The following is a 144,179-nucleotide window of genomic DNA, read 5'->3' as shown; positions in this document are numbered from 1 at the left end:
CAAATTGCAGATGAGATAAGTTGACTGAGGTCTCGTCTTTACCAACCACCAGACCACTGAAAAGGCCCGAAGATACTGCTTTACGAAGCATCAGGTTAAGCAGTTCTCCAACAAGGTTAAACAACAGAGGGGACAGGGAACAACCCTGCCGGAGGCCTCTAGCCATAGGAAATTCATCAGTAGGGACCCCATTAACTAAAACTGACACCGAAGCAGTTGACACACACATCCGGATCCACTACACCATTTAGAACCGAACCCCATCTTCGCCATAACTTAAATAAAATGTCCCAATCTACCGAATCATAAGCCTTTTAAAGTCTACCTTAAATACACAACCCTTCAACCCTCGCTTCCTCCATAAATCAATTCCTTCATTAGCAATAAAAGAGCAATCCAAATTTGTCTCCCAGGAATGAAAGCAAATTGAGACTCACTGATTATATCATTGATGCAACATCTCAATCTTCTCGCGAGGCACTAGATAGGATCTTATACATCCCACCTACAAGGGAGATAGGTCTGAAATCATCTAAACTCCCAACATTAGAACCTTTCGGTATGAGAGTTAAGAAGGAATGGTTAATACCATGCTCCCATTCCTTACCCAAATAGAAGTTGTGGAAGAATTTCAATATATCACCTTTCAAGCTAAGCCAGAAGGTCTTAAAGAAACCCATGTTCAACCCATCTGGCCCAGGGGCTTTATTACTATCACAAGAATTAATGGTCCCCCAAATCTCATCTTCCGTAAAGTCCTTCTCTAGCAATAGGTTCTGTTGCAGGGAAATATTTGCGAACTCTAAGTTAATACCCTCCACTTCCATTGTTGAGCAACAATTAAACGCTTTAAAGAAATGCTCCCTGACCCTAGACTTGATAAGACCTGGATCTTTGGTGATAACACCATCAACATTTAAAGCATACATAGAGTTCAACCTCCTCCTAATGGAAGCGCAAGTGTGAAAAAACTTTGAATTTCGGTCACCCCCTTGACCCACTTCTCTCTAGACTTTTGTTCCCAAATCTGCTCTTCGATTCTAAGAAGTCTCCAAAGTTCATTTCTCAAAAGCCTCAACTCTGTCGAAATGACAACATCATTGGAAGGAGGATGATGTTGCATCCCCTTTTCAATCTGATGAATTTGTCCTCTAACATAGAGATGTCCTTCTTAGGAAATTGATTTCTATCTCCAGACCAGCACTTAATGGCAGACTTTGTATTCCTAAGCATACTCAAAATTCCAGCTCTTGAATTTTCTTCTTTGAACAGCTTAACAGACTCAACAACCATCTTCTCAAAACCATCCTCAGACAGTAGATAATTGAACAGCCTAAATGGTCTCTTCCCCCAATTATCTGCCCCCCTCTCCAGGAAAATTGCATTATGATCGGAGATAGATTTAGGCAAAAGAAACTGGTTGATACCGGAAATTCTGCTGAGAAATTACAGTTCACCAGAAACCTATCTAGTCTTACAACCGTCGGCAAGTCCCGATAACTGCTCCATGTGAAATTCCCCCCAACAAGAGGCAGATCAATAAGTCCCGTTTGCTGAATAAAATGATTAAAAATTTCCAGTGAATTCCTGTTATGACCTCTGCCTAACTTCTCCTCTTCATTCAAATAAGCATTGAAATCCCCTCCCACACACAAAGGAATACTGAACCCGTTTAAAAACAGTCCCAGTTCATCAAAAAAAGCAACCTTCTCTTCCTCCACAGACGGGCCATAAACGTTAATGAAGCCACACCTAAGGTGATTAGACTTGATCTTTCCAAAAACAGCAATAAACCTCCTATGAATAAACTGATCGTCAATCTCAAAAAATTATCATCCCAACAACTTAACATACCTCCAGATGAACCTATTGCTGGAGACTCAACGAACCCCTGCAACCCATTCAAACCACTCCTCCTTAAAAAAGACATTGGTAATTTTTCAAGTTTTGTTTCTTGAAGAAAAAGAAACGACGGTTTCTTCTCATAAACAAGTTTTTGCACAACTCTATGTTTCTCTTTTTTACCCAGACCCCTAACGTTCCAAGACAAGATACTTAGCTTAGTCATGATACTCAAACAAAAAGAACCCAGAACTCCCACATACAAATCTCAAGGTCAAATAGCCCCACACAACCCTTTCTCCAATTCAACAATCTTTTGTATAAAAGCTTCCTTCCCCTCCTTGAAAGATATCCCCAGCATCTTACTAATTTCCCATGTAGCAATTGCTTCCTCAACCAGCAAAGGAAAGGCTGATGAGGAAACAGTATCAACACTAGCATGATCAACAGCTTCCCTAAATAGAGACCTTTTAATTCTCCTGTATGGTCTGCTCACCCAAGAATGTCCAATTCCTTTATCGAAAACCAGCAGCCTCGGGAACATCAGAAAGACAACCTCTAGAACTTAAATCTCTTCCTGTCCCACCATTGAACACCCCTCGTGACTTTTCCTTACAATCCTGCACATTATTACAAGTTTTCACAACCTGATTCCAGATCTTTCTAGACTTCGACCTGCTATAAGTTTTTATTGACTTCTGATGAATTTCCTTCCAACCGGAGCAGTCTTCATGGATAACGAACTTGCAGAGCAGGTTTGTGAACCATCTCTTAAACTTATCAACTTTAAACCAACCGGAGCCCCTCCTCCAGCTTCAGCCCCTACTAGGTCCTTAACTGTATCTGATGAAAAAGGACTATGGCCCATAGAGTTTGGGCAGTATTCTTGCTCCAGACCAGCCAACTGAAGCCCTCCAAGGCCTGAGTTAGGCCCACTCTCCCGGTCAACATTATCAAGCTTAAAAAGATCCCCCCCCATACTTTTCCCGCTTTCCTTACTTTCAAAAAGATCTTCCGACTTTTCATTGGGAGAGAAGTCAACTCTCTCGGAATCTGTGACAATACCACGTTGTGAGTCTGCAACCCACTCTAGCACCCTATTATGGATTTCTGACATTTCCTGACATCCCACGTGACCTCCATGCTGTGCCTGCCCATCCTCTGTGCTCCATCCGGAGGAGTTCTCCACCGAAGGATCCTCTAGAACAACCTCTTCAGCCAGATCTGAGAAGTCAGGAAAGAAATCATCCCCCCCATCCACCTTAATTTTTATCAGAAATTTCCTTCCATTCGTAATAACTGAAGTATGATCAGGGATGTCAAAAGGGCTGACTACCCTAAGAAGCATCTGTGCAACTCTGCAGTCCACTCTCTGAGCAGTTTCATCTTTAATCTTCACTAACTTGCCCCACCTGGATACCACCCTAGTGAAGAACGAACCGACCAGCAATTTAAAGGAACTCCTATCATGGATATCGTACAAAAAGCTCGGGGAATGCTTTCCTCATCCAATACCGGCTCCAACCTTTCAAACCAGAAGGACAAAGCTTCCCATTTCCTTCCATTGCTAACTTCTTCTCTTCCACCGACTGGAACACAACCAGGCACGCATTCTTAGAAAAACCCCACCTAACAATCTTTACGTTGATGCCCTCGTTCCTTAACGCTTTCTGCACAACATGAAGTTCAAAAATCTTTGAAGATACCAGTAAGAGACGATCTAAGCCAGACCCTATCCTCCACTGGGATGGCAACATCCTTAGAATTATTCAGCTCCTTCGAATTAAAATGAATACCCTCTTGCACACCCTCTGACTCTTTATGCACCCCCACCACCGCCTCCTTGTAGGACCTCCCATCATGAAACTTATCCAGCATCTCCATCCTCCTCACCCTGTCAGCTTGAGGAGGCAAACTTCTACCCATTCCCCCACTGATACCAGCACTATTAACTCCATCAACCCTCCCATCTTTCTGTCTCTTCGACCCAGATATTTTCTCATATTTGGCTACAGCCACTAAAATCCTCCTCCCATCAATCAGTACGTTGTTCATCTTATCCACTGCATTACACAGATCCTCCTTACTTGCAAAATGGACGAAAGCAAACGTGCTTGCCTTATACTTCGGTCTATTATTGATAAACGGAATGAACACCTTTAATAACCTTACCAATATGACTAAAACGAGCCCATAAATCACTACGACTCACTCTCCTGCTAAGATTATCAACGAACACTTACACCATTGAAACCTGTGCTTGAAGAAGCTAAGTAGGTTCTAACTCCCGTTTAGCTTGCTTCAGGGAAGAGTCATTGCTTAAAGACATTCAACCAGAGGAGTTCCAAGCAAAAATGCAGGACCCTAGTTTCATTGAAGAGGCTCAGTTGATAGATGTCCGGGAACCTGAAGAAGTGTATGCTTGCATGATTTATTTTGTCTTTACATAATTGAAAAAACAAGATATTTTTTTTTAGATTTTCTAAATATACTTTTTTAAATGATGAATAAGATCGACAACAAAGTTACTTGATCAACTTTTTCCTCTAGTTATAAAAGTTATAGCAATTTTAGTATAGCAACTCTAAATGCTTAAAAAAAACTCTATATTCTTGGTGTAGGTGATATGGTAAAAAAGAATTTCAACTCTTAATTGATTAAACATTTCCTTGAAGCTTTTAAGCATTAGGTCATGAAACAGGTTGCAAGAAAAGTGGAATTTCTTGAACATTTTAAAAAGAGAAAATAACCTCAGTGACCAAAAATACCTTATAATATACAATTTTAACCAACTTTTTTTTGGATTTGTCAAAATGACCAACTAAATCGTATTCGCAACGCGATCTCCGGTATCGCAAACCAGTTTCCAGATTCGCAATGCGATTTTGGACTATCGCAATGCGAACTTGGATTATCGCAATGCGAATATGTAAATCGCAATGCGATAGTCGACTATCGCAATGCGAACTTGGACTATCGCAATGCGAACTTCGACTATTGCATTGCGATTTACATATTCGCATTGCGATAGTTGACTATCGCATTGCGATAGTCCAAAATCGCAACGACTGGTGGTATTGTATTTGTTTCTTAAGAATTTTCTCTAAAAATATAGTATTCGCGCGGATGTGTCGAATACACGTATTACCACGACCACGACGAGACGAGACGGACGGCAGCGGCGGCGGCGTGCGAGAGTCCCCCTTGTTCTCTATCACTCAACAAGGAAGTGGGAAAGCCAAACCTTAAATACCATTCACAATAGTGTTTCCAATACTATGTGGGATTGAGCATTACCAACACTTGTTTCCAATACAATGTGATTATTCAGGAAATAATTAATAATCATGCACCTTAAAACAACTGAATCAGCAACCAATTGCATTAGTATTATACGATTAAATATGTCATAATTAAATATCAATCTACAATCAATCGCGATTATTGCAATTTTAAGAAAAACATTCAAAAATAATATCACTATTTAAGGCTCAATCCGACATAGTATTGGGAACAAGTGTTGGTAATGCTCAATCCCACATAGTATTGGAAACACTATTGGGAATGGTATTTAAGGCTTGGCTTTCCCACTTCCTTGTTGAGTGATAGAGAACAAGGGGGACTCTCGCGCGTCGCCGCCGTCCGTCTCGTCTCGGGTCGGGGTCGGGGTAATACGTGTCTGCGACACGTCCGCGCGAATACTATCTTTTTAGAGAAAATTCTTAAGAAACAAATGCAATACCACCAGTCGTTGCGATTTTAGACTATCGCAATGCGATTTTTGACTATCGCAATGCAACTTCGACTATCGCAATGCGAATATGTAAATCGCATTGCGATAGTCGAAGTTCGCATTGCGATAGTCGACTATCGCATTGCGATTTACATATTCGCATTGCGATAGTCCAAGTTCGCATTGCGATAGTCCAAGTTCGTATTGCGATAGTCCAAAATCGTATTGCGAATCTGGAAACTGATTTGCGATACCGGAGATCGCGTTGCGAATTATCGATCGCATTGCGATTTAGTTGGTCATTTTGGCAAATCCAAAAAAAGTTGGTTAAAATCGTATATTATAAGGTATTTTTGGTCACTGAGGTTATTTTCTCTTTTAAAAATTGTAGTATTTGACTGAAATCATTTTTGAAGTCTCTTTAATGATCATGATTCTATTACAGCATTTCATAGATCATAATTGTTTTTTAGGTTAGCCATCTGAAGTTTACCTTTAGTTGCACTACAACATCAAACAATACAATGTTTTACCCATAGTCCAATTAGCGAATTATATCACCATGAGGCGTTGAATAGTTGGAACATTTCATACTAAGGCAGTGCACTTTGTTTTTTGCTTTTGAAGAGGATGATGGCTTCTTTAATTCATGTCCCAATCTTTTTGACGTGGCAGGTCTCAAGCATCTTTACCAGGATTCCAGGTTCTTCCTCTACTCCAGTTTGGAAGTTGGGGGCCTGAAATAACTACCAAACTTGATCCAATGAAGGATACATATGTCATGGTGAGTATTTTCTTGTCGATGCCAATTGCCAATATATTCAACCATTTTTTTCTCGCATTTAGCTAACCAAATGAATGGCATCTGATAATAAGTTGTGTTAAAGAATTAATAAAAGCAAAAGAAACTTTAAGCGTAATTCTGGCTATTGTGGATTAAGAAAAGCAACTTTCCTCCAATCACGACGAGAATTCTTTCTTTGTATGTGTGTCTTCTAGTGCATTCTCTGCGATTGTGAGAGCAGTTGCAACAAGAATAGGAGGTTTATTGTTATTTTGGTAATGACCTACTGGAAAGCCTTATTCCGGTCCTCGCATGTCTTGATGGGAGGGGACTTTTCTCATGCTATTGGTTGGGAAAGATGTTAATTATATAGCCTTTTGCAAGGCTAGGAGATTTTTTTTATTCATTTGATTAGACATAAAATAATCCTGATAATAGCTAATCAAATATTCCCTGGGGAGATTAATAATTGATATCTTTTACAGTATCTCATTAAAGTCTTCCTTTTAACAATCTGTGGCAACTTAAGAAGGAATCTGCTAGCCATGAGCTTTTGCACCTGAAAGTTTTTCCTTGCCTTGTGTTCGGATAAATAATAATAAAGGAAATGAAAGGAGTTTTAGTAACCATTTTGGTTAAACAATGAAAAGAAGTGAATGATTATTATAAATATCATTGTTTCAATTGTATCTTTTTCTCAAAAAACCATAAAATGTTTCTAGTAAATTATAAAATGGTAAAAAAGATATTTTCTAATTGAAAATAGTTGACCTTTCCTTTCTTCTCTGTTTACTCTAAATTGGGTATAAAGAAATTGAATATTTAGAGGGAAAGTAAGGGATTCTCACCTTTCCTTGTTTTTCCTTGATAAAAATATTTACCCCAACAAGGGAGAGGTTCCCCCTCCTTAAGTTTTCTTTTTTTCTAATTAGAAATAGCTTATAGCATTTAATATCCAATAGACTCTCTTGCATTTATGCTTGTTTCTCTTTGTATCCTCCAAAGTTCTGTTTTAATCTGTGTTAAAATGTATAATGCAGTGTCACCATGGCATTCGATCATTACAGATTGCCAAGTGGTTACAGACTCAGGTTAATTTTATTATCTTCACATTCTCCGTTTTACTTGTTTGTCTTCACAGTTGTTGCATGTGTTTATTTGGAGTTTACATTCGCTTTCGGCTCCTCATTCGTCCACTCTTCATGTTTATATAAACCAATGATCTGCTAGCCGCTTTTATGCTGTGCTGTGCTGTGCTGTAATTTATGATATATCATTGAATGCTTTCATTGTCCTCATCAGCAACAGCTTAGGTTTGCAGTATGCTTTCATTGTACTGAAATTTTTTTCCAATCACCATCGAGTTGCTCTCTGCTCCCTTATGCTAAGATGTGAACTCTTCAAGTTGAGACCATTTTGGTTACTGTTTTCCTTGACCGCAAGTTCATCTTTCATTTAGTTTTCTACCATTACTGTTGTTTCTGAGGTTTCTCTTGTGCTATTTTGGTTCCGTGTTTGCCGATTCCTCCTTGACGAAATTACATTGTTTTCTCTGGCTCAGGGATTTAGGAAAGCGTTTAATCTGTCCGGGGGAATACATGCATATGCTACCAAGGTTGATCCATCAGTTCCGACGTACTGAGATTCTCTAACTTATCCAATGCCTCCTATCATTTCCATATGTTTTCTTGGCAAAATTTACCCTTTGGTAAAACACAGTTTCAGTCCTTGTGCAGATTCTGTAATGTAGTTGCCCCATATTTTAGGCATTGCAGTCCATGTTATACAGTTGCATTTCACAATAATTATCAGCTGCTAAAGCAATCTAAAGATATTGACCACTGATATAGTATCTTTCATTCATCATCGACTAATATATGATTTCATTTATTATACACATTATGTTCTCAAACTTAGAATCACTGTAAAATAATAAAATAAAAATAAAAATTACTTCACTGATTACCTAATTGATTCTAAATTATATTATAAGACTGTAATGTAAGATACAACTTATATTCGTTAGTAATCTAAATAAGTCCTTAGTCTATGGCATTATCCCGACCGAATAAGTCATGTTAATACCATCGTGTTGATTAAGTTTAATGAGAAGTCAACTTGTCTTGATTATTAAAGTAGGTTGAGAGACTATAGTTGATATATTGTGTATGTAACTCATACATGTTATAGCTGCATATAAATCTAAATAGTTCCACTAGTTCATTGTAACTCATAAACAATATGGATGTCAAACTGAATAAATTATTAGTGTGAAACAGATTATGATTTTATGAGCATTGATTATTAAAGTAGGTTGAGAGACTATAGTTGATATATTGTGTATGTAACTCATACATGTTATAGCTGCATATAAATCTAAATAGTTCTTCCACTAGCGATAATGTGTTACGATAAAAAAAAAACACGAACGTTCGATACTATATTATAATTTAGCGGTCAAATAGAAAAATGGAACCCCATGCAGTGTACAAAATAAATTTTGTAGCCGAGTACAGACGTTTCTTCCCCCACATGGATAGAAGTACATAAACGAGAATTAATTCGAACTCCGACATGATAAAAAAAAGTAAAAGGTCTCGAGAAGAAAATGATCCTATTTGACCACTGTACATTGCTAGCATCAGGAAATGAAATAATCGTAAATCTCGAGTAACTGACCAAGCCGCCAAAGTCGCTAAAGTGTTGATAAATGTATGGCGCAAGACTATTCAGATACCCGTATTGATAAGCAGGATACCTAATGAGTGAGTAATCTGACATGAGCATAATATATCGCCATTGATTTGATTAATAATGGGAATTATCATGAACAATGAATACGATTTGACTAATGTTTGTTCCTTTATGAACGAATAGTAGCCCCTAAAAAAATCCCTTGGATGATGATAAAATAGGGCAACTGAAATTGGTTGATGAGTGAAACTGTGGCTGTTGGGACAGAGATGCCATGAAACAAAAATCAAAACCCTCGAACAGTAAAAGGCAACTGAGATTGATTCAGTAGATTTCATATTGATTTGCCAGACACACACAAAAGCTGTTACACAAATCTTTGTCCGAAAAATCCTCATTACCTTTGTGTCTGAAACAATAAAAACATTTTCATCATCCAACAGTTTGAAGCACAACCCAAAATAATTTAGGCACCCCCTTCATCCTATAATATCTCACTATCAATCCTCTCCATTATCTATATTTTTAATTTTCTGACTGCCGTAAGTCTTTCACGGAAGCTACTCTCAACCTGGCGTTGGAGGCAACCTACTACCTTATCTCCCCTTACCCCCATTGCATATGGTAATTGGGTTTTGTTGTTGTTGTTCCTTCCATTTTCTCTACTCCCTAACAGATAAACTTTCCGAGATTTCTCCGCCTGCTCTAAGGTCATCGCCCCGCCCCAATCTCTCTCCATCTCCCTTCAACAATGGAGTATTGTTGCTGTCGTGGCAGCCCCGCGGCCGACGACGAAGCTAACAACGAAGAAAAGGGAGATGCACAACAACAAGTTTCAGCACCAGCAGCAGGAGCCCCCGCCGCCTCCTCGTCCATGTCTTCCGCCCTCGGAACCGTCTTAGGCCGGCCAATGGAAGACGTGAGATCAACCTACACCTTGGGGAAAGAATTGGGTAGGGGTCAGTTCGGGGCAGGGGCGGAAGCAGACATATGGAGTATTGGAGTTATGTTGTATATTCTTCTGTCTGGTTTCCCTCCCTTCTGGTCAGGTTAGTGATTATTTATCTTTCTTAAATCGATATATTTCTAAAGTTGAATGTATAAAACGATATTGTTTTAGTCGTTAATAGTCGTCGTCAAAATGACATCGTTTTATCTACGTCATTCATAAAAATTTAACTCATGATTATATTGTTGAAGTTAAAACTAAATTTCAATATTATAATTAGAGAATTCAATGATATAAATAATATATAACTTAAAATTCAGTAGCATATGATGTAGTTTAAATATAAAATTTTCACTAAACATGTCTAACATAATTTGTTTTCTCTGATAGAATCCGAGAATGGGATATTCAATGCAATTTTACGAGGGCATATAGATTTCAATAGTGATCCATGGCCTCAAATTTCAACTCAAGCAAAGGATGTTGCAAGGAAGATGGTAAATTCCAATCCCAAGAAGAGGTTAACCGCAAGCCAGGTTATAAGTCCGTGTACATATGGCTCAATGTTTTGTGATTTTACTTTGAAATTGGGATGCTGATAGGGAATGAACAACAACAGGTCATCCATGGATCAAAGAGGATGGTGAAGCACCGGACATACCTCTGGACAATGCAGTGCTGAACAGGCTGAAGCAATTCAAAGCAATGAGCGAGTTCAAGAAAGTTGCTTTGCGGGTAATTGCGGGGTGTTTATCAGAGGAAGAAATCATGGGATTGAAAGAGACGTTCAAAGGCATGGATACAGATAACAGCGGCACCGTTACACTCGAAGAATTGAAGCAAGTCCTCGCAAAACAAGTAACCAAACTCTCTGAATATGAAGTTCAACAACTCATGGAGGCCGTATGTCTTTTCCTAACTTGCTCTTTCTTTTATCAAAATTATCATGCCAAAAAAAATACCTAATGTCGGAACTGTCTTTCGGTTGGGCCCGGAATAGGGCTTCGACTTGGATTAAATGATTTGAAGTCGTCATCGATCATTTTAAAACAAGATTTGGGCTGATCAAACACCATCTTACCTGATCTGCGTTTTACCAGAAGTGTATCGGGTTCGGGAGTCGTTTACGGTCAAGGAAGTTTTAGCACCCTTGAAGTGTACTTTCAGTACCAATTAATTTGCCGGTTGTCTTTAATTGCGAAAATTATAATTTAAATTAAAATTTAAAAATCCGATTCGAATTGCTTACCTTTGATCGATTGAAATTACTACTAAAAATGTCAAAAATATGTTAGATGATAAAATGAAGTGAATATCGAACTAAAATTAATTAAATAAAAAAATAATCAAAGGAGGAAAAAAGAATAAAATGTTAAAGGAAGATGAAACAGAAGAAAAAATGTTAAATTTCAAGAAAATAAAAAAAAATAAAAAATGTTAGATTTAAAAAGGAAAAAACGTTTAGGAAATAATAATAATTTTATATTTAAAAAGAAAAGAAAGCCAAAGAGGCTAAAAGGAAAATGTTGAAAGTTGAAAAAATTGATATAAAAATTGAAAAAAATGAAAAGAAGGTTGAAAAAAAAACGTGTAGAAATATATATATATATATATATATTAATGATAATAAAACACATATAATAATAACAGTAATAAAAATGAAAGAGTAATGAAAATAATATAGTAAAAAATAAAAATAGTATAATATAATATTAATAAATAAAAAATCAAAAAATATAGAAAATAAATAAAAAATAATTATATATATAATAATAATAAGGGTTAATTTGAAAGTAAAATTAAATTTAGGGTCGAAATAAAACATGCATAAAATTAGCAATCAAAATTAAAATAATGGAAATGAACTTCACTGACTAAAGCGTAAAAATTACAAATTGTAGAGACCATATAGGCTATTTACTCGCGCGCGAAACTACACAAAGAGTCCCCCTCAAAACACAGTGTTTTTTGTGCTGCATATAAGTCCAAAATTTGGTCTTCTTTGCTCACTTGCTTAATATCTTACAAAGGGAGAGAAAGGGAGAGAATTCTCTCCAAGGCTTCAACCGGAGCTCCACTCCGGCGGAGAGTTCCGCCGTTTCGACCGCCACTTACTGTCGTTCACCGACGTCGGAGGTATGAGAGAAATAGACCGTTCGAAGCGCTTTCTCACGCTATTTACAGATCCGGGGTTATTTTCGCCTGGAAACGATTCTATCATCGTAGATCTACGAAAAACTTTTCGTATTTTTTTTCTTTTGCTTTTGCTCGAATGGCTTCGGGTTTCTCTTGTGTTGAGTTGTGTTGTGATATTTTGAGGTTAAGTTGGTTTGTCTTATTCTCACCGTGGTTGTGTTCGATCCTTGATCGATGGTTCTTTGTTTTACTGTGGATGTTTGTGACTGTGGGGGTCTGGTTGGCCGTCTGTTTGATGTGTGGTACGATGGTTCTCGTCGTTGATGGTTTCTGTCATCTGGTTGTGGTGATTTCTTGGATATCGACCCCCTTTCTATCATGATTTTTACACACTTTTATAGTCATAAATCTGCTATTTTTAGTTAGAGTTTCCTTCAAACTAAAACGCTTGAGAGTCTTGACTTTTTTTGGTTTGTGAGGTTGGTGCCGAGAAGAACGGCGGTGATTACGTGAGGAGTGGTTCTTCGAGTGACTGGAACGGTGCTTGAGGAGATGGTGAGCCTGTAAAACATATGTATTTAATAAATATATGTATATATATTATATCATAATACAAAATAATAAAATAATAATACATATATAATCAAACGAAAATTAGTGTCTACATCTGCCTTCTTTGTCTTTTATCGTGGAACGAAAAATAGGACAAAGACAAAAGGACACAAATTTTCGCTTGGTAGAGTTGAAAATTGATTTGAATTAGGAGTAACTCCCTGTCGAATTTGAGTCGCGGTTGGCTCCCCCGTCGCGAGGTTGAGTCCATCTTGAAATGATATGGAATTGAAACCGTAGTTGAGAATTTGAATCAGAATATGACTTTTCGTTGCCCTTCGGTCTTCTTCTCGGTTTAAAGATATTGGTTTAAAAATTCAACTGGAAAATAATTCTTTGACTCCACCATGTGGTTGATAGGCCCTCGAGCTGAATGGAATCGAACTCGAAAAGTCTTCGTGTTTCAAGAGAAACATTTTCAAAGGTTTTTTTTGTGTTTCAAGAGAAAAAATTTCAAAGGTTTTTTTTTTGTGTTTCAAGAGAAACGATTTAAAAGGTTTTTTTAAGAGAAACTGTCTCAAAGGAGGCAAAATTTTGTTTCAAGAGAAACATATTTAAAGATTGGTGTTTCAAGAGAAACTGTCTCAAGAGAGACAAAACTATGTTGCAAGGGAAACTGTCTCAAGAGAGACAAAATTTGTTTCAAGAGAAACTATCTCAAGAGAGACAAACACAAAATTTGTTTAAAGAGGAACTATCTCAAGAGAGACAAAACTTAGTTCCAAAAAAAACTGTCTCAAGGGAGACGAAATTTGTTTAATGTAAAACATATTCAAAAATTTTGTTTCAAGGGAAACTGTCTCAAGAGAGACAAAACTTTGTCTTGAGTAAATTAGTCTAAAGTGATACTAACCCCTTGTTTCGAGAGAAACGATCTCAAAGGCGATCGATAACCTGCTTGTTCCTGCATGTTAAAGAAATCTTTTCAGAAGCTCTAATCATTTACTTAAGGAAGTCAAATATGTGGATGACATGTTTGCTGTGACACTAAATCACTTCATCGGGCACGATATACTTCTTCGTGAAGTTGAAATCCAAGTGTTGTTTCAACAAATCGACTTTGAGTTGGATATCATTTGTTGTGAAGTTGAAATCCAAGTATTGCTTCACCAAATTGGCTTTGAGTTGGATATCCTTTGTTGTGAAGTTGAAATCCAATCTCGAGTAAATTGTGTCGCTTCGAGTCCAATATCCTTCGCTACGAAGTTGAAGTTGACTATGAATAAGACTGGTTGAGTTGTTTGTTGACACACAGCTTTTCTCGGCTTAAGTTGTGGTGTAAATTTCCTCTAAATGAAGGATAACCCCCATTCACGAGTCTAAACCGATCATAATTCTTTAGATGACTCCCCTTCACGGGAAAGCCAAATTTTGTCAGTCGGATATCATCCATCGTGGAGTTGAAATCTAGCTTGAAAACGTTAACTGGAGACTATTCCCTCGTCGTTGAGTTAAGCTGAACTGGATCCATTCCGAATTGGTTCTTGAACCCGTCTGAAGTTGATTATAAGATCTGTTGATCTTTCAATATATCAAATTGGTTGAGGTGTAGCTTCTCGCTGCTGAGTTAAGCAACCACCATCGATTTTTACAAACTCTTTTGAATCAAGTATCATTCTCCTTGAAGTTGAAACTTGACTCTAAAGCTGCAAAAATTATGTATGTGAAAAATGATAAATATGATGCTTTAAGATGCATGCAACATGAATGAATTCTTTTTTTATCTCCTGGATGGAGCCTCATTCTTTGTCTGCTGGTTCCTGCATGTGGAGGAAAGACATTCAGAAGATCTGATAATTCTCATCAGGGTGCTGAATCCCCGAAGATGCCCTAATATTCGATGTTAATCTCCAAAGATGCCCCAACATTTGATGTTGAATCTTCAAAGGTGCCCCCATTGTTCCTCATTTCTTATTTCAACATTGATTTTAAGCATGAGTTTGTGTATGAGAGCCACATGTCATTTACCCAGATCCACTCTAGAGAGATTGTCTTGTTTTGAAAAAATGTTTTTTCTTTCACTTTTATTTTCAAAGTTCTGAAAATATTAGTTAAAAGAGTTTCGAAAAATGTTTAATCAAAGGTTTTGAAAATATTGTCCCTTTCACAGTTTTACAATTCAGACGAATCATAAAACTAGAGTTCATTGGATATCAAATAATTAATTACATTGTTAATCCTTCAATAAATTATAGCTATTTGACAAGTGCCAAGATCAAAGCTATCTTTGGGAAATGGTTAAACAAGAAAGAAAAAAAAGTATCAGGTTATTATGTTTGGTCAACGGTTTGGCATTTTTGTTTATTTGATTCTCAATGGTTTCATAGGGTAGCTCGCATGCTCCTTTACTGGAAGTGTTCTCCGACTCCCAGCTTTCATGGTCACACTCAGATTGTGCGATGCCTTATCAAGGAATTTGTATATTCAAGCTGTCTTTTTAGGTTTTCAACTCGAATCCTCCTTTGGTTTCAAGGCGTAATCAGAATCTACGTCTTGAACCCCCATTTGTTTTTTCTATATCATGCATTAAAGATTTTAGAAAACTTTTTGTAAATAAAGATTAATCCTGATGAGTAGGATGAAATCTGAAGATAGTCTCTTCTGTTTAGAAATCCATGTATAATTAGAAGAGACTTTTAAGGCACATAACGTAAATCATGGTTCATGGTTATAAAAGAAAATGATAAATAGGCCCAAACAAGTGTTTCAGGGTATTGAACCAAGGATCAATTCATTATGACGCCTTCAATCATGTCTTGCTCAGTTTGAATCTTCTCATATGTGTTTTTCTTGATTTTCTCTGGATGCTATATGAACTTCGAGTGAAGTGATTCAGGAATGATTGTGCTTGATCAATCTCATAATTTGAATCTCGATGCGTCATTTGAATCGAGAGAATATTTGTATATGCGTCTTGTTTTCTTTTTTCTATATTTTTCCTTTGTTTTTGCTTTTTTCTTTTCTTTTTGCTTTTTTTCTTTGTTTTTCTCTTTTTTCCTTCTCTTTTTGTTCTTGATTGGATCTTTGCACTTGGCATTTGGTTCACCTTTTGGTATCTCCTTGGATTGATGTCTTCACTCATGTGAGTAGATTTCTTCCACCTTGCCTCCCAGTGTGTAGGGTGATCCTTGGTTAGGGTTGAATCAGAAAAAATACTATAGGCTCAAAAAGGGACACAAAGGATATATATTTTCTCCTGTTGTGAAGCGATAAAGAAAGAAAGTCGTTCATAATTTTATACATGAAAGTCTTCACAGAAGAGGTATCCCCAGGGGGATAGATTTTCAGGATTAATTTTATTCACATGAAAACAATGTAATTAATGCATGATATAATTATTTCGAATTAATTCTCCTTTTATGCGTCTTACTCCCAGTATGCCTCAATTGTACAAGCTCGTCTTCAGAAAATTGATGCGAGATGCCCCAAGTTGTATCTTGTACTCAATGCCTTAGGTTTTATTGGTAAAAAAATGTTGGGTTTACGTTTAAAAGGACGATGGTGTGACTTTATTGACTCAAATGTGTCAGTATGACTCTCCATGGATTATTCTAGGTAAAGAATCGACGGATTTTTTTGAACATGATAAGAAAGATCTGATCTTGCCATATGTCAAAAATCTATAATTCTTGAAGAATTAAAAGAATATTTAATTCATTTAATATTCAAAGAACTAAAGATTAAAATTCGTTCAATTATTCCACCTTAGAAGGTAACATAAATTCAGTCGTTTAAAATGTTAAGAAAACATGAAAGATAAAAAATGTGTTCAAACAAAACAATGCTCTCAGTGCAAATGGTAGATGCAATGCCCCCTTCTTCGATTGTCCATGCCCCTGAATCCATCAGGTTTTGAATCTTGCGCTTCAGTGTCTTACAGTTCTTAGATGAATGTCTAGAGCTTCCCACACAACTTCAACATCGTAGCCCTTAGGATATGGGGACTCTTTTCTTAGATCATCCTGACAGGCTGTCTTACAATCAGCTGATCAGACTCTCACTGTACTGATTTCAATTTTTTCTTTAATTGTTAAAATCTTGCTTCCATGTGGCGTCATGTGGTTAAGAACACTTCATCGAATCCTCCATGAAGAAATTTCATGTTTATGAAAATGCTTAAAAATGAAATGTAGATGCAAAATGCAAAAATGCATGAAATGTTTGAGGCATTGATCCGAAAACATGTTTGTTATTGTAAATAATCGTTATTGGGGACAAAAGTGTTACGTTTTTAAGAGACAAAAAATATTTTGATGTATAGATCCCGAACAGCCTCTGACAAGTTGATTCGTCTTCCATTTTTTGTGTGTCACCGGTTGAATACCCTGTCGAACTGTTCCGGCTTCTCTGGCTAAACTGTGTAAGTGACAAGCTGCTTGCTCTAAAAAAGTCTCGAAGAACTGCCTCTTCGGCTGAGCCTGTTCCTAACGAAAGTGCCATTGGAATCCTCCATAGATAGGAACTATCCGAAGCTTCCTTCTTGAATTTGTCAATAGTGGCCTGTTGTCTTTGAAGGAGCTCTCCAGGTCAATGACCTTTTCTCGTCTTGCCCCTGCAACCTTTGTCGGCTCAAAAAGTTGACTTTTGGTGTGCACAGTGCAAATCCTGGTCCATTCGAACCCTAGCTGGACTTCTGAGTTTTTCATCTCTTGTATTGTAACCCCTTTGTCCATTAATGCAAATTATTTTCGTTTAACAAACACATTTTCGGTGAATCAACACCTCTTTTAAATGATGCAAATGATGAGAGAGAACAAACATGAAAAGAGTTAGTGAGGTAAGTATAATAATCAGATAAATATAAAAGTCCTACCCCACATGATCTCTATCCCGCATGTTGATTTTGAACAAGTCCTAACCGCATAAATTTCTAGTTTGCATGCTTTGTACAGAAAATAAAACATGATATTATTCAAGCATCATAGGTTTTGAAATGGAGTTTTGGGGTAGGCTCTAACTCCTGTAGTCTCCCGATTTAGGTTCTAAAAAGGTACTCGAGTTCTCCTAGTTGGTGCCCCTTAGGCTTGCCAGTCCCTTAGTCCTAAGCCCATTACAAGCTCATGTGGACTAAGTTAAACTTGAGAGGATACATTCCCTTATGCTTATGCGGTGAATAAATTCACACGAAGACATAAGGTATATGAATCCCGAAGGTTACTTGCTAGGCCTGTGCGGAGAATAAATTTCACGAATGCGTCGCTTTCACCCCCACTTTAAAAGGGTTCGGAGCTTGAGTATAGAGCCAGAGATAGAAACTTTTTAAAAATCTAAAATCATTAAAAAAAATGTCAGTACAACTATTTATTTGAAAAATAACCAAATGTAATTAATTGAAATCGAATAAATAAATTAAAATTAAAATTTACTATTTTCGCATAAAAAGACAACCGAAAATTAATTATGGCTTGACTCACTTACCTTTCCCCAGCGGAGTCGCCAAGCTATCGGAACCGTCTTTCGGTTGGGCCCGGAATAGGGCTTCGACTTGGATTAAATGATTTGAAGTCTCCATCGATCATTTTAAAACAATATTTCGGTATCAATTAATTTGTCGGTTGTCTTTAATTGCGAAAATTATAATTTAAATTAAAATTTAAAAATCCAATTCGAATTGCTTACCTTTGATCAATTGAAATTACTACTAAAAAGGTCAAAAATATGTTAGATGAAAATGAAATGAATATCGAACTAAAATTAAAAATAAAAAAAGAATCAAAGGAGAAAAAAGAATAAAATGTTAAAGGAAGATGAAACAGAAGAAGACAAATGTTAAATTTCAAGAAAAAAAATAAAAAAAATGTTAGATTTAAAAGGGAAAAAACCTATAGAAAATAATAGTAATTTTATATTTAAAAAAGAAAAAGAAAGTCAAAAAGGCTAAAAGGGAAAAGTTGAAAAGTTGAAATAAAAATTGAAAAAGCTGAAAGAAGATTGAAAAAAAATGTGTAGAAAACAAATATATATATATATATATATATATATATATATATATAAATGATAATAAAACATATAAAATAACAGTAATAAAAACGAAAGAGTAATGAAAACAATATAGTAAAAAATAAAAATAGTATAATATAATAATAATAAATAAACAAAAAAATATAGAAAATAAATAAAAAATAATTATATATATAATAATAATAAGGGTTAATTTGAAAGCAAAATTAAATTTGGGGCCGAAATAAAACATGCATAAAATTAGCAATCAAAATTAAAATAATGGAAATAAACTTCACTGACTAAAGCTTAAAAATTACAAATTGTAGAGACCATATAGGCTATTTACCCGCGTGCGAAACTACACAAAGAGTCCCCCTCAAAACACAGTCGTTTTATGTGCTGCATATAAGTCTAAAATTTGGTCTTCTTTGTTCACTTGCTTAATATCTTACAACGGGAGAGAAATGGAGAGAATTCTCTCCAAGGCTTCAACCAGAGCTCCACTCCGGCAGAGAGTTCCGTCGTTTCGACCGCCACTTGCCGCCGTTCGTCGGCGTCGGAGGTATGAGAGAAACAGACCGTTCGAAACGCTTTCTCACGCTGTTTACAGATCCGATGTTATTTTCGCCTGGAAACGATTCTATCCTCGTAGATCTACGAAAAACTTTTCGTATTTTTTTTTTCTTTTGCTTTTGCTCGAATGGCTTCGGGTTTCTCTTGTGTTGAGTTGTGTTGTGATATTTTGAGGCTCTGTTGGTTTGTCTTATTCTCACCGTGGTTGTGTTCGATCCTTGATCGATGGTTCTTTTTTTTACTGTGGATGTTTGTGACTGTGGGGTCTAGTTGGCCATCTGTTTGATGTGTAGTACGATGGTTCTCGTCGTTGATGGTTTCTGTCATCCGGTTGTGGTGATTTCTTGGATATCGACCCCCTTTCTATCGTGATTTTTACACACATTTATAGTCATAAATATACTATTTTTAGTTAGAGTTTCATTCAAACTAAAACACTTGAGAGTCTTGACTTTTTGTGGTTTGTGAGGTTGGTGCCGAGAAGAACGACGGTGGTTACGTGAGAAGTGGTTCTTCAAGTGGCTAGAACAGTACTTGAGGAGATAGTGAGCCTGTAAAACATATGTATTTAATAAATATAAACGATTTTTTTCTCAAAAGGTGAAAAAGTGATATTTTGAAAACCACATTAATTCTTAATTGTCTCTTTTTAATTTAAAAATAGATGCGATTTAAAAGACCTCTCGTTTCAAAAAATTTTGAATTTCCTTTACGATCAAAAAATATGGTTCGAAGAGTCGCCACCAATCTTTGATTAGGGTGTGATTGGGCACCCAAAAATGCTTGTTATTTTAAATAAAAATTAATTTTAATTAAAACAACAATTTAAGGTATGCTTTACCAAAATCGAGTTCGGGAGTCGGTTACGTGTGGGGAAGGATTAGCACCCCCACAACGCCCTAAATCGGTACCTAGTCGATTAATTAATGTCCTTGCATTGAACTTTACAAATTCGAATTTAATTTGATTTTTGATCCCATAAAACAAAGATATAAATTTAAAAACATTCAAAAGCACTCAAAATAATTAAATTAAAATTACCAAATCGTTTTAGAAAGATAAAGAATGTTCGATTATTTACAAATATCGAGACCAGATCTTAAAAGTTATAACATCATTTTCTTGATAAATTTAAATAAACGAACATTTCCTTTTCTTTCGTTCCCAAATTTTAGAGTGATGGATCAATTTTTAGGCGTCACTAATGGGATACACTTTTATTTTAAAATCATTAAAAGCGGACCTCAAATCAGTTATGACTACCCACTTAAATCAATTTTAAATTAAAAGGGTATTACCCTTAGTCCGATTATATAATAGGTCGAGTTATGCATGTGAGGCTATCATGCAAATTATGCAAAAAGTAGATGTCATGCAAAAATACTTTAACACCACAAATTATATACATTATAACTAATACATATATATATATATATATACACACACTAATATATAATGTACGAAAGTGACTTAGAATAAAATAAAAAAACATATCAACTCGAAATATGAATTTCAAGAAATAACTATATTTAAGGACTAAACCGTATTAAATGAAACTTTATTATTTTAAATACTAACAAAATAAAAATTAAACTATACATGCAAATATTGCCATATTGATTAAAACTACTATTATTATGAATTAAAACCAGAATAAACCCAATATTTACAAGACCAAAGCGTAACATGTACAAACTTGGAGCTCTAATGTCTAAATGACAAAAACAAAATAACTAACATTTATGACTAAAATTAAATAAGCATGAAATTCAAGGATCATATTAAAACACAACATATTTGATTTAAAGACTAAAACGCCAATTAACCAAAATTACATGCTAAATGCGAAAACAATCAACAAAAAAATAACATAAACTGATGACCTAAAAAAACATTTACAAATGTGAAAATCAAATTAAAAACTTGGAAATTTTGATTTAATGACTAAAATTAAATACGCGCAACAATTGAGAACTAAATTAAAAATAGAAAAGATATTACTTGAGGACTAAAATATAACATGCAAAAACTCGAAGACCGAATATACAAACGAAAGAAAATAAATACCCTAGCATTTAGGACTAAAATCAAATGTGCATAAAAGATAAAGACCATATTACGAAGCAAACAAGACTCAACTTCAGGACCAAAATGGAAATCAACAGCACACACAGTGACCTCAAAGTAATTAGCCCTAATAACCTAATATAAAACCTACTTTAAACTAAGACTAAATCCTAAACTCATGCTAAACCTAACTCTCAGCCGCATCTTACTAATCCTCTTTCCCTCTCCCCCTCTCAAGCATGACCCATGGCCAACGTTTGGCCATCCTTCGACGTCCTTCTTTGTCCTCCGACGATAGCTTCCGAACGATGAAATCCTCGCATTTAAGGTAAGATCGAATAATCCCACCCCTTTCTTCACTTTGTTTTTTTTTCTCTCAAACTCTTCCCTTAGATTTCCATACCTAACTCGACTACCCCCTTCTCACGATTCTGGTGGCATCTCGAGACTCATACTCGTGGCGATGAGACTTCGATGACTACTTCTCCCGGGGCTTCGAATCACCAGGTATTAACATAACCTATCTTATTTCCTTGCTATTTATTTTGAATGAAACCCAAAATCACTATTCTAAGAAACATCTTTAGAAATGTAAACTATATTTTTTATTGATCATTCAAAAAGCATGAAAACCAGTGAAGGAAATGATACTGTAAAGAATAATAAGGAAAAAAAACCTTGAAAGAATTGAACTTTTGCTTTGTACTGCTTTGGTTCGTGGAAAAGAAGGAACTTCTGCGTTTACTTTCCAAGAGTGATTCTTTAATCTCCAAAATAGCAAGAAAATCCAGTACAATGTTCTTTCTGTTTTTTTATTTTTTGTAAAGAGAAACAATGGAGGTTTTTTTGCTCTCGGTTAATTGCTGATTTTCCTCTGTCTCTCCCTGTGATCGTTTTTTTTTTTTGTGTTTTTTCCGTTGGTTTTTCAATGGTCTCTGTTTTTTCTCCTTCTGCTGATCTTCTCCAGTTTTCAGAGGTTAATTCCTTTCAAAACTGACCCCCACTCTCTATAAACCGTTCCCCCTCTTTTCCTGTTCAAAATTGCCTGTCTTATTGGCATAATCCAACTGAGCACGGGTTGGGTTAGATATCATGTTGGGCTCGATTCGAATTGTTTAATCTGCTATAAGCCCGGACAAAACGAGCATCTACAAATAATACATATATAATCAGACGAAAATTAGTGTCTACACCTAACATTTGATTTTGAAAAAAAATTAAAACAAATATGAAACATTAGGAACGTGTCAACATAAGACAATGTCACGTCATTATTGAAAAAAAATATCATGTTAGTTCTTTTAAATTTTTAATAGAGGGTGATCAAAATGAAACCAAAACATAATATTAGGTTTGATTTTTTTTAAAAAAAAATTGGGTGACCAAAACGGAACAAAAGTGATAATTGTAGTATTAAATGTATAGTTTATTTAAAAGATAAGAGTTAAATGATTATTTAATCAAATGTTAGAGATATTTTTATTAAAATGAAAATAAGAGTAAAAATAATTATTTAGTCGTGTATTTTTTTACGCTAAACCTTTATAAAATGGCTGTGTTTAGTTTCTTATTGCGAATAAACAAAACAGGCTGATGCAGACGGAAATGGAACCATAGACTATGATGAGTTCATCACTGCAACAATGCATATCAACCGAATGGATAGAGAAGATCATCTCTACCATGCCTTCCAACACTTTGATAAAGATAACAGCGGGTAATTACTGCGTTTTCCAACCATTTTTTCACTCACTTGTGCATAACTTCTATGCCTACTTTCAGGTATATTACGACTGAAGAACTAGACCAAGCTTTACGTGAATATGGAATGCATGATGGCCGAGACATAAGAGAAATCATTGCTGAAGTTGAAACCGATCACGTAAGCGAAGTATATACATACATGCATACATACATATATCAAGTATGAGTCATGACACAATAATTTCTGCAGAATGGAAGGATTAACTAAGATGAATTTGTGGCAATGATGAGAAAAGAGAACTCTAAATCTAACCCCAAGAAGCGGCGTGATCTAGTTGTTTGATAATTGTATTAGTAATCAGGAACGGATAGAGGAACTTGCGGGACGATCGTTCCCTAAAATGTTATAAGCTCGTTCCCCTATCATAATATCTTCTATTCGTCTCTATTAGTAACTAAGTTAGAAGGAGGATAACACAAACTTAAGTTGTTTTAATGATGAAGAAAATATGGAAGATTAGACGATTGAAAGGTGTAATTATTAGGTAGTGGGTGCGGTGTATGTTAGATTTGGTAGGTCAGTCAGATGGTTTATCGGTTGCACTATCTGTTAGATCTATTGTATATTGTATGTTAGATCTGATAGTAAGAAAAAAAAAAGCTTAAGATATGAAAATTATATGGTACCTATGTTTTATAAAATACCAATTATGCTCGTACCTAGAAAATGAACATAATTAAATAGTTATGTAATACTCTTAACTCGGTATAGTAAAAAATAAGACCGATAATAATTATCTTTTATGATAATAATTATTGATAAATACAATTTTATAATCGAGTTATATCCAAGTTGATTTAATTTTAATATTAATAACATGTGATAGAGATCAAAATAAAACAAAAATTTAAAAAAAGGTTTGGAATTCATAACTTTTTTATTTTTTCGGGAAACCAAGTAAATAAGTGGAAATAGGGCAAGGAGAGAAGTGTTTTGGTGCCATCACTGGCTGGAAAACATCCTTTGAGGGTTTCTGATGAAAAATGTTACAATTAATTTCTCACAATATTAAAACACTGTTGTTTTAAAATTTATTTATTAAAATTATTCATTTTTTAAGAAGTGGAATAAATGAATATTTGATAAAAACTCAAAAAATAAATTATAAAAAATGCAAACAATAATTAGTTGATCTAGTGATATGAGATATTAGGTTACTTAAGTAAAAATAGTAGTTTAAATCATTGCATTTGCGAATGAAATAAATTAGGTTGGGAGGGTCGCCTTCGCATTTACGGTATATAATCTGAATTAATCGATTAATAGATTAAATATCAGTGGTTATAAAAAAAAATGCTACAACTGAAACTTTTTGTGACGTTTCCCACAAAAACACTGCAAAGAATTTCCCTCAATTTGTAGTATTTTTAATTCCTTTGGCATGCAATTACTATTTAACGCATTTAGAATAAATATATACTATTAGTCTTTGCTTGTGGCGTTTTAAATAGAAAACATCGTTTTAAGTTTAATACGGTTAACTCATCAAGTGGTCTTAACAATAAAAATGAATGTTTTGTTTTCTAGAGATCTTAGGTTCGAATAGCCGTATTTACATGATGTGTGTACGTTATCAATTAGTTAAGAAAATTTTAAACGGATACTATCTTTGATCACTCCAAACTACTAAAAAAAGTTTAATACGATATTTTATTTAAAAAATCGATAGTAATATAAATATCTATCTAACATGGTTATTGGTTTATGCATCATACACGATGAAGATATTCATTTTTTTCATTTTTATTTTATTTATATTATTATTATTATAATTATTATTATTATAATTATAATTATAATTATTATTATTATTAATATATTATTTAATATTACAAGCCCAAATGGAAGCCCAATTACAAACAGTGGCCCAGATCCAAAATCCTACAGTAAACCCTAAACCCAATTTAGGGTTTGTATCATCCAGCTGCCGCCGCTCAAGCTTCAGCCGTTGGATCTGGTTTGATCCAACGGTCCACAGTTTGCCAGAGGAAACCCTAGGGTATCAATACCCTAGGGACACGTCCCAGCGCCGCCGTAGATTCCAGAAGACCACGCGACGCTGCGTCAGTCTCACCGCCACTCCAGCCGCACACGTCTTTCCCAAATGGTGAGTCACCACTGGAAGTCCGGTGACTCACCGAAGAACCTCTTTCGGACCGGTCTGAGACGAACACCGGTGATGGCTATAAAGCCATCACCCCATCTGCGAGCAAAAAAAAGAAGAACACAGAGAGAGATACAGAGAAACAAGATACAAAAAAAAAGGACAGAGAAACAAGATACAAAAAAAAAGGACAGAGAACAGATCCCAGAGAGACAAAACCGAGAAAAAAAAATATACAAAATACTACCAACGATCTCAGCAGCAAAGAAACAGAAAAGAAAGAAAAAGGAAGAAAAGAAACTTACCAAGGAAGCCTCGACCACCGGATCTCGCCGGAACCTTCGAAACACCGAAGGTACTTTTGTAGATTCACTCCGATTAGGAGCTTTTTAAGGAAAAAGAACACCGGAAACGTCCTTAGGACGTCCCGATCTATTTAATGGTGTAAAAATAAAATTTTCCGGCCACCGGATGCGGTGGCCGGCGATGACGATCACGGCGGCAGACGGTTGCCGTCCGATGACCGGCTTCCCTCCGATGAGGGAATCTAGAGAGAGGCCAGAGCTCTCTCGGTTTGAGAGAGAAAGAAAAAAAATGAAATGAAGGCTGGCCCTTCGGGCCAGCCGGTTTTGGACCTTATATAGGCCTTCCCGAACGACGTCGTTTCGGGAAGGACTATGCGCGTAATTAGATAATAGTTAAACCCCGTCCGCCGTCCTCCAAATTTGTAATTTTTACATTCTAGTCACTAAATCGATTTTATAATATTTTTAATTCAGTCTTCGAATTTCAATTTTATTCATTTTAGTCTTTTATATTAAAATAATATATTTAGGATAAATAACAGATTTAATCCCTTAATTTTAATAAATAATATTTTAATCCTTAGTTTATATTTTTAATTTATTTTATTCTAATATCCGAATTTTAGATAATTTTATTTTAGTCATTAAATAAATAAAATAAAAGAAATAGCATGTTTAATCCCTATAATTTTGATTAATTATAAATTAGATTTTTAAATTTTATTTTTACTATAATTTAGTCATTTATTTTATATGTTTTCATTTATTTTACTGCTTTTAAAATATATTGTTTTAGTGGTATTTTTATTTTATTTGTTTATATTTTTAAAATATTTTTATGTATTCATAAATATATATATAATAAATAGTAATTTTTAAATATTTATTTTTAATATCGAAGAAAAGGACAGTCTTAATACAACTGGATGTCCTATTCTGATATTTTAAAATTAAAAATTAAACAATATTATTTAAATTAATATTTATCAATATCAAAGAAAAGAGCTGTCTTAAGGCACCTAGAAGTTCTTTTCTGATATTTTTAAATAAATAAATATTTTTTATATAATTTTGAAATAATAGGATTATAAATTAAATATATTTTTGAATTTTTAAAATTTTAATAATAGAGACAATTTATAATTAAAAAGTACCAATTTTTGGGCGTTGTAGGGGTGCTAATCCTTCCCTAAACGTAACCGACCACGAATCCCTTTTTATTTTTAAAAAAAGAACGAATTTTTGGTTATAAAACGCATATCAGTTCATTTTTTTTAAATTGATGTTTTTTTAAAACTCTTTTAAAAAAAATAATTTTTAGGTATTCGACCTACCTGATCCAAAAGGCCGATGGCGACTCACAAATTATTTTCAAAATTATTTATTCACATCAATTTCCCCGCCAAATTTAATATTTCGTGCCCGGACGAAAACCGGTTACGACAGCTTGGCGACTCTGCTGGGGAACCTGGTCAAACTTTTAAAAATCAATTATAAATTGTCTCTATTAATTAAAAATTAAAAATTTATATATTTAATTTTTAATTTTTTTTCTTTTCAAAATTTTTATATTTACTTATTATTTTTCATAATATTTACATGTTTTATTTATAAGTATTTTATTTCATTATTTATTTTGTCAGAGGTATGAACATTTCTCCTCACACACAACACTTGCATTGCATAACATAAAGCTCTATAATTGAGTTGTCCCTTTTAAGTGGGAGTGAAAGCGACGTCTTCGTGAGAATTTATTCTCCGTGTCAGACCTAGCAAGTAACTTCCGGGGTTCATATGCTCTCTGTCTTCGTGAGAATTTATTCTCCGTGTCAGGCATAGAGAAATGTATCCCCTCGAATTGAACTCGATCCACTTTAGTCTGTGATGGACTAGGATTGAGGGTTAGCAACCCAAGGGGGCACTAACAAGGACAATTCGGGTACCTTTATTCTTAGATCTGAAACCTTGCATATAAAAAAACCCTAGAAACCCTTCCGATCTGAAGTCATGCCAAAATTTGGTCTAAAATAGGTGTACACACAGGAGAAATGAATTCTAACTTTCTAGTTTATTTATTTTACTGATTAAATTACATGTATATTTAAATTATTTAAATTTAAAAAAAAATGTTTAAATAAAAAAATATTTATGTAAATGTTATTATTGATTTTTTTATTATGTAAACTAATTTATTTTCTTTTTGTGTGTTCTTTATTTTTCTGTGTGCATAGCATCATACAGGATAAAAGACATTGATCCTTGTGTTAATTGTCTCATTGGAAAGCCTTCATCTATGGATAAAAAGTGTTCAAATCAAGTAATTCTAAACTCAGAAGTAAGACAGTGGGCTGAGGACTTACAAAAACAAGAAGGAGACAGTCTGCAGGATGATTATGTATCTGACTTGGCCAGTTATGCTCCAGTTTCACTAAAAAAAAATGATATGCAAGATTTGCGAAGCATTTGGGAAAGTTGGGATTCAAACAAAAAATTGCAGTTTTATCAGACTTACGGAGACATCCCATATTTGCTCTATGTAGAAGTTGATGATGAATTACTCAGAGCCCTAATTCAATTCTGGAATCCAGGGTACAATTGCTTCACTCTCAATAAAGAGTATTTGGTCCCTACTATTGAAGAATACACAACTTTGCTACATATAGATGGGGCTTTGGAGAATCGAATCTATTCAAAGTTAATTAAAACTCAACCCTTTCGAGTTAAATTAGCAAAGATTGCCGGGGTATGAGAAGAATGGGTGGCATCCCGTACAAAACAAAAAGGCGAAAGCGAAGGCATCGCTTGGACCAACATTAAAGAACTTATTCAGAGTCATCCAGATATTAAAGTACGATTCGATTTATTTGCTCTGGGTATGTATGGTATGGTCATTTTCCCAAAAGTATTGGGATATGTTGAAGCTGCAGTGGTAGATTTGTTTGAACAGCTACCGAAAAAGATTAATCCTGCTTCTGCAATCCTAGCAGAGACCTTCAGATCGTTAAATGCTTGTAGAAAGTTAGGAGGTGGACGATTCTCAGGGTGTACCCAGTTGTTATATGTTTGGATCCGTAGTCATTTCTGGAGGACAGAAAAGGTTTCATACCGACGCTTTAATACGGATTACTCACCATTAAAAGAATTTCTGTAGCAGGAATGGCCGAAAGAAATTAAGAAAGATATGTGGATTAATGCCTTTCGAAATCTACAAAGCAATGACGTGATTTGGCGAGCCCCGTGGCAAATCCAAAGGGAATTCTTTTACAAATGTGGAGATTACAACTGGATAATGCTGCTCGGATTATGGGGAGGAATTGGATATGCACCACTTCTGGTCATAAGACAGTATGAAGGTCGTCAATTTGTACCTGTCACTGCTGGGTTACAGTCATATGAATTCGCATTCCACAGCAAAAATTATAAAAGAAGTATCATGGAAGCCGTTACAGCTTGGAAAACAACTTTTTGTATCCGAGCTAAAGCAGCAAAAGAAATGCTAACTCCTGATTATGAAGAATGGAGATCTGTCAGGAAAAACAAAAATATTCCTCTACCAGATCAAAATGAGGATATTTCTATGGAAGATCGCATTAAGGTGGTTCCGTCAGAGATTGAAATCTTGAGAGCTGAGTTTGAAACAGAAAGAGAAGGCTGGTTGAAAGAATTAGAGCAAATGAGACAAGATAAAGCTATGTTGGGTGTGGACATTGACTTTCATTCATAACAATGTGCAATGTTGAGAAAAGATAAAGAAAAAGGTGATGATGAATTCAGAGCATTACAGAAAAATTACCAGGAGCTATATAAATCCCGGAAAGCATCAGGATCAAGCCAAGCAACAATACAGATGACCAAAGAATTGAAAATCGAGAAAAGACGAGTTGAAGATCTGAAAGGAAAGAATAGCCGTCTACTCAAAAGCCTTGAGAAAGGAAAGCAAAAAAATGGAAGATTTTGAGGTCGACAGAAGAGAGCGAATTATAAAACACAAGGCTGAACACCGCGAGATCATGAATGAAATGCAAAGAGAAAGGGATCGAGCCAAAGATTTAGAAGAGATGAAGAATGACATCTTTGATAAATTTGAAGGCGAGAAAAATATCATGTTCAAGGGATTTGAATCTGAAATGAACCAGTTGATTGCCGAACTTGAAGTCAGAGGCCAAAAGATGGAAGAATCCAATATTGAAAAAGAAAAATGGGAGCTGGAAAGAAAAAAATTTCAACACCAGACTCGAGGTAGAGCAGGAAGTGGCTAGCAATTGGATGCAAAGATGCAGAAACAAGGATGTTCAAATCCAGAAGCTTAATCAAAGAACGCAAGAAGCACGAACAAAACTCGAAGAAGATCTGGATCAGTCTAGAAACAAAAATACAGAGTTTAATGCTTACATTTTACAACTTGAAGAATCATTGTTTCAAGAAAAGGTTCGTCTAGGACCTAATGATCTCAAAGAAAGTAATGAGGAAAATGCTTCACTGTGAAGACGCATTAGAGATCTTGAAAAAATTCTGCACAATTGTCAAGTCAGAATCACTGAGTTAGAGCAAACTCTTGAAGGAACGAATGAACAATGGCAACAGTCAACTGAGTTCTATGTTGAAAGAAGTGAAGAAAGAAGTAATATGGTGTTCGAGGCCATGGTTCAAATGAGCGAAGTTGCTAGATATGTTGGGGAACTAGCTGTTGAAGCCAAAATAATTGAGCATCAAGTTGATCCAGTTTCTAAGTACGGAAAGAAGGTGTCATGGTTAATGAAAGAAGTTATAGAGCTTAATAGGAAAGCTATGCCCAATCTGTAGTTATGAACTATTATAAAGAAACTTTTGTATGCCGATGAAAGTTGTTCTATGACAGTTAACTTTTTGGGATCAATGTTTTTTGCATACATACATTCTGCATACATACATCATTCATTTCATAATTTTCTTTATGAATAATTTTTTTTATTAAGATAAAATTCATTAATTAAAATTTGAGAAAATAATAATATTAAAAGATTTTTCAATCGCAGTTATTCTGGCCAAAAGAGAAATACAACATCACTACGGTACTAGACAAGCTACTAAGAGAATTATGGAGGATAAAATACAGCGTATTGAGGAACAACATCATAAAGAACAAGAAGAATGAGAATGAAGCTGGAAAAATTGAAGCCAGTATTGCAAATTCACAAGACAGTATGATGAAGAAATAGAGGACATGTTTAAAAGGCAGGCTATCAGTGGAAAAATGCATGAAAATCCTGTATCTTTCGACCAAGAACCCATATATCCTCTAGGTTTTCCACCAGAACCAATTTATCACTCTGGTACTACACCTATACAAATCAATGCTCGTACATCTGTATTACAAGAAGCCAAACCACATGAAGATCAACAAGTGAATCCTGCATCTTCAAGCAAAAATCCGCTTATATCCGATGTGAAAATAGGGGATCTTAATACTGAGCATTTAATCCCAGATTTGAATGAGCTGAATGAGAAACAAAAAGTAAATGAAGAATTGACCAGACAGATCAAGAGCTTAGAAGAACAAATGAAATCCGTGGAAATAACTGAATCATTCTATGGGTTTGATGCTAGTGAGTTGAGTTTGGTTCCAGACCTAATCCTCCCCATCAAGTTCAAAGCTCCTGAATTTGATAAATATGACGGTACTACATGCCCTTCATCCCACATTACTATGTTTTGTCGAAGAATGGCAGGATATGTGAAGGACGAGAAATTGTTAATTCACTACTTTCAGGATAGTTTGACAGGACCGGCTTTAAAATGGTATACTCAATTGACCAAAGCCAACATTAGATCCTGGAAAGATCTGGCTAAAGCATTTTTAGAGCAGTATCGCCACGTAACAGACATGGTCCCTGATAGATGGACTCTCCAAAATTTGGAGAAAAAGAATAATGAAACATTCAGACAGTATGCCCAGAGATGGCGTGACACGGCAGCCCAAGTTCAACCGCCTTTGTCAGAAAAAGAGGCCACAGTAATATTTGTTTATACCTTGAAGGCTCCTTATTTAAATCATCTAATGGGGAATGCAACCAGAAATTTTGCAGATTTGGTCATTTCTGGAGAACTCATTAAAAATGTCTTGAAAAGTGGCAAGATTGAATCAAATGATGGGTCTAGTTCCAAAAGACCTACGTACCGAAAAAAGGAGAATGAAGTCAACAATGCAAATTCTTACAGCAAGGATTCATCGAAAAGTGTTACAATAACCCAGCCAAGGGTTAAGAAAGAGGAAACAAACACTAATCGAGCAGATTCCAGAGGATCTCGAAAGGAAAATGAAAGGTTGTCTTTTACACCTTTACCAGTACCATATGCTGAGATCTATGATTCGCTGTTAAAAGCAGATGTCATACGGCCCTATCCTTTGGTTCCCATGCAACCACCATTCCCTCATTGGTATGATACAAAGGCACACTGTGTTTATCATGGAGGAATCACGGGTCATTCTATTGAAAACTGTTTGGCATTCAAAAGGGTGGTTCAAAATTTGATCAACACTGGGAAGTTGGAATTCAATACACCATCTGCATCAAATCATCCATTGCCAAATCATGGAGATAAAAACGTGAATGCAATTCAGGAAGAGAACAGAAAGAAAGCAAAAACTGACATTTCTGAAATTAAATCTCCGTTTGTTTGGGTATTCCAACAACTCTCTTTAGCCGGTATAATTCCACAACAATTCAGGCCAAAGCAGAATGAAGGCAAGAATTATTGTGAATATCATCAGGAGAAAGGGCATAAAATTCAACTATGTCCTGAATTTAGGGATTTGGTGCAAAAATTGATGAACAACAGAGAAATAGAATTCTTTGAAGAAGAACCAGGGAAAAAAGAAAATGATGTTTGCTCATCAGAGGATTCTAAACCGAGTCAAAGAATAAATGATCCTGTGATCATTAATGTGAAATCATCTACGATGATTCCTGCACCAATAAAGCCGAAAGTAGTTATCACCGCTCCTCTACCATTTCCATACAAAGATACCCGCAGGGTACCTTGGAATTATACTACCAATGTTTCAATGGTAGGAGGATCTGTTTCTCTAGAAAAAACAGAAGAGAAAATACAGAGTTTGGGTACAACATCGACGTCTGAAGCAGTGAGCGAAGTCGGTTTCTTTACGAGAAGTGGGAGATGTTACTCTCCCGAAACATCCAATGCTTCAGAACAAGTGAAATCAAAAGGAAAAGCCATGACAATACCTCAGAAAGTATTTGAGGATGAATCCCTTCCAGCATTTAATGAGCCTGTGACAGAAAAACAAGCCCAAGAATTTTTGAAATTCTTGAAACATAGTGAGTATAGTGTGGTTGAACAACTACACAAACAACAAGCGAGAATTTCTATTCTTGATCTCTTGATGAATTCAGAAGCACATAGAAATGCTTTGATGAAAATCCTCAATCAAACATTTATCCCCGAAGATATATCCCTCAATAAACTTGACAGAATTGTGGGACATATAGCCGCTGACAATTACATAACGTTCACAGATGATGAAATACCGGAAGGCGGAATGGGGTCAGTAAAAGCTTTGAACATCACGACACATTGTCATGGTCATGTGTTGCCAGGAGTATTGATTGACAATGGATCCGCTCTCAACTTGATGCCTCTAGTCACACTTCAAAGAATGCCTCTAGATCAATCACACATGAAGAGTTATCAAAATGTAGTACGAGCATTTGATGGTACTCAAAAAGAAGTGCTTGGGAAAATGGAAATACTGTTGTTAATTGGCCCAGTCGTGTACAATATTGACTTTGTGGTGATGGACATCCACCCCACATATAATTGTCTATTAGGGAGGCCATGGATTCATTCAGCAGGAGCCGTTCCTTCTTCATTACATTAGAAATTAAAATTTGTTGTTGATGGACAACTAATATGCGTAGGAGCTGAAGAAGAAATCATTGCATCGGTAACAAGTGATGTTCCATATATCGACACCAATGATGATGCTCTTGAATGCTCTTTCCGAGCTCTTGAATTTGTAAATGCAACCTTTATTGCAGAAGGAAGCAAAATTCCATATCCCAGATTGTCTGATTGCACCAAGATGACAGTACAACAAACTTTAGGCATCAGAGCTAAAGCTGGGAAAGGTCTAGGAAAGAATCTTCATGGGATTTCAGTTCCTATCAGTATAAAGATGAAAAAAGACCGTTTTGGGCTAGGGTTTAAGCCCAATCTTCAGCAAAAGAACAAAGAGATGAAAAGAAGATGTGAAGACAGAAAGGCAAAATTGAAAGGGGGAGAAATCCTTTGGAAACACATGTCTTTCCCACAATTGAAGACCACATTCAGATCAGGGGGAACAATTAATGTAGAACAGCAGCTTGTTGAAGCCTTTAAAGAAGAAAAGTTGACGAAAGATCAAGACATAGTTGAAGAAGCTATGAATGGATTATTTATCAACATGATCATGAATGACAACAAAACTGGCAAATACTTGGATAGGATTCGACCATGTCTTCCTGGAGAAACACTCACCAATTGGACCACTGAAGATCTTCCTATAGTTTTTAATATTAACGCAGAGTAATATTCAGAACTAATCTTTATGTTTAGCTCAAAAATATGAAAACTTTTTGTTATCTTGTAAAAGAAATTATGTTAAATATAAGAAATTTTCTTTAAAATTTTCAGATGGCAATCATTCTTTACATTTTATTACATTTTTACATTTCATAAATTTACTATATTCTTTCGGAAATATGTCCGACTTAAATTTGCAGGTGTCACAGTGTTAATAGCATGTTTATTCCTAAATTTAATCAAGAGATAAATTTAGAGCAACCTATAAGTCTGGAAGAAATCAATGGGTGTGAGGATGAACGGGAATGTGATGTTCCTACTGAACTATTAAGATTGGTAGAAAAAGAAGACAAACAAATTCTACCCCACAAAGAAGAGATTGAGACTGTGAATTTGGGAACAGATGAAGAAATGAAAGAGGTGAAAATTGGTACTACTCTGACAATCCAGATAAAACAAGAATTGCTAAATCTCCTTCAAGAGTTCAAAGATATATTTGCCTGGTCTTATCAAGATATGCCTGGTTTGAGCACAGATATAGTGATACACAAGCTTCCAATCAATCCAGAATATAAACCAGTCCAACAAAAGCTCAGACGAATGAGGCCAGAAATGTTGTTGCAAATCAAAGAAGAAGTGATGAAACAGATCAATGCAGGTTTCCTACAGGCATCTAAATACCCAGAATGGGTAGCCAACATTGTTCCCGTACCAAAGAAAAATGGGAAAGTTTGAATGTGTGTGGATTACAGAGATCTCAACAAAGCTAGTCCAAAAGATAACTTTCCATTACCCCACATAGACACATTGGTGGACAATACTGCAGGGCACGCATGGTTTTCATTTATGGATGGATTTTCAGGATATAATCAGATAAAAATGAATCCTGAAGACATGGAAAAAAAACAACATTTATAACCATGTGGGGCACATTCTGTTATAAAGTGATGCCATTTGGATTGAAAAATGCAGGGGCAACATATCAAAGAGCCATGGTAACTTTGTTTCATGACATGATGCACAAAGAGATTGAAGTATATGTAGATGACATGATTGCCAAATCCCGAACTGAAGAAGAACATATTAAAAATCTGAGAAAGCTTTTCCAGAGATTGAGGAAGTATCAATTAAAGCTCAACCCCGCTAAATGCACTTTTGGGGTAACTTCCGGGAAACTTTTGGGATTTGTAGTCAGCAAAAAAGAAATCGAGATTGATCCAGATAAAGTAAAAGCAATTCAAGATCTTCCACCACCCAATACAAAAAAAGAAGTTCGAGGCTTTTTGGGGAGATTAAATTATATATCTCGGTTCATTTCTCAATTAACTGACAAATGTGATCCAGTGTTCAAATTACTTCGAAAGAACAATCCTGAAGTCTGGAATAAAGAATGTCAAGAAACTTTGGATATTATTAAGAAATATTTATCCAATGCCCCAATTTTAGTATCACCAATGCCTGATAGACCATTAATTCTTTACTTGACGGTCTTCGAAAATTCGATGGGATGTGTACTAGGACAACATGATGAATCAGGAAGGAAAGAAAAAGCTATTTATTATCTGAGCAAGAAATTTACTGATTGTGAAGTTCGATATCCACCAATACAAAAATTATGTGTGCTTTGGTGTGGACTACTCGAAGACTCAGACAATATATGTTATACCATACTACTTGGTTGATATCAAAACTTGATCCTTTGAAATTCTTAATGGAATCACCAGCTTTGACAGGCAGAATGGCTAGATGGCAGATGTTATTATCTGAGTTTGATATTGTATATGTCAACCAAAAAGCAATAAAAGGAAGTGTCATAGCTGATTTTCTGGCCAGTCGTGTATCAAATGATTATCAGCCTTTGAACTTCAATTTTCCTGATGAAGATTTGTTGTGCATATCCATGAATGAAGAAGTCAGAACAAATGATGAATTTGCAACTTGGAAGCTTTATTTTGACGGAGCATCTAATGCTTTGGGACGAGGAATCGGGGCAGTGTTAATTTCTCCAGAAAATGTTTATTATCCCTTTACAAGTAGACTGGAGTTCTTTTGCACCAATAACATGGCGGAATATGAAGCTTGTGTCATGGGGTTGAAAGCAGCTATAGAAAGAAAAATCAAATTTCTCAAGATATATGGAGATTCATCGTTAGTGGTGTATCAATTGCGAGGAGAATGGGAAACAAAAGATCCCAAATTGTTGGAATACCAAAATTTTACCCTCGAATTAGTGAAAGAATTTGAGAGAGTTACCTTCAATTATCTCCCTCGAGAAGAAAATCAAATGGCAGATGCTTTGGCTACATTAGCTGCTATGTTTCAGGCAACTAAGAAAGTTGATATGATGCCAATCAAAATGCAAGTATATGAAATTCCTGCACATTGTTATAGTGTGGAAGAAGAGGTAGATGGTAAACCATGGTATCATGATATCCTGCAATATATCAAAAATCAAAGTTATCCACCAAATGCATCGGAAATTGATAAAAGAACCTTGAGAAGAATGGCTGCTGGATATTTTCTTGATGGAGATATTATGTATAGAAGAAGCAATGGTCTGCTGGATATTTTCTTGATGGAGATATTATGTAAGAATGGCTGTTGGATAGTTTGACATAAAACTTCTTATCTCTAAGAATTTACAAAACTATTTGTAAATGTGCGCTATGCTCTTCCATGAACTTCGAGTAAACCAGTACGTAATCAATAAAGACAATAACAAACTGGTTCAAATAGGGCTGAAAAATCATGTTCATGAGATCCATGAAAGCAGCAGGTGCATTCGTTACTCCGAATGGCATTACGATGAATTCATAATGACCATATCTCGTTCTGAAAGCCGTCTTTGGAATGTCCTTCTCCTGAATCTTTACTTGGTGATAACCCGAACGTAGATCGATCTTCAAAAATACCGAAGCTCCTTTTAACTGATCAAACAAATCATCAATGCATGAGAGGGGATACTTATTTTTTATTGTCATCTTATTAAGCTGTCAATAATCAATGCAGAGACACATTGACCCATCTTTCTTCTTAACAAATAACATTGGAGCTCCCCAAGGTGACACACTTGGTCGAATAAATTTCTTCTCTAACAGCTCTTGCAATTGATTCTTTAACTCTTACAATTCTTTCGGAGCCATCCGATAAGGTGACATTGCAATTAGAGCGGTTCCCGGCATTACTTCAATTTGAAATTCTACCTCTCTATTTGGAGGTAATCCTGTCAACTCAGCAGGGAAAACATCAGAGAATTCCTGAACTATTGGAATATCATTTAATCCTTTCTCTTTAGTTCTGGCATCTATCACATTAGCAAGAAAACCTTGACATCCTTGCAACAGTAGCTTTTTGGCAGACATCACTGATATTATATTTGCAAAAGGATTAAGCCTTTTACTGATCACACTTATTTATGTTCCTCCTGGACTCTTCAGGGTTACCTTTTTCAATCTACAATTAACATCTCCATAGTAACGGAACAACCAATCCATTCCCAAAATTACTTCAAACTCGTCAAAGGGTAATTCTATCATATTAGCAGGGAATTCAATTCCCTGAATCTTTATGGGACACCCCTTACAGACTTTGTTCACCCGTTAGTTACTATAATCTCATTACTCGTAGCATCTAAGGGGATCCTCAATTCTTTTACTAATTTACTTGTAATGTAAGAATAATTAAAACCCGTATCAATCAGTACCAATACTAATTTATCATACAACTGAAAAGTACCTGCTATAATATCAGGATCATCCCGATCTTCACTTGTCTTCAAACTGTATACTCGAGCGGTTGAGCAAACTTCATGTTGCGCAGAGGATTCAGATTGGTTCCTTCCTCTACCTCTTCCTCGTCCTCTCTGCGAGGCAGAGCCAACTCTCTCAGATGTTGCAGGCTCACCAACCATTAATGGACAATCTCGGATAAAATGTCTGGCATCTCCGCATCGAAAACATGTTCCAAAAGACATCCGACATAACCCAGAATGATTCTTCCCACAATGTTGACACTGCCTCACTTGACTCTGAGTGGATCTCCCAGCACCAGATCCCACTGATTGTGTCTGTCTAGGTTTCACATGACTTGCTCCTCTAGCAGAAGATGCAACTGATTCTGATCTAGCTTGTGTTTGAAATCCCGAATCTCTTCCTCTTTTTGATGGTGCTGAGCTGGAAGAAACACTTGTCCTCTTTGATGTTTGAACTCTTGCATCCCTGAATCTCTCATTCTGAGCTCTCTTTAGAGCTTTTGCACGATTGATCACCTCCTGGAACGAGGACAAATTCAATACTATCAGCATCTCTTTCAATCTAGGGCGTAAGCCCTCCACAAACCATTCACAATCATCTTTTTCAGTAGGCACAAGCTCGCCTATAAACCAAGTCAGCTTGTTAAACTCGCACTCATACTCATATACAGAGCGGTTCATCTGTTTCAAATTCAATAACTCCTGCTTCATCTACCGAATGAACTGATCTCCAATGTACTTGTTTTTAAATTCATCTAAGAACAAAGACCAAGTCAACTGGTCATTGGACATCCTCATGGTGATGTTCGTCCACCATATCCTCGCCTGACCCCTTAGCAACGAGATAACTCCATCTAACTTCTCCACTTCAGAACAGTGGAGACCATCCAACATGATTTTCAAATCATTTAACCAAAGATCCACCGCAACCGGACATTCCTCGGATTCTCCCTTAAATTCGGGAGCTCCTAAACCTCTCAACTCTTTTGCTACATTCATTCTTTGAGTTGGTGGAGTAGGAGGTTGAAGACGCGTCAGAATAGTGTCCAACGTTCTGAAGAATGTATATTGGTCTTGTATAGGCACTCCCTGAGATGTTTGTCCTTCACCTTGCCTGGCCAGGGCAGGTGAATTACTGCTTTCAGCAGGCCTATCCTCTCCCTCTTCACTTCGGGAGCTACTATGTCCGGACATCTAATAAGAATAAATACATCGTTCTATTAGCAAAACAACATACTCATACTATACCAGATCATAAGTTCTCACTATATGTTGGCATGTATTCCATTTAAAGACTCTATAGACTCTGGTTTATGCTAGAATCGACTAAACCATAGCTCTAATACCATTAAATGTAATACCCCCAACCCGTACCCAACTCGGATACGAGTCTAAGATGTCACATTACCTTTTTAAAGCATTATTCTTAACAAAATAACAAAACATTTGAATTATATTAAGAAAATACGATAATCTACATATATATATATATAGGTTTATACAAGGTTCACAAAATACTCAGAGCATACACAACTTAACCTTCTATTACATGCCGATACTGATTTACATAACAAAATGACATACTATTAAGTTGCTTCTGATCTGATAGTTGCAGTAGTAATGTTGTCCAGCTGCTTAACCTCGATCGTCTACTTTATCGAATCCTACGTGTGCAACACTCACACGCTAAGTCATCGACTTAGTGAGGCAATATAATAATAACCATAAAATATAAAGAAATTGCCAAAATGAGATGGGTTGCAATGATAATATGAATGTAATCAATGCAATAACTATAACCATATTCTTACACATAGACTTATCAAATTTCACATTCATAAGTTCACATTATTAAGTTCATTAGCCCATGATACCATACTGAGAACCTAAGGTATGTGAGTATTGTGAGGTTGTGCACTATGCTGTCACCACAGCTCGTATAATTGCACCGAAGTGCCACGTAGAATTACACCGGAGTGCCACGTAGAATTACACCGGAGTGCCGTGTAGAATTGCACCGTAGTGCCATATAATAATGTCCATAAGGACCACATATCATTCCTTAAGAATCATATACATATACTAGGGATCAAGTATGTGTCTCACAAGACTTCACACATGTTCCAAAGAATATATATATATCCCGAAGGACCGCGTAGACCCTCTACCCTTGGCATGCCAACTATACCTATAGTTCTCATCTACATAACATGGGCTTTCACAATTCACATAATTTGTATCACGTAGACATAGTATTTTCATACATTTATAACATAGACATATCATTTCCTGCATATTCATGTCACATAATACATATGGTATAAACTCATATCATGTTTCATAATATGGAATGTAATCATGTATCAAAATATTGAATCTAGACTTATCATAAGTCTAGAACTGATTATAATACTATATTCATGCTATGCATATGCACTCACCTAGATTTCTTTGTCTTTCCCTCGATTGATCCTACTTTACGATTGTTCCAGAACTCGATTAGGCTCAATATCTACATAAGCATAATTTTCAAGATGATTATCAGATGACTAAGCCTTGAAATTAACCTCTAATAGCCTAAACAATTTAAGGAATTGATAGTTTTTTTTATGGGGGAATCGGTTCCCCCCTGTGGGGTATCGATTCCCCTCTAGCATTCTGGAAATTCATATTCATTTGAGGGGGAATCGATTCCCCTTGAATGGGTACCGATTCCCCTAGCCCAGAAATCCCATTTTGAGCTCAAAAATCACCTTATTTCAGCTCAAACCTTCCTATTTTACTCCCTTTAATACTCCTAACTTTAATACACATACTTAAACTCATTTCTACTCCATAATCACTTCTTTAAACTCCAAATCTAGTCATTCCTATGTAATTGCAAAAATTATACTAGTTTTGCAACATGTTCAAATTCCTATTCTAACACTTCATATCCCTTAATTAACTTGATGACAAGTAAAATCTCACTTCCAATTCTTATTATGAACTCTAATCCAAGATTTCACTTTTCTACTTCCTTTCTTTAATGCTTCATATACTTCTCATCTTGCGGTTTTAAAACAAATTAAACTTCCTTTAAGCTTAACTATTGCCTAATGTTCATAAATCAACCATAAATTCATCAAGAAATTCACTAACAAGAGATCTTACCTTTAGCTTGGGTCTCACGTATGAAAAAGAAGAAAAAAGAAGAGAACTATGGAAGCTTGTTTTGATTTCCTATACTTCCACGTGGTTAATATAATACTAACCCCAAATAATTATCTTGCTATGAAAAGACCATTTTGTCCTTCTAATCCTCCTTCTTTATAATTCAATCCTACACAAAATAACTCAAATAAGTCATTGAACTTTTCCATTATTCTACTTTAATCACCAAATTCTGAAACTTTACAATTTAATCACTAACCCGGTATGGAGGATGTTACAAATTTACCCTTTATTTTGATCTTGATAATATAAACTTCCTCTTTAAATAAAACTAACAGTTTCCATCATGCTGAATCATTTTAAACAAAATTTAGAACATTGATGACTAAAGCACTAAAAAAATATGGACCAAAATGACCATTTGAACAAACAGGACTAAATTTAGTATTATGCCAAATCAATATTACTATCGGTTTATTTGATTGGTTAGTGTAGGTCCCATATCGGTTTATTGTCTTGGTTAGATTTTGTCAAGAATAATCTTTTTCCTCCATATTAGGGTTAGAGAAGTTTTTTAACAAGATTATTGTCAAAGTAATTTACCCTTTATTTTGATCTTGATAATATAAACTTCCTCTTTAAAAAAAAACTAACAGTTTCCATCATGCTGAATCATTTTAAACAAAATTTAGAACATTGATGACTAAAGCACTAAAAAAATATGGACCAAAATGACCATTTGAACAAACAGGACTAATTTTAGTATTATGCCAAATCAATATTACTAAATATGAACAAAACATAGCTCTAAAGGAAAAGACTTATCAAAAGAAGCGCCTTGACGTTAATCAAACTAAGTTCTTCCCCATCAGAGTTGTCAGTGTTAACCATAAGTATATCAAGAAAATCAAGCTTTTCCTTACGTTCATGAGCTGCTTCCGAATGCTCTTCAATCATCTTTGTCAGCAAAGTATCCCATCTTTTATGTAATTTCTTCATCTTACCTTCAATCCCTTGCAAATCCATCCATGCAATGGAAGGTATAAAGTCACCGATATTGAAGATCCCAGCAGATGTCATCAGCTCCACCACCAAGTCTTTGAACTCATTCGACTCCGATCCTTTTGTCTCGAAAACTCAACGACTTAGTATCACTTGCCCTATCATGTGGCCATTGCATACGTTAACATCTCTGGCACCACGACCGCCTCCCCCTTTTGGCTAGACTCGTACATGGCTCGAACCATATGGCCTAGCTCAACAGACCGGATTCGTGACCAATCCTCAAGGGCTTTACCACCAAGCATGTGGAGATTGCTTAGTTTACGAAGTAACTTCCACTTGGGACCATAGTCCGCAAACACCATGTCTCGAGAGTCATAAGCTATGTGGGTAGCACCAGCATTAGGTGGTCGATTAGAGAAATTCAATTCAAGAGTCTTAAGGAAAGCTCGAGCAGCGTCTGGGGTTGATGCCACCACAATGTTGCATGTGCCCATTTTGAGGTACATAACAGGTCCATATTTTTGGCTAATTGTGCCAATGTGACATGGGGCATGGACCCTAATACTGGAAGCGCACCGACAACCGGCCACCCTTTCGGGCCCGGAGGAAGTTTTCGGTTCCTTCTTTTGACAAGTAAACGGATGAAATAACGTGTGACAAAGAAGAGGAAAGTCGCTGCTAGGAAATCCCGAAGAAATAACAAGTCAAGGAATGGCATGGGGCGCTGAGAATACCAAAATATGGGGAGAAGCGTAATGGGGTTGGCACACCATCAACAAAAAGCTTCGGTTTGAAATTCATACACACAAAAAAGAATAGTAAATTGAACGAGAAGTTAGGTTAATGCACGTGAATTCAGCTTCGCCTACCGGTTGATGAACAAATAATATCAACTTTCCTTGGACGGCAAAGCAAATAGGACAAATTCAAACTAGGATATTGTCCATATCCCTCTTTTAACTTGTGAATTGAATAGGGTTTCAATGCTATTATTAATTCTTTTCTTCTCATATTAATGTTAGCTTCATATAACTATTATGCCCTTTAATCCGGTTTTGGGTGTTTCAATTCTATTTTAGTTGTTCCATTTATTATACTTTTGGTAATTTGAGGTTTTATTTTTAGGGTAAATTATGTATTGAGTCATCCAACTATTTGTGCAGTTTCATTTTGGTCACATACCAATTTTTTCTCTCAAAATCATACATAGTATTACATTTTGATCATTTGTCGTTAAAAATTAACAGAACTACTGACGTGACATTTTTTATTTTTTTTAATGTTGATGTGGTTTTAGCTTACGGTGACACGTCAACATCCCCATTAGTTTTTTAACGACGTCGGTGGTAAATGAATTGTTGTTATTCTTTGAGGTCTTAGGTTCGAGCATCATGAATATCAAGAGTGTGAGCGTTCAATGTCAAATTGTTAAGAATTAACTTTAAACAAATATTGCCTTGTACTTACTCGAAATTAATAAAATAAAAAAAGAAAGAAAATATATTTGGATGAGATATTTTATTTTATCCATGTCAAAGGTTTCCAAAATTGTAACAATAAATGTTATTTAAATAAAAAAATAATTTATTTTTGAATAAACTACATCAGATATTATTAAATTTTAGGTTGTGTATCGTTTATATCACTGAATTTTTAGTTTTTCTAATTATAATATTGAATTTTGATTTTAACTTCAATCATGTCAATATAATGTTAAATTTTAACGGCACAATGATATGTACATATCTTTTCGTCATTGTGATGATATTGACAAAATGATGTCGTTTTGACGCGACTATTAATGTCTAAACAATATTGTTTTAGACTTTGAACTTTACGGGTATATCGATTTTGTCACTAAACTTTTAAATAATATAATTCTTGGCATTGTACTATTTTTGTTGTTGTCAAACCGTCAATCATCGCTCGTCATCAATCGTTTTTTGCGACAATATCGGTATCAAAATATTCTCATTCTCTTAAAGTTTCTTCTCCTAGGATTGATTTTTTTGTAAAACTCACTCAAAATCGACGAAAGTTGAGTGATCGAAGATAGTGGCCAAGGATGCACTGAAGGGGGATAGGTAGGGGCATTCACCCCTAAAAATTTTAAATTTAATATATTTAAAACATTTTCTTTGCATTTTCTATTGATAAGCTATTCTTATCTCCTAAAATTTTATAAATATATCCCTTAACATAAAATTTTGTGTTTGTTCTTGATAGTTACTAATTACGATGGTAACAGAATACGTGAGTAGTAGAAAGAGAAACAGGGCATTCACGTTTTAGGAAGAGGTGCTTCTGTTCTGCGGGTAGTAGGCGAGAGAGGCTGCCGACAGAGTGGCAGCAACTTCGGGCACCGAATCGGCAAGACGCGGAGGAGGGCTGTAATTTTTTGTTAAGATAAATTACACAAATGATCACGAAAGTTTGAAAAGAGGAAAGAAAAACAATATATTTATAATTTCTATATAAATTGTGAATATCAATGAGAAATGGAATTGTGTAAAAGATATTTTTTTCCTCAAGAGGCTAAAATAATATTATTTCTTGCTTAATTCCAAAATCTGTTACAACAGTTTTGCAGTAGAGAGATTCACCTTTGAATGTAAAAAACACTATTTCATGATGTCAAGCTAAATCCAGTTTCAGTGTCTGCTTGAATTCTAACTCATTCCATCTTCTTGCTAGATTTGTCGTCGCTACCTTCTTGCATTTCAACCGCTGCCTTTGATTCGTCAAACTCCAATAACTGCACACAAAGCATTAGATCGTATTGAGCAAATCATAATCGGATTAAACAAACTTAAGAAGTTATATTAGAAATTTAAAGGGTGTAAAATTAGATTATCAATAAAAGTCAAAGAAAATATCTCAATTATATAGGAATTTAAAATTCACAGGGTCCATCCTTGTGTCCAAATACGTGCTTAGAAACAAATAAGAATATGATCCTCAAAATATACGAATAAAAGGTTATTAAGAAGTGAGCATTCCTGCTTTTGACACTATTGCTTCTTTTTAAATATTCGAATTATCTACAACCCTTGTAAAACACAAGTTAATGCTCAAGTTTCATTTTTTTCCTGAACTTGGACATAACTGAACCCTCAACCCAATCCCACAATAAGATCATACTCGCTTTCTCTGTTTTCATTAACAGTAAACCCGAGTCCTCTGCTTTTGCAAATATGACAAACAGTATTTGTTGCTAGTCCTCGACAAACGAAATGATAACAATTTTTACTATTAAGTATCCATCTAACAATGTCCATTTTTTTTGCTTTCCTTTCATGTGGAAAATGTCAATTTGAAAAGAAATCAAATTAAAAGTCCAAGCCAAGAACGTAATGCCAAAGAGAATCAGACAAGGATTGGGCGCAAACCGGTTTAACTTCTCCGTTCCAAATACAGTGAACAGCCAAGAATCCGATAACAGACGGTACAATATACAAAAGTGCAGGCTGAAAGCAAAATGAGAATAGAAAAATGTCATGAAAGAGGATGAGCGCATTAACAATATTAGATAAGACAGATAGATGGTCGTAATACTTTACCTGTGCAGCTTGAAACCAGTTCATGATAACGATTGTAAGGACCAAGCCCGCTGTGTACCCCACAAACGTGCTCTTAAAATATTGGCTCTCTTTCCCCCGAGATACATCAAATCTTAATGCTAGTGCTACAAAAATACCTACAAGGTAGAAATAAACCAATATTGTTCACACAAGTATTCTGTTCTCGTAGACAAGTATCTAAGTCTATGAGAAGTAGCTTGTCAACGGAGTAACGATCAAATAAAAGAAATTAGACGTAGAACATTTTCCGAACCAAGTAAATGCAAATATCTCCATGATAGTGCATATTATAATTACTTAATAAAAGGTTTATATTTCATTAGAGAACAATGAATTAGGAAAACAACAGCAGCTGAGTATTGCTGCCCAGGAAATTTGTTCCCATCTTGCAACAACGATGACGATGCCATTGGTACCAAATAAGATCATAGTTTAGCAACTAAGCGCGTTAGTACCAAATAAAAGTACCCAAGTAGATGTCTTCATGGGCCAGCCCAAATTAACCATCTTGCACAGGTCTACACGCATGACCTTATATCTCAAAGCATAAAGTAAAACAGTTGTCGAGAGTCGAGATAAAAATGCGATAAGATACAAAATAAATACAATTAGTCAATTAGGAAGGGAAAAGTTATTTCACTTTCTTTTGTTGCAACATACAAAGTCATAGAATACTCTTTTAGTTAGAATGACTACATACAAAACAAGAAACCCTAAACAACAGCTCATATCATAACAGAAGCATTAATTAAACCTACCAATTAAAATGGATTTCAAACATACCAGGAATTACAATATCACCGAGTCCAAGCATGGAAAATGGTCGGGCTGAGTCAGCTGTAGGGAACAAAAGCTGCAGGAAAGAATCAAAGCAATGAGATAATTACCATGGGTAACAAATTTAATAATACATGAAAATGTAAAGTACATATGTCAAAACAAAAAATAACCAGGCTAAGTATTCCAAATGAAGGGGGCAGAAAAAAGAGGAAGGACTGACCTTTATAGGAGCATCAAAACTTCGCAACGCTAACCATAACAGGAGTGAAAAAAACCCAGAAAATATCGTATACAAAAAGCCAGACTGCAATGTATAAAGATGGAGAAAATATCAGAGGAAAGAAAAGTTGAAAATGAGAAGGCAATATTAAGTGGTCAAACAGAGTTTTACAAAAAAGTGAGAGAGAAATGGGAGAGAGAAAAGTTGAAAGGGAAGATAGAATCCGGTGAGGTTTGGAAGGTTTTTGTCGATAATCTCAGTAGGAGAGTATCTCGACGTGTGCTAAGGGAAATTTTTTCGTCTCAGGGAGCTGTGGAGAGAGTTTTTATCCCAAAAGAAACTAGGAATCCTAAATATAGATTTTCGACTTTTGCATTTGTTCAGTTTAAAGCGAGCGATAGATATGTTAAATGGATCATTGATAGATGGGAGAAGGATTACAGTTGGAGTTGCAAAATACAATGATGCCCGTCCAATGAAAGTGGGGAAGAACAGTCCAGTAAAACCGGCTCCAGATTCGACTGCAGCAGGACCTTCAAAGTTGAAACAAATAGATATTTCCAGGAGTGTTAGGGATGACAGAACGTATAAAGATGCTTTACTGTCTAAAAGTATGAGAAATAATGCAATGGGGTATACGGAGCTTCATTCTGAAGGGAGTCACAGGGAGAAAACAACGAAGAATGTTCTGGAAATGCATATTCCGTCTGAGAGTTCGAGTTGGGTCAAAAGATCTTTAACGGGGATTATTCTTTCCTTTGACTTTAAGTCAGTTAAGGAGTTTTTTTTTAATGATGGTTATGAAGTTCAGATTGCTGGCTGGGGTTACGCCCGGAATTCCTGCGTTATCACTTTCAAATCTCACAAAAAGATGATGGAGGCATGGACAAAGAAGAAAGATGAGATAAGCTTTTGGTTTGATAGATTGGCTCCTTTACTGAATAAGGACGGAGTTCCTATGGCTTTTTGCCAGGTTAGTTATTTGGGATTCCTCTGTTATGCTGGAACGAATCCTTCTTAGAAATAGCTGGGAGATGGGAAATAAGGTAGAAATTCATGACTCCACTAAGAACATGGACGATCTCACTTCTGCGAGAATTCTTACGAGAGTAGCTAGCCCTTTTGATGTGCCAGAATTATTATCTTGGATCCTATGGTAGATCGTTCAGGGTTAATATCAAGATTGGATCGGTTTGTGATGATTGAAAGCCTTTTTTCAAAATTTCTCCGGTGGTCGGAGCAGTTGGAGAAAACTGTGGTGAGTTGAGGTTGAGGATGAGGAAGATAAGGATATGTGAGAATTTGAGGAAAGTTCAGTCAAATCAACAGAGAAATGCAGACAAAAGGTTGACTTTCGGATAGATGAGGGAGTTTTTTTGGCTCAACAGAACCGATGGGGAAACACATTCTCCAAGATTACCAAACATGGGAAGGGTATTAGGGACTGTCAGGTTCACAGAACGTTGGAATAACATAGGAGGAGATTTTGCAGGTTTGGGTATCAGAAATTCAATAATACGACTGATGGGTCACAGGCCCAACTGGATGATTATGACTGTATGTTGGATTTTTCTAAATAATTCCTTCTGGGCCAGCTTACACAATTAATAAGTTTGGTCAACTGGTTTAAAATAAGAATAGCATAGGAGAGCAGTGATAAAAAGCAGTTTAAGGGTCCACAAAAATTCTGATTCAATGGCAGTGAAGATATTGAGGCTAAAGAAACTAAGTTTATGATGATAGTTCCTATTCAGAGTTATCAAAACCATTCCAGAGGTCGATCGTTGATTGTGCACAAAATTCGCTTTTTTCCAAAGTGAGCCTTTAGAGAAGAGGAGAATGCCTAGTTATAGCAGAGTTTACAGAAGAAGTAGGGAGGATTACTGGCACGGGAATGAACAGAATGGAAATACTATTAATGAAGTTGTTTCAGATTCAAAGATGGTTAAGATCATTATGCTCATCTGTTCAACAGATTTCTAAAACATCATTAATTTACAAGGTAGTGAGGATCCAAATTCAGTGATGGAACTGGTGATAGGTAGATGGAGAGCCTGTAGGATTGTTTCGGATAAACAATCTTCTTTCTCCAATTCTGGCTTGACCAGTAGAAGAGTTAAAAATTATTGTTAAGGAAGCTTTAGAACAAGTCATATTTCTACAGCCATCTTCTCAGTCTTCTCGGACCTCTTAGATGAACAGTCGCTACATGGCAAGTTAGTTAGATTTTGGAGGTTTCTTTAAGAAGGGGAAGGAAGCTTTTTTGGAAAAAATAATTATTTAGAGAAAGGCTGTAATATGGCCAATGAGGAGCCACATTGGGGTTTTGAGATTTTTCAATTATTATTCATGAAGGAAAACTTAGCCATAATTTCATGGATAAGGGGTTTGGGTAAAAAAGAAAAACTGAGAGCGGTGCAGAGATTAGTTTCAAACTCTCATCCTTCTTTCTTTGGCTACAAGAAACCAAAGCTGAGAAGATACAAAGGTCTTTATAAGAAAAACGGTTAAATGGTTTTCCAAGGGTTATTGAATCGCCAACTATTGTTCTTCAGGGGGTTATGTTGTTGGGATATAAAGTGTTTGAGATGGAAGATCATTGCATAAACAGAAGATTGCAGTTACAGGAAAATTCAGATTTAATCAGTTCAGAAGTGTTCTTATTAATGTTTATGGGCCTTCAGTGGAGAGGAAAAAGAAAGCTTCTTTGAAGAACTAAGTGTTTCATTTCTGGACAGAATCTGCCTGTTTGTGTTGGAGGGGATTTCAATGTTTACTGTGAAGATGAGAAGATGGGTAGAGCTCAGAACAGATTCTCAATGAGGATTTTCTCATTTTATTCAGTCTGTAGGTTTAATTAATCTGCCTATGGGGGGGGAAGGTTCACTTGGTGTAACCAAGATGATCCCACTTTCGTTAGATTGGACAGGTTCTTGGTGGATGGTAATTCTTGGCTTCTTTTCCTGAGATTATTCAGTCACTTATTCCTAAATCCATTTCAGATCACAATGTTTTTTTTACAAAATGAGGATTTAATTGGGGAAATAAGCCTTTAGACTTTTCAGTATTTGATGGAGGAAGATGGTTTCGAGGAAATGGTTAGTCAAACAATTACATATTGCAAGAAGCTAAGGAGAAAAGTGGGAATTCTTAGTATTTTGAAGAATCTAAATTAGCCATCAAACAGTGGACAGGGAAGAAAACAAGTTTCGGGAGCTGCAATTACATTTAGAAAACAAAATTCAAAAGCTTGAGGAGATAGCACAGCAGATGCATGACAGTTCGATTCAGGATAGTTGATGAGTTAAGTGTTGTAGATCAGATTATGGAGACTTCATTGAGGAGCAGATTTGGCATCAAAATTCTAGACAGAGGTGGGTTAATGATGGAGATCGAAACACAAGATACTTTCCACTTGTGCCTCGGTGAGGAGAAAACAAAATGCGTTGAATGTTTTAAAAGTGGATGGAAATTTTACACAAGATCCAGATGTTATCAAAGCCACTGTTAAATATCACTTTTTTAAAATATTCATGAGCGGTCTACATTAGATGTTGAAGATATTGGGTTGACTTTTCCTAGAATTTCCTTGGAACAAAGTGGTCTTTTAGAGAAGTTTTTTCCGAGGAGGAAGTGTGGGAGACTTTAAATCTTGCGATAGTAACAAAGCTCCGGGACCAGACGGATTGAACTTGGTTTTTTCAAAAGGTTTTGGCCTGTGCTAAAGGGTAACATTAGGATTTTTTCACAAATTCTCTTGGGAAAATGGGAGTATGGTATTAACCATACTTTTATCACCCTTATCCTAAGGGAACTAACAATGGGAGCCTTGATGATTTTAGACCCATAGCTTAGTTGGAGGAGTTTACAAGATTTTATCCAAGTGTCTTTCAAGGAGGCTTAGAAGTTGTAGGAGAAATCATAAGCCCGACTCAATTTGCTTTCATACCCGGTCGACAAATTTGGATTGCTCTCTCATTGCAAACGAGGGTATTGATTATTGGAGAAAGAAGGGTTAAAGGGTTGTGTATTTAAGTTGATTTTAAGAAGGTTTATGATACTGTTGATTGGCCTATATTGTTAAGGTAATGGAAAAAATGGTTTCGGCTCTACTTGGATCAGATGGATTAGGAGATGTGTACTACAGCTTCGATTTCGGTGTTATTAATGGGGTTCTATCAGAGGAGTTTCCAATGGCCAAGGCTTCGACAGGGTTGTTCACTCTCTCCCTTATTATTTAATCTAGTAGGGGAATTGTTGAATTTATTAATCCTAAGGGCTGTTTCAGAGGGATTATTTCTGGTATGAAAGAGTGCTTAGAGTATTTGAGGTTATGTCAGGCTGCAACTAAACCTCAAGAAGAGCAGACTGTTTCGGAGTAAACATATCTCAAGAGGAGGTTCAAACTTGGGCAGATTCCATTGGTTGTGCAGTTGGTAGTTTCCTCTAATTATCTAGGCCTTCCACTAGGTGCAATAAAGAATTCCTCAGTTATTTGGGAACCGGTGGTGCAGAATTTTCACACAAAACTAGCAAGTTGCAAGGCAGCTACTCTATCATTAGCTGGAAGATTGGTTTTGATCAAATCTATCTTATGCTCATTGCCTACGTATTTTTGTCAATGTTTAAGATTCCAGCTAAAATGCTTAAGTCTCTCAATTCTATTATGTCTAATTTTCTATGGGAGGTGGTAATGGTAAAAGAAAATACACTGGGTTAAATGGGCTGAAGTGTGTAAACCTAAGAATGAGGGAGGGTTGGGAGTACGGAATTTGAATTGCATGAACAGAGCATTGCTAGGAAAATGGTCCTGGAGGTTTGCAAACGAGAGAAATTCTGTTTGGAGGAAATTTATTTGTTCTAAATATAACTTTGATTCCTCAAGGTTGTTGTTTGATAGTAAGCTTCCATCTTTTACTTCTTGGCAGGAGAACAGGTTAATAACTATTTCAAGCAAGACTTTTGGTTCTAAGTTTCGTTCTTTATGTAATTTTCAAGTTGGTGATGGTAAGCACATTCAATTTTGGCAGGATGTTTGGGCAACGGATTATCCGTTACAGGTTCTATTTCCAAGACTGCTTTTGATTGCGGCTAATAAATCAGGAAAACTATGTGAGTTTTGGGGATTTTCATCCATCGGCTGGATTTGGGATGTTCAAGTTAGAATAAATTTAAATGATTGGGATATGGAACAATGGTGTAACTTGATGAGCATTATTTCTTTCTTTGTCTAAAGATTTCAGTGATGGCTTGATTTGGAAAGGCAGTGGGGATGGTATGTTTACAGTCAGTTCTTATGTTAAGAGGTGTGCTACAGGTTCAGAAGAGGTTCGATTCTGGATGAATATTGTTTGGAGAGGATTAGTACCACCAAGAGTTGAAACATTAGTGTGGCAAATTGTGCAGCAAAAACTTGTTGTTAAAACTGAACTGGTAAAAAGAGGAGTTCAAGGAATTGATGATGATTTATGTCCTCTTTGTAAAAAGGTTGAAGAGTCTTCCTCGCATTTTTTCTTTACTTGTTCGGTAGTGTGGTCATTATGGAACAAAATTTTACAATTTTGGAGTTTCAGTTCTATTTTTCATGCAGATGCTAAAAGTTTCCTCTTAGGTTGGGACGAGTTGAAGTCAAATTCTGCTATATGGTCATTCATTCCTGGGGTTGTTATTTGGACCAGATAGAATTATTCTTTTTAGCAAGAGTTAGGCTTGCTTCTTGGTTCCAAGCTATGTATAAGGATATCTCTATTCCTAAAGACTCTTTAATTTCTGACCCTTCAATAGGGGATTCTCATTCGTCCTACAATTTCCTGAAGTCTTCTATAATCCCCTGGTTTCCTCCTCCTATAGGCTTCATAAAATTGAATGTGGATGCTGCCACTAGCAGTGATTGGAAGAAAAGTGGTCTTGGAGGTATTTTAAGGGATCATTCAGGTGCAATCTTAGGAACTTTTCAGGAGTCAGCTGGTCCGGGTCCTCCGACATTGAAGCAACTCAAAGTTATTTAAAGGGGTTTTGCTTTCGTCGCTTCTATCCAAGGGAGGGAAAAAGTTCGACTAATTGTTGAGAGTGATAGCAGGGTAGCAGTGGACTGGATTAACAATGTTGATTCTTATCCAATTGTGTATGCTTTTATTGTTAAAGATATAGTTGATAATCTTAGGATTTGTGGGGGGATTGTTAGATGGGTTGCAAGGACAGCTAATACGGATGCTGATGCCTTAGCAAAGGCTGGTATAGGCTGAATTTTTTGTTATTTGTTCTGTTCGAGTGGGTTTCATGTTCTTGTTCAGAAGGGGGTTATGGCTATTGTAAGGGTTATTAGGCTTATCTTTCTCTACGATGTAATTCTTACTTTATTTAATGAAGTTCTAAGGCACTCTTTTCCTTCTTCCGCTGATTAAAGAGCTTATACAAAAGCTCCATTAATCAAGATTCAAATCTTATAAAAAAAATTGGTCAAACTGCTGACTACAAAAAGTAATTTCCTAATCAGCCAAAAAAACATAGCTTTAAAATTTGGCTAAATAATAACCTTAAAACAGAGCTAAATGTAAGATAGAAACCACAAGGACCAATTCAAGTCTCGTCAAAGCAGATTACAAAGACCGTATTAGACGTTAACTTGTCTCAATAACAGGGAATAACACACAAAAATTTAACCAACTTCTTACCAATAGAATGGCACCAGTCTTAAAAGATCCAAGAGAAAGCATTTCAATTCCCTACAAAAAAAAACAATGGAAACCTTCAAACCACCAAGCAAACAAATAAGCTCCTTCAAAAAATTATTAAAAGATAAAGGAAAATAATACTTCAACTATCATTGAACAGGTTAATTAAACCCTATCCAAAAGTTTGACAGACATTCAAACTTCCATATTACAAGCAAAAATACTGACTAGAATATACCCAATATTGTCTCATTGCAAATCATAGAAAAAGTAGTAGATACCAAGCACCAAAATGGATTTTGGCCATACCTGAATGCAGAAAGCGAGACCCAGAATGTTATTTGCCAGCCAATGCTTCTGCAAAGCATACCATGCACAAAAAAAAGTTCCAGGGATTGCAGCTATGATCTGAGATCTTGTGAACTCAATCTCAAAAGCTGTTTAAGAAAGGTGTAAGGAAAAATATCATTCTGCATAATGCAAGCAAGTAATGTTAACTAGATCAAATAAGAATTATAAGGAATCAATGATAGACACAACTAAACACACATGTACTCAACTTTGAACAGGAAAAGATTATATCACTCCAGGAGAGAATTAAGACCTAAACTCGAATCATCAACAGGATTCTGCATTCAAACTATTTCAGTGGGCAGACCTGGCAAGTGGCAACTTTATATGGCCAAAGAACCAGAATGCTCATAAATTACCAAAGGAATATGTCATACTAAACGGTATCACGAGAATCGAAGAATTTACACCATTACGGATTTATTAAATTCTAAGAGCAAGTCCCGGAAAGAAGGTTGAGTATATCTTCGAAGAAACTATCAATTTAAAAAACAGAACTTTAATGCAGCTAGCAGACTAGTATCCTTCTATAGAAAGGGGTAAAAAGTTCCTCCAATCTCCATATAATTTCCTTCCCCACAAGAGAAACCAATCCAAAGTAATTTTCAGAAGAAAAAATTGAAAAAAAACAAAAGGTACTGAATGAGGAAGAAACACACAAGAATACGAGCAAATTGAGAATCTTCCAAAAAAACAAATCGTCATAAAAACAAAAGGTCGAAGCAACAGTTATAACACAGTTAAATTTGAGGAGAAAAAGGATAATCCCATTCAAAAACTAATCGAATCCTCTTATAGATAAAACTCAAACTATACTTCAAGAATAACAAAAGGAGGACATACAGCGAAAGAATGGAAAACGCCAAATGATAAGGTCTTCATTCCAATGCTTTGGCAAGAAGCGTTTTATGGCAGGCAGTATTGTTGCCCTGAGATGATTCCAGAAAGAATAAATGAGACAATGGCATCAGGTAAACTGGTTGTGTAAAAGTAAATTAATATTAGCAAACTCATGGAAAGTGCATACGAAAGTGCGATGATTCCAAGAACAAAGAAGTAGCCTGTCAATACTGCATTAACCAAGTCTTTTGATAAGAACTTGAACAGTAAGAAAAGTGATAACAGCATTGCACTCCCAACGAATGGAAAACGCATTGCATGCTCATTAGACATTGTCTCCTGGATGATACACATGACATTGTTAGATAATTCTGACCAACATCTTTAAGAGAAAAAAAGGAAAACACCGAAATCAATTTCCTCACCGTTGGCGGAGTTGGCTTGACAGACCTATAGCAACCCACATATACAGCTAGACATGCAGTCAAAACAACATTCAAGTTGGGTTCTACCCTCACAACAAGCGGTGCCATTGTCAACCCTGCATTTAGCAAATCATCAATGCTACAGTTAAAGAGTCAAGCTTCTGGAACCATGGAAATATAATATGCATGTGTCTCCATAGAGATCTCATATCTGACAGCCACTTATGTTACAATCATTCCCTAAAAGAATCAGCCACGGGATATATCTATTCTTTAAACCGCAAACAACTAAATTCTCTCTGCATCTACTCAACTAAATTCAACAACTGAATAATAAAATCGAAAAAGAAACTAGTTCAAAATGAAACAAAATGTAATATAAATAAACTAAAAATTGATCAAGAATAGATAAAAAAAAAGACAAACCTAATAAAGCCAAATTGGCAAGCCTTTCAGCGTTCTTCATCGTCATCGTTTAGTTCTAATACAACAGCGACGAAAAGTCGAAGCTCTTTTTTTACCTAAAGCAAAAATGAAAATGAAATAGATCGAAACAATTTAACTCAGTAATATAGGAAAAAAGAATTTGAAGTTCCAAGCAGAATTAGGGATTAAAACCTCTGATCTTAATTCTCCTATCGTTGTCGCTCTAACAGTCGATGAGCTTTACAGATCGGAGACGCCGCAAAGGAAAGAGAGATTTTTATTTTCTATTTTCGCAGATTAAAAGAAATCTTTAATAGATATTTTTCTTTTTACAAGGAAGCAAAATCTGGAGTCAATTTGTTGCCATAACTGAAGGTGCTGTCGTTTTGAATATTGTAACTGCCAATAGCAAAGTTTTTAATTATGAAAGGATATTATTTGGTTTGAAATTTTTTTGCAGAGGAATATTTTGAGTTTCATTTTCATGACACGCGGCGTTATCTGATTGGAATTTCGTGGTAACGCTTGTACGACGCTGTTACTGGAGGATAGTTTGTAAATTGTAATGAGTTTGACAATCGGATAGTTTTGCTGTGCAGCGGTTAAAAAACGGCTAAAATATGGTATTTTCGGTTAAATAAGTGATCAATTATGTTATATCATTTAATCAGAAATATTATCAAGCACAATAATATATTAGGTAGCACTTATATAATAAAATAGGCATTTAACCGAAAATACTATCAAGTACAATAACATATTAGGTAGCGCTTATATAATGTAATAGGTAGCACTTATATTGACCTATTTTCTCATAAAACCGATAAATTTCAACCGGTTACATTGTAAATTGACCTATTATATTATAATTATCAGTTTCGATGTTTTTGGGATCGATACAATTTTAAATGTATCGACACTTTATGTGTACATCTGTTTGTGCTTTCATTTTGGAAAAAAAGAATTGAAACATATTTAAAGAGTGTCGATACATAATGTAGACATATTTGCTAATTAACCGGTATATTTTTACCGGTTACATTGTAACCTGTTAATAATTATCAGTTTCATTGTATTTGGATCGATACTTTTTATAAATGTATCGACAGTTTATGCGTATACTCGTCTGGACAAGTGTATCAACACAAATTTAACAAGTGTCGATACTTTATGTTAACCTATTTTCTCATATTTTTAGCTGTTATATAATTATCGATCGATACATTTTCATAAAGTGTCGACACTTTTTAGGCGCTATAACTCCTTCTCTTTTAAATTCGGAAAGTGTCGATACTTATATTAAATTAGCGACACTTTCAACATATACGGTATCCTTTTACCGGTTTTTTCATTTTGAGACCGGTTTTGTCATATTTTTACCTGTTATATTGTTATGGATCGATACATTTTTTAAAAGTGTCGACACTGTTTAGGCGCTATAACTTCTTCTCTTTTAAATTCAGAAAGTGTTGATACTTATATTAAATTATCGACACTTGCAACATATCCGGTAGTGTTTTACCGGTTTTGTCATTTTGAGACCGGTTTTGTCATATTTTTACATGTTATATTGTTATAGATCGATACATTTTCATAAAGTGTCGACACTTTTTAGGCGCTATAACTTCTTCTCTTTTAAATTCAGAAAGTGTCGATACTTATATTAAATTATTGACACTTGAAACATATCCGGTATCGTTTTACTGATTTTGTCATTTTGAGACTGGTTTTGTCATATTTTTACATGTAATATTATTATGGATCGATACATTTTTTAAAGTATCGACACTTTTTAGGCGCTATAACTTCTTCTCTTTTTATTTCCAAAAGTGTCGATACTTATATTAAAGTATCGACACTGTTAATTTACCTATTACATTATAATTATTTGTTTCGATGTTTTTGGGGTCGATAGTTTTGGAAAATATATTGATACATATGTTTACATATGTATCGAAACAAATCTTTGTGTTTATTAATTTTGTCATTAAAAAAATATATTTTAACCACCTACATTGTAATTTTACCTATTACTTTAAAGTTATTGAATGTTGTAGTTATTGTACATACCTGAATATATCCTACAAATTTAATGTTGTATCCACCCTTCAACTACCACTATCAATACCACATCATATTGGAAGCACCACTGAAAATATGTTGTTCAATGAACTTTTACATACATCTCCATCAACTCCTGTTGGGACCACTGAAATTGCACAATAAAATTTTTTCCATGGATCATACTGATGCAGACAATGTTAAGCCAACCGATGAATGCCATGAAGTACATAATGTTGATGAATCTGACATATTGGTTGGTAAGCTCTTCTCTTCACGTGATCAAGCTTGGTACTTTTACAAGGGATTCGCACGGGAACATGGGTTTAGTGCACGTAAGGGAACAACACGGCTTGACGTGGAAGGGAATGTGAAGACACAAGAATTTTATTGTTCCAAAGAAGGGTTTCTAGTATCAAAAGTCAATATTATTGATAGTCAACGTGCTCATACGCCAGTCACAAGAATAGGATGCAAGGCTAGAGTCATAGTTACAACAACAAATACAAACGATTAGTGGGTTATAAGTAAGTCTTATGAGAAACATAATCATGCATTGTGCACACCTGCCATGACACCATTTATGTGTTCTAATAGAGATGTAAGTAAGGCTGATATCGATAAGGCAACAGCATTGAAAGAGGTCGGTGTTGGCACGTCACAAGTAATAAACTATTTAACGTAGCAGGCAGGGGGCTATCATAATATTGGATTTACACATAAAGACCTCTACAATGCACTTCAAAGAGGTAAAGCAAAGGAAATCGTTGATGGGGATGTGAATTCGCTTATTGGTTACTTTGATTATAAGAAATATGATGATCCTGTGTTTTTTGTGATATACTCGGTAGACGAATCAGGGGTGTTGCATAATCTTATTTGGTCAGATTCTACATCGAGATCAGATTACATATGCTTCGGTGATGTAATTGCGTTCGACACAACATACAAAGATAATTTGTATGGTCGACCAATTATGCCTATTGTCAGTGTCAATCATCACCATAACACAATTGTGTTTGCTAATGCCATATCACTGACGAGACGTCCCAATCTTTCGAGTGGGTGCTACATAATTTTTTAGAAGCCATGATGAACAAATCGCCTATTTCAGTTGTCACCGATGGGGATAGGGCAATGCAGAGGGCTATCAAATCTGTTATCCCTAATGTTAAGCACATATTATGTTCTTGGCATCTTTCTCGCAATGCACAAGCTAACATTGGTGACCCAAAATTTACAGCAACATTCTCAAAATGAATGGCTTCCTGATGGACAACCGATGAATTTGATATTTAATGGCGTTTAGTTGTTTCAAAATTCAACGTCGAAAATCATCCATGGGTGATTGAGAAGGGAAATACTAGACACTTATGGGCACAAGCATATCTAACCGGTTATTTCTTTGCTAATATTCGCTCAACACAAATGTGCGAGTCTATGAATGCTTCACTCGCAATTGCACTGAAACACAAGAATACTTATTTAGATGTTGTCTGTGCAATTGAATATGGAATTATTAGAATGCGTCTGAACGAGTTGAAAGCAGATTACTTAAGTTCCTAGACGAAGCCCTTCCAGATCACAAAACTGGTTGAATTTGAAAGTAATGCTTCTGAGATTTTTACGCGCGAATCTTTTCATGCGTTCCAAGAAGAACTTCAACGGGAGACATTATACCGGATTCAAGAAGAGATTCAGTCCTTATCAGATGAATGTCAATATTTTTATTTGAAAAAGTACAAAGAAAAAAATATGACATTTGAAATTAGTTTTGATTCTCGTACGGAAACCCTAAATTGCTCATACAGAAAATTCAAGACCGTTGGACTTCTATGTCGCCATCAACTTCACGTTTTGAAGCACTTGGATTACACATATTTTCCCGGGTCTTTGATTCAAAGTAGGTGGACTAAGGATGCGAAGGCTTCTGCACCCAGTTTTGTTGATTTGAATGTGCCTCCAGAAATAATACAAATGGCAAGGTTTGAAGCAATTAGATTACACATATTTGCCCGGGTCTTTGATTCAAAGTAGGTGGACTAAGGATGCGAAGGCTTCTGCACCCAATTTTGTTGATTTGAATGTGCCTCCAGAAATAATGCAAATGGAAAGGTTTGCTTCTCTACGTGCAACAACAAGTATGTTATGCTATGATGCATCAAAGACAGACGCGTCTTTCAAAACCGCAAGAGATGAGATGAAAAGACTAACAGAAAAATTTGAGAACTCATTTGGTTTGAATGATTCAATCAATCAGAGCAGTGTATTAAACAACGTTCGCGACCCTCAACGGAAACAACGCAAGCGAAAAGAAATAACAAAGAACAAGGTCGACAAGAAAATTAGGCGATATGGGTTTTGCAACGGTGAGGGACATAACAAACTAACATGTCCTCAAGTCAAGCTAGGTTTGAATACAAGCACGCAGTCTACTTCAACTGATTTTTTTGAAGACGGAATGGAATGGTTATTCAGTCCAGCATATGATGTTAGAGACATTTGGAATAATGCAGAGAACGATCTCCATATATCATAAGTATCAACATGACTCCTACTATGTATAAGAAACATGTACAACAACCTATTGTTATTGCTAATTTTTCTCATCTCATACATAATTACATTCACATTCAAATTGTCAGTACGTTAAGTATTGTAAACCACAATATTCAATATACGACTTTTAACAATTTAACCGCAAACTTATTTTTAATTCCACTTACCAAATCACCAGTTTCCCCTCTAGAACTGATCGCTTCCATCTTCCATCAACTTCAGATTATCCATGTTAATCATGTTGACTGCATAGCCAATAAAATCTTAGGGTCCAAATGGTCAGCTAGGAATTGGTAAGGCAAGCTTTCTTTGGGGGTTTAGGGACTGAATCCCTCCAACGTAAGGAGTTCATGTTTGAAGATTACAACTATATTCGTATAAAATTAAAAACAATTCTTCAACAACTGAATACAACTATTTAATGTAATGTTCAATCATGTACTCCTTACTTTGTAGGGATTCAGTCCCTAAACCCTCAAAGAAAGCTTATCTTACCAATTCCTATCTTACCATTTGGACCTTGAAAGGGTGTTTTATTGGTTATACAGTCAACATGATTATGAGATTCCTTCATCATTTTGCATTCAGTCAGAATGTAGAGATTTGAAATTTGTAATCAATTAAAAGTTCTTAAAAACTTGAATCCAATTACCATTTCAAGAACAATTACATGAATACATTGATACTTACTGGTCTCTTTCGATTTTATTCAATGTTGATACACTGGGGCTCCCTCCATTGGAAGGTCATCACCGTCGGAGTGGAAGAGTTCTTTACCTTTAGGGTTTTTTGATTTGAGTTTTGTATAAAAATAATGAAGGGTAAAAAACACGCGTAATTTTAAAAAGTGTCGACACGAATTTAAAAAGTGTCGACACATTATGTTGACCTATTTTCTATTTACACTGGTAAATTTAAATCGGTTATTTTGTAAATTGGCCTATTACATTATAATTTCAGGTCTCGATGTATTTGGGGTCGATACTTTTTATAAATGTATCGAAACTTTATGCGTGGACATCGGTTGGCATTAATTATGGACATAAGTATCGACACAAATGTAAAAAGTATCGATACATTATGTAGACCTATTTGTTCATAAAACCGGTATATTTAGACCGGTTACATTGTTAATTTACCTATTACATTATATCTATATATTTCGATGTTTTTAGTATCGACACTTCTTATAAATGTATCGACACGTTTTAATGCAATTGGTTTTGAAATACATTCTGGACCAAATGTATCGACACTTGTTTTATTTGTGTCGATACTTTTTGTACACCTGTTTTCTCATAAACCAGTTTAGACCGATTACATTGTTAATTTACCTATTACTTCATAATTATGGGTTCTGAAGTTTTTGGGATCGACACTTCTTATAAATGTATCGACACTTTTAGTGCATTTGGTTTTGAAATACATTATGGACCAAAAGTATCGACACTTGTTTTATTTGTGTCGATACTTTTGTACACCTGTTTTCTCAAAAACCGGTATATTTAGACCAGTTAAATTGTTAATTTACTTATTACTTCATAATTATGGGTTTCAATGTTTTTGAGATCGACACTTGTTATAAATGTATCGACACTTTGTTGTGCACTTGGTTTTTAAAATACACGCTGGACAAAAAGTATCGACACTTATTGTATTTGTGTCGATACTTTATGTATACATGTTTTCTCAAAAACCGATATATTTAGGCCGGTTACATTGTTATTTTACCTATTACATTATATCTATGTATTTCGATGTTTTTAGTATCGACACTTCTTATAAATGTATCGACACTTTTTCGTGCACTTGGTTTGGAAATACATTATGGACAACATGTATCGACATGAATGAATAAAACAAATTCATTATGCACATTATCACTAGTGTTGTTATTTGAAAAAGGTAAGTTGTTACCTTAGAAATGGAATTTGATGTTTTCTCCTGATGCATCCATTGAGTAAGTTGTTTTTTGGATGGATGGAATTTCGGTTTAGGGCTAATATTTATAGTGGAGCCGAAATTTACATTTAAATTCAAACTCTAATTATAAATGAAATGAAAATGAAATGCCATGTTAAATTGAACATGTTATAATGTAATATTTATTGTATAAGTCACATGTTATAATGTAATATTCATATTATAAGGCACAGTTACTGTGTTATATGATTTAGTTTTTTTGAATGGAATGAAAATATACACACAATATAATCAAACCAAAACACACATACACAATAAATTTATAGATAACAATGTTCAAATAATGTACCTACAACGAAATTAACCCGATGGAAAATGGTTATCGCTAACGAAGTCCGGAACATTAGGCGCCTTCAACAAATTTTCCAAATACTCGCGTATTTTACAACCTTTTGCTGAGAACATAAATAAATAATTTCAATTATCAAACTAATCAGGTGCAATTTTACTAACAAGAAAATGGGCATAATCAGGAATAAATTTGTGTCATACTTAGAGCATTGTCGTCCGAATGGGAAGCAGCGTCGAAAGGATGTGGACATATGTAATTGTTTATCTAATAAAAAACATAAATTGTTAATCAATCAATCTATGAACAAATGTTTAACTATGAAAATATGGCATGAATGTAACTTACTGGATTATGAATCATTTTTCGCGGTGAATCATCGACCAACAGTGTATTTAAATATGTAGGAATCTTAGACAATTAAAGTTAGCAAATTGTAATGACAATCATCTTACCCAAACGAATAGAAAGTGGTCAGAGAACAATGTAGTTATCAAGTACACGGTCCATGTTATGCCTGAGATTGTAATCAAGTTTGAATGTTAACATTTAATTGTATATTAAAGATTTTGGCTATAGTAATTTGAATTGATCAATAGTTCTAACCTTATCTTGGATGACCAAATGGCTGAGGATAACATCTGCAACATGAAGAAAATGAGATTAAAGTTGTACGCTTATATGTTAAAATAATGGATATAAATTAAAATAATTGAAACCTTCTGGATGTCTTGGGATGTAGGCAAGGACACCATTGACATAAAAAATTACTAGTTTTCTTGCAGGCGGCGTCTCAGACACGATATACTTGTTTGGATCATCATCATCATCATCATCTTCATCTTCATCGTCATCTTCATTGACCGCTTGGTTATCCACATCTGTTAAAAGAAAATAAAATACATTTCAGAACGTGTAAATGTTTATAAACTTAAATAATTAATTACCTAACTCGTTTGACGTCGTTGCCGTAATTCGTCACGCAACATGGAGACTTCATTGCGCAATGATGAAATATCGGCTGACATTCCACTCATAAAGGAATCAATATGCTCCTGAAAATTGACCATGTATTCCATCACTGTCGTAATTGTGACATCCTGTCCAACTTGAGCTTCTGGAGCTGCTGCAGCTTCTTCCATCATTGCGTCTCCCATTGGTTGGTCGTCTTCATTGTCCTCCCTCTCTAGATCTAATCCGACATCTTTGACACACTTCCAACTGACTTTTTCAACAAAATCATATCCCGTTTTTTTAACAAATAACATGTCAATCTTTCGGGTTAATCAAAAAGGGAAGTCAAACGAAAAATCAACTTCTTTCTTATTCAACAGATGGGTGATGACACATCCATATGGTAGTGAAGTTGAAATTGATGTTCCCTTTGTGACTATATATACAATTGTATTAAAAATCAGTTTAACAATGTTTGGATCCGTTTTGGGTTTGGATTTATACTTTGCTATCCACCAATAATCGCTGTCTCGAATCATTGAATGTTTTCCCCCACTAGGCCGAATAAACTAAGTCAGTATTTTTTGAAACACTCTCGACTCTAGATCTAGGTGAATTGGGCTATTTTTAGTAACCCGTTTAATTATAGACCAATCTACATCATTTTCATCTGAATCCCCTTTATTCGCTACACCTAAACCCTTCGCAATATTTTCCGGAGAGATATATCATTCCCCATGACATGGGTATAATTCCTATTATCTTATTAGGCTCATACTCGAAGGAAGCATTGTGTAGAATACTCTAACTACGTTGGGGTAATATTTGGTTCTACACCAAGGAATTCAAGCCAACCCCAAGATGTAAACGTGGATTTAAAACTAAAAGCATATTTATCATCGAACAAGAAACTCAAGTCAATGAGACGTTCGGGACGAATCTTCCTTACTTTAAAACTCCTTTACCATCTTTTTTTCTCCGCGTCGGATCTAAAGTTGTCAGTTTCGAACGACTTGATTTCCTCAGAAGGGGCAATTGTTTGAGAAGGAGGTTGTGGTTGAGAAGAGGTGGGCTGGGAAGAGGTGGGTTGAGAAGAGCTTTGAGAAAGACCCCGCTTCTGACGTGATGTTTGGAGCCATTTGGGTGTGGATGTTGTTACATTGGAACAAAAACACATTAAGGAAAAAAAGACCAATCTGCAAATCAAACAAACCCTAATTTATGGCAAAACATCGACAAATCTACCTGAATATCTGATCGTAACAGTTATGAACGTTGGTATTCGTCGGAGTCGATGAGTTTTCTTCTACCTTTAGGTTTAGGGTTTTTTGATTTGGAGTTTGTATCATATTTATAATGAATGAAAAAAATGATTAATTTAAAAAGGTATCGACACAAGTTAATAAAGTGTCGATACATAATGGTGACCTATTTTCAAATTAAACCGGTATTTTTATATCGGTTACATTGTTAATTTACATATTACAATATAATTATGGGTTTCGATGTTCTTGGGATCGACACTTGTTATAAATGTATCGACACTTTTTAGTGCACTTGGTTTTGAAATACATTCTGGACCAAAAGTATCCACACTTGTTTTATTTGTATCGATACTTTTTGTACACCTGTTTTCTCAAAAACTGGTATATTTAGACCGGTTAAATTATTAATTTACTTATTACATCATAATTATGGGTTTTGATGTTTCTGGGATCGACAATTCTTATAAATATATCGACACTTTTTCGTGCCCTTGGTTTTGAAATACATTCTGGACCAAAAGTATCGACACTTGTTTTATTTGTGTCAATACTTTTTATACACATGTTTTCTCAAAAACCGATAAACTTAGACCGGTTAAATTTTTAATTTGCCTATTACATCATAATTATGGGTTTCGATGTTTATGGGATCGACACTTGTTAGAAATGTATCGACACTTTTTTGTGCCCTTGGTTTTGAAATACATTCTGGACCAAAAGTATCGACACTTGTTTTATTTGTGTCGATACTTTTGTACACCTGTTTTCTTAAAAACTGGTATACTTAGACCGGTTAAATTGTTAATTTACCTATTACATCATAATTATGGGTTTCGATGTTTCTGTGATCGACACTTGTTAGAAATGTATCAAGACTTTTTCGTGCCCTTGGTTTGGAAATATATTTTGGACCAAAAGTATCGACACTTGTTTTATTTGTGTCGATACTTTTTGTACACCTGTTTTCTCAAAAACCGGTATACTTAGACCGGTTAAATTGTTAATTTACCTATTACATCATAATTATGGGTTTCGATTTTCTGGGATCAATACTTCTTATAAATGTATCGACACTTTTTAGTGCACTTGGTTTTGAAATACATTCTGGACCAAAAGTATCGACACTTGTTTTATTTATGTCGATACTTTTTGTACACATGTTTTCTCAAAAACTGGTATATTTAGATCGGTTATATTGTTAATTTACCTATTAAATTATAATTATGGGTTTCGATGTTTTTGGGATTGATACTTATTATAAATGTATCGACACTTTTTAGTGCACTTGGTTTTGAAATACATTCTGGACCAAAAGTATCGACACTTGTTTTATTTGTGTCGATACGTTTTGTACACCTGTTTTCTAAAAAACTGATATATTTAGACCGGTTACATTGTTAATTTACCTATTACATTATAATAATGGGTTTCGATGTTTTTGAGATCGACACTTCTTATAAATGTATCGACACATAAGTTTACCTATTCTCTCATTAAAACGGTATTTACCTATTAAGTTTGGGAACATACTTGGAAAATGTTGGAATCAAATCTTTGTGTTTATTAATTTTATCTTTTTTATATTCTATTTTTGTCACCTACATTGTAAATTTATCTATTACTTTAAAGTTATTGCATTTTGTAGTTATTGAACATACATAATATGGAATGACCATTCAATCCTGCACATGATGACAATTATATTAGTGACATTTGGAATAATGCATACAACGATATTCATATATCGTAACTATCAACATGACTCCAACTGTGTATAAGAAACATGTACAAAAAACATTTGGATAAGTTTTCCCATCTCATACATAATTACATTCACATACAAAATTATAAATTATATACAAAATTAAAAATCTTATACAAAATTAACCCTACATTTACATCATCCATTCCTTTTGTTATTCTTGTGTAGCATGGCAGCTTTTGTCATCTTTGCTCTTAGTTGATTATGATTGTGGCTTACGAGATCGTTTAATATTTGCATATGATCCCATTCTCCAACAACCTATATTCAACCTGTAGCCCCTCTAGAACCGATCGATTTCATTCACATCATCACATAAATGCTGCAATCATGTCCATTCGCTTGCTCGTTCATCTTATGCTCCGCGAATTTGAATCTTTGCAAGGGGAAATTTCCTAGAGATCCACATGCTTCTACCCATTTTTTTCTTATTATAACTATCTAATATTTCATCTGCTTAAAAAATATGAAGTTATGATCCAAACAAATTATGCATTATAATTTACAAAATTTCCTTTCATACATACCAATCTCTTAGCATCATTCATTCTTTGTTTAGCTGCTTCAGATGTAAACAGACTATCATATACAGTTGTAACACAGTCTACCATATCCAACACCAACTGATACCAATGTGAATTATTGTGGTTTATTGTGATCATGATCTGCAATAAATTTCACACCCAATTTGACAAAATTCAATTATATATCCAAAACATCATTATGCCTATTCGTATGGTGTCTTACCTTCTCACAGTTGGTGAATTTCACATAGTTATGCAACATGGCACCCCAAAAACTTGCAATACCCTCAACATTACAGATGTTGTCCAACGTTTGTTTCTGCAATTACGTGACAATAATTATTAATTTACAGTCTATAACATTACTTTTCAACATTTATTAATTTAACTCACCGCTAAGTGGTATGGAATGTAGCCAATCATCCGCCCTGATTTTTTAGAATCGTAGCATACTGTCCAGGCGAGCAAATCAATAATCTAACAAAATTAATTACACAATCAGAATATATTCAATAGGTTTTAACTTTTAATCGATTTCTACTTACCACACTGCCAACCCATTCACTAGGCTTCAACGTTTCAACGTCGGATACACTAGCGTATTGATTTCCCATTGAGATTACAGAATATATGTATGAATCATTAGGATTAATATATTGTCATGAAATATTTAAATATCTCTCATAAAGCAATATATTAACTTACCCCGATTCTAACCACTATTCCATAAATAATCACAAATTGCAGCTTCGACCGGTTCAATTCCGCTTGAATAACGCTTTTCAACCTACAGTTTTGCATACAATTTTTGTCACAACAACATGATAAAAATCAAATTAAGTTTTTTATTCAACCTACATTCTGCTTCTTCTGGGGTGCAGGACATTCTGAATCCAAATCTGCATCTATAACACTGTCCGGTGTATAGATGTTAGTGACATCCTTTCTCCCCATTTCCTCCATCTTTTCTTCTTCCTCCATCTTGTCTTCTTCAAATTTTTCAGTTCATCATATTTTTGCTCTACATAGCTCTTTATCTCTTTCATTTCACCCTTTATTTTCCCCCTTCATCCAAGTTTTCTCAACCACCTCCTTCACCCCCGTAAGTTCACTCCTCAATTCCACAACCTCTTTGACAACTACATCAATTTTTCCACCCTTCAACAGATTAAGTTCCCTCAACACCTCAACTTCATTCACCACTACATCTACCTTTCCTTCCACTTCCCCCTTATGTCTCTCAAATGTCTCTTCGAGTCTTGATTGTGTTTGATGAATATCAAGAAGGATTTTTTTTTAATATCAACAAATTCAGACATCAAAATGTCGAATTTACTCTTTTTTAATATATCTTCTTCCTTCTCAACTGCCTCATCTGCTTCCTCTGCCTCCTCTACCTCATTGACAATAACCTTCAAAATTAAATTTGTATTAAGACATTGATTATATTCTTAATATTATTTAATTACATTTATTACCATTTCTAGCTTCCTCGGTCTATCCAACTTCAACTTCGCCATCACTCTAACCACCTCTTCCTTCCCCCATGCATGGATGCGTGCCACTCCGTTTCTTTCATAAGCCGGCAAACTATTATAGGCCAACCAAAAATTAAACAGTGCAACCTACATTTATAATAAAAGTTATCATTTTATATAATAACTATATTATCATTTTATATAAAAAAACAAAAACATTCTTCAACTCAGTTACCTCTAAGATTGCTATGCACCCTTTGAGGTATCTCTGGTCACCCTTTTGAAGGTGATTATTGATTCAATCAATCTCGAATGGACATATTCAGCCCAATTGAATTCACCCTTCAAGCCTTCATCGCAAATGAGCTTCATATTGTCCTTGTTCGTTGACATATCACCCGTTGGACAAAGAAATATCCTGACAAGGTACAATAGAACTCGGGCCTTTAGCTCATCCCCCCCGTAAGATTCACTTTTGATATCCTCTTCAACTTCAGCGTATGTCACCTTCTGATTCAAACCATATTTGGAGGCAAGTGCTTTCCAGTTCTTACTCCTACAGACTTCTACAACACTTTTGCCTTTGTTTTGTACCCCCAAGACGACTGCAGTAGTCGATACCCCCAGAGGGAATAATCACCATATTTAGCAATACATTGTTTGACATCAAATTGCTCCATCAAGGATCAACACAATTCCCTCTGAATTTGTCGATCCCCTACTCCTATCAACGATCCAAACCCAATTTCCCTCAGCACATTCAACTGATCATTCTCTTTAAGGTGTTCAATTAATGAATTCACCCTTTTTATGCTGCACCTTGTCGACACTTCCTACATTTTTTAACAATATATAATGTTATTGTTCTTATATATCTGTATCAACATATTTACAAGTTTAATGAATACCTTCTTTTCATGTGCTTTCATCCATTCTTTTTATTCTTTACTATCATTCCTTGACTGTGTGATGTAAGGTTCCTTTTCAGCATCACTCATCGAATTTCATTTCGACCTCACATCTTCTGTCACCTAATATTAAGCATAAACGTTTCTTAATCAATACATTAACGCTAAATAATACTCAATGTCAATTTCATTTTACATACCGAACTGTTGTGTGTGCTATCTTCCTTCATCATTTTCCATTCGGCCATACTGTCAACATTTAAAATTTGTAATCAATTTAAAGTTCTTAAATACTTTAATCCAATTACTATTTCAACAATAATAACAAAAATACATTGATAGTTAGTAGAATTACATATATCGACCCTTTGGTTGCTTTCCACCTATTGACTTCATTTTTCCTTCATATATCAGTTTGCGCAAATCAAATCAAATACTGCTTACATACACTTTATTCAATATACAAAAATCAATAACCACTCTTTGTAGTAAAACGATTGGTCTTCAAAAGAATTTGAATGGCCACTACAACAAGTGTCAGCACATTTATACAACCTAAAATATCATTTTCTACCTATAATATCATTTTTTACCTATAATATAATTTTTTACATATAATATTAAATAAAAGTATCGATATCGGTCTCAAATATTTCTTTATTTCGAAAACCCCAAACAACAACACATAAAAACCATATTTCTGATTAATGTAATAATAAAAAACTAGGGTTTCAACAACGTACCTTTCGATTCGACTGCAGCAACAAACAAACAAAACTTCACCGGAGAAACGCCTTCTGAAATGCAACAACAATTACGCTTCGATTTCAAAAACTCTATCTATTTTCAGAGGAAATTTAGCTATGTCTTTATTTTTACACTGGATATGTTATTTATATTTAATCGATACAACTACCTAAGTGTCGATATTTTTATGTCAAGTGTCGATACTTTCGATAGGATATTTACCTATTTCTTTGAAAGTATAGATAATTTATTACACCGGATGTTATTTTAGCTATGTCTTTATTTTTAAACTGGATATGTTATTTATATTTAATCGATACAACTACCTAAGTGTCGATACTTTTATGTCAAGTGTCGATACTTTCGATATGATATTTACCTATTTCTTTGAAAGTATCGATAATTTATTACGCGTACTTATTAAAGTATCGACACTTTCAACATATCCGGTAGCGCTTTACCGGTTTTGTCATATTTTTACCTGTTATATTTCTATGGATCGATACATTTTTTTAAAGTATCAACACTTTGTAGGCGCTATAACTTCTTCTCTTTTAAATTCCAAAAGTGTCAATACTTATATTAAAGTATCGACACTTTCAACATATCCGATAGTTATTTACCTGTTTTGTCATTTTGAGACCGATTTTTTCATATTTTAGGTTGTTATATTGTTATGGATCGATACATTTGCATAAAGTGTCGACACGTTTTAGGCGCTATAACTTCTTTTCTTTTAAATTCATAAAGTGTCGATACTTATATTAAATTATCGACACTTTCAACATATCTGATATCGTTTTACCGGTTTTTTCATTTTTTAGACTTGTTTTGTCATATTTTAACCTATTATATTGTTATGGATCGATACATTTTTTTAAAGTATCGACATTTTATAGGCGCTATAACTTCTTATCTTTTAAATTCCAAAAGTGTCGATACTTATATTAAAGTATAGACACTTTTAACATATCCGGTAGTTATTTACATGTTTTGTCATTTTGAGACCGGTTTTGTCATATTTTAGGTTGTTATATTGTTATGGATCGATACATTTGCATAAAGTGTCGACACGTTTTAGGCGCTATAACTTCTTCTCTTTTAAATTCAGAAAGTGTCGATATTTATATTAAATTATCGAGACTTTCAACATATCCGGTAGTTATTTACCGGTTTTGTCATTTTTAGACTTGTTTTATCCTATTTTTACATGTTATATTATTATAGATCGATACATTTTTTTTAAAGTATCGACACTTTTTAGGCGTTATAACTTCTTCTCTTTTAAATTCAGAAAGTGTCGATACTTATATTAAATTATCGACACTTTCAACATATCCGGTAGCGTTTTACCGGTTTTGTCATTTTGAAACCGGTTTTGCCATATTTTTACCTGTAATATTGCTATGGAGCGATACATTTTTCATTTGTATCGACACAAACCGACAAACTAAGTTTGTCGGTTCCCAAATTTTTTAATATTTCTTCATGATTTAGACCTACTACATTATTATTACTTAACATTTCTGGTAGCGCTAAACCGAATTTATTAAATATATTATAATGTATCCGATAACACCATATATTAACCGTATATTAACCCGTATTTCCTTATACAATTCCTTGACAATCCGATGAGCTGCCATTTCCAATCAGTTTGTGTCACGTCATTTTACATAAATATCTACCTCTTTTTAACGTTTCACTCTTGGGTACTTCTAGCATGAGGTAGCTAAAAGGCTTAAATGCATCATTTACCTTCAACTATGTATTTTGTATTGGAATTAATCGAATGGTTTTGATGGTAAAATGATTATTATTATTTTAAAATTTGAATTCAAGCATTAAGAATGTTAATGGTGTAAATGTTCAATATTAAATGATTGAGAATTATCTTTGATGAAATACAACCATACACTTACCTTATATTAATAAAAATAATGTATTTTGTATTAAATTATTTTTAAAATATTTTTCAAGACGTTTTGTCTTTAAAATTTAAAATTTTACGTCATTTTACTTAAATCATTAACTCTATTAAAAAAGTCAATAATAAATTACATATTTAATTACTTAACTATTCTTATAAATTTGTTTTAAAATCTATCACTAAAGCAATTACATGTGTCTCTTTCCCCTTAAACCATTTTATAACATATACACATGCTTATTCGCCGACTAGTAAAACTCTGACAACGTACAGTTACAGAAATTAATAAACCATTTTGCAATTATTTAAGTATTCCATAATACAATTATTCATAAAAATTTGTAAATTGATATGAAATTAATATTTTTTTATATAAAGTTGATAATATACAGAAAAGAATAGTATCTAAATAGAATTATTCAAGTTTATTATAAAAAATAATATAATAATATTTAAAACTGAGAAATATATTTAAAGTTCATAATATCAAGTTTATTATAAAAATATATTCATAAAAATTTTTGTAAATTGATATGAAATTAAATATCATTGTATATAAAGTTGAAAATATACAGAAAAAGAAGAGTATCTAAACAGAATTATTCAAGTTTATTATAAAAATTGAAAAATATATTTACTTAATAAATTATCACTCTTTCTTCTACAAATTTAAAAGTTTAGGGGATTATTCAAGTTTAGGAACTTAAAATTTGAAAAGTGTGGTGACCGAACAGGAGGTTAAAGAAGCAGTGTTTGATATGGGGCCCTTGAAAGCTCCAGGAGCTGATGGAATTCACGCTCTTTTCTACCAGAAGAATTGGGATATAGTTGGCAAAGGTGTTTGTAACTTAGTGAAACAGGTTATGCAAGGGGAAACATCGGTTGAAAGCATTAACAGGACTTTGATCGTCCTTATTCCCAAAACTGAGAGCCCTACACTCATTCCCCAAGTTAGACCGATAAGCTTATGTCAGGTGATCTACAAAATTATCACAAAGTTTTATCCCGGATCGTTCTATCATGGATAACATCATTATGGTTCAAGAGATAATCCACTCGATGAGGCAAAAAACTGGAAAGAAAGGGTGGATGACTCTGAAGATCGACCTCGAGAAGGCTTATGACCGCCTTGAGTGGACCTTCATCGAGGATACCCTTAAGACATAGGATTTCCTCCGAATCTCAATAATGTTATTATGGACTGTGTCAGAAGTCAGAACTACCTCAACGCCTATTATTTGGAATGGAACTCTTTCCGAACCGTTTAAACCCTCGAGAGGAATCCGCCAAGGGGACCGATTGTCACCTTATCTCTTCGTGCTTTGCATGGAAAGGCTCGCGCACGCAATCAAGACAGAAATAATAAAGGGAAGTTGGAAACCTATATATTTAAATTCACTTATCCCTTGCTTATCGCACATTTTTTTTTTTTGCTGACGACCTCATTTTATTTTCAGAGGCTGAAATAAAACAAGCAGATATTATCCAAGGAGTTCCCCAAGAGTTCTGCCGCTACTCGGGTCACAATGTGAGCTCAGCTAAATCAAATGTTTACTTCTCCAAGAACATTCAAATTCAAAACCGGAGGATAATAAGTGGAAAGCTTGGCTTTGAGGAAGTTGATAATCTTGGTAGATACCTCGGTGTTCCAATTATCCACGCCAGAGTAACTAAGGGTACATACCAGAAAGTAGTGCAAAGGATCAAGGACACTCTGACAAGTCATGGAAAGCTAGAAACCTTTCTCTCGCCGGGAGGATCACTTTAGCAAAGGCTACTCTTGCTGCAATCCCTTATTTTACTATGCAAACAACAATGCTGCCTGATTGTACATGCAAGGAGATTGGGAAACTTATTAGAAACTTCATCTGGGGTAAATCCCAGGAAGGAGGGATACAACTAGTTAGTTGGAAAAAGTTGTGCAAGCCCATGAAGGAATGCGGTCTCGGAATTAAAGAACAATGGAAGCAAAATGATGTTTTTCTCATGAAAATAGCATTCAAATTTGTGACCAGGAAGGACGATCTGTGTATTCAACTCCTATGCAGTAAATACAAAGTCACTGAAACCTTACCAGATACTTTGCAAATGAATAAGAGCTCGCACCTGTGGAAGGGTTTAAGCAAAATATGGCCTACTTTCAAAGAGAACATTACCCGGATACTCGGAAACGACAAAGAGATCGACTTTTGGAAGGACAACTAGATACCAGATCTTGGTCCGCTCAGAAACTATCATAGAAATATCAACATGTCGGACGACATAAATATAAAAGTAAAGGATACGAAGGATGGTAACAGTGATTGGAATTGGAATTTGCTAAAACAAATCCTTGACAACAAAGCTCTTCAACACATGATGGCTATCCCTCTCCCAATACGAGAAGAAGCAAAATATACCCCAGGATGGGGAAAAACGGAGAATAAAAAATTCACAGTTCGCTCAGCGTACAATACCATTGCTGGAAATACTTCTGATCAACAAGAAGAAATATGGAACATCTTGAATAAACATCAAAGCTTGCCGAGGATTAAGACTTTTCTTTGGATCGTCTGCAATGAGAAACTCCTCACTAATGTTGAAAGAGTAAGAATACATATGCCCAATGATGGTAGATGCCTTACCTGCGGAAACGCGGTGGAAAACACTAACCATATTTTCAGAACCTGTCCTTTAACCTCAATACTCTGGAGGCAGCTGATCAACCCAAACAAAATAGAGGAGTTCATGAACAGCGATATAAAAGAATGGATCAAAATGAACTTGACAAATAGAAACCAAGTGGGAATAGAAGGTAATAACTGGCCTGTTTTGTTTGGAGCTATTCTTTGGGCAGTGTGGGAAAAAAAGAACAAGTTCACCTTTGATCCTATGATGACTGAACATGAAACTATACTTGAGAGAGCTTTGAGAATTACAAAGGAGATAGAAAATAGCAAAAACCCTGCAAATCAGGGAAACAATGAGAATATTGACAATGAAAAGGAGAAGTGGATCCCGCCTCAAGAACCGTGGGTTAAAGTAAACACAGATGGTGCCAGGAACAGGATCTCCGGAGAAGCAACCTGCAGAGGAGTTTTAAGAAACCATAAAGGTCAATGGATAAATGGCTTTGTTAAACGAATAGGTAACTGCTCAACGCTAAAGGCTGAACTGTGGGGTGTGCTCGAGGGGCTAAAAACAGCGTGGAACTCGGGAGCCAGGGAAATCCTTTTGGAAATAGATAGCAGTGAGGCTTGACAGTTACTTCAGGATAAAGATAAAACGAAAAGTAGCTCGATGATGCAGCATATGGGCGATTATCTCAAGCGGGACTGGAGAGTCAAGATCATGAAGATAAGGAGGTGTCGTAATATGGTAGCAGATGGCCCAGCAAAATACGCCTGGTCACTATCCCAAAGGACACAAGAACTTTTGGAACCCCCTAAAGAAGTGAAAGTTGTAGTATGCAGAGAGGAGCTGAGATAGCCGTGCAATCCTTCCGTGTAATAAAAAAAAATTGTTCAATTATACTTAATCTGACAAAACATGTACATTATAAATGTATGTGAGACCTTTAATATTTCTTTTAAAAAAATCAATATATCTCTCGTATTATTTTTACACTCAATGTGGCTTTCAAACTTTGAAGAAAAAATGCAATGTGATCTTTTGACCAACTATTTTTATCATTGACCGTTACAATATTAATATAATAGTTCATGATATTGACGTGACAATCCATAATATCTAATGATGTGACAGACCTGTTAAATTTATTTTTTTCGTCAAATTCAAGGACAAATTTGATTTTTTAAGTTTAGGGGCTTATTTAATTTTTTTAGAAAAATATTTTAAACATAAATATCCAAAAATTAACTATAAAAGATACTAAATAAAAATTAAAAATATATATTAAAAATACTAAAAATGCTATTAAAAATAAAAATATATATCATAATTCATAAAATGATAAATTAAAAATTATTAAAATATTAAAATATTTTTATAAAAAAACATATATTATACATAATATATACATATAACATATAGTCATATCATCAACACTTGTACAAAATAGTATTACTTGGTTAGTCGATCCTTGCAAATTTCATATAAATATAATTAAGAAACTTAGTATTTTTTATCAATACACACGTATAATCATAATTCAAACAATTTTAAGGAGTATTTGTAAACTCTTGCATATAATAAGCTAGTTTATAAAGCGATAATAAGCTAGTATATAAAGCGAAGTCCAGAAATTGTTTGAAGTGTGATTAAATGTGTGTATTGATGTGAATAATTAAAAAAAATTAACTATATTTAGATGCAAAATGTATAAGTTCCGACTAATCTAACCATAATACTTTGTATAACTGTTGATGATATGACTTAATATAGGGATGAACACGAGACTCGAATCGGAAAGGTTTTGACCTAACCTGACCTTAATGGGTTAGGTTTTTTCTAAAAATAAGTTAGGGTTCAGGTCGAGTCATGTTCAAGTTTATAGTGAAAAATACTCGACCTGAGTCGATCTGAAAAATAATATAATTATACCTTATATTTAAGGATAATTGTAATAATAGCCCCTTTACGTATTATTATTTTTAGGGTAAAGTATATAAATAATCCCCAAACTTTTAGGGTGCTTGCATTTTAGTCACCCAATTTTTAATCATTTACAGTAAGGTCCCTATCATAACCATTTGTTGACGTGGCACTTAACTGTCATTAACCCCCTCCCATTCTTTTTCTCCCGTTCACCCCACCTCCGATAATCCCACCTCCAGTCAGCAGTGGTCACACTGTCATCACCATCATCACTGACGTTGCCTCCCGACCATCAATTTATACTCATCATCCACCATTTGTCCCAAATCGCGAGAAAATCATTCGAACACCCATCCTCGATCTCCCTCTTCAGTCGTCGGTGATCATCATCGCCGGTACCAATAGAAGTGCCGCCCCATTTCGACCAAAACCTCGCTAGCCACTCGCTGAAACTCAACTCCATTTACCGTGGATAAGGCCTCGAATCTCGTCAAAAAACCCTAAATCCCATTTTATATTTTGATCGATTCACGGGCGATAAGGTTGTCCTTTTGTCACATCGCCACCACCGTTGAAGTCATCACATCGTTCTGAACAAAACCCAGTCGGTCGTAGCTCCTCGTCATCTTCCCTCCTCAGTAAAGGCGAATGAGGAGGAGCATGAGAAGAATGAGAAGGAGAATGGGGTTAACGACAATTAAGTGTCACGTCAGTAAAACCTAACGGGAGAGTACGACAATGACCTTACTGATAACGATTAAAAGTTTGATGGTTGTATTGCAAATTCTAAAAGTTGGGTGACCAAAATGTAAGCGCCCTAAAAGTTTAGGGACTATTTATATACTTTACCCTTATTTTTAATTAGATCCTTATTTTATTAAATAAAATTAATGTTTTTATAAATATATTTGTTTCGTGTCAGGTTGAATTCGAGTTTTATCTCAAAAGGCAATTGAGTTACAAGTCGGGTGAATTCACCTTAAACTCAGTTAGAGTCGGATTTCGGGTAGAAGTAGTGGCAGGTCCATTGAGGGCTGAGTGTGGGCACGTGCCAACCCTGAAATTTGAATTTTCTTCGATTAGTTACCTATTTTATTGATGATGCCCACCCTGAAATTTTATTTGTGTCCACTTCATTCAAAAATTTTATGTTGTTAACATATATTTGTCTACCCTAAAAAATTTTGGATCCATCATTGGATGGAAAGTGTATATTTTTCAGGTGTGGTCGAGTTGGATGGAAACCAATTCAACCCGTGCTCATCCTTAACTATATGATTATGAAATAATGTTTAGTATGTGTATATGTATGATAAAAAAATTTCTATATGTTACATGTATATATTTATTAATTCAACTATATGAATATGATTGATTTATTTTTATGTTTATATGTTCATGTATATATTATATGTAATATATATTTCTTTGAAAAATTTTAATCTCTTAATAATTTATCACTTTATAGCTTATGATATATTTTTAATATTTTAGTTTTTAATAATTTTTAGTATCTTACTATATATATATATATATAATTTTTTATTATTTTAATTTTACTTTTTAATATTTATTTTTTTAAATTCAATTTTTTTATATTTTATATTTTAATTTAAAATAATTTTAATTTTTATTCTAAAAAATTAAAATAAACTCCTAAACTTAAAAAATCAATTTAACTCTTTAACTAGACCAAAAGAATCAATTTAACTCATATGTCACATTATCAGCCATTATGGATTATTACATCAGCATCGTGAAACCGTCACATCAATATCGTAACAGTTAATGACGGAAACCATTGGTCAAAAGATCATATTATTTTTTTTTAAAATTTAAGAGTCATATTAATTGTAAAAGTAATTCAAGAAATACAATAATTTTTTGAAAATAAAGTTTAAGAATCTTAAATAACATTAAGTGTTATAATAATTATCTAAAACACATTGTATTTTATATAATTATGCCTCAAAGACTATGAAGACCGTTGGCTCACTACCTTTGTGGGATCACTAAATAATTGTGCAGGTGTGCCTCTCGTGACCTAGTAGTAGCCTTTCCGGCTGATTTGTTGCTATGGTGTTGTGAAAAAAATTATTGGTTTAAATAGGGTCTTACCGTAATTATTTTATGGTCTATTGTGAATGCTACAGTATCCGTCGAAAGTCATCGGGAGCACAGTGCGCCTTCGAAAAGTCATCGGGAATACAAAGCGTCTTCAACTTTGTTCAACGGCATAAACAAGGGGAAGACGCACTGTGTTCCCGGCATCTTCCCCGGAGACGCACTGTGTTCCCGACGTCTTCCTCGGAAGAGGACTGTGTTCCCAGCGACTCTCCGGTTACTGTAACATTCACTTAATCTCGAGAAATAATTCCAACGATACCTTAATTCAGACAAAATTTTGTTCAAGAACACCATAAGAGCAATTCAGCCAGCGTTTTCAGTCCATTTACGTGTATTTTATAAGGGGTCAGAAAAAAGTACATGTGCTGAAAAAACCGTTGATACAGTTTGCGGGATGTCCAAGGTTGTGTAAAACCCTCGTCGAACACATAGCATGTGCCTGGTTGTGTGGCAGCTAAATCAAATTTTAACCAAAATTATTATATTGTTAAATTTAAAAAGTTATATAAATTTGTATTATTTTTCGGTTGTAATCGAAAAGTTATATTGCGGGATATTTAGAGTTTATAATCGAATAAGTTATACAAATTTATAGCATTTTCAGTTGATGTTACGAAGAATATAACATTTTCGGTTTTAACATAAAATGTTATTTTGTCCAAACTAAAAAGTTATGCTCCTTATAAGATTTTCAGTTGCAATTGATTTCTATCATTTTTTTAGTCTTATATTAATAAGTTGTATTTTAGAATTTATGATGTTTACAACTTTTCCTTCTCTCACCCTTCAACATGTTGGCTTCGGATATTCAATTCAAATATCGCATTTTAGATTAATTTTTGAATTTAAGTAAAGTTTGATGATTTATTAAAATAAAATAATATTTAATTGTGTGATAAAAGTAATTTTTTGAATTTGAAAATTTTTAAATTTATATTTTGAACTATTTTAATTAAATCGAGTTTTAGAAAAATTGAATTTTAAATGAATTTATTTAAAATTAAAATTTTAACGTCTCAGATTTTTGAGCCAATGAATGAGGGTTGACCCGAAAGGTGTATGGACCGGGGAGAGTTGGTAATTAGAATGGTTAGGCGGAATGTAAGCCTAATTAGATACAATTTGAGCCCAATTGGTTATAAAAGGAATTTTTATTAGAAGACAAATGAAAAATGATCAAAGGAGCAATTATACCATTTAGGAAAAATATATTGATTTATTGGGATCTTGCAAGGTCAAAAGGTGGGTTTATTACAGGTAAAAAGTCGAAGGCTTTTATTTTTCCCTTGACCTTTCATTTTGCTTCTTTCTTTCTTCTCCAAAACTTGCATAGTTCAAAGAAGCCCGTTTTGTAGAGTAGGGTTTTTCATTCGAGATTTATGAAGGCAAGATTGTTATTATGCATCCTCATAGCTTCGAATTAAGATCCATGTCTCCATTAAAAGAGGTGTAAAGCTTTAAGAGCATCCAAGTGCTAGAAGGGAGAAGAAGATGAGTGATAGCCAAGTAAAAGAGTTTCATTTCGGGATTATTCGAGCAAGATAGTGTATTTATATTTCTTTGTGATATCATGATATTCTATTTATAATCCTTTGTGATAACATGACATTCATGAATGTGATGCCTTGTGTATATTATAATTTTGAAGCATGTTTGAGTGATATGCATAATTTATGTCTCAAATGATGAAATGATTGTGTAACATGTATTTTTATGATGCTACATGACCTTATGTAATCTCCATAAGTCTTAGGAATTGATTTAGGCTTAAAGTATAGTGTTTAAGAGGTTTTTAGTGTGATTCTCTAGTTTAAAAATGGTCCTTTTGGGGCTTAGGTATTGGTCCTTGAAGAACAATAACGATATTGAATGTTGATGAAGAAATATAGACAATTTTAGTCGAAAATATTAATAATGTTCATGTTGGTATTTGTATTATTTATATGCTATCGATACTGAGAAACTTTGAGATATTTTTTTTATATTGAATTCCAACTTTCTTTTTGAGGTACGGAATAAGAAACATTGTGTTAGCCTTAGGAATAGTTCATTTTACTATTACATCAATTAGAATGAATATGTCTCTAAAGCAGAGGATTACTACAATGCTTCTCTTTTCTGTTTCGTTATTTTGTACTTGTCAGTACTAATTTGTTTGTTATACAATACTCAATTATCTTATCTTACAAGAGTAACATTTTTAATAAATTTAATTTGTTTTAATAATTGTGAATTAAACTCTTTTAATGTAGTCAATAATCTCTAAAACATGTGATTAAAAGCTCTCAATTGATACATCCTATCTCCTTTAAGTTTGGGTTCAATAACCATTATGAATAAAAAATTTCTTATCCTAAACAAGAATTGTTAAAACAATCTCTTTAATGTAAAAGTATTAAATATTATAAAAATGAAATCCTAAAATGAAATTATCTGAACATGTGGTACAATAATAAAAGGTTTTTGTTTTGTTTGTTTTGTTTTTAATAATTCTTATTACTTAGGGAGAGAGAAAAGAATTTTATTCATAATGAGTATTGAACTATAAGAGGGGTCAATAAGTGTTTTATTTTATTAATCTAGGGTAAGTACAAGGCAATTATCTTTAAAGATAATTCTTAATCATTTGACATTTAATGCTCACACTAAGATATTGTCTCCTGCTTGCTAAGGAAAACGTTGGACAGTAGGCGAAGCTGAATTCACGTGCTTTAACCTAACTTGACGTTCAATAGGTTGAATTGACGTGCTTTAAGTTCAATTTATTATCATTTGTTTTGTGTATAAATTTGAAAGCGAAGCCTTTGTTTATGGTGTGCCAACAACCCTATTACGTTTCTCTGCACATTTTGCTATTCTCGGTGTTTTACCATGCCATCACTAGACACATTATTCCTTCAGGATTTCCTAGCAGCGACTTTTCTCTTCTTTATCACACGTTATTTCATCCATTCGCTTGGTGGAAAAAGGAACCAAACACTTCCTCCGGGTCCGAAAGGGTGGCCGGTTGTCGGCGTGCTTCCACTCTTAGGATCCATGCCCCGTGTCACACTCGCCCAATTAGCCAAAAAATATGGACCTGTAATGTACCTCAAAATGGGCACATGCAACATGGTGGTGGCGTCAACCCCAGACGCTGCTCGAGCTTTCCTTAAGACCCTTGACTTGAATTTCTCTAACCGACCACCTCATGCTGGTGCCACCCACTTAGCTTATAACTCTCAAGACATGGTGTTTGCGGACTATGGTCCCAGGTGGAAATTGCTTCGTAAACTAAGCAAACTCCACATGCTTGGTGGTAAAGCCCTCGAGGATTGATCGCAAATTCGGGCTGTTGAGCTAGGCCATATGGTTCGAGCATTGTACGAGTCTAGCCAAAATGGGGAGGCAGTCGTGGTGCCAGAGATGTTAACGAGTGCAATGGCCAACATAATAGGGCAAGTGATACTCAGTCGTCGAGTTTTCGAGACAAAGGGTCAGAGTCGAATGATTTCAAAGACGTGGTGGTGGAGCTAATGACATCTGCTGGAATCTTCAATATCGGTGACTTTATACCTTCCATTGCATGGATGGATTTACAAAGGATTGAAGGTGAGATGAAGAAATTACATAAAAGATGGGATGCTTTACTGACAAAGATGATGGAAGAGCATGCGAAAACAACTCGTGAACGTAAGGAAAAGCCTGATTTTCTTGATATACTTATGGTTAACACTGCAACTCTAATGGGGGAGAACTTAGTTTGGTTAATGTCAAGGCACTTCTTTTGGTAAGTCTTGTCCTGCAGAGTTAAGATTTGTTTATATTTATTAGTATTAACTTTATTTCCTTGAACTTGCCTCGAGTTTCGGTACAAGCTTGCGAGGTAAATATTTTAGACTAGTGAGAGAAGCTCCTGCTTCTCTCTAGATTTTTAGGCGTTTTTTTTACAGCTCTTTCTTTGATCTCTCTTTTTGTCTTATGATGGCAAGTAAGGTGATTAGTTCTGCTGGGAAAAATTGTTTTACGGTGATCATTTTCAACATTCCAGAGCTTCTACATCATAAGGGTCTTTGGCTGTTATTCGATAAATATGGAGAGGTGGTCGATTCTTTCATCCCTAACAAAAAAAGCAAGGGAGGAAGTAGGTTTGGCTTTGTTCGTTTCACCTGCTTGAAGGACGCAAGGAAGGCTATCAACTATGTTGACAGATCTAGGATTCGTGGTAATGAAGTTAGAGTTTTCTTGGCCAGATTTCAACCTAGGGTAGCTTTTTGGAGAAAGAAGTTTTCTGGTTTAAAACCAGCCGAGATCAAGAGTAAAAGGGAGGATGTTGGGCATTCAGAGGCTCCTATTGTGGGTTCTGTTGACGAGGACAAGCTTTTAACTTGCAGAGGCAACTTGGTAGGGTGGTGCAAAACTTCTTTAAGATGATAGAGTTGGCTGCTATTATGCACAAGGAAGGCATATTAGGCCCGAAAATTATGAGGTTAAGCGGGTTAGCAGTTCTAATTATTTTTGAAGATGAAGAGAGTAGGGATTTCACGCTGAATAATCAGATGGGGGCTTTGAATAAATGTTTTGGCAAAGTAGAAGTGTGGTCGGAGAACTTTCATTGCAGCAGCCGCCGGGCGTGGCTATCGTGCAAAGGGATCCCACCGTTTTTGTGGAAGTCCTTCCACCTTCAGAAGCATTGCAGACAAATGAGGAGAACTTATCTCCATTGAGGAAGGATCTGTGAATCCAGGCTCTTTTGACAGGGCTTTGTTTCAAATTATTACAAATTGCCAAACACGTGTGGAAGAATCCGTTGTTTTGAAAGCTGGGGATTTGTTATTTACAGTTTTTATTTCTGAGTTTGAGCCTTGTTTCAGTCCTGATTCGGTCTGGGCAAACTCGTTTTTGATGGATGAGGCAGTTGCCTCTCCGTTATCTTTGGTGGGGGAGCTCGTCGGTGTATCGCCAGTTTTTTCTCCCGTGGTGGAGGTCTGTCTTGAGGGAGCTGGTAGAAAAGTGGACTCTTCAGTGGAGAAGTTTTCTGAGCGATGTTCTGTGGACGATGAAAGTATATTATGTTGTATGGGGGAAAGTTTTAGTGGCTGCATCTTGTCGGGTGGGGAAGTAGTGGAGAGGAACATAGGAGAGGATTATATTATGGGTTTAAGGAATAATGTTGCTGGTATGGGGATGATTCCATCGGAATTCGAGGATGTGGTGGAGCACGAGATTGTGTTGGAACACGCGGTGAGAGAGTCAGTTTTTGAAAGTAGTGAAAGTTGTAAGTCTGCACGTGATATAGAGGGAATAATGGATTTTTTTGATTCATCCAATTTGGATGGCCAGTCAAAGGCAAAGGTGATACAGAACGTGATTAACATTATCAAAAAGCGTGCTATTAGTAGTTCCAAGGGTGTGGAGGCCCAGCAGGATGGGGATGCCTATCAAGATGGGGATGTGGTTGACAGGTTGGATGGTAGAGCTAAATTGGTTTATAGGTAAGGATTTGGAATAGAGTCTTAGAGTAATAGAGGGGATATTGAACTCTTTCCAATCCTTTGAAGAGAAAGAGTCGGGTCCCCAATTACAGGCTAGTTACTGCCGAACCTAGAAGCAGAAGATGGTTCAATGTGAGGGAGAGTTGTCTGTTCTTGGAGCCAGAATATGATTCCGTTTTTCCAGCTTTGGAGCCAGAGTCTACAGCTCGGTTTTCTGCCCTCTTCATGTGGAAGCTCCTGGATGTTGTGTTTTATTTTGGCTTCTTTGGTTTGAGTCAGCTGTCCTTTTTGGTCTTTATTTTAGGAGTTTTGTTTTCTGGTGCCCTCCGAGCCTAGAGTTAGGCTTTTAGTCGGGTCAGTCCTTTAGAGGCTGTTGTGGTTGATATGTTGGATTAGGTCGAGCTACCGTTGCTGCTGTGGGGGTGTTTTCGGTTGTTTTATGGTGTTTTGTTTTATGTAGGGGGTCGATCTCTGGTTGTATATTGGTTTTCTTATGTTTAATGAAATCCTAAGGCACTCTTTTCATCCTTCCGCTGATTAAGGAGCTTTTCTATAAGTCGGATCGTGTTGGTTTACATTTTAGGCACGTTGGTACACTCTTTCGACTGGATGGTTCCTCCAGGAACTGGGGAATTAAACATGGACGAGGCTTTTGGACTTGCTTTACAGCGGTGCCTCTTTCTGTATTGCTTCGCCCACGCCTCGAGCCAACTGTCTATGCTTCCTAAGCCTACTCCAACGGGATCCATGCTTGCTTTTCTTATTTGTTTTGCTTATGTTATATAAAGCTTGCCTCTTTTTGTATTGCATTATATTACAATAATGACACTACTGTTCCTCAAGTCCCGTTCCAAATAATATGGTCGTGTGTTACTTTTTAAAATGAGGACCTTGAAATATTTTTATAATAAAAATAAATTTGTCAAATTTAAAATTATTAGAGATATATAAGGTCTTTTTATCAATATTCATCATGCAAAACGATTAAAAATATTGTCAAAATCTTCATTTGTAACTTTTGGGGTCTTGTGATGTATCACAGGCTACGCTTGTACATGGACAGACATGCCTCTATCTATAATTATCTTGGAGTGTTTAATTCATGAAATATATTTTTACCTTTGAAAATAAAATTATTCGAATATAATATTACTATGAGAATGTTGTACTATTTTGTTTAATTTATTTAATATAAATGTAAAATTATAATATTTAATTGAAAAACATGAAACTACTTCAATGTATATTTTACCATTAAAAACATATCAATAAAATAGATTAACAAAGTAACAAAACACCAACATTGGCATTGAACAAGGTTCAAGCATAAGTAATTTTATATATATATATATATATTAAACTAAGGTGACAATCACCTGAATCGTTGGTATTTAAATATATGACCTTTAAAAATAATAATTATTCTTTTAATCATTGAAATAAATTAAATCGTACAAGTCATTATTTATATTGAACTCAAAGTTTAATGATATTTTAATTCTTCGAACAGTTAGCGACAGTGAAAGATTACAAATAAGTCTGTAACAAAGCACCAGTTCTTCAAATTGCTCCCTATTGAAATTAACATTTATAAATTAAAATCTTCATTAAAAATGATCTTCTTATTGTTTTAGTCAAATAGCTAGTCAATTTTGACCCGATGTGATTAAACGGAGTTAGATAAATTAAATAAACGTGTCACATTAATTTTTTGTGATTGATATAAAACGACAATATTGTACTCATTTAGTAACTTTTGAAATTTTAATGAAAAAATGAATATTTACTTAAATTTACTGTGATGAGTACCCAATTTATACAAAATGATAATATTAGTACTCATTCAGTAACTTTTGAAAACTTAATAGAAAAATGAATACTTACTCAAATTTATTACGATTAGTGATCAATTTAGTATAAAACGATAATTTTTTAACTTTTTAAAACTTTAATGTAAAAGAAAAATTTACTCAAACTTTATTGAACCCTAGACTAAGACTATTACCTAAGTTAAGCTGACATCTCTAGGGCCGCTTCCATATTCGAGTTCAGATATTTTACTTCAGCTTCTGTTTCCTTTTTTTATTCTGCTTGAATTTTCATATTTAATCTCCACTCAGCTTCCTCGTTTCAATTTAATTTTATTCTCAACTTTTTAGGTAATTCTAAGTCAATCAACGATTCTTCTTCTAGGGTACTACATAGTTTCTTCATTTTTTTATAATACTGTAGTGTTTGAATTATGGGGAAAGTTATACTGATTGAAGAAACAATTTGTGGGTGATGAAGAAAAGTTCTTTTGGGGCGTCGCTTTTGCTGAATTGGCGTCGGTGAACTTCTCCGGTCGTTATTTACGCAATGGCAGATTGAACAGCTTGCAAAATTGATACAGAAGGTTTGAAACCTATGCGAAATCACTCATGTCGCGGCTACTCTTTCGAAATCTCCCTCTCAAAACTCTACCTTCCGGGAAATATCTTAGATTTTTTCAAACGCTAGAAACCCCATCAGATGGAGCACCGGATTCGTTCATTGTGGAGAAGATTCTGTTCAGTTTAAAGCTAGGTAATCCGAACTCTTTGCGTAATTATCGATTTCAATTAAACGCGTCAATCGTAGTTGAGGTTCTTTGGCATTGCCGCCAGAATTTGCAATTGGGTCAAAGATTTGTTTATTTCATTGTGCTTAATTGCTCAAACTTTAAGCATTCTAACATGTCCTTAAGTGCAATGATTAACGTTCTTGTGAGATGTAGAAGGTCATCAGATGCACAGGCTTTGGTTCTTAGGATGGTTAGGAAAAGTGGTGTTTCACGTGTTGAAATTGTGGAGTCTTTGGTTTCAACATGTGGGAATTTCGGGTCTAATGATTCAGCTTTTGATTTGTTAATTAGGAGTTATGTGCAAGCTAGAAAGTTAAGAGAAGGATCAGAGGCATTTATGATTTTGAGAAGAAAAGGTTTTTGTGTTTCCATTAATGCTTGTAATAGTCTTCTTGGTGGGTTAGTGAAGATTGGATGGGTTGATTTGGCTTGGCAAGTGTATACCGAAGTTGTTAGAGCTGGGGTCGAGTTAAATGTTTATACACTAAATATTATGGTTAATGCTTTGTGTAAAGACAGCAAGATCAGTAGTGTTAAATCATTTTTATCCGAAATGAAAGAGAAGGGTGTTCATTCTGATATTGTGACATACAATACAATTATTAATGCATATTGCCGTGAAGGGCATTTGGAAGAAGCTTTTGAGTTGATGAATTCTATGTCAAATAAAGGGTTGAAACCAGGTCTTTTTACTTATAATTCGATCATGTATGGCTTGTGTAAGACGGGGGATCTTGAAAGAGCAAAATTTATTTTAGATGAGATGGTACATAGAGGGTTGAATCCTGATACTACTACCTATAATACATTGCTTGTCGAGAGTTGTAGGAAGAATAAAATTTCAGAAGCTGAAGACATTTTCAATGAAATGTTGCATCGAGGTGTTATTCCAGATTTGGTCAGCTTTAGTTCGCTTATTGGGGTAGTTTGTAGAAATGGACATCTTGATAAGGCGTTAGTGTATTTTAATAATATGAAGCGAGCTGGCTTGGTTCCAGATAATGTAATTTATACTATTCTTATAAATGGGTACTGCAGAAACGGTCTCATGTCAGAGGCTTTGAAGATCAGGGATGAAATGCTAGAGAAGGGATGTAATATGGATGTTGTTACCTATAATACCATTTTGAATGGGCTGTGCAAGTATAAGATGCTCACTGAAGCAGACAATCTATTGCACGAGATGACAGAAAGGGGTGTTTTTCCTGATTTTTGTACTTTCACAACACTCATTCATGGACATTGTAAGGATGGAAATATGAATAAAGCTTTAAAGTTGTTTGATGCAATGACTCAAAGGAATATTAAACCCGACATTGTTGCATACAACACCTTGATTGATGGGTTTTGCAAGGTAGGTGAAATTGAGAAAGCCAAGGAGCTCTGGGATGGTATGATTTCTAGAAAGATTCTTCCTAATCACATCTCATATGGAATTTTGATAAATGCGTTTTGCAGCAAAGGTCATGTTTCGGTGGCATTCAGCTTGTGGGATGAAATGGTAGGGAAGGGTATTAAGCCCACTCTTGTGATTTGTAATAGTATCATAAAGGGCTATTGTCGATCAGGTGATACATCAAGAGCTGATGAATTTCTATCGAAAATGAATTCAGAAGGAATTCTTCCAGATGGCATCACATATAACACCCTTATTAATGGATTTGTCAAAGAAGAGAATATGTACAAAGCTTTTGTCTGGATTAACAAGATGGAGAATCAAGGCCTTTTGCCTGATGTTATTACATACAATGTAATCCTCAATGGGTTTTGTAGAGAGGGTAGAATGCAAGAAGCTGAAATGGTATTAAGGAAGATGATAGAGAAAGGCATAGATCCAGATAGGTCTACATATACATCACTCATAAATGGACATGTTACCCAGGACAACTTAAAGGAGGCATTTCGGTTTCATGATGAAATGTTGCGAATGGGATTTGTGCCCGATGATAAATTTTAAGCACCCTTAGTTGCAGATCTCTTGATGAATTTGTTCTGTGCCAAATCTATATCAAAGGTCAGTCTTCTTGTCTTCACATGATTCTCTAGTGATATTTGGTTGCAGATGTCTTGATGTGCTGGTTTGGTTTTGTTCAATGCTAAATATATACCAAGGTTTAGTTTTCCTGTTGTCACATATATATTTATAGGTCGATAAGCAGCTCTGTCATTGATGATTTTAAAGTCTACGGTCTAAGCGTCAATCAGAAGTGGTTAAGAATGCAGCGAAGCAAATATAGTAGGGTTGATGCTTATTTTATTCATGTGGGAGTTTGAGAATTGAGATAGTGTAGTGAATGTATTTATGTAGCAGGCAGGGACGGGCGTAGGATTTTATGCTATTCGCCCCCGCTAGCTCCCCCTCGGTCCATCCCTGCATGCAGGAGACATTAGAACAAGGAAGTGAGCCTCTTCATGCCTTTAATTCTTTTTCAGCTCTGCTGTCTATTGACATTCGTTCTGAAAGTAAAGAGTTTGTGTCATGGCTGTACATAATTTTATGAACACTTAACCATCTTTTGGAATAATAGTCTCAGAGATGAATAGTTAAGAAGCAGGAGGAAGAGGTCCTTGTTTAGTTGATTTGGGTTTCATTTTCTTCATTCTTTGCAACTTGTTACTTCTTATGTGCCTGCTCTGTTGAATTCTTTTTCATGCTCCTCGTTTTACTTTGTTTTGCAGCCTCTTTCTTTTATTCTGCCTGCTGATGTTGTGGTACTGTTGTTAGCTGAGCTAATCCCAAAAGGGAGGAAATACTACTTTTTTTAATATGTAATTTTATGCCTACACTCGCAATTAAGGTTATAAACGAGTTGAGTACTAGTATTGTTGAGCTTCACTCGACTTGAAAAGTTTAACATTGAGCTCGACTCGACTCGAAAACTCATGAGCTTAACATTTTCAAGTTTGACTCAAGATCAAAAAATGAAGCTCGACTTGAGCTCAAAAAAACTTGAACTCGAAACATTCTTAGACATAGCTCGACTGAAGCTCAAACTCAAGTTTGGTTCATACTCGAACTCAAATTCAAACTTGAACCTTAAGTACATGAAAGTCTTATATTGTTTTTTTAAAAGAAAATAACATATAGATGTTAATATTACTAATAATTCAATTTAAAAATTTAATAGTATATTATTTTTTTAGTTCCTCGTGAGCTTTTTTGTCTTGTATTACTCAATTCCACAAAATTTAGTATTCTTTAAAAGAAAATTAGAATTTGTGGGTGAAAAAATATTTTAAAAGTAAAAAAAATTTGATACACATAATATTATGTTATTATATTTGTACAGTATATATGTAATACTATTTTTATTTTTTTAAGCATTAAAACTTTTGAATAAAAAATAAATAATTTTAATATATGGTAGCAGTAATTAGTGGATAAGTAATACTATTTTTATTTTTTTAAGCATTAAAACTTTTGAATAAAAAATAAATAATTTTAATATATGGTAGCAGTAATTAGTGGATAAGTTTTGGTATGATATGTCCATTTATTTTAATTTGAAAATAACACCATCAATTGCTATACTCGTCATTAGGTGAATTCCGATGGAAGAGAAAAGAGTAAATTATTTTGATAGTGATTGGTTAAAATATCATGCAAATCTTTTTATTTAAATATATATTTTTAGTTTTGGTGTAACTTTTGAATTAAAAGTAGAGTCAAAATTTTACTTGGCATAATGATAAAAATAAAATTTATTTAGGATAGTTGGTGATAAAATATATTCAAAATGTTACCTTAAACTTGCAAAATCACAATTGAAATCAAATAAATTAAACTCATTTTAAAATCTTACATTATTTAGGATGGTGTATGATTAAACAGTCCTTAATGTTAATCGTTTTTCACAAATTCTCAAGGAAAAACAATATACAAACGTGCTATTTGTGCACACTAATTAATTTTTCACATAAAAATTTAAAAATCAATGATTGAAAGTACTAAAATCTGAACAGTTCTTTTTTAAAATATAGATTTTATTTTCCTAATTTTGAATAAAGCCAACAAGATTTCAATCCCAATCGTATATATCATAAACAATTTTAATTAACATGCGTCGCACATCTAGTTTTGGTGGGTGAATCTTCCAACATAGATTTTCTGCATACACAAGGATTTGAACTCGAGACCTTACTTAAACGATATTAAACTACTTACCACCTGAACTAACCCCTATTTATTTAAATTATATCATGTTATATTATATTTTGGAAAAATATAATATACATTTGAACAATCAAAGTTATAGATTATTTAACTACTCGTTAAGACACTGTCAATTGGACGACTATCCGCTGCCGCATATGCAGTTTGAGTTCGTCACGTGGCTTAAAGTTATATAGGTATGAAGGATTCAATTATCATAGGTGTTAAATTAATATGTATAAGCCCCGTGTGTAAATTTATCTCTTATTCCCAGTTGTTTTAAATTCCTATTTGTCCCTTTTAGTTAGTTTGCACTTGATATATCATTAGTTATGATTATTATTGTTTTAGTGATAGTTTAGAATTACAACTATTTGTTTGAGTTTAGGGTGTTGTATTTGTTATTATTATTGTTGAGGATAATATTAGGGTTGTGATAGTTGTAGGCAATTCACCTCTTTTAATTTGGACAGAGAATCGTAGTCAATAATTTTTAGGAGAATGATGAACTCAAGATCATGGATGATATGAGATTCAGAGAGAGAGAATGTCCCCCTAGTCTTGCATGATTGATTTTATAATGACCCTTGGTGTTTGATCAAGCCTAGAGTCATGATGATTATTCTAGGTTAACATGGCATATGAATATGGCCAGTAGATTTGACTTTGACAGATCACATGAGACTATCGATCGAATGTCATGTTAAAAGATTGCGACTAATTTGATGAGTCTCCGAAGGATTGGATCAGTGAAGAAATTCTTCTAGAGGTTTCGATAGGCGAAGGAGCAGTGACAAAGACACCTTATGGAGGATATTAGGAGGTAGAACCCTTGTCCCCCTTAGTCGAGGAAATGCCATAAATTGACTTGACCTAAGACTTTTGTGTCATAGTATTTATTGCACCTAGTGAGTCACTTTTTAAAACGGTCTTGATGAATACCTTTTATCAGGTGGAAACTTCTACATGTGTCACTCTTGTGACTGGTGTAGTTCGAAGGTGTAGTATTTCGATTGTTTGAAAGATATTGTGTTCTCCTACTATTTAAAGAAAAGTCAGTGTGAAATCCATAACTCTCTTTTCTTTTGTGTTTGCTTCTTCGTAATATCTATATATATATATTGCTTTTGTTTTTGTTGTAACGATGAATAAGAGCGTCACAAAAGCAGTGAAGAAGTTGGGAAAGAAGGTAGAGTTAAACTAATTGTCCTTGGTAGAAGGTGGTTTTTTCGGATAAGACTAGACAGAATGAGGTCAGGAATATATTAAGTCATGATTTACTGTGGGAAAACTTTGAATGAATTTGACATCCCTTCAAATTCGTGTTGCCTATGTGATTGCAATGAAGTTTCAAACGATGAACGAAAATGGTTTTATCTGCTCTGTTCATTTTGCAGATTGGTTCCATCTCCTGACTCACCTTTTTGAAGGATTTGTTGAACTCCTACGAGATGGTTCTGAGTCAATTGATCAGAGTATCTTGGTGGATTTTTATCAGTTATCTTCTATTGATGGAGGAAGCGGGTGCCATATGTGATTGTGTTGTAGAATCATTTTACTATGAGCGAAGTACCTCAGAGGATTTGTGGGGGGGCCTTATAAGTTTTATGTGGAGACATGGAAAAAGATTCGAGATTAGTGAGTCAATTATAGACTGGAGTAGCAAGTAAAAACTAAGCTTGAACCACTCTACATTTATTAAGGTGATCCATAAGCTACCGAGAGAATTTAGTTTTCCTTTGTTATGGAGTACACCCGATTAGATGACGAGGACTGATATCCTACAATTGGGAGTGAATGAGACAAAGTAGTTTGCTTTATTGAAGCAAGGTAGGTGGCTAGTAGTTTCAGAGGAGATTTCCATTCGAAATATTTTTAAGTTCAGTCTTAGGAGGAATAACCCTAATGGGTTCAAGGTCGAAGATGTTATGATCGAGTACGAGTGACCTTTGGGTGTTCAAGATTATAGGAATATATAGTCCTGTAGCACGCATAATGGAGAAGATAGTGGAGGAGGAATACACTCTACTTTCCTTTCACAACTACCTTTGTAGGCCATGGTTAGACGGACAATTGTCAAGGGACTTTGTTAGAGGTTTTGGGCTTGACAACGACGATATCTTGAAGGAGTAGTTGCATCCTAAGATTACTCAGATATTGATTTTATGTTTGAACTACATTAATTACCCAAGATATGAAATTATTTATTTCTTATAATATTTTTATATTTAAATTACTAAATAAAAAAACAAACGTATATATACATGTGCAACACATCTATTAAAGAAAAGTAGTTTGTATAAACATTGTTATACATATGTAAGTTTCACTAATAAAAAATAGCTTTTGCATTTGTCTAAAACATATTTTTCCATACACTTTATTGCATATATACTTTAACAATTAATATATTTGAAAAGGTAATCAAGTTACAGTTGACATTTGGATTAGTCATAAATGTTTTTTTTAATTTCATCCACTTGATATTGAGACATACATGAAGTGTTATTCAAAATCCGCCATTGCTGACCACCGACCTCATCAAACTCTACACGAAAAAACAAACAAAAATTGACTTTATCAAAGACAAATCCTTCCACTTGTATATAAACACAACCCTTTCCTCTTGTTTGTTTTCTCTTGTATATCATCTCTTTTGTTTCTATGGGCAATTCATTATCTCCATGCTTTCATCCTAATCCAAGGTCTTCAGTGAAGCTCATCTTCGGGGGAGGAAACACGAGAACCCTCACCGGAAAACACATAGCCGGCGAGGTCATGTTTGAGTTCCCGGACAAGATGGTTTGCCATGCAGACTCTTTCTTTATCGGTCACCCGCTGCCGGTTTTGTCCATCGACGACGACCTCGTGCCCGGGCAAACTTACTTTGTTCTCCCCCTTGACCAATTTTCATGCAATGTGTTGTCCGCGTCTTCTCTCGCGGCCTTAAACCCTAAACCCAAAGCCTGTCCGATCCAATTCGGGAAGTGCCCTTTCGAGTACGTCAAAGGAACGGATGGTAGGGTATTGATCAAGGTTTTGCCTGAGTTTATAACAAGGTTGATGAATGGAATCAAAGAGGAAGGGGAAGGGAATAGCTTCCTTTGCAGCACACCGGAGTTGAAGAAGCATTACGAGATGCTTGTTGGGTCTAAAGAACAAGTTTGGTCGCCTAAACTCCAGACGATTTCGGAGTACAAGATTAGGTTTTCGCCATGCAGGTTCATAGGATTGGAGTGGAAACAAAAGGAGACGCAAATATACTAATTTATTCAAACAATTTCACTATGCACGTAGTTATAGATGTTTGCTTTTTCATGTCATGGACTCCACCATTGTTGTAGCTTTTGATTTTGTTTGAAAGCTTAATTTGTGACCTTTTAACTGTTAATACAAAGAAATGTTACTGAAACTACTCGAATGGACGAAGCCATTTGTTGGATGAGAAGAATTGTGCTCTCTCAAAAAATTAATAGAATAATATACAACTATATTTTTCTAATAAAAACAAAAGAATGAATTAGAATTACAATGCACGCAAAAGAGACGAGGACAATAAAAAAAAATTCATACAAAAAGTAAAAATATTAAATCCAAAAATATGAAAAAAATAAACTAAACTTTCCTTTTAGAATGACGGTTAACATCAAAACCTTCATAAAAGCTTTCTGTTTCTATCAAATGAGACTAATTTATTCGTTACAATCTTTTTAATTCCTCAAAATGAGTTGAGATTGATATATTTTTCATTAAATTTTATATAATAATTTGCATATATATCTCCTATTAATGCACTTGTGGATTTCAAATTAAAAATCCGAATAATGGTAGATGAAGATTGAAATATTAAAATGCCTCACCAATCATCTTCAACTGGGAATATATATAAAAAATTGTATGTTGGAAATATACAAATATAAAGATAGTAATGAAATCCAAACAAGAAGCATTGTAGAGGAAACACATATTAACCAAGTAGGCTAATTTCAAAAAAAAAAAAACAGAATTGTGTGCTACTCTTTCATTCAAAGTAGCTATTATGTATACGTGTGAACCTAATCAATTAATTAACTAAGGCAAGTGGGTCGGCTGCACCTTAATTAATTAATTAAGGAAGCAAACAAATCAAGCATGCGAAAGTTGTGATTGATTTGCGCAAAGTTGTTCATTTATTGTAGCAATATAGAAAATTGGAGTATGGTCTATATTCTTATAATTGTATACAAATTTAGGACTGTTAGATGAGAAAAAATTAAATAACTGAGATTAATTTCATTTTTCTTTTTTCTGTAAATATCTTCTCATTTCCTACTATTAATTTCAACCATATATTTTTACCTATTCAACAGTTATAAACACGTGTAAAACTATAAGAGTTTTACATTGTATAATAATATATTATCTCTAAAAATTTCATAAATAAATATGTTTCAAACTGATAATCATTATTCATCATATAGGATATGGTTCAATTAACGATCGATGGATTGAAGGGGTGATTAAAGGTGATCGTTGCTTTGTAAATTTTAAATTTTCATACACTTTAGAAATTTTAATTGAAATTGATTTCGGTCCCTAAAATATTTTTTATTTAAAATATTATAAGTATATTTTTTATAACATAAAATCATACCTATTCCAAAAAAGAAATCCAGGATCCATCTGTTTTGATGGCATTGTTGGCTACTGACTTTGAAATTTTTAATTTGTTTAAAGAATGTAATGTACACACGCAGATAATGGCTTAGTACCACGTTTATATCTCTCCTGATTCCTCTAACCACGAATCACACGCTGGGCTAGTAGATTTAATTCAAACTATTGTTGAGTGTGGGATAAATGTTCTCATTTTTCTATTTAACTACCCATTTTTTATATATTGAATGAGTTATTGATATTTAACAGCATATCGTACATGCATGTAGATTAAAAAATATTGCGTTATACAATTGTCTTCTCAAAAGATGTCAGATCCTCTGACCATTTCTCCGGTTACTGTAAAAAAATCCTTAATCGAAAACTTTTCATAATAGTAAAAAAAATTACAATACACTTGAAAATTTGTTTTTTTAATGCCTTATCTGGGCATTTTCTGCCTACTGCCCATATATATAATCAGCAAAGTACTAAAAGACATTAATCCAACCAATAAGGTTCCTCTTATCCCAATCACTAATAGCCTTTTCTTTTTAATCCCAATCACTAATAGCCTTTTCTTTTTAAGATCTAATCAACATCCCACTCTAATCCTATGCGGGTACCATGTTATGGGGTGGAAGATTTTTCAGTAAGCCATAAAAAAAGTTTGACGAATTCAATAAAATAAATAAATAATTTACACGTTTATTATTTAAATTATTATTTTTTATTTTATTTTTTTAAAAATTATATCTAATGTTTAGTTTAAGTTTTTTTATTTGGTACTCGTCGTTAAAAAATTGGTAGAATCGTTGATGTGATATGTTTTATTTTTTCAATGATGATATAACATTACCTTCTGATGACTCGTCAATATCATCGTTAAATTTTTAACTATGAGGTATCAAATTAAAATATAAACTAAATGTTATGTATAATTTAAAAAAAATAAAGATTAGATATTAAAACAGAATAAAAATAATAGTTTAATTAATAAATGTTTAGTTTACCCATATAAGTATTCCGATTCTCGACGTATGGTTTTCATTTCAGTTTTGCTGCAACCCTTAGACCCACAATGCATGCATGAGCATGACAAAACATACCCTGTCAAGACAAGTCAGGCGGCTATTAATATCTCACTGCCTGGTTCTTTTGACCAAGGACGAAGATGAAGTTAAAGAGAGTAGGCCAGGCCACGCCAGCTAGAGCTAGTAAATGGCATAACCGATATTTATTGGGTTAAACCCTGCAAAAGGAAAATCTCAATTCAAATGCTTTTTTTCTTTTTTACTGTTGGTGTTAAGAGTGCTCGTGAATCGTGAAAATGACTGACCAATAATGTCAATGACACAGCAAAGCGTGCTTTGATTCTGACCTCTCGCGTGCTACCACTTGCGCTTACGCAAACTATACTCGGTCTTCTGCTCTGCATTCACGCACATGATCATGATTATAGTCGATTGCTTAAGGGTATTGACGCCACTATCGTAGGTTTATGTTGTATGCGATAACAATGGCGGATTATGAAAACTGGAGTTTGTTGAAGACAAAAGATATGATGGATATGGACTAGCTATGTATAATGCATCCATTGACAGGTGGGAATATTAAGGGGCCGGACGTGAAAATACCCATCATCTATCTCTTTCTCTCTATAATACCCACCATCTCCATTTACTATACATAAATTTTATTTTTTTCTCATTCCATTAATATATTAAACTATAGTTAAGAACTTATCCAAAAAAAATGAATATGCATTTATTGAGATTTAAATTACGGTTACGGTCGTACTTTCGGTTATATTGTATTTATCGCGATTGTATACATAACATGACCTATTGCTATAATTGTAAGTATCGCGGTTACGCAATAATTATATCGGACAATACTGTAACCACTATTTAAATCTCTCTGCATCTCGAGGATTTGACGCGCCACTAGAAATCAAAGCTAAAGACGATGAAAGAGGCGGAGAAGAAGAAGAAAAGAAGAAGAGAGACATAGTTTTACGTATAATGGTGACATGGATAATGAAAACACAAGTGGAATTTAAAAAAAAATCATGTCATCGATGCCTTCTAATTTTTTATGATGGGATATCAATTGAAATCTAAATTAAATGTTAAATATTTTTTGAGAAAATAAATATCAAAACAGAATAAAAATAATAGTTTAAATTTTTTTAAATTCGCCTTTGCAAAAATCTTATTTTCTTTCTTGATTATATTGATAGTACAATTACTTACAATATAGAAAAAATCGATGGTAATTCGTTCTCTAATAAACATTAGATCAGATGAGTTGGGGAGTAAGCTTTATATTTTTGAAATCGAGTGTAAGTCTAGTTTTAGTAAAATAAATGGAAATAAGTTTCGACTTAAATTTTAAAAGATAATTATTTTTTAAAGTAATAAAATATCATAAAAATAGGGTAATAGTGTAAGCTCAATGTTTGAATGTTGGGGAGTTGAAGCCACTACTAGAAAAAACTCCTTTAATGACGCTTACTGCGCGTCATTTATGGGTGCAAATGACACACAAATGCGCGTCATTGAAGCTACCGACATAAATCTCAGATGACATGCAATTGTGTGTCATAAATCTATGACGCGTATTTATGACGCGCATTTATGACACGCATTTATAACACACATTTATGACGTGCATTGAGCGTCATTGAAGCTCCCGTCATAAATGAAGATGACATACATTTGTGTGTCATAAATTTATGACACGCATGTATGACTTATATTGTTTGTCATTGAAACACACGTCATTAGAAAAGATGACACACATTCGTGTGTCGTGATTGTATGTCGTAAATTATATATATATATATATATATATATTGTAGATTGACAAATAATCAAACTAAATCACATTTAATGCCTCATAAAACTAAATATATGTATCATATTATCTATAAGCAATCCATTTGCATACAATATATTCACATTAAGTTATCAAAAATATTGTAATCATATGTCGATACAAAATATCACGGCATAATAAAGTTTGCCACATAAGATACCCATTCTTTGCGAATATCATCAATGTCATCATCCGTGTATTGTTCCTTCCCATCGCCAATGTAAGTAAAAAATATGAAATAAGTATATAATTTATACTTATTTAAAGTGAAGTATATAACTATCAAAGAGTACTAAAATGACCAATTTTACATATGCATTCTTTGAAGCATATATAAATATAAATTTTACACATTTAATTAGTAAAACTTCTCATATAAATTATATACATTATTACAACACGAATTCACATTTTTCAGTCTTGCTAACAAGAACTTGCATTAATTTGTATCAGAAAAGTTTGCTTACATTCTAAAATTGTACTGATTAATTTTTCTTCCGAAGAAAATTACTACTAAAATTACTACCAAATGAACCAACCTAGACCCCAGAGAGGAAAATATGAACATAGATAGTACCTTAGAAATCAAGAAACGAAATGGTATTAAAATGTTCCGAGCTTTCTTATACCTGGATTTCGATTTACAGTCTCTCGGCAAAATTCGTTCATTTGAAAAATTGTTTAGGTAAAGTTGGATCCAATTGCATGATTCATCATTTTTTCCCTCAAACCATGCATGCAAAGGTCTGAAAATCCTTCGCAGGTGCATCAGGCGTATGTCCGAGAAAGGCAAGCCCAAAAGTTCTCCTCCAATGAGTTCCTTCCTTGCCCATAAAGGCAACATTATCCTTTCGGTGCTCAACATAGAAGTGTTGAGCTCTTCTCTGAGCACCTGTAGAGAAATAACAGATGATGAGAAAAATGAGTATGTGAGTTTGCATGAACTTCTTAGGTGCTTGATTATAATTTTTTACAGTCATTTTAGCTTTTATTCTTTGATTTGGTGCACTTGCAAAATACCCAGCACGCATGCTTTGGGCATTACATTCTTTTACGCATCTATTGTTTTTTTTTTCGTTTCGATAAAAGCCAGAACAAAACAAAACAACACAATGTGAACTGGAAAAGCTTACCTTATTCAACTTAGAAGGGAGCCTCAACCGATTCATTCCAAACATCTGCACTTCCATTAGAGGCATCTTCGACATCATCTTTCATTGAAAGTCTAATATATTCTCTATGTACAAATCGGTCCCACTTTGTCAATGTATGGTTCTCACGCTCTTGTTTGTTTCGATACATACAATGTTGTTATTCGAAACTTGCATAGAAGTATGATGATTTACAATTTCTAGTAATGGTAATATTAAAGGAGCTAACGTAACACATTTACCTGACGAATTAGGAATGGATCACGAGTCTCAAAGGCCATGAATTTGTTAAGATTAAAAATGATGTTGAAAACACTTCAAGAAAGTTTAGAGCCTTTCAGATCACGCAATGTGACATAGCTCTCATCCTGCAAATGTGACATAGCTGAACATGTAAAACATTCTATCTTCATTTGCAGTGTATAGGAAGGAACATTCAGTGAACACTCAGGACCTAAAATCCCAAACCAATATATGGTAAAAGCGGTTCATTGTATAACTAGCTCATTAGATCACACTAAATGATCTTATTATAAATCAACCATTAATTACTTACTTCATGAGGAGCATGAGAAGAGATTAAACTCAATTTTCCAAAAACCTACCTTTACACCAACAAATCTAAGTTTCAAATTACAAGCAGATCTTAGCACAAAATTAGTTTTCTAATCAATTTTCCATGAGCACACTCCAATAGGCATTGTTGAGTTAATCGATCGACGGAATCGGCCAAGGGGGGTGAATTGGCAATTAAAAATTTGGTGGAAGCTTTTGAAGAAAATTGAAAGTAATTACACAGCGATTTAGAGTGGTTCGACTTTCTCAACCAAAGTCAACGTCCACTATCTTAGCTATCCACACTAAGGATTTTCCAACAAATTCACTAATTTGTTCTTTCTTTTGAGGACAAAGAGTAACCTTACAACTCCCTCAAGAATTATACCCCAATTCTTGAGCACACTCTTTTTCAAAAAGAAATACACAAATTTGTAAACTTACAAGGAAAACCTCACAAGGCAATATGTTTGCACAATTCTAGAACAAGATAAGAACACTCAAAAATAACTATAAATGAGCACAAATTGTGTTCTTGAAAGAAAAATGAATATTGAAAGAAAATTTGGTTTGAATTGCACAAACTTGATGTTTGATGCTTTCTCTCTTGTTTCTCTATGATTTCTTCTTAATTGTTATGGATCAATGGCTTCAGAACTTGTTTAAATACTCCTTCAAATGATTTTGAACAATGGGGATGGTTAGTGGAGTCAATATAGCCGTTTAAGTGTGAAACCAATTAATAAAATCAGTTGGGAGCGTCAGTGCATCGATGCATACCCAAGGTGCATCGGTGCATCAAGTGTAAAATTCAAATATTTTGACCGTTGGACCTTTAGTTAGTGCACCGATGCATGAAATGCATTCGATGTTTCAAAATAGCCAGAGTGCATCGATGCATGGCTGGTGCATCGATGTATCAAATGCATTCGATGTTTTCATAAAACTCTGAGTGCATCGATGCATAGTATGTGCATCGATGCATGAAATGCATTTGATGTTCAATTTATTCCATGGTACATCGATGCATGGATTGGTGCATCACTTTGAAAAATTGATTTTAGGCTTGATTTTGGTTCAAAATACTTTGTGAAAATTGTTTCAAAAATATATTAAGTATAAAACACAATTTTACACATTTAGTAAGGTTTGAATTTGATCTTGAAGACTTGGAGTAATAATTGATATTCCGTAATTGAGTCGAATATACTTAGAAAATCATTTGTAAAATCTTAAAATTTATTTATACTTAATTTGCTATATCGAAACATCAAAATGTTTTCAACAATCTCCCCCTTTTTGATATAACAAAACATGTGCAATTTTAATATTTTCTTTGAAAATAAATTTTGAAAAATTAAGTTTGAAATTACTTCCCCTTACTTTAACACTTCCCCCCTTTAAAACATTTTAACACTTTAACATTTCTCCCCCTTTTTGTTAAATCAAAAAGACTTAAAAATTGATTTAAACAAGGTTTTGAAAAACATAGCCAATTGATATATATATATATATAGCTTAAGCTGCTAAGATCAAAGATCAAAAGAGAGATTAGCCATTAGTTTCATAATCAAATGTGAAATGGCATAATTGGTCATAATGAACTAATATGATGCAAAAATTAAGAAACATTAAGCTCAAAATAATAAAGTTAAAATCAAACCAAATATATATAATAAGTTCAGTCACCCAAGCATCCAAAACATAACTCCTAACAAATTCAAACATTTAAGGATCCAAAATAAACAATCCAGAAACATCAAAATCAATCCAAGTTTAAAAATCCAAGAAAACATAACAAGGAAACAAATTCACTCCATCAGAGGATCGGGAGGAGGAGGATAATGAGCTCGAACTACAAGAGTGAGAGCGTCCATACGTTCACGCATTTCCCGCTGAAGCTCAGTAATCTGAGACTCCATGGAGGCAAACCTCATATCAAACGACTCCAAGAAAGATAAAAAATATGGTGGTGTTTGATCTTCTTGTCGTGTTGGTTCCGGTGCAGGCTCATCGTCTGGTACATGATCGTCGATATCTTGTATAAGTTGTTGAAACTCGAGATCATCGTCAGCAGCTGGTGCCGGAGGGGGAGGAGCACGAGAAGTGCTAGGAGCAACTCGTGAAGAACTAGCTCTCGGGGTTTGCTTACCGGGTCGAAAAACCCAAAGACCGGTTTCCTCATCTTGTTTTCAATCCGCTTTCTTCAATGAGGTGAGATTGATTGATTTTGGAGAGGGATAGAATTGTCGAGAGACGTTTAGACCGAGTTTGATAAAAAGGTTACTAAGAAGACATCCATAAATCAATTTTTCAACATGTTTTGAAGGAACAATGTTTATGATGTCAACTAGTTGACTAAATATAATGTGGGGGAGATTTATTTTGATCTTATTCTTAATACAGTGCATCCACCATAAATACCTAGTACGAAGAGTGGAGTACCTACCTCCGGATGGTCTAAACCACCAAGAGATCATCAAACGAAGGGATATTCCACATTTTCATTCTCATTATATAACCCATCATCATCTAACCCAAAAAGGAAAACTATAGTCTCGGGGTCAATATTAATATATTAGCCTAAAAGATAGGATCTAATGGCTATAGTCCCACATTGAGTTTGGTTTTGAATGCATACCACATTGGAGTAAAAGATGCGAACTAACTGTTGATAGATGATAGGTTTAAGGTGAAACAATTTATCAAACTTCCAAGTTTTAAGAATCGAAAGGTATTCGAAGTCAATATCAATCATGGCTTGAAGAGAAGGAATACGCTTTTCCCGAATTCTATAGGATTGGAAAGAATTTCTGCACCTAGAGTACAATTCGTCTCTACGACGTTCAGGCATATCAAAACAGGATCCTATTAGACTATTAGGTGGAGGAGGAACGAGATTTAGAGGTTGGTTTGAACTAGAACGACTCGATGACGTTCTAGGGCATTTGGGATTAGACATGGTTTAGGAATCGGAAAAAGGAATATAACCTGCAAATTGAAACACATGTATGCAATTTAATCAATCCCAAAACTCAATTGAGTCTTCAATAATTCAAGGTTCTCTAAATCAAATCCTAATGGGCAAGGTTTTGAAAACTATTTGAAAATAATTTTTTAAAAAATCATAATATGTATATGAAAACAACATAATTAAATCAAAAACATCAAATTTAAAAATTAAATTCAGATTTTCGAATATTTTTTTTATTTCAAAAATTCAAAAATTTATTGAAAATTTGTGAGTTTTTGATGAAATTAGTTGTAAAATCTAGTTTGTAATCATCAAACAATCAATGCCCGATATAATATTCATCCTAGAACTAATTAAAACTAGTCCTAAGATCAATATTCAATAAAATAGGGGTTTTTAGAAAAATACCTTGAAAATTTTGGATTTTGTGATAATGAGAAGTTATGTTGCACAATTTGATGATAAGAGCAGGATAAGGAGTTGAAAAGCTCGAAGATTCCGATAAAAAAACCAAGGATTTGGAGTAATTTTGATAGTAATGAGAGAGAGAAGAGTGGCGGCCAAGAGAGAGCTTTAAGAGTGTTTTGAGAAAATGAGGAAGAAATAGGGTATCGATGCACATTCAAAGGGACGATGCACTGTTAAGTGTATCGATGCATGAATCACAAAAATGACAAAAATCCATTTTAAATACTAAAAAATGTTAAATTAATTAGCTCTAGTGGTATTGGCAACTCATATATTGAAAATTATTCATGTTCAATCAATCAAATTAATCCTTAAACAACATTTGAACATTAAATTAATTTTGACCAAAGAACATAAACTCCCCCAAACTAATAGCAATAAATGCAGTAAAAATTACTATTATAACATTTTTTATTTATTCTTAAATGTTAAAATTATTTTAAACACTAAGTGATGATAGGTCAGTTAAACCTAATTCTCTCCTATTTCCAAATCTTTCTTTGTCTAAAGGTGTTTTAAGATATCCGCTAATTGGTGCAAAGTATCACAAATTCTAGAATTACATCTTTCTTACGACATGGTCTCTAATGAAGTGATGTCTAATTTCAATATGCTTAGTTCTAGTGTTGGATGGGATTTTTAGTGAGACAAATAGCACTAGTATTGTCACACTTGATAGGAATGGTATCTACTTCAATTCCATAATCAAAAAGTTGTTGTTTCATCCATAAAACTTGTGCACAACAACTACCGGCTGAAATGTATTCCGCTTCAGTGGTAGATAATGCAACACAATTTTGTTTCTTTGAAAACGAAAATCAACATTTTCCAAGGAATTGGCAAGTACCAGAGTTTTTTTTTCCCATCTAATTTGCATCCTCCATAATCCGCATCAGAGAAGGCATGCAAGCTAAAGCTAGAGTCTCTAGGATACCAAAGTCCTAAACTAGGAGTGTCCTTAAGGTATCTAAAGATCCTTCTTAACAGCTAGTAAATGTGATTCCTTAGGGCATGATTGAAATCTAGCACATAAGCAAACACTAAACATAATGTCTGGTCTACTTGCAGTTAGATAAAGCAAAGAACCAATCATTGACCTATATAATTTAACATTCACACATTTACCTCCTTCATCTATGTCAAGCTTTGTTGATGAGCTCATTGGAGTGTCATGCGATTTCCCATTTTCCAGTCCAAACTTCTTGAGCATGTCTTTGACGTACTTATCTTGATTGATAAAGATGTCATCTTTTCTTTGCTTGATTTGGAGTCCCAAGAAAAATGAGAGCTCCCCCATCATGCTCATCTCGAATTCACTTTGCATTAGCTTAGAAAATTCTTGGCAAAGAACATCATTAGTAGAACCAAATATTATATCATCAACATAAATTTGAACTACCAATAAATCTTTACCTTTATGCTTTAAAAACAATATAGTGTCAACCTTCCTTTTTGAAAAACCTTTTTCAATTAAAAAGTTTGACAATATTTCATATCAAGCTTTAGGAGCTTGTTTTAAACCGTAAAGCGCTTTTGTCAATTTAAGAACATGATCTAGAAATTTTGAATCTTCAAAACCTGGAGGTTGTTCCACATACACTTCTTCTTTTATAAAACCATTTAAAAATACACTTTTAATATCCATTTGATATAATTTAAATTCATGAAAGCATGTAAATGCTAATAACATTCTAATTGCTTCCATCCTAGCTACGGGAGCATATGTTTCATCATAGTCTATGCCTTCTTCTTGAGTATACCCTTGAGCAACAAGTATAGCCTTGTTTCTCACTATATTACCACTCTCATCAAGCTTATTCCTAAATAACCATCTAGTACCTACAATAGATTTATTACTAGGCCTTTCAACTAATGTCCAAACTTTACTTCTCTCAAATTGATTCAACTCTTTTTGCATAGCCATAATCCAATGTTTATCTTTTAACGCTTCTTTAATATTCTTAGGCTTTATGCATGAGATAAATGCAACATAATTACAAATATTTCTAAGAGAAGATCGAGTTGTTACCCCTTTGGATGGATCACCTATAATTTCACCATCCTTGACATAGTTGTACTCTCTTGGGTAAGATACTTCCCTTTCTTCAATGGTTGGATTCTCGAGAGGATCATGGGTTTCCTCATCTTTTGTTTCTTCCTTTGATGATGGTTCTCCAACGTCATGTCTAACGTCCTTTGTATTTATAACACCTACATCATCATTCAAACAAGAATCCTTCCTCGGAAGGAGATTATCATAAAAAACAACATGTATAGATTCTTCTACAACCAAAGTTCTTTTATTAAATACTCGATAAGCTTTAGAATTTAAGGAATAACCCAGAAAATTCCTTCATCACTTTTAGCATCAAATTTGCCAAGATTGTCTTTACCGTTGTTTAAAACAAAACATTTACATCCAAAAGGATGAAAATAGCTAATGTTAGGCTTTTTAGTTTTAAAAAGTTCATATGGAGTTTTCTTTAAAATAGGCCTAATCATTACTCGATTAATAACATAACAAGCGTATTTGTGGCTTTCGCCCAAAATATTTTGGCAAATGTTTTCACAAAGCATGGTTCTAGCCATTTCTTCTAAAGTTTGATTTTTCCTCTCACAACTCCATTTGTTGAGGGTTTAGGTACTGAAAATTATGGCTAATACAATTTGAATTAAAATTCAGTAAATCCAATTTTTTAAATTAGTTCCATGATCACTCCTAACACTAGTTATAGAGTAACCTTTTTCGTTTTGGATTAGTTTTGAAAACGTGATGAATTTCTTCTAATGCTTCATCTTTAGTACTTAAGAATAGAACCCAAATATATCTAGAATAGTCATCTACCAAGACAAATGCATATTGTTTTCCACCCAAGCTAGTAGTTCTAGATGGCCCAAAAAGATCTAAGTGGGTCAATTATAATACTCTACTAGTTGATACATCGTTAATGGATTTAAAAGAAACTCGCTTCTGTTTTCCTTTGGCACAAGCATCACATATTTTATCATTATCAAATTTTAGTTTAGGCAACCCTCGAACTAAATCACCTTGAATTAGCCGTTCCAAAACGCTCATACTAGCATGTCCTAGTCTCCTATGCCATAACCAACTATCATGCTCATCCTTAGCAACTAGGCATACATTAGTCATATCAATAGAATCTAAATACACCATGTAAATGTTTCCTATTCTATGAACAACAAGCATAATCAAAATAGATGCAATGTCAATCAATTTTGCAAACACTTAATTTAAAAATAAGACATTGTATCTTTTGTCAAATTTATCTAATCGAATTATGCTTTAATCCATTCACATACAAAACATTATGCAATGTTGATTATTGAGATTAAGAGCACATGCATAAAGTTTTTGAAAAATGTTATGCATTAAATCTTTATACTATTTTAAAAATCTATGCATAATCATTAAGAAAAACTTAAGGTCAAAATTTTGCAAAACCAAAGTTCTTGAAAAAATCGATATCAATTGTTAAAGAGATATCAATTATATTTTAAAAACAATTTTGACCAAAAATTAATATGATGAACATTACCAAAAATTACTATGTTCATCATACAATATCTTTCAACATACATTAGATAACATATAATCATTTAGAACATTTAAAACCTCATGCATGCATAAACTAAATGAGCAACCAAATAAATGCATTAAGTTTAGAGGTTACCCATTCATTTTTCATGTGTGGCTAGAGCATATTGAATATTATCATCTTCATCACCATTGCTCCACACACCTACAAGAGACATGTAAGTAGATTTTGGTATCCAAATTGCTTTGGATTTGTGAATGTTAGTTTCAATGCCCCTTGTTCCTTTTGGAACCCATACTTGTCTAATTTTAAATCTTTTTCCTTTCTTTAATGACAAGTATGTTCCTTATGACCATGATAATGACAATGTGAACATATAGTCATTATTGAACTAGATGAATTATTTAAAATGATCTCATTTTCTTTTGTTAAGCATTCAAGCTTAACTTTCAAATCAAAATTTCTTTTTTCAATACTTTCAAATTTCATTTTTGAAAGCTCTAAATCCTTCTTCAAGAGTTAATTTTGATTTTCAAAATCCATTTTCGCTTCTAGAAGAAGTTCATTTAATTTGAAAATCCCTTTTTCAAAGTTTTCAGATTTTAGTTTTGAAAGCTCTAACTCCTTTTTCAACATTTCATTTTGTTTTTCCAAGTCTGTTTTAGCTTTCAAAAGAACATCATTTTTAGCTATAAATTTAGAAATCAAATTCCTATATTTGGAGTTAACGGTCTCAAACTTCGAAAATAATTCATCATAAGCATCTTGTAACTCTTAAAAGATTTTGAATTTAATTTATTTAAGTTAGAAGATACCTTTGGCTCTGTGAGAGCTAATAGAGACATCACCTTTATTGGTTCTTCTTCTTCCTTGTCTCCATAGATCTCCTCAAGCTTATCCCACATTACCTTGGCACTTGAACAAGAAGAAACTTCTTTATATATATTAGGATCAATTGCACAGCATAACATGTGCATAACCTTTGTGTTTTGTTGAGCTTTCTTTTGTTCTTGATCACTCCACTTCTTTGCTTTTTCGTAGGAGAGGAATACCCTTTTCTCGATTATCATCCAAGCTTCCATATCAAATGCTTGGATAAATATCATCATAAACCTCTTCTAACGACGATAATTTATTCCGTTGAAGTGTAGAGGCACGTCAATTCGTCTGGATTCTTCCATGGAGAATGAACCGGAAGTGAACGCCATCTTTATCGATTTAACTTTTCCCGGATCTACTCAAGAGGCGGTTAAACATTCAAATGAGTCAAGCTCTGATACCAATTATTGAGTTAATCAATCGATGGAATCGGCCAAGAGGGGGTGAATTGGAAATTAAAAATTTGGTGGAAGCTTTTGAAGAAAATTGAAAGTAATTGCACAACGATTTAGATTGGTTCGACTTTCTCAACCAAAGTCTACGTCCACTACCTTAGCTATCCACACTAAGGATTTTCCAACAAATTCACTAATTTGTTCTTTCTTTTGAGGACAAAGAGTAACCTTACAACTCCCTCAATAATTAGACCCCAATTCTTGAGCACACTCTTTTTCAAAAAGAAATACACAAATTTGTAAACTTACAAGGAAAACCTCACAAGGCAATATGTTTGCACAATTCTAGAACAAGATAAGAACACTCAAAGATAACTATAAATGAGCACAAATTGTGTTCTTGAAAGCAAAATGAATATTGAAAGAAAATTTGGTTTGAATTGCACAAACTTGATGTTTGATGTTTTCTCTCTTGTTTCTATATGATTTCTTCTTAATTGTTATTGATAAATGGCTTCAGAACTTGTTTAAATACTCCTTCAAATGATTTTTGAACAATAGGGATGGTTAGTGGAGTCAATATAGCCGTTTAAGTGTGAAAACAATTAATAAAATCAGTTGGGAGATTCAGTGCATCGATGCATACCCAAGGTGCATCGGTGCATCAAGTGTAAAATTCAAATATTTTGACCGTTGGACCCTTAGTTAGTGCACCGATGCATGAAATGCATTCGATGTTTCAAAATAGCCAGAGTGCATCGATACATCAAATGCATTTGATGTTTTCATAAAACTCTGAGTGCATCGATGCATAGTATGTGCATCGATGCATGAAATGCATTCGATGTTCAATTTATTCTATGGTGCATCGATGCATGAATTGGTGCATCGGTGCATCTCTTTGAAAAATTGATTTTAGGCTTGATTTTGGTTCAAAATACTTTGAAAATTGTTTCAAAAATATATTAAGTATAAAACACAATTTTACACATTTAGTAAGGTTTGAATTTGATCTTGAAGACTTGGAGTAATAATTTGATATTCGAGTAATTGAGTCGAATATACTTAGAAAGTCATTTGTAAAATCTTAAAATTCATTTATACTTAATTTGTTATATCGAAACATTAAAATGTTTTCAACAGACACTGTATTAAATAACAAGAAAATAAAAAGAGAGCAAATAAAATGGAGAACCTATGGTTTAATCATGTCAATTATTTGGCATAAGATGTCCTCAAAGAACACGGGCTCCTGCCCCATACATTCCATTCGATGCAACTGCTCCTCATAAAAGAATTGCATTTCGTTACATGTTAGAATCCCATTGCCATCCAAATCTATACACTTGAACCTAGAAAAGGAAAAAAAACAACATTGGAAAAACTAGCCAAAAATTGTAAACTGTTGGAACTCCAATCTCACTGTGATCATCCAAAGCTCCACCATTTCAAAACACATTGTTTTTTCTCACCCTCAGACAGCAGCAACAGTAAGTTATGGAATATTTATAAAAATTCTTATTAATCATTTACATCACTTAAATTTTTCTTTGAGAAGATTAATTTCCCAAATGGTAGCTTCTGACAATATTTTTCATAATTTTTTAGGAGTATAAAAAATGTCATTTCAAATATTTTGGGGGACTTTTCAAACAAGTGAATTTATACAATAAGTAGAGGGTATATTTACTTCAATCACTAAGAAGATAAACTTCAAAATTAATAATCCATGAACAAAATCAAACATAATACCCTTGATTCTATAGAGAAAGAGCACAAACATACCAATACTCAAGACTAGGCTCGGATAACTTGTTCTCTTCTGCAAGGATGAAGTAAACAAAATCTTCATACCCCCATCTTCCCTTCGACCTTACTGGTAAACTTTATTGGAACCTAATGGTATGGAAGCATAACATGAGTGAAAGTTCCAAACTTGTAAATAAAATTAAGTCAATCAATGACACAAAATAAGTGATAGAAAAGGAAAGTGGAATAGACAGTTCAATTAAATGAAAATGTTCTTCTGCATATAGAATGTAGTTTGGACCAATGAACAAAAATGGCACCTGACACAACAAACCTGAGAAAATATCCTATCAACAATCCGGTAGGTAAGCGCATGGTTACCATATATGATAAGGTTCTCCTTGTCAATCAAGAAATCATGATATGTATCCAGCTCCCAAAACTTGCAATATATCACGTAAAAGTGTTGATATGAAAAGTACCTGTATATATAGTATAGAAGAAGAGAGATTGCAAAGTGAAAATAATCAGTATCAGACAGAATGTATTAAGCATGCATCCAAAAGCAATTACTTATTCCAAGCTAAGTCCCTACCTCAAAACTTTATTAATGTCATATTCCTCATCAGCATGTAGCATCGCGTCAATCAAGTTTCCACGTTTCAATTCCCTAAGAGTAAGGTGACCATTCTGAGATCTATTCATGTAGTAATATATTATGTATATTACAGTTTCAGCTGGTCATGTGAAACAAAAGTTATCTTAACAAGCAACATCAGACAAAATTTGCTACATATTTGAAAGTAATAGAGCAATATAACCTTGCAAATAATTGAAAAACACAGAAGTAGTAGTTTGTGCTAACTGTTTGAGCAACAGTAAATAACCTATATAATGGGCAAGAGCCTGGCATGTTAAGACATATATTCTTTAAGCTGAAATACATGACTTGGTTTAAGATAGTTTAGTTTCACTTTCAGTCACAATATACATAATATGTTTTCATGTAAACCCTCTCATATGCTCGTTAAATTGTCAATAATCAGTCCCAATTATAAATAGAAAAAATATACGATTACTCAGAATTAAACTAGAAAAAAAGGATGAATTTTTAGAACTTGGTGCAAATTCATCATCTTAAACCTACACATTTTAGAAAATGGAAGCATAGCCATTGAAACTAAAGACTACAATGAGAACTATGCTGCCAATCTTTTTTACTAACGATAACTGACCAGCATGATAAACAAGAATATGAATCCCTTTTTCTATGCACCTTATTCTTCCATCAAGAAGTGCAAATTTCAACACTAGTCCGTCAAAGAACAAGTTTACACTCCTTCTTTAATAATATGTTATTTCCATTTAATTAATAGTTTTAAACATAACATTATAAACAATCAAACATCTTAGAGACAGAATTATTTCAACAATGAACAAGGGTGAATTGCATTCGTAGAAATTCACATGAAAATAGATGCATTTACAGGATTTGCAAGTTTAGATCTTAGTGGTTCCAGCATTTAGCATTGAAAGTTAGTTTGGAAGAATCCATACAATGTTCAAATACCTTGGATATTGTAAAAGGAGGGGTAAATATCGAAAAAATGAAAAAGCACCCAAAAACAAAAATTAAAATGAGACAACAGCCGAAGGTATCAAACAGATAAAAAAAACCATATCTTTCCTGAAACTCAGGTGTACTCTGTAAGAATTAAAAAAAACTCATTCATAAAATCTAAAAAACCCAATCGAAACTAGAACAAACCCAAATTGAATGGTGGAATAGAGAACGAGGAATAACTGTGGAAACCCTTGAATTTTGACTCCCTTCGTCTTCGTTGTGGTGAATGGAGAAACCAGTGGACTGATGCAAAGAGAAAAAGGGGGAAGCATGCGGCGTGAACTGATTATCGAGGGGGGAAGAAGTGGGAAAGGATGAAAATAATGAGGGAAATTAAAAGATGACTTTTACAGATGATACACAATTAAAAGTGTACTCTGTGTTTTTGTAAATTTTTTAGATTATGACTATTAAATATGACACATATTATTGTAAGTTATAAATTGTTCGATATTAAAAAACATGACATTTTTTATGACACATTTTTTGCAAGTCATAAATTAGCGTGTGTCATCGTTCGTGTGTCATTAAAGGTATATTTTCTTGTAGTGAGTATTAATATAGTAGGATTTTCAGTTTTCCTTTTAGAGTAACATATTGTTAATTTTAGTTAAATGTGTATTCATAGGGTCTTTATTATTGTAATGAAATTATGTTATTTTAGTTTAAATTATGCATCAAAGAGTTTCGGTTTGTAAAAGTATTTTTAATGGCTATGGATGTCTTTGAATAAACATATAATGTTTTTAATGAAAATGAGAAAGATTTTAAATTTTAATAGTTACCTTGACAGACAAATGTGATACTTTAGACCCACTCGAGTTTAAAGTATTATAAACAGACTGCTATTAAAAATAACACAAGAAGTGAATTTGAAAAACCACCGTAACTTTTACATAAGGAATTATAATTGAAAACTTACATGGATAGAAAAATATTCAATCTAATTTCTTTTAGAACAAATAATATAGAATTGAATTTGTAAATTGTTTGATAAATATATTTCTCTGAAGGTAGTATATATTGGCATATAATAACAAATAGTATTCTAATTATGTTTTGAGTATTTAATGTTGTGTATTAATGGTTTGTATGAGACATACCTCGAATGAAATGGAAATCTAAAGAGATATATCCTCTAATTACATATGAATGTGTACCACGAAAGGTGAAATTATAGGTTTTTTTACCAAATATCATTTTGACAAGTAATAATTATATGTCAGACACTCTTTTTCTAAATTTTATCGATCTAGCATCTTTTCTGATAAGGCGCCTTTGCAGGTTTCATTCGAGCTGGCATCTTGTAATGACAGGCGTGAATCGTCATCTGTGCCTTTTCGAGGTTTTGACACACGTCAGTAAGGCGTGGATCACCATCCATGCCTTCCATTAATATCCCAACCGTTCACACATCCCACATTAATACCCCATCCGGCTAAACCCCCTCCCCTCTTCATATTCATATAAATATCAGCCTTCTTCATTCAAACACACACCAAACACAAACATCAAAACTCTCTCAAAGCTCAAACCCATTCAAATTCTCGCAAAGTTAAAATTCTATTAAGAATGTAAAATATTTTATTGTATTATAATAAATTAATAATTTATTATTTTATTATATTAATTTTTATTATTTTTTGCAGTTATAAAATGGAAAGCGGTTTGCTACGTTTAGATAGACATCATATCTCGAGGCATTTTGCTGATACGATAATAATTTTAAATTCTATTTTAATTTTAATTATTGTTAATATTTTTTATTTAATTTGTTTAGTATTAGTTTATATTTTAATTTCTATAATATTTATTAAATTAGGAGAGATACTGTATATTAGATCCATTCATTTGTAATCTTAAGTTAGAGATACATACCTGTGTATGGTCGTATTTAGTCGAGGCTGGATTCAGTTACGTATCAAAATATGAAGGGTATTGTAACCTAGAATCTAACCCTATTTCTACATTGGTTGAGCGGTGGAGACCAGAGACACACACATTTCATCTTCCGTGTGGAGAGTGCACAATTGCGCTGGAGGATGTTTTCATGCATTTGGGACTTTCAGTAGATGAAGATGTGATTTCTGGTGTGGCGCATGGTGACTAACATTCATTGTGCGAGGAGTATCTTGGAGGTGTCCTGCCTAATTTCAACGGTGGTTGAATTCTGTTAAATTGGTTGGATGTAACTTTCAAACATTTAAGTGGCGACGTCTCCGAATAGCAGGTTAAAATGTATGCACGGGCTTGCATACTACAGCTCATAGGAGGACTCTGATGTCGGATAAATCACGCAACCAAGCTCATCGTATGTGGTTATGTCACATCATCGATTTTCATTATGCTGGCACACTGAGTTGGGGCTCCGCAGTTTTGGCATTTATGTATAGGGTAATGTGTCGAGCTACTAACTATAAAAAATGTTATCGGCGGATGTCTCTTTAGCTCCAGTCTTTGGCGTGGTATTACATGCCCTTTTTATGTCGGTGGTGAAAAATTCGTTGGTCTTCTAGTTATTATTGAGGTAATTACAATACTGATTTCGCATATTAATAATTTTATTTGGTATATAATAAAAATTATTTCTTTGAATAGGTAATCAAGTGCAAGAAAATATCATCGGGATTTACCTTTCTTGAACCTTCATTGTCAGCTCCTAAAGAGTTATGTTTCTCTTGAAGAATATTTTGACATAATGATTTGATGCGAACACGACGTTAGTTTCATCTTCCCGAATTTCTCCATCATAGTAAACAATAGCTTAAATATGTGTCATTCTGAGAGTTTGAAAAATTGCGAGTTTTATATATGCAAAAACAATAGCTGAAATACACCTAATTAAATAAATAGTATATGAATTAAAATATAACCTAATAAAAAAATTTAAAAAATTCACAATAATTTAAATAATATAATTTTATATTGTTACCGCATCGACAAAAATGTCTTGACGTATGATCTTACTTTTCAATTTTACAACGCAAAAAATAGTACAAAATAATTAATACAATAATTTTTTTTTCAAATAGTCATATATAAAATAAATATAATATAATAAAAAAGGTTTACCTTACAATAAAAATCGAAGGAATTGGTGAAACAAAAATAGAATGAATTGATGTGGTGATGTTTGCATATAAGGTGTGTTATTTATAGGCGAGGGGAGAGTTTAAAGGTCGAGATTTTCGAAAGAAATAATGGAAGGCGCGAATGGTGATATGTGCCTTACGTACATATCAGATGCCCTAAAAAGGCACGGATGGTGATTTGGTCATGTCATTACGTGGCGCCAGCTCGACGAAACTTCGAAAAGGTACAGATGACAATTCGTACATTGTGAGGAATAGTACTAAATCGATAAAATTAAACGAAAGGGTCTCTGACATATATTATTTCCTGTCAATGTGATGTTTCGATAAGATCTCCGAAATGATGTGGCATGAATCTTTAAAAGAATTATATGAAATTATAAAAATATCACATGTGTTAAGTTCTTTGAACAACAGTTTTTTTTAACGATAGTAATGATCTAGACATTTAAAAGAATATAAAAAACATTAAATATATATTTTGAGTTATTTTTTAAATATTTAAAATTAACAAAATGTATAATTTAAATACTTAATTTTCATTCAGCCTAGTTAAAATGCAATTCATTCCCTTAATTTAACCATTTACTAGTGTAATTTTCATGATGGATGTTTTTACTAGTCTGAAAAAGCCAAAGTCCTCTGGTTTATCTGAATGGATTTCGTGGAAAGGAGAGGTAACAAATGAAGCTTGGGACTTGAGACTTACTGCTCTCTCTCTCTCTCTCTCTCTGATCGTCAATGCCATGTGTCTCGAAAGCTAAGTATGTTCTGAGCATTTTGGACCATCTTCTCCTTCGATAAACTAAAACAAGAGATCACATTGCCTTTGTTTGGATTCAGTTCCTTGAGGAGGGGATGATTTCGTGGGCATTAAATGAAAGGATCCATACATATTTAAGCTATAATATAAAAAATATTTTTAATATTTGATTAAATAATTAATTTATTATTAATTTTATTTTAAAATATTATAACCTTCAATATTTTAAGGTAATTTTTTTTAAAGAAATTATTAGTCAATAAATAGTTAATGTTTTAAAATAAATTTTTTTCCCTAAAATAAAAAACGTTGATGAGTCAAAATGCTTCAAAAAAAAAAATGTATCAAAGTGATTATTTAAGGCAATGTTAGAAATCTTTATTCTCTAAGCTAAAACATTAAGAGATAAAATATTTCAAAATATTTCAAAAATATGAGTCAAAGTAACTATTTAATTAAATTTTAGAGATTTTTTTGACATTATGTTATTTAAATTTTGCACTCCTCTTTCTAAGATATTCTATTGTTTTTAATGAGATTATTTTAGGTTTAATTGTAAACGATATTTTACATTTTTGTTAAAAAGGAATTAGTGACCTATAATTTTTTTACTCAATGTTCTCTTAAACTAAGAATTTTTTTTTGACTAATTGATCAATAAAAACAAATGTTGATCATTACGATGTTGACTTGATGGTTTACAATAATGACACGACGATCCACAAGAGAATTAAATCAACTTTTTAAAAAGTTTGATGACTTATTTAATTTTTTTAGAAAAATAACTTAAATTTTAAATATAAAATATTTAAATATTCAAAAAATATAAAAACTACTAAAATTAAAATCAAATTACTAATTTTATTTAAAAAATACTAAAAATATATCAAAAGCTATAAAATTATAAATCATTAGCAAAATAAATCTTTTAAAAAGCATATATTATACTTTTATTCAAAATTTTTGACAAATTCTAAATCTAATTATATTCCTACCTAAAGGGGAGGGGAATGATACTCTAGTCTTTAGGGGAAGGAACGAGAGTGTTTAAAGTGGATCTAAAACCCATAACTTAAGGATATAAGAGAGAATAAAGCTTGGTTAACCAACCAAATGCGTTTGTTATACTTTTATTCAAATCAACAAAACTAATATATTTTTAATTTCATATACATATCAACAATCACTAAAGATATTATATAATTTTATATCATACATGTAAACATACTAAACATAATTTCATTATCATCATTGATATGTATACAAAATATTCTTACTAGATTAGTTGAGACTTATAAATTTTGCACATAAATATAGTTACAAAAATATCTTAAGTTTTTCGCATTAATACACACACCGAGTTATATTTCGTCTACAAGGATGTTTAAACATTTATTGTAAAATAATTAAGAATCTTTTGAACATATATTATTTTATAATCACCTTAAATTAATAAAAAAAATATATTTTTGAAAGAAAAAAACCCAATAAAAGCAAAATTGGGATGTTTTAGGGGGGAAATCTTAATTGAAGGTAAAAATGATATATTAGCTAAAATGTAATAAAAAGATACATAGAATGTTAGTAAATATACATAATTTGTCGCAAAACTAATAATAATTTGAATTGTTTTTTTATACATATATTTAGCGTAATTTTTTTGATAAATTTAATATTTATTTAAAAACTCTCAACTATTTGAAAATAAACAATTTATACTTTCTGAGGTGATCGAACATAAAACCTCAATAAATAATAATAAATTCCTTAAAATCATTGAAGTAAATTAATTCGTGTATCTTTCACATAATTTTATGTATGTTTGGAAAAACATATACATAAATTATAACTTTTTTTAACATTTTAAGCACGTGCACAATAATTAATAAGATACATAGAATGTTAGTAATATACATAATTTGTCGCAAAAAATAATAATTTGAATTGTTTTTTTACATATCTTTAGCGTAATTTTTTTGATAAATTTATATTATTTAAAAATTCTCAACTATTTAAAATAAACAATTTATACTTTCTGAGGTGATCGAACATAAAACCTCAATAAATAATAATAAATTCCTTAAAATCATTGAAGTAATTAATTCGTGTATCTTTCACATAATTTTATGTATGTTTGGAAAAACATATACATAAATTATAACTTTTTTTTAACATTTTAAGCACGTGCACAATAATTAATATCATTTCCCAATATATACTAAAATATTAAAATTCCAAAATAATTTATTACACCGATTATATTTTAAGTATATTTAACAAAATTTTAGCTTTAATCTTAAATAATATTCTCACCCTAGAACTACCTGCCAAAATGGTGATTATCAATATAAAACTTAATGAAGAATTCGTTATGAAATCTTTCAAGTACCAAGAATTCGTGCATGACGGTTATAGAAAATCTAGTAATATTAATGATCCGATATGATACAAACTGACAGGTGATATAAATATAGAAAGAGTAAGATTATCATTAAAGATTGATTGTTCTAAATTTTTTATATAATTTTTTTATTTTTTATTAATAATTTAATTTATATTTATAAATTTCATTTAATAATTCATAATCACATAAAATTTTGTATCTATTTTTTTAATAATTTAAGTTTTTTAATAATTTTTTGATCCACAATATATATATACTCAAATCTAAAATCTATTTATTTTTACTATATCGACATATGATATCATTAGCAAATTTGCATGCAAGGAAATAAATATATCAGAAACTAGCACCGGGTACTTGCTATTGAGTTAAAAGAGCTGGGAAATGCCAAATCATAACATAAAAGAGACTGATCTGCTGCTCTACCAGAAGACATAAAAGACCAGATAGCTGAGTGAAAAAGAAAATAAAGCTAACAGAAACAGTATATAATAGACTCTAGACCTTTGACTTGGCTTATCAGATCCCTTTTTGCTTTAGATTTGTCAGAAGAAAGAAGACCTTCCCAAGGGATGCCCTTACATTGAATACCTCAAAAACCGACATTTCCATTTGGTTCTGTCGTATAGCAGTCCTAGGTGAAGTAGCCTAAACCCTAAAACTAAAGTCATCACCATCACTTCCACCACCATCCATGAAATAATCCTGCAAGCTTGTAGTGGATAACCATTAATCCATGTTTTAAAACTCTAAAGATGCATACCTAGAAAATGAAGTCAATAAGGGCGAGAGGAAGGACCCCAAGGCATAACATCAGGAGGCATTTGACAATTAAGGGGAGTGGGACTCGCTACTCCATAAACAGACTCAACTGCAGCACCAGTCTTTGTTTCCTGCTGCTGATGATCTTTATTATCTCCTTCACACGGCAACACATGAAACTCGGGGTCTATAAATGTAGTCGCCACCACAATCACCTGTGTCGCCGCCATTACTTTCCCTCCTACTATCCCTCCAAACACTTGCCCTTGAGCCCCTGCAAGAGTTACACAGAACGAGCCAGAAGAAAACAAGGAACAAGGCGATGGCGACTTTGTTGTTGATGATGATGAAGACGATTGGGTTGTTTTGGCAATGAATGAGCCAGACAAAGAGAGTAGACCAAAGGGTCCATGAAGAGAGAATGCCGGCGCGTGAGATACAGGATGGCAGAGCGTGACGTTTGAAACAGACCCAGTAACACTGACGATACTAACACCAACACTGTTTGAACGAGCGAAGCCGATGATGGCGTCAATGATATCAGAACCAGGGGAGATCTCGAGAATCACCGGCTTCATCGTTGTGTTACTGTCTCTGGTTATAACAATGGGTGGTTTGGGCTTGTTTTTGGACCCTGGAGGTCTCCCTCTCGGCTTCCTAGCAGTGTTTTCCGATGACGACGGAGTTTGGTGGTAGTGATCAAGGGTAATAATCTTGTTGCAAGGAGTTTTAGACTTGGAACCGCCATCTCCACCGCCACAGGCTGAGATAGTAGGTACACTTCGAGGGCTATGCTCGGATGAGTCATCATCGGAAGTGTGAGCTTGTGAAAGAGAGATTGCTACGCCATAGTCCGCCATTGTTGGTGGAGGCGGGGGAGTATCAGGAGTCACAGAGAGAGAGAAGGAAGAATGGTGAGAAAAATCAAAGAACTGCGTAAAGCATTTCTTGGGCTTTATTTTATTCGTATATATAGTCAGTGGAGTTTAAAATATAGTAGTAAGTGGGACCCATCACAATGTGACGTATAATGAAATGGGGTCCACACCGCTGTTGTTAACTTTCTCCGAATTGATATTAAAGAAAAATTACGTATTAATCACCGATTATTTCTACAATTTTATTTTGAACATCTATTTTTCTTATATTATCATTAAATTTATACTTTTATTCTATTTTGATCATTGTTAAAAAATAAATAAATTATTAATGTGATAATTTTTTAATTGTGAGAATAATTGAAAGATTAAATATATAATTTATTTTTTATATTAATCTATTTTTATATTTTCTTTAATGATTTATGACGTATTTGTTATTCTAAAAAATAATTTATGTAAAATAAATTATATTTTTGAAAAATATAATTTATTTTACGTTTAAGATGATATTATATAAATTATTTGTCGTTGTTTGATAAAAATTTCAGAAATTATTCATATAAATGTTAAATATAATAAGTAATATTATTTAAGGTAAATTACGATAATGATAGCTTGTTTTCTTGTATTTGCATATTTTTAGTTACAATACTCTTAAAATTAAATTTAAATTATTTACGTTATCGTTTTATGAAGTTTTGATCAATGAAACATTAAATATTGTTAGTTTGATTAACTACACGTTAGTAAATTTTTTTTTTATTTTAACTCCTGAAATTTAGATAAAATATTAATTCTGAGTCTTTTATAAACTCAAGATAGCTTAGAGACAAATTTTCAATTTACTTATTTTTTAGGGTAAAGTATAGTAATGGTCACTGAATTTTTTTAGATCCCTCAACTTTTAAAACTTACAATATAATCCCCTAACATTTAGTCCGTTTGCAATATGGTCCCTCAACATTTAGTCCGTTTGCAATATGGTCCCCGACGTAACTGTTGGGAGACCATATTGCAAACGAAATAAATTTTGGGGGACTGTATTGCAATTTTTAAAAGTTGGGGGACCTAAATGAAAGTTTTAGAAAAGTTCAGTGACCATTATTATACTTTACCCTTTTTTTGAGAAATAGCACCTCGGAATTATGGCATTTTTCCATTCCATTTGAAATGGTATTTTCCCCCCTTTCTTTTTGCAGAGATTTAGGTAATTCCAACCTGTCTGGACATTTGGTACCTGAGGTTGTGAAGCTTGAGCATTTGCAGTATCTGTATGTTCTTTCCCTTTTATCCTTTGCCCACTTCTGCCCTAAGTGTCTGAATTCTGGACCTACCGACATATTTGCAGGTGCATATTATCTTGTTTATCAATGTTCACTTGATTATACATTGTCATGCATCAAAAACTTCACTTGCGGTTATCTTCTCTTCCATGCAGGGAGCTTTACAAAAACAACATCCAAGGAACCATCCCTGCTGAACTTGGAAACTTGAAGAGCCTCATCAGTTTGGACCTATATAACAACAACAGTTCAGGGACCATTCCTCGGTCACTTGGGAAACTGAAGCATCTTGTTTGTGAGTGTTCATGCCCAAGTGTTAATCACTTTATGGTGAATAGACTGTAGTCGAGCTTTCATTTCTAGACTTAAGAAAATGAATTACCGGGCTTAAGTAAATTACAGGTATTAGATAATGGTTGTTCTCTACTGGTGTTCAAATAGTGCCACCATGATCACTCCCTTTCTAGTTATTCTCATGTCACCGACTGCAATGCCAGGCGGCTTAATGACAAGAAGTTAACTGGACCTATCCCTAGGGAACTTGTTGGTGTTTCAAGCCTCAAAGTTGTGTAAGTATTGCGACTTTATCTACTATTATCTGGATTTTAAGAAGCCTTAGACTTATGGTCTTTGAAATTTTACCTTTTCTTCTAGTGATGTCTCAAGCAATGATTTGTGTGGACCAATTCCTACCAGTGGACCATTTGAGCACATTCCTCTAAACAAGTAAGCTTACCCCCTCTCTCTTCTTATATATATTTTTTAAATCTGGTTATATTTCATGTCCTTCTACTATGATATCAGTTATATGTGCAACCCTTAAAGCTGTAAAGTTTGAGATAATTTCTAACTCTTTTCTTTTTCATCCACATGTGGTAATAATGATAATTTTGATGTTCGGATAAAAATAAAGACTTTGAAGAGTTTCTCGAGGAATGTTTAAAATTAAAAGTAAATGACTGCAGCATTTAAAGCCTTTGGAGAAGATGAAGCTCGATTTTATATTTGCGATTATACTCTGTAGATAAGCTGAGGCGTATTCCCTTGTTTGTGGCCTTCTGCCATTCTCTGTGCTTTTGCTAACAGTCTAAGTTATTAATGACAGCTTTGCAAAAAGATACCGTGTTCTTTTTTCCTTTACACCAGAATGCACATTAACGAGAGTCTCTTGGCCAGTATAGATTCTGTTATTTTATTTTTAGTTGTTCATGATCGACAATCTGCCTTCAAGTTTCTACTTTGTCTCTTCTTTGACGAGCTTCGTTGGAATCACTGTTTAATGGACTGTCTCATGGTGCACATTGTTAATATTTTAGAGCTATTTGATTCTTTTGTTTTCCTTGTGCAACAACGTCCCTGATCTTCAATATTTTTCCGAAATATGTAGCTTCGAGAAAAACCCTCGCCTAGAAGGTCCCGAGCTTCTGGGGCTCGCAAGTTACGACACAAACTGCTCGTCAAGTACAGGTTGATGTTATAAAGCTTGGAGTTGAATATGTACTGACATGGTTTTAAGCATATTATCACACCGTATAATGGGGGTTCCTTGAACGCTAGCCCTCGTACGTGTAAATCTATATACCAGCTTGACTATAATAACTCAATTATCCTGCTCTTTCTAAGATGTTGAAGACAACTAGTATTGATGAATGTAATGGCAGCGACAAGTTAATTTGTGGTGTGATCCTTTGTTTTCATGGCACTAAACACTATATACGTGGATTCTATAAGTTTTTCTTTTGGTCATTTGACTATGAAAAGTTGCAAAATGACCACTACTGTTTTTTAATGTCTTTTTTTGGTTATCCTAGTGGCAGCTTTCAAAGTTGGTATAATAATAAAATTAGCCCTTAATGTTTACATATTGATAAGTTAGTCATAAATTTTAAAATTTTAACCCTTGACTTTTTACTTTGATCAATTTAATTTTAAGGGTAAAGTATAGTAATGGTCACTGAACTTTTCTAAAGCTTTCATTTAGATCCTCTAACTTTTAAAACTTGCAATATAATCCCCAACATTTAGTCCATTTCATATGGTCCCGAAGTAAACTGTTGGGGGATCATATTGCAAACAGACTAAATGTTAGGGGACTATATTGAAAGTTTTAAAAGTTGGAGGACCTAAATGAAAACTTTAGAAAAGATCAGTGACCATTACTATACTTTACCCTTAATTTAATCTCAAGCCGTGAATTTATTCAGTGAAGCTTACTGTGTTTTCTCTCCCGACTGTTCTGGCTTCCACATTTATGTCCAAAGGTTTCTGTGGGGCTTTTGAGATTCTTTTAGTTTTTCTCATTTAAGTTCGATAATATTCTCTGCACTGCATTATTAGTTTTGTCTCACTTGGGGTTTTGTTTTCCTTTTGCAGAACTCCTTTTCAGCACCTTGGATCAGGTACTTCAACACGATTTCTTCATCTGGGTTAACCTTGTTTTAAATTATTATTTGGAGTTTGCTTCTGGTTAGTTTTAAAAATGCGATTTTTGCCATTTGGGGTTCCAGTTTTCTTGCACCTCATATTTCCATTGTACTTTGAACTAGAGACATCTTTCAGATTCTTTGGATTTCTTACAATTATTGCAATCATTTGCTTTTTTCTTAGCTAGTCTATGTTTTTTTTAATGAATTTTCCCATTCTAATTGATATTTTCTACTGTTCTTGTCCACTTCCAACTGTGGATGTTCTCTTATTCTGTTAAACGACTTTTCTGGAGGTGATTACTTCTTTTTGGACACAATAAATGCTGCTACTGAGATTTCTGCTTGACATAGTGTCAACTGCTGCTTCACTGAATAGTTGACGCATTTGATGATTGTTATGCAATGTCATGTTTATTTTTCTGGGTTAAAATGTCTACCGAGACTTCTACTATAAGCTTTTAGGAGCAAACTGTTATCTCTACTATAAGGTTTGAGAATGAAAAAAATCCTGACTTGTCATTGTTTGAAAGTGATGTAGAAAAAAAGTTGAGCAACTAAATCATTGTTGTGTTTTAAAAAGTATTGAGCTTTGGTTTTTCTTTTTGGTCACACACTTTAAAACACGACAAGTTAGCACTTTTTGATGTTCAAGTTTATTGCTGTTTAAAATTTTAGTTCTTATCTTCAAAGTTAAATGCAGAGGAACTAAATTGCTCATTTTTATAGTAAAGGGGGTTAATTTTCTCTTCAGTCTATATGATAGAGATCTGCCTTGTAGTTTAACCATTTATTTATAAGGAGTCAAAAGATGTCGACATCTGTTTTTTCCTGTCTAGTAATACATGAATATGGATTTGTTGTAATTTACTTTAAAAAGTTGCATGCGTCATTATCCTCGTATAGTTGAATTTGGTGTCATCTACCTGGTTAGCATGTGTAACATTATCCTCATGTTGATGAGTACGAAATTTTACTTTGCCTAACCTACTGACCATTTACGTTTCACCAAAGTTGCACATTTTCCGTTTTAGTTTTTGAAGCCTGAGGCTGTTATTTTGAACAGAGTTTTTACTATGCAGTTAAGAGTTTCTAGGGATTTTATGAGCTGTTTATTTTTTCTTTGATCCCCATAATTTTCCGGCCTTAGCTGAATTAACACTCTGACTCTGCTTTTGCTTGCAGAACATTTAACATCTACGTGCATCTGAGAGCAAACTGCACGAGACTGCCTGTTTAGATTGAAGGTTTTTAACGACTAGATGAGTCTTGAAAGATTTCTTGGAAGCATGCTTCTGGTTCTAGTTGGCATGTTTTCCTATGTTATAGGTAATTTAGAAAATTTGTCTAGAGTTTCTTCTTTTTCAGTCAGTTTCTGTTTGGAATGTTGAATCAATGCAGGTTCAAGCATCAGCTGTAAAAATGATAACCATTATAATTGACATGTTTTTGTTATCGAGATTCTGTTCTGATTTTACATAGCCTAATTGTAATCATTGTTTGAACTTCTAATGGTTCAAATACTGTTGCTGAATGTCACTGAAAGTTGAAACCAAGCTAGTTATATTTCCACGTAATAAATAAGTACTTTAAATTGGTTTATATTTCAATTTTCTTGCGTAGTATTTCGAAGGTACCTATCAGACATGCCCTCAAAGAACTAGACCATTTAGATCAAATTACTTTTTTTTTCCCTTTTTTCTCACGCTCCTTTTTTGTTATCTTTTATTATTTTTTCCCTCAACAAAGTTTTGATCTTTTCTTGGGTTATGAATTAGTAGGTGCTTGTTTTTCAGAATTATGTAGAATGATGGTGAAATATTGAGGCTTTTATTGCTAGGACAGGTGGTTCATTGAGCACTGTAAAAGTAAATCAACCAATGGTTCCTTTATTTACTACTTTTCAAGGTTATATTGAATAGAAAGCAAATGTAAGCCAAAAAAAAGGAAACTCGGTGGAATCATGACAATGTTGCATCTAATAATCCTGTGGGACAACTTTTCTTTTTTGGGTTTTTGTTTTAGTTATTGGGTTAACAGGTTCTTAATATGGGTACTCTACATTAAAAGGTCATGTAATAGCGGTTCTTGTAGATTTTTGCTGACTAGATTCTTCATTATAGGTGCATTTGTTGGGGTAAACATAGGCACAGATGTTTCTAGCATGCCATCAGCTTTAGATGTGGTTGCTATTTTCAAAGCCCATCAAATTACTCATATTCGGCTTTATGATGCTGACTCTCACATGCTGAAAGAACTGGCTGGTAGTGGGATTGAAGTTACAGTGGGCGTGACAAATGAGGAAGTCATAGGAATTGGAGAATCCGGATCAGCAGCAGCAGCATGGATCAACAAAAATGTTGCATCTTACGTGCCCTCCACGAACATTACAGCCATTGCTGTTGGCAGTGAGGTTCTTACCTCAATCCCTCATGCTGCCCCAGTATTAGTTACAGCTATGAATAACCTGCACAAGGCTCTCGTGGCTGCTGATCTCAATTTTCAGGTTAAAGTTTCGACCCCACAATCCATGGACATCATCCCCAAGCCTTTTCCCCCGTCTACTGCTACCTTTAATTCCTCCTGGAACTCTACAGTATACCAGCTTCTTCAGTTTTTGAAGAACACTAGCTCCTATTACATGTTAAATGCCTATCCATATTACGGTTACTCGAATGCAAATGGCATTTTTCCGATTGATTATGCTCTTTTCAAACCTCTCCCTGAAGTCAAACAAATTGTTGACCCGAACACTTTGTTCCACTATAACAGCATGTTTGATGCAATGGTTGATGCAACTTATTATTCTATGGATGCTCTCAATTTTTCTGCTATTCCTATTGTTGTCACAGAAACAGGATGACCTTGGCAAGGTGGATCCAACGAACCTGATGCCACTGTGGAAAACGCTGAGACCTTCATCAATAATTTGATCAGGCGAGTTTCCAATAATTCAGACCCACCTAGTCAACCAACTATTCCCATCAACACATGCATTTATGAATTATTTAATGAAGACAAGAGACCGGGGCCTGTCTCTGAGAAAAACTGGGGGTTGCTTTTTACGAATGGCAGCGCTGTTTTTCCTCTGAGTTTAAGTGGTTCGAGTCAGATCAATGGAAATTCTACTACAGTTTTCTGTGTGGCAAAAGATGATGCTAGTGAAGATAAGTTGCGAGATGGGCTTAACTGGGCATGTGGGCAGGGCAAGGGCAATTGCAGTGCTATACAATCAGGGAAGCCGTGCTATCTCCCGAATAACATCAAGAACCATGCATCTTATGCTTACAATGATTATTATCAAAAAATGCATACTGTTGGTGGGACATGTGATTTTGATGGGACAGCCACAGCCGCTACTAATGATCCAAGTAAGTTTGCTCAAGTTTCCTCATGTTGATCTTATTAATTTTATCAGCAATATTTATTTTTAAAATGCTTGAGTAGAATTTTAACTTTCAGTCCAGTAAGAAAGTTTTTCTTTAAAAAGAAGTTGATGGTTCTTAATAGTTTCCAGTTCGATCTAAGCTTCTCTGTATGAATCTTTTTAAGGAAAGAAACATACCTTTTTGGAGCTAAAACGCGAAATTTTCATAATTTTAATATTGCTATTAAAAAATGAATTCTGTAAAGTGTTTGGTGATTGTATGCACTATATTTCTAGTTGTTAAATTGTGGATCTTATTGTTAGCATTTCTAATTGTAATTCAATGATAAGCATGGAGAACGATATTTCTACGTTGTCTTGTTTATAAGATTCCTCAATTAACATGAGTAAGTAGAAACCTAAAGTAAAAATTTCTAAGCTCCTGATTTATTTCTGCACGCTTGGTGGGGGCTGGTTTCGAAGTCTGAAATATTGAAATTTATTCCTGGGGCAGTGTTGTGGTCTATACGGAAATACAGGAACCGGATAGTTTTTTAGGGGGGGGTCTAAGGATCAGATTAATCTCTTATTCCTTGCAAGATACAGACTGGTGGCCTGGTTCTCTGCGAAACACAGATTTTTCCTCGTCGTTTGACTGTCTAATTGGGGATCCATCTGTTGCGGATCAGCGTGTCAGACAGAGGAGTATGGTGTTATCTCGGTCTATATGGGTTCTGCCTCCAACAGGATTCTTCAAATTGAACGTGGATGGTGCTGTCACTGGTGATTGGTTGAAAGGGGGCATTGGCGGTATTATCAAAGATTCAGGGGGTTTGCTGTTGGTTTCTTTCTCTGAGGCAGTTGGTCAGGGGCCCCCTACAGTTGCTGAAATGTTGGCAATTAAAAGGGGTTTGGACCTTTTTATTGATTCTAAATGGGGTAGCAAAGGGAGACTAATTTTAGAATGTGATTGCCTAGCTGTGGTTAATTGGATAAAGAACCAGGGTGGCTGTCTGTCCTAATTCTTTGAGTTTTTTGTTGAATGAGATTATATTGTTAATTAGGGCTAAGGACGTGGTGGTTAGGCATATTTCCAGAGGGACTAATTGGGAGGCTGATAAATTGGCGAAAGAGGGAATTGGATGAGTGGGGCTGTGTGTAGGCAAGTTGAGTTAGTTTTGGGGGGTTTTGTATTGTTATGATATTGGTATCAGTAGGGTGTTGTTACCTATTTTGTAATATCTTTGATTTTCAATAAAATTTTGAGACACTCTTTTCCTCCTTCCAATGTCCTATGAAATAGTCATATTTCATAGGTTATGAAGGGGGTTTTTTAATGAGGTCTCCCATTTCTATAAAAAAAATGGATGATGGATAGTATTCAGAAATAGATCTGCAATATGTAAAAATTAATTAAAAATAGTATATTTAAGTAAATAGATGATGTCTCACACTATTTGGAACAGTATCATAGATTGAAGCTGAACTTTCTACCAACTAAGACGATTTGCTCGAGGACATCAGCCATTTGCTATTGTTGCATTTGGCATGTTAACAATTTTGTCAAGACTAATTTCAGATCCATGGATATACATTGCCTGTGCGTTATCCTACCTGATTGTTATTTTGTTTCATTGGATAAATATATCACATTATAGGGGAAATCATAGTTCCAAATACATGAAGAACTTCACACACACATTTAGATACATATCCTACACCCACTCATGAGCCCAAGTAACATAGACCATGATTGTTTCCGATCAAGTGTTGTTTATCCAAAAAAAATATATATATGCTCTAATTCTTTTCTATAAGCCCTACCATTTTCTTATTATAAGCTTAAGTAATTGTTATGTATTCTTCCCATATATATATATATTCTGTTTTTTGCTTTGCTTATTTAGTTTGAATGGCTAATTACTGTATTGGTGGATAACTTGTGCAGGTTATGGATCTTGTATATTTACAGGAAGGTGAGATTCCAAATCTTTTACGGTGTGATTCGTATTAACGGTGTTTTAATTTAAGGCCATGACAGTTGTTGATTTTGCTTGAAACAGTTCTAATTCGAGCACAGGTGGAAGGACTTTTCCCCCTGCAGCATCCGGTCCTATAAGTGCCGGAGGGAGTAGAAAGCTTCCGGTGTCCAAGGTTCAATTTCTAATCTCAGCAGCTTGTCTGGTTGTAGTCTTGCTATAACACGCTATTTACATCCCATTGTTGGGCTTGAAAAACATTTGATAAGCAAGATGAAGTCATGTAATGAAGCTAAATGATGGATGACTGATGGTTGTTTTAATCTTTCATCCTCACCATTTCGATTCCATTGTTAAGCTAGTTTATCAGTTTTTGTTTTGTAATCTTATTACTTGGATTTCTTTAGCGGTTTTAAGTTCACATTAGTGAGAATCATATGTTATTTATGTGTGTGGTTGTGGGTCGATCACAAGTCGAGCACTATCCACTCGACTCGAAAACTGTTTGAGTTGTGTTCGACTCGACTCATTGCTCGTTAACTTCGTCAGAATTTTTATCTTATTTTTTAAAAATATATGTAAAAACTAATAATACTATATAGAGATTAATATAAACATAAATCTTGTAATACAAGAAGACAAAGTTAACAACTTTGTAATAAATAAATAGGTGATATTGAGTACATTATTTGACCACCTCGTATATATTCGAAACAACATTCTCAACACTTAACAATAAAAATACAGCACTATTAAGAATTTTTAGATTAGTTCCATTCAACCAGAATTGAAGACTGTAATGACTCCCAGTGAATCACTTGCTCTCCTTTAAAAGAGTGATCTCAAGTTATGTGTAATTTCCAGCATCTGACATTGACAAACAAAGCTCAGCAGATCAGCTGAGTCATAAGGATCGACAAGTCATCAATACCAAAAATGCTAAGTAGGAATCGTACCTCCAATGCAGTTCGGGGAATCTAAGCCAGAAAACCGGCCAGCATGCGACTCTGTTTCGAGCATTCTCATACATATATTCCTAATCCAAGCTCTTTTGGATCTGTTTCCACCATCCAGGGTGGCCTATGGATCAAAACAATCAGTTAGAGAAAGAGTGTGAATGAAAGATAGGTAAGGATTTAACTTCTGGAACATACTTATTCATAACGAAGGCTACTGTTCCTTGTGCAGCTCGCTTCAGCAGATCTTCTCTAGCCTCAACTGCAATTCCTTCAGGCTATATAAAGATTTTGAAGTAAGATTTATAGTAACATTTAAATATAAAGTTTGTCTTTAATTATATTAATCTATGTTACCCTAACTATTTATATTCTCTAAAGTACTCATGCAGACTCATCTCAGGAATGGGAGTATATACTTTTGTTCGACACATACCCGTCGTAGAACCCAAGAAACAAATAAATTATTTCATGAACCCTCCTCACCACGTCATTCATGATCCTAACCAGTTGAATCCAACACTCACCTCAAGTCTAGATAACATAAGTATTTAGTTGTTTTTTGTACCTCTTCTGGAAACCAAACACCAGGTTGTGTGCTACCCTCAAGAATTGCCACTGCAAAAGCAGCTGTGGCGTTTCCCACTGCCCTGAAATACATGGAATTCAATATACATCATATCTATTTCAGTAGCTTCGAGTAAAGGCATTTTGAGGTTGTCTTAGGCTTAATGTATTCTACAGATTACATATTGTAGAGGGTAAGCTTTATAAACAATGAAACTTGCGTGTCTCTAGAAGCTTTAGTTAACATACACAGAGAGTCTCCTGTGACTAAACAGGGCAAGTGTACTCCTCTCATTTGTGCATTCCAAATCAACCTATAGAAAAATTAACAGAAAATATTTTATTGGCATATATTGTCGAGTAGTATAAAGCAACTACTGGAATACTAGCCATTACAGTTTGCTCGTTTGGTTCGGTATCATACCCTCATTGACACTCGCTCACCGGCAATCCCATCAACTGCTCGGACTAGTGGATCAAACCATTCAACCAACTGTTGGACTTTGCATCTGTCTCTCAGAAATTCCTGCAACATTTACTTTATAAAATGGAATGGACTTGTTTAAAGGAGATAAAAATGTAAGTACTAAATTCAAACTTTGTTGAGCAGATCAGACATGCCGGTAATTTCCTGGTGAACATTAGCTAAGTTGTTATCATTTTCTCATAATTTAAGGTGTGGTTGGGACCTCAGAGTTCTTATCGCTGATTTTATAATACATTGTGTCACTCTCTGCGCCAGAAAAGCGAGTTTCATTATCAAGGATGGTATTAGCCATGTCAATGTTTGGGGAAAATGTTAAACTATACATAATATAAGAACATACTGCAGGAAGAAGATTTGTCATGGCTTCCATTCCCCAATTCCAGAAGAATGGTGCAGTTCCAAATCGAGCACTGACAGTTGGTACTTCGAGGACCTCATGAGCACTCCGAACCTCAGGTAAGTTCCTGAAAAGTTGCTTCAATGAGAATTGTTTTAATGGAGAGAAGGTTGCTAGATGGGAGCTGAACGAATGACTACACTAAATGACATTCAATGTGAGCTAAGCAGTTGGCATTGAAAACCATGAAAATTGTGCTATATTCAAAAGATATAAATTGCCTAGAATATGTTATTTGAAACCTAACATATTGCATGCCTGCATTTTTCAGAGAATTTCGCGATGCCATTAGACTGGAAATGGCTAATTCATTGAACTGATGATTCAGATTTATGTAAGAAAGTTTTCCTGAAGTAGGAAGACAAGAATACTTTATTAAAAGTTCTTACAACAAATAAACATCTCTCTTTCCAATGCCTTTCCCGAAGTCCACATTGAGCATTCCAGTATAGGGCTTTAATTTGATTTTTTGTCCTGAAAAAAATACTTAAATCATGTTATGCATCCTATGCAAAATGGGTAAAAACTTCAAACTAGGTAAAACAGGCTAAAATGATGTAAAATTTTCTCCATACTCACCTTTGTTATATGCAACAACTTCCTCCCCAAGCAGTAAAAAACTAGTTGCTAATATAGTTGGGCCGGCACCGCCGCTGCCTGCTGTGTAGTAGGAAAATCTGAGAATGCACATTCACACATCCAGTTTTCTTATTTCAGGTTTTACGAATTTTGGAATTTAAGTACAAGACACAACATGCAATAAAATGGAAATTGGTTTTCCAGAAGAATTACTCTTGGACTTGATATAAGTGTTAACAAGGTGTAATTACCTTAACCTTTCTGGCTGTCCCTTGTTTTCGCTTCTTGCAGCACGAACTAGCTCTGCTGCCATCACTGTCATATAAACACCAGTATTATCTCTGGGATTAAGATAGAATCAATGCAATGAGGATTTAACAAATCACAACTAATTAGTCCTAACTGAGACATGGGAAAACTTACAAAAATCCGACCATACATGTATCCAAGACTCACATCTGAATTCGAATAATATAATCTATGGTTATGAATCAGAAATTTTCTTCAAAACTCAACCTTTCTTAAAACCAAAATGCTTCTTGCAATATAAACCAATCATATTACGTATATGCAAGTGATATATAATTGCTAGTCTTTCTAGGCTTACCATTGTGAGTTCCAGACGCTATCAAATGCAATACACTTCTTACGAGCAGGATGAAAAAAAAAGGAAGTCTTGGAAAGTTACCAAAACGTTGTTCACAATTATGAGTAATACTATAAGACTAACAGCATGGTTCTTTTACAAGCATTAGTTCTTAATTTCATTATAATCTTACACATCTTGAACATGCCCACAAATTTTCTGCAATTAAGTTGTGGAACATATAAAAGAATTTTCATACCATTGCTCACTCCAGGATAGATTCCTCCAGTAGTTATGGCTTGAATATTTGCACTGACTGCTCTATCCTTTAACGATTTTGCGCGGAATGCATAGCTTGTATCATCGCAAACGTCGAGATATGCAGTCTGTTATAAGAAACAAGAACAATTCCCAAGTTATCTGATCAGCCTTATACTAAACCATACAATAGAACATTATGTGTATCACATAATAAAGAATGCAGGACACTGAAATAAAGATGAAATACATATATAACAATTACCTTCGCCTCACCTGGGTCTCTATGGCTGCTTCCAAGACAGTACACTTCTGAGCCTGTTGAAAAGGTCCTGCAGCATGAACTACAAGATCCGCATCTGCAGAAGAAACATATGATACCATTCTCATTATGTTTTTGAATTTGGTACGACTATAACAAATTCGATTTCATGGGAACGAGTCACAGATATAATCTTCTTTCCAAGGGCATCAAGGAGTAATACATGGATTTCATTTGAACTAGAAATTCTTTAATTAGAAAAGAAAATCCTGGACTTCGCCCCATTAACTGTAGTTTTTGTTCGAAAAATATGGAAAGGATAGTGAAACAGGCAGGAAATGCTTAAAACTTAAATAAACAACGCTCCATCATCTCCAACATCTAGATAAAACAATAGGAAGTTAACATCGTAGAACTTAATTTCTAATAGTTGATTTGAATTCTTGGAGTTTGAACTAGCAATCTCCTTCTTTGAACAAGACGTAAGGGGGGCAATTTGATCATGCAACAGCCACCACTAGAATCATGTGACAGCAATAAATGAAAGCCCAAATGCAGCCAAATAAAAAATAAAACGAATGAGAGTATCCTAAAACCCATTTTCAAATAAATTTCTTCAGTTTTGTTCTCTGATACAACATGCAGGAATGACATGGATGCATAAGAAAATATAAAGTGTCATAAAGAGGCTTCACCACTTAAAGCTGCTTCCAATGAATCTTTGTTGTTGACGTCGACTTCGGCAAACTCGGAATTCTTTCCTAGCGTAGCCACCATGGAAGCACCTTTTTCCCTATGCATTACATAATTCAGACACTCACTCAACCACTTTACGAAGAAAATTGAGGAATTGCATAACAGGAGGGGGAAAATGCCAAAGAAGTGCAACTTTTTGTTCCTATACTTTTTTAAAGGAAAGGATAAATGTAGACAATTGAGAGCATTGAACTATTTTACCAATACCAATTGGAACTCGATGCCTGCTAAAATTTTAGTGTGAATTCTCTACTTGGGTTCGAACAGTTAAGATGATTCTGAACAGATACTATTGTTAAAAGAATGTATATCAATCAGGTTAATTATAAACCAAAATCCCAGAACTTACAATTCAAGTAGATACTAAAAGACGGCAAAAATAAAGAAAAAAGGATAGGAACCCCTATTTTCTCGTGAACCAAACAATTGAAAAACTGGGTTATTGCTCTCTAACCTGTTCCTACCGCCGACGACAATTCGGAGATCAGGGCAAAGCTTGGAAAGAGCGGTGGCAGTAGATCCTCCGACCCGACCAGTTCCACCAAGCACAAGGACACGAGAGTTCCTTGTCTTGTCCGGAAGTAGTACTTCACTTACGTTGTCGTTTTCAGCGGATTTTGCAGATGCCACCGCAGCTGCAGCTGCCGCAGTGTTGAAGTGAAGCAAAAATGTCGCCATAACTGCAGAGAAAATGTAAATGGATTGGTTGTTAGCGGCTGTTATATTTATTAATTATATCTGTTTTATCAGTTCATCGTTATCGATGACGTGGGTGAATATTTTCGCTACATTTGGCGTGCTATGCAACTCACCACCCATTCACTTATTCATTTTTTTATGTAAATTATTCACTTATCTAAAAACTAGTTGGAACATAATATAAAATTCTTGTTTCTAAGTCTGCCACGATAAATTACATAAGATTGTGGTTATGGATGCTTTTGATGCTTCATCTTATTTGATATGGACGAAAAGTCACCTGTTAATGATTGGAAGAACTCGAGAGATTAAGATGACTTATTCTTTCTTTTAAAAAGTTCTAAGGGCGTAAACGAATAAAGCGTTTAAATCATTCGTATAACGTTCGTCTAAATTAGTTTTTATTAAAACACATAAACGACTATGTATAATATTTTTATGTCCATTTAATAACAAACGAACACAAACATATGTGTATTCGTTTCGTTTATGTTCACGAACAAGCTCACTTATTAGTTCGTTTATAAGCTTGTTTACTCGGTTCTCATTTTCATTTTATTTTTACATTTTAAATATTGGAGAAGGTAAGGACTAAATTGAACATAAGATAAACTTTGAACTTCAAATTATGAAGCTTAAGGAACTTAAAGACTAAAGGTGTAATTTCACCATTTTTTCTTTGCAACTAAAATAATAAAAAGAGAGTGTTGGTTACAAATGTTAAATGAGCATATTTGTGAAAATTAAACAAATATGTTCATGAACGATAAACGAATATGTTCACGAATGTTAAAAGAACATGTTGTGAACATTGAACGAATATGTTCGCGAACACTAAACGAACGGTAACCTTTAAAAAAATAAACAAACACGAACGCGATATTGAAAATTTAAACGAACACGGACATGATCACTTCCAAAAATAAACAAATAAACACGTACACAACTTTATTCATTCAAACTCGATTCATTTACACTTTTAGAGATAAAGAAAGAAAATAAAATAAAAAGATCCTCGTAATAAAAATAAATATTTCCCTTCTATTTCTTTTATTCTCGTAAACTGAGAGATCTCTAATTCGAGTAATGCAATCTAGATATAACTTCGGACTCTCTTGGAAATCATTAGGGTTCACAATCTTTCCTCCACTTCTACCCAAACGGGCCTTATTGAAATAAGTTGTGTAGGGACATTCCCATCAAGTTAGGCTAAACTTGGTTACATGAGAGCAGCATGAGCATGAGAACAAGTCCACGATATGCTATTGAGTTCTGAACAAACTAAAGAGGAGCATGCATATAACTTAAGCTCGCATCAATGATTTAAATAGCAGATCGCGTCCGTTATATAACGGTAACAATATCGTCCGGTTTCATTATTATATGATCGCGATATCTATTATCATCTCAATAATACCCGTTATTCTAAAATTTCGTTAGATACAATACAACTAAAAATGTGACCGCAATAACAATTTAAATCCCTAAGTCACACTTTAAAGCTATACCCCGTCAAATAGTTTGTCATTGATGAACACACTGTGTTTATATGATTCCAAAATAGTTTGTTACAAGCAAATTACAGAACGGAGAAGAATATGAAAATGAACAACATCATTCTCGTTCAAGTTCAAGAAATGAGATAGTTTCCCCAACCATATATTTTGCTTTATATCCATCACACAGAGGTGACCGACGAGAGAGAAGATGAACAGCAAGAAACTTGGACTGTGCGATGCAAATTGGGAAACCATATTAAAAAATAGGGTAAAGTATAGTAATGGTCACTGATCTTTTCTAAAGTTTTCATTTAGGTCCTCCAACTTTTAAAACTTTCAATATAGTCCCCTAACATTTAGTCTGTTTGCAATATGGTCCCCCAACAGTTACTTCGGGGACCATATTGAAAACGGACTAAATGTTGGGGATTATATTACAAGTTTTAAAAGTTAGAGGATCTAAATGAAAGCTTTAGAAAAGTTCAGTGACCATTACTATACTTTACCCTTAAAATTAAATTGATCAATGTAAAAAGTCAAGGGTTAAATTTTTAAAATTTATGACTAACTTATCAATATGTAAACATTAAGGGCTAATTTTATTATTATACCAACTTTGAAAGCTGCCCCTAGGATAACCAAAAAATGACATTAAAAAACAGTAGTGGTCATTTTGCAACTTTTCATAGTCAAATGACCAAAAGAAAAACTTATAGAATCCACGTATATAGTGTTTAGTGCCATGAAAACAAAGGATCACACCACAAATTAACTTGTCGCTGCCATTACATTCATCAATACTAGTTGTCTTCAACATCTTAGAAAGAGCAGGATAATTGAGTTATTATAGTCAAGCTGGTATATAGATTTACACGTACGAGGGCTAGCGTTCAAGGAACCCCCATTATACGGTGTGATAATATGCTTAAAACCATGTCAGTACATATTCAACTCCAAGCTTTATAACATCAACCTGTACTTGACGAGCAGTTTGTGTCGTAACTTGCGAGCCCCAGAAGCTCGGGACCTTCTAGGCGAGGGTTTTTCTCGAAGCTACATATTTCGGAAAAATATTGAAGATCAGGGACGTTGCACAAGGAAAACAAAAGAATCAAATAGCTCTAAAATATTAACAATGTGCACCATGAGACAGTCCATTAAACAGTGATTCCAACGAAGCTCGTCAAAGAAGAGACAAAGTAGAAACTTGAAGGCAGATTGTCGATCATGAACAACTAAAAATAAAATAACAGAATCTATACTGGCCAAGAGACTCTCGTTAATGTGCATTCTGGTGTAAAGGAAAAAAGAACACGGTATCTTTTTGCAAAGCTGTCATTAATAACTTAGATTGTTAGCAAAAGCACAGAGAATGGCAGAAGGCCACAAACATGGGAATACGCCTCAGCTTATCTACAGAGTATAATCGCAAATATAAAATCGAGCTTCATCTTCTCCAAAGGCTTTAAATGCTGCAGTCATTTACTTTTAATTTTAAACATTCCTCGAGAAACTCTTCAAAGTCTTTATTTTTATCCGAACATCAAAATTATCATTATTACCACATGTGGATGAAAAAGAAAAGAGTTAGAAATTATCTCAAACTTTACAGCTTTAAGGGTTGCACATATAACTGATATCATAGTAGAAGGACATGAAATATAACCAGATTTAAAAATATAATAGAAGAAGAGGGGTAAGCTTACTTGTTTAGAGGAATGTGCTCAAATGGTCCACTGGTAGGAATTGGTCCACACAAATCATTGCTTGAGACATCACTAGAAGAAAAGAGGTAAAATTTCAAAGACCATAAGTCTAAGGCTTCTTAAAAATCCAGATAATAGTAGTTAAAGTCGCAATACTTACACAACTTTGAGGCTTGAAACACCAACAAGTTCCCTAGGGATAGGTCCAGTTAACTTCTTGTCATTAAGCCGCCTGGCATTGCAGTCGGTGACATGAGAAAAACTAGAAAGGGAGTGATCATGGTGGCACTATTTGAACACCAGTAGAGAACAACCATTATCTAATACCTGTAATTTACTTAAGCCCTGGTAATTCATTTTCTTAAGTCTAGAAATGAAAGCTCGACTACAGTCTATTCAACCATAAAGTGATTAACACTTGGGCATGAACACTCACAAGAATACAAGATGCTTCAGTTTCCCAAGTGACCGAGGAATGGTCCCTGAAATGTTGTTGTTATATAGGTCCAAACTGATGAGGCTCTTCAAGTTTCCAAGTTCAGCAGGGATGGTTCCTTGGATGTTGTTTTTGTAAAGCTCCCTGCATGGAAGAGAAGATAACCGCAAGTGAAGTTTTTGATGCATGACAATGTATAATCAAGTGAACATTGATAAACAAGATAATATGCACATGTAAATATGTCGGTAGGTCCAGAATTCAGACACTAAGGGCAGAACTGGGCAAAGGATAAAAGGGAAAGAACATACAGATACTGCAAATGCTCAAGCTTCACAAGCTCAGGTACCAAATGTCCAGACAGGTTGGAATTACCTAAATCTCCGCAAAAAGAAGGGGGGAAAACACCATTTCAAATGGAATGGAAAAATGCCATAATTCCGAGGTGCTATTTCTAAAAAAAGGGTAAAGTATAATAATGGTCACTGTATTGTAATTTTTAAAAGTTGGAGGACCTAAATGAAAGTTTTAGAAAAATTCAGTGACCATTACTATACTTTACCCTTAAATTAAAGGAGCGATGATATTAGAATTATATAAAAAAAAGGATAAAGTACACAAATGATTCCTGACTATAAGATACTATTTTATAGACAAGTTTTAAAATGATCCCCCAACTATGGAGAGTTACTTTGTTGAGTCATTTGACTATTAAAAGTTATAAAATGATCACCTAATTATTCATTATGTTTAAAAAAATTATCCTTTTTCTTTGAAAAATTAACGATCATCTGAGCTGGACATTAATATTTTGACTAAGATTAAAGTCCAACTCAGATTGCCGTCAATTTTTTAACAGAAAATGACTAGTTTGAAACATATGAATAGTCAAATAATCATTCTATAACTTTTAATAGTTATAGACTCCAAAAATAGTATCTTATAATTAAGAGACCATTTGTATACTTTAACAAAAAAACTAGTCATGTGTTATTTATTTTTGGAATGGATGTACAAGTGTCTAATTTATTCCTCTTTTATGTTTTAGATGTCTAGATTTTTTTTTTCGTGTTTTATATTTTTTTCTATATTTTTTTTAAAAAATTCGGTAATTCAATTATGGGTAAACTATATTTGTGACTTAATTATTGTCAAATTTTATTTTGACCATTGATGTTTAGATTTAATTAATAAGATCACCCAACTTTTTAAATGGTTCAATCAAACCATTGTTCGTTAACTTTTAATAGAGGAAGCGACGTGACAGTTAAAAAATATGGTATAATTGCATATTTGATCCTCAATATTTATATATTTTATCAATTTGATCATAATTTAATTCAATTTAATTTAATTTAATCTCCAATTAGATAGTAACACATGTCACTCACTACTTAATTATAAAATATTTTCTTAATTGTTATTTATTTATTTAATCCAATGAATTTTATACGTGTCGCCGCCCTGTTAAAGAGAGAAAATAAAGGAGTGAGAATACACAAGGCAAAATCGAACCTAGGACATCTCAACTCTTACTAGTTTTAATTCAAACGAAAGAGCATACGAAAATAACTTGGAAAATCAAAAGTCACAACATCAAGACCACATTTGAAGGACAATTGTAAAATCATGTTTTCATCTTTGAATTTTTATTATACCATGTGTTGCTGACAACACACAAGTCTTACCAGTTTTTTGAAATTTTCATCAGAGCTACCATTGGGCTGTATCGCCTTGTAAGCAAGCTCTTTCTGGATCCCAATTTTGTGTTTCATTTTCTTCCCTTCTTCGCTTGACAATATCATGACGCTTCCGAAGCAGATGTATACCACCGAAGCCGGCTCTTGCTCCTTCAGTCAATCCAAGCAGCCGTGCGTGACGTCGGTGGGGGGAGCTGATATCAGATTGGACGGGCCGACGTTGAGGAACATTGTGTATCTTAATTTCAGCATGTTCACCACTGCATTGTCCAATTCCTCGTATGAATTCATGGCGATTGCGGCGGCTCGTGGCAGTGTTTGTCCCATTTTATGTAACATTACATGCATGGGGGCATCGAAAGGTTACCGGTGGCCACTCCATTTGGTAAGTCGGCATCTTGGTAAATTATTGTACAAAATCAAGTGCTCTGTCTTGAGGATCTGCAAAACGTTTATGATTTTCACGCTACGATTACCAGCATCATGGCATATATAAATGCTTACCATTGATCCCTATGTGCTTGCGAGAAAAATCGGTCTTGGCATGAACGAAGAGTGCCTGAGAACCAGCGGTCCAAAACACCACCCAAGGGATCTTCAATTAATCTGCAATATCAACCCCAAAATTATAAGATGCATATGTTATCAAACAATCAATAGGCCTATCGGATTCCTCCACAAGTGCAACTATGGCATCTTTGAAATTCTGGGGCACTGCCCTAAGGAAATAGTCCACATGCTCATGAGGATTCCTCTTTAAGCAATGACTATACCCCTCCGGTAATCCATTCCATACATTATAAGGCTTAACGCTTTCATGCTCCTCATGATGATCTTTCGGAAAAGTTAAGCTGTTCGATCCGTGAAAAGGAAAGAAAACACAACACCTGGGGAAGCCTCCGATAGCCGAGGAATGATATGGAGAAGAGGGGCTGCGTGTGTGCCGAAAGGGAAGGCCAACACCGCTATGTGTTTAGAAGCCTTCTTGTACTTCTCCATTGTTATATTCTCTGAAAAAAAATATTTCTCTTTTTCTCCATTTTAACACACATATCAAATAATTCTATAAATGTTATAATTTAATTATTTTTGTTAATCACCGTTAAAATTTACAATTATTTCATTTGTAAAAGCTAGTAAGCTACCCACTTAGTATATTTTTTCTATCTTTCATACAATTTTTTCACTTAATAATTGAAATAGAAAAATAAAAGAAAACCTGTGTAAACATAGCCAATAAACTTAACATATAATTAGAATATTTTCCTATAGCTATTGAGACAATAAACTAGCAAATCAAGATCATTCAAAGACAATTAAGGAAAAAGTTAAAACTCATTCAAAAAACTCAAACTCGAACAAAATGTTGAAAATTCAACAAGGTAGGCACCGAATGATTGTTGAAAAATCAACAAGGTAGGCACCGAATGTGCAAGTAGTCAAAAGGTGCAGTTGAAAAACACAAATAGTCAAATTGCTAAATTAATCTATGTACTTTAAGATATTTACAAGATTAGTCTTTAAACTTCAACTATAAATACTCTAACCCATTTAGCTTCAAAATCATCCCAAATCATTCTAGCTTTTTCCCAATACTAGAGAATTTAGAGAGTTTTCTTGAGAGTTGTTTTCTCATTTTTATCAAGAGATAATTGTTATTATTTTCTCCTTGTTAGATCGAGAGAAGTTGTAATTCCTATTTTCTCATAGTGAAATTCTTCTACCGTTGCCCGTGGTTTTTAACCTATATTATTTAGGGGTTTTTCACGTAAAATTTGTGTCTTATTTATCTTCATTTTTATTTTCTCAAATTATCAGTTGTGATTTTGCTCTATCTGATAGTCGTATTCCGCAACAATTGGTATCAAGAGTCAGATTAGAGTGTGTAATATCTACTTATTGTCTTTGTGGTTGCCACCAAAAGGTGGATCCTCCAACATAAGAAAGTAAGAAGATATTATCCATTCTTTAAAGGTTCCAAAGAACTATTCACGATAGTGAAATAGTGGGAGTTATCCGTAATAGAAGCTATAACAACGAAATTTGATATTGAAAAATTCAATGGGAGAAATTTCTCATTGTGGAAATTGAAGATGAAGGCCATCCTTTTTAAAATACGTTTGTCTAGCACCTATCAGTGAAAGGTCGGTAGATTTCACATGTAACACCCCCAACCCGTATCTGACCCGGATCCGAGTCCGAAGCGTCACATTGACTTTTCAAAAACCTTAACTCGTATAAAATAGTGAGTAATTTAAAATTTATTATTACATATAACTTATTCAAAACCTTTATCGAACTATTTAGAGCTTATATAATATATTATTTTGAATACATGTCAACTAGAACTTTATGTATTAAAATACATATTATTCACCTTTCTTCTGATCTGACATTTGGTAAGGAGAACTGACCTGTCTTGCTCCACATTGTTCTTTACTCTTCTAACTTCGTTAACCTACGTGTGAAACAATCACACGCTAAGTCGATGACTTAGTGAGGCAATAAACATAAAATATAAACTATAACTTGTAATCATGCATGAACAATTACTGCTATCACCTCATACCCAAACATATATCCATTCATATATCAAATCCACACATGCATATAATTATCTTCTAATCTATCATTATCATATTATTATCATTCACATTTCTATTATGTTCATATCATATATCTTATAACATATATAATAATTATTAACACACATATATCATATCATATAATTCATGTCACAAAACACATATATTTATTACATACATTGTATTCAATGTTATCTCTTATTAGCCCATGTACACCTGTGAGAACTGTAGATATGTGAGTCTATTGAGGTTATGCACTATGCTGTCACCACAGCTCGTAGGGGTCCTACTAGGGGCTGTGAAATTTTGTCCCGAAGGACCTATGAAATATCCCGAAGGATCACTATATGTTCCGAAGGACCGCGTAGACCCTCGACTCTTGGCATGCCAACTATACCTATAGCTCTCGTATCATATAACATGGGCATTTTCACTTTATCATTTCACATGTCATATAAGCTCATAGCTTCTTTCACATATACATGTAATCACATAGCTTCTTTTCATATTCTCATAAGATTACATAGCTCATATCTTATACTTTGTTTTCTCAGGTTCACATATAACATGTCATATGGCTCATATCTTTCCCATGCAGTCATATAGTTCAATTTCTCATATGTTCATATATATACATCACATAACACATACTTCTCATATCCTCACAATCAAAAACATGTTAACACATATAATCCAGCATACATACAATTCATGTCATTCATATACTTATAATCATATATTCATGCATTCTAACATAGGAAATAGACTTATCACAAGTCTTGTTTCCATTTAGCACCATAAACTAACTACTATGCACTCACCTGAGCCTCACTAAGATCCAATCCACTTTATGATTTCCTTTTTTTCGATCGACTCTTGACTTGATAATCGTTCCGAGACTTGTTCGTGCTTGATATCTATATAATCATACATTGATACATATTAGTATCCAATTGATATACACTAATCTATCATTTCTTAGACCAAAAGAAATGTATAATTCTATTTCCCTTGAAGTGCATCGATGCATTCAACAGTGCATCGATGCACCAATCACCTTCGATGTTTTCACTTTAAGGGGATGCATTGATGCACTCCTTATGCATCGATGCACCAATTACATTCGATGTTTCCATTAATATGGGTGTATCGATGCAATCCCTGTGCATCGATACACTCTGTACAAATTCTAAAAATTTACCCTTGATGCATCGGTGCACCCTTGAATGTGCATCGATGCACATAGCCCAGAATTCATTTTAAATCCCGAAAATCTACTCAAATCGACTCAAATGCTTCATCTTTCATCCCCTTTCATGTTATCAACTCATATACACATGCTTAAACCAATTTATACACATATAAACCATCTTTTAACTTCAAAATTTTATTCCTCATATGTAACTCAAGAATTAAACCAACTTTGCAATATGTTTTAATTCACATTCTATGGCTTCTAACTTCTTAAGTAGACCCTTGACAAGTCAAATTTAACTTCCAACTTCAGTTATGAACTCTATTTCAAGATTTCACCCAAGAACATCAAATCTTTAATCCCTCCTAACTCTATCATACTTTGATTTTAAGATAAATTAAGCTTTCCTTAAGCTTAGTTATCATCTAATCATCAAAACCCAACCTTAAAATAAACAATTAATCAAGAAATCACAAACTTACCTTTGAGTTTGGAGATACGGGATGAAGAAGAAGGGATAAGAGTTTTCCAGATAACTATCCCCACAATCTTATCTCTTAATAAAGAGATAAGATAATTATCTTTAGATAACAAATACCATTTTGCCCTTAATCTCCTTTAATAATTACTAATAACTTTCAGGAAACATCTCCATATAAATCATTGAACTATTCAACTTTTCTACTTTTATCCCCAAATTCTAAAATTTTACAATTTAGTTACTAACCCGGTATTGAGGATGTTACAAATCTCCCCTCCTTTTAAGAAAATTCATCCTCGAATTTTCACTGGACATATCAATAAGAACATCTATTCTAATGTTCTCATGCTACTTCCTTTACTTAATCTTGCTTCCTTTATTTCTTCAAATGTCGCTTTCCTTTATACATTTATCTACTGTCACTTATCATATAAATAGTAACTAGTAACTTTAATCCCTTTCTGTCTTTTCTCTCCTTCCATTATGCATTTTCCTTTGACCATTTCTGCGACGTCATATAATATCACTAATCATGTAGACATTAACATCCATCTCTAATTACCTTATAACCATAACCAAACT

The 144,179-nt window shown here is 34.2% G+C and overlaps 7 protein-coding genes, 1 long non-coding RNA gene and 7 pseudogenes across 11 annotated transcripts; 8 read left to right on the top strand and 7 right to left on the bottom strand.

Moving 5' to 3' along the window:
- Positions 1 to 8,082, top strand: part of LOC120150324 — a 12,703-nt pseudogene extending 4,621 nt beyond the window's left edge.
- A 1,722-nt stretch (positions 8,083 to 9,804) lies between these two features.
- Positions 9,805 to 23,380, top strand: LOC120150558 (annotated as a pseudogene).
- Positions 23,381 to 41,780: 18,400 nt separating this feature from the next.
- Positions 41,781 to 42,696, bottom strand: LOC120150557 (annotated as a pseudogene).
- A 1,843-nt stretch (positions 42,697 to 44,539) lies between these two features.
- On the bottom strand, positions 44,540 to 55,579 carry LOC120150216 (signal peptide peptidase-like). Of its 2 annotated transcripts, none has more exons than XM_039162906.1 (12): positions 55,468 to 55,579; positions 55,280 to 55,358; positions 54,850 to 54,969; positions 54,612 to 54,763; positions 54,428 to 54,513; positions 53,543 to 53,670; positions 53,234 to 53,284; positions 46,560 to 46,643; positions 46,343 to 46,412; positions 45,539 to 45,675; positions 45,368 to 45,445; positions 44,540 to 44,733 (listed from the first exon to the last, which is right to left on the bottom strand). In XM_039162906.1, exons 2-12 carry the CDS (start codon positions 55,319 to 55,321, stop codon positions 44,653 to 44,655), a joined length of 1,029 nt encoding a protein of 342 aa, XP_039018837.1. In that variant the 5' UTR covers positions 55,322 to 55,358; positions 55,468 to 55,579; the 3' UTR covers positions 44,540 to 44,652. The 2 variants fall into 2 exon arrangements, with proteins under 2 accessions (XP_039018837.1, XP_039018836.1); XM_039162905.1 differs by having other exon boundaries at positions 55,280 to 55,367; positions 55,466 to 55,567.
- Positions 55,580 to 81,259: 25,680 nt separating this feature from the next.
- On the top strand, positions 81,260 to 82,223 carry LOC120150399 (annotated as a pseudogene).
- Positions 82,224 to 82,361: 138 nt separating this feature from the next.
- Positions 82,362 to 82,811, top strand: LOC120150556 (serine/arginine-rich splicing factor SC35-like). The gene has a single exon (XM_039163229.1). The coding sequence runs from the start codon at positions 82,362 to 82,364 to the stop codon at positions 82,809 to 82,811; it is 450 nt and encodes a 149-aa protein (XP_039019160.1).
- Positions 82,812 to 86,083: 3,272 nt separating this feature from the next.
- LOC120150657 (pentatricopeptide repeat-containing protein At5g01110) lies at positions 86,084 to 89,284 on the top strand. Of its 3 annotated transcripts, none has more exons than XM_039163299.1 (2): positions 86,084 to 88,488; positions 89,154 to 89,284. In XM_039163299.1, the coding sequence occupies exon 1, from the start codon at positions 86,293 to 86,295 to the stop codon at positions 88,429 to 88,431; it is 2,139 nt and encodes a 712-aa protein (XP_039019230.1). In that variant the 5' UTR covers positions 86,084 to 86,292; the 3' UTR covers positions 88,432 to 88,488; positions 89,154 to 89,284. The 3 variants fall into 3 exon arrangements, with proteins under 3 accessions (XP_039019230.1, XP_039019231.1, XP_039019229.1); XM_039163300.1 differs by lacking the exon at positions 89,154 to 89,284 and adding an exon at positions 88,622 to 88,795; XM_039163298.1 differs by having other exon boundaries at positions 86,085 to 88,488; positions 88,849 to 89,155.
- Positions 89,285 to 93,291: 4,007 nt separating this feature from the next.
- LOC120150555 lies at positions 93,292 to 93,894 on the top strand. The gene has a single exon (XM_039163228.1). The coding sequence runs from the start codon at positions 93,292 to 93,294 to the stop codon at positions 93,892 to 93,894; it is 603 nt and encodes a 200-aa protein (XP_039019159.1).
- Positions 93,895 to 99,285: 5,391 nt separating this feature from the next.
- On the bottom strand, positions 99,286 to 111,581 carry LOC120150554 (annotated as a pseudogene).
- Positions 111,582 to 118,529: 6,948 nt separating this feature from the next.
- LOC120150414 (AT-hook motif nuclear-localized protein 28-like) lies at positions 118,530 to 119,425 on the bottom strand. The gene has a single exon (XM_039163097.1). The coding sequence runs from the start codon at positions 119,373 to 119,375 to the stop codon at positions 118,530 to 118,532; it is 846 nt and encodes a 281-aa protein (XP_039019028.1). The 5' UTR covers positions 119,376 to 119,425.
- A 584-nt stretch (positions 119,426 to 120,009) lies between these two features.
- LOC120150415 lies at positions 120,010 to 122,254 on the top strand. Its single transcript, XR_005518527.1, has 4 exons — positions 120,010 to 120,021; positions 121,177 to 121,248; positions 121,334 to 121,405; positions 122,067 to 122,254. It is a non-coding gene; the product is annotated as an uncharacterized LOC120150415 (long non-coding RNA).
- Positions 122,255 to 123,064: 810 nt separating this feature from the next.
- Positions 123,065 to 128,677, top strand: LOC120150412 (annotated as a pseudogene).
- Positions 128,678 to 129,134: 457 nt separating this feature from the next.
- Positions 129,135 to 133,995, bottom strand: LOC120150413. Its single transcript, XM_039163096.1, has 14 exons — positions 133,751 to 133,995; positions 133,236 to 133,333; positions 132,555 to 132,637; positions 132,280 to 132,406; positions 131,686 to 131,749; positions 131,435 to 131,532; positions 131,245 to 131,329; positions 130,799 to 130,922; positions 130,396 to 130,497; positions 130,221 to 130,285; positions 129,973 to 130,054; positions 129,603 to 129,682; positions 129,405 to 129,528; positions 129,135 to 129,315 (listed from the first exon to the last, which is right to left on the bottom strand). Exons 1-13 carry the CDS (start codon positions 133,972 to 133,974, stop codon positions 129,471 to 129,473), a joined length of 1,290 nt encoding a protein of 429 aa, XP_039019027.1. The 5' UTR covers positions 133,975 to 133,995; the 3' UTR covers positions 129,135 to 129,315; positions 129,405 to 129,470.
- A 2,364-nt stretch (positions 133,996 to 136,359) lies between these two features.
- On the bottom strand, positions 136,360 to 138,048 carry LOC120150553 (leucine-rich repeat protein 1-like; the record flags this gene model as incomplete). Its single annotated transcript, XM_039163226.1, has 5 exons — positions 136,360 to 136,547; positions 137,201 to 137,272; positions 137,361 to 137,432; positions 137,637 to 137,780; positions 137,948 to 138,048. Coding segments are annotated over 5 exons (474 nt in total), but the record flags the coding sequence as incomplete, so codon positions are not given.
- Positions 138,049 to 139,288: 1,240 nt separating this feature from the next.
- On the bottom strand, positions 139,289 to 140,335 carry LOC120150552 (annotated as a pseudogene).
- Between the last annotated feature and the right edge of the window lie 3,844 nt (positions 140,336 to 144,179).

Source organism: Hibiscus syriacus, unplaced genomic scaffold, assembly GCF_006381635.1.
Source record: "Hibiscus syriacus cultivar Baekdansim isolate YM2019G1 unplaced genomic scaffold, ASM638163v2 tig00111022_pilon, whole genome shotgun sequence".
In the NCBI taxonomy this organism is placed as follows: Eukaryota; Viridiplantae; Streptophyta; class Magnoliopsida; order Malvales; family Malvaceae; genus Hibiscus; species Hibiscus syriacus.
The sequence above is the reverse complement of the archived record's forward strand: the minus strand, read 5'-3'. Positions and strand labels throughout refer to the sequence as shown.

What these genes read in the sequence shown, in the direction of transcription:
- LOC120150216 (XM_039162906.1), bottom strand. Translation starts at nt 55,321, where the DNA reads ATGACGATGAAGAACGCTGAAAGGCTTGCCAATTTGGCTTTA. An exon ending in GTCTCGCTTTCTGCATTCAG is followed by an intron (nt 53,285 to 53,542) that starts GTATGGCCAAAA and finishes TTTTTTTTGTAG; the next exon opens with GGAATTGAAATGCTTTCTCT. An exon ending in GTTTTGATGCTCCTATAAAG is followed by an intron (nt 46,413 to 46,559) that starts GTCAGTCCTTCC and finishes TCTTTCCTGCAG; the next exon opens with CTTTTGTTCCCTACAGCTGA.
- LOC120150556 (XM_039163229.1), top strand. Translation starts at nt 82,362, where the DNA reads ATGGCAAGTAAGGTGATTAGTTCTGCTGGGAAAAATTGTTTTACGGTG.
- LOC120150657 (XM_039163299.1), top strand. Translation starts at nt 86,293, where the DNA reads ATGTCGCGGCTACTCTTTCGAAATCTCCCTCTCAAAACTCTACCTTCC.
- LOC120150555 (XM_039163228.1), top strand. Translation starts at nt 93,292, where the DNA reads ATGGGCAATTCATTATCTCCATGCTTTCATCCTAATCCAAGGTCTTCA.
- LOC120150414 (XM_039163097.1), bottom strand. Translation starts at nt 119,375, where the DNA reads ATGGCGGACTATGGCGTAGCAATCTCTCTTTCACAAGCTCACACTTCC.
- LOC120150413 (XM_039163096.1), bottom strand. Translation starts at nt 133,974, where the DNA reads ATGGCGACATTTTTGCTTCACTTCAACACTGCGGCAGCTGCAGCTGCG. An exon ending in AGTCACAGGAGACTCTCTGT is followed by an intron (nt 130,055 to 130,220) that starts GTATGTTAACTA and finishes CATGTATTTCAG; the next exon opens with GGCAGTGGGAAACGCCACAG. An exon ending in GTGTTTGGTTTCCAGAAGAG is followed by an intron (nt 129,683 to 129,972) that starts GTACAAAAAACA and finishes ATCTTTATATAG; the next exon opens with CCTGAAGGAATTGCAGTTGA.